Raw genomic sequence first — 137,073 nt, forward strand, 5'->3', positions numbered from 1 at the left:
AATTGTCAATAAATATTTTGAATGAATAAGTGGACGTATTTCCCCATTAGCCAAAGCCGCTACCAGACTTTGAGCTCCCTGAGGGCAGGGTGGTATGTGTCGCTCTCATCCTCAGCACTCAGTAACTGATAGAAGCAAGTGTTCAGAAAATGCACGTGAAATGAAGACCTACGTGAAGGAAAGTCCATCAGTGGCTGCCTGGGCCCACAGGCCGTCTTTTTAGGGGGATTTAAATGTTTTAAAATCAGATTGTGGTGATGGCTGTATTCTAAAATCACCCCAAATCGTTCAAGCACATAATCGAGAATTTTATGATATGTACATTATACTGCAATTAAACTATGAAATAAAACAAAGCAAAATATGGGTTGAGGGAGTAAATGAATGCTCCCTAGGAGGTGCCCTATAGGTCGTCTGAGCAGTACTGTGCCCCACCCTGGGGGATACAGGGGACGACAGGCCTTGTCCCTGCCCTCACAGATCCGCAGTGACAGCTACGAGGGTGGGGCCTGGATGCGGGAGGCACAGGAGGGGTTAGAGCAGGGAGGGGTAAACAGAGGCAGAAGTGATAAGGGAAGCAGAGTTGGACCGCAGGTGCCCAGTGCAGGCTTCGGATCCAGACGGAGGAGTCAGGGAGGACTTCCTAGAGGAGCGAACGGCTGAGCCAGAGCCTGAAGGATAATGCTGCTCAGGACTGAGACTCCAATTTTTAAAAAACACCCTTTCTTCCGTATCATCGGTCTGGCAGGCCTCTCGCCCGGAGCCACGAACGCCGCCCCTCCGAGTTCCCGAGGACAGGGCCACGAGGGGGCGCCGTTCCACCGCGGGCGCAGCCGCGATCCACGTGGCCTGGCAGGAGCCGAGCGCAGGGGCTTGTTTACGCCAAGAGCGTTTCCGAAGAGACCGTGGCAACGTAGGTGGCGAGTGGCCGTGCGGCGGGGGCAGCTGGGCTGCAAAGGGGGCGCTGAGCAGGACTTCCACCCAAAAATAACCTCCATGAGGGTGGGAGCGGGGTGCAGCACATTGCACTGATGGGACGAGGTCACCTGATAGGGCAGCACGTCAACTCAGCTGTCCCTGGGTCTGTTCTGAGAGCCCAAGCCAGGGGGATGTGGGGGATAGGAGAGTAACCCCAGTTCTATGGTGTCCTTGGAGGGAGAAGCACCAGAAACCGGAGAATCTCCATCGGGCAGGGGTGGAAAGGTGGAGACATTGGCCCAGTGGAGCCCGTGGAAGTCCCGGGGTGTCTGGAGCTCTGCAGGCCAGAACATCTGCATCTGTGGGACTGGTGTTTGTGTACAGATCAGCCTGTGGCAGAGGAGAGGATCTTGACTCTGTCCCTGATTTTCTGTGCGCCAAGTGGCCTGTTTCCCCATCAATCCAATAGCTGGAATCATCTCTGTCCGAGCCTTAGGCCTTTCTGCCCCTCACTCACCAGCGCTATGTAGAGGTTGCCTCGTCTGTGCCTGGCCCTGTGCTGGCACACAGGTGACCAAGAGCGCCCGGACCCACCCTCACTCAGTTCAGTGGGACACCAGACAGTGACAGCCCCAACGGGAAAGGGCTGGATGGCGAAACAGAGGCAGAGGGACAGGGCCCTGTAGGATCCAAGTCGGGGGGAGTGCTCCTGATTTGAAGAGGATACTTGACCCGAGGCCTGAAGAATGGGTGGCCTTCTCTGGGAGGTGTAGCATCAGGAGAGTGTTCGAGGCAGAGGGAACAGCATCTGCAAAGGCTTGGAGAGGAGCCAAGTGTAGCTCATTTCCAGCTGGGTGCTTTGCTCCCTTCCTGGGGATCCCCTTGGTCCCCTGGTCCAGGATCCACAGCTGAGTGCGGGGCTGTAATGCAAACTCCTGAGAGCAGGCCCTAGGCTTGTTCCCTCACAGCCTGGTAGTTGAGGTTGGTATGAACCCGGTCCCCCCACTAACCAGGTGTGTGACGTGGGTGAGTGACTCCGCTTGCCCATGCATCCAATGGGGATAGAACACTGGGTTTCACCAGATCAATCACCTCATTTTAAAGATCTATGTTAAGCATATAACTTGTATATTATATAAAAATCGATGTCGTAGATGATATCAAGGGGCCCAAGAAACAAGACAGACTCAAAAACCTGCTGCCACATCAAATGACACTTGGGCCTCCGTTACCAAGAATACAGCTGATGACACAAGAACTGGCCACTCAGAGATGTACCGTTCCAAACCTGATTGTGTGAAGGGATTTTAATACTGCACTTATTAGCAGCAGATTAGAATGTTAATTCCTTGGTTCAAAAATCTGTAAGAATCAGAAATGGGGTGATGAATTTGGGGCACCCTTGACTACTCACCTGTCCAGTGCCAGGTCAGCTGTTATCTGCTGCTAAGGTCTGACTCAGGTTATTATGCAGGGACACCCTCCTCTTTAGGGGACGACTCAGGAAGAAAGGCCGTGTGACCTCACCTCCCCCCGGACACACACCCCGCTTTCCTGAGGGGCACCATTATATTCTTCCTTTATTGGCTGTCCTGGTATAATACAAATCTGCAAGTTTAGATACAAAAAAATCTGGAAATAAAAGATAGAAAAGTACCCGCCAGGCATCCCTACCCCTTCCTCTGGACCCCTCTCCAGCGGGCACCAATGTGAGGTAACTGAGCATCTCCTTCCCTTTCCCCTACCCCACTCCTGGGCCCCCAACTTGGCCCCTGCCCCCGAGACCTTGGCCCTAGGAGGATGTGGGCCCCTGAGTGGGGGAGAGGGGGTAACTGGGGTGAGCACAGCATTGGCAGTGACGCAGCGGGTGGGCAGAGGGAAGCCCTTTGCTTGTGCTGTGTGTGGGGGGGCGACCTAAGTGGGCATCCCTCCCCCATCCCACCCAACACCGGAAGGTGGAAGGTCAACAACAGAAACTGGAAAAGTAGCTTGAGCCGAGGGCACTCAGCGGGACTGTGGCCATCCCTGCGTCTGGCTGGGGGAGGAGCCTTGCCAGCCTACGTCTGGCAGTGAAGCGGGTCCCTTAGCCAGGCTGGGTCCGTCCCTGAATTCCATCTGGTCACAACCTGGGCGGCACAATGTCGGTTCTATAGTGGTTGTGGGGGTGGTCCAGAGAAGGGGTTAGAGGGGATGTTGAGGGGCGCAGCCCCGTGGAGCAGGATGAGGGAGAGGTGGGCCTCCACTCCCAGGTGTGGGGCACCTGGAGATAACGGGGCGGCTCGGGCTACAGTTCAATCTCGAAGGTCTTTTGCAGGTCGCCCGAGAAGGGGTTAGAAGGTTTCTCTGCAGCGGGTTTGCCTTCTAGTGCTGCCCACTGGGCCTCAAAGGGGTCCAACTCAGGGGCCGGGGCAGGTGCTGGTTCTGGAGGCCAGGGTGCCCCATTGGGGCGTGGGGGGGCCTGGCCCCCAGGGGCACTGGGTGCAGCAGGGGGCGGGAAGGCTCCAGCTTTCCCAAGCAGGGTGGCGGGCTGGGGCTGGGGCTGGGCAGCTGAGCAGAAGGCGTTGGCCACCATCTGTGAGGGTGTGATGCCCACCACGGGCACGCGGGGCATGGGCGGGTAGCCCAAGCCTGGGTAGGTGGGCACAAAAGGGGGCTGCATGTGTGGGGGCGGCAGAAACAGGGCCACCTGGGCAGGTGCAGCATCGAAAGGCCCCACAGGGGCGGGGAAGGGCTGCAGGGGAGGGGGTACGGCAGGCACCAAGGACACTTGCTGCTGCTGCTGCTGCTGCTGCTGCTGCGCTTTGGCCACCTGGGACACCTCTTCCAGCCACCTCTCGGCCTCTGAAGGGGTCCGCTTGTGCCCAGGCTGGAAGGCAGCTGCCGGGGCCACGGAGGGCTCACCCCAGGCAGAAGACCCTGGATAGAGGAGAGGGATGGTGAGGGCAAGGGCTGCATCGGAAAGAACCCAAGGCTGGCTCAGACTCCGGAACCAGGCTCGAATCTATCCTGGACCACATCACGGTTCCACAGGGCCAGGAAAACACAGTTCTGAGATCCTAAGGCCCCAAGACAGAAAAGCAGAGTCGGGACTGACAACCACCGAGGCCAGTTCACTTCTGATGGGTCGGTGCCAGACCTGTTAATATCACCTTTGGTTCTAGTATTTTAAGAATGTTTTGTTTTAGCCAGCCGGTGTGGCTCAGTGGTTGAGCATCGACCCATGCACCAAGAGGTCATGGGTTCGATTCCTGGTCAGGGCACATGCCCAGGTTGTGGGCCCGATCCCCACTGGGGGGCATGCAGGAGGTGGCCAATCAATGTTCACTCTCATCGATATGTCTCTCTCTCTCCCTTCCTCTCTCTAAAATCAATACAGAAAAAAAAAATTTTTTTTAAATAAAAAAATAAAGCCCTGGCCGGTTTGGCTCAGTGGTTAGAGCGTTGGCCTGCGGTCCTGAGAGACTGGGGTTTGGTTCCCGCTAAGGGCATGTACCTCGGTTGCAGTTTGTCCCCAGCCCTGGTTGGGTTGTGTGGGTGGCAGCCACTCGATGTGTCCCTTTCACATCGATGTTTGTCCCTCCCTCCCTCCCTCCCTCCCTCCCTCCCTCCCTCCCTCCCTCCCTCCCTCCCTCTCCTTCCTAATCTATCTGAACAAAAAATGAAAAAATGTCCTCAGGTGAGGATAAAAAAATAAATAAGAACCCAGCAGGGACCAGAACCCGGGTTTCTCTTTAAGAAAAAACAAAACAGTTTTGTTTTAGGAGGCTAAGATTCTAAGGCACCATGGATCTTTCTCAGACTGTACTATTCTCAAGGAATGAGTAAGTTTCGATGACTTTAAGTTTCTGTTTTCTTAGATTCTAGAGTTTTACATTTACATTGCTTGCGAGCCTAGGTGCTCCGTGCCCCTAAGGTGTCCGAGGCGCTGTTTCTAGAGAGCCTCTTCTAACGCTGGACATCCGAGGTTCCACAGCTTCAAGTCTGTCACATTCACATGTCCTGTGATTCTGAGGCTGTAGGTTTCTGAATTTTATTATTCTAAGACAGGAAGGTTTAAGAACAATCCTACGGCCCTGGCCGGTTTGGCTCAGCGGTTAGAGCGTCCGCCTGGGGTCCGGAGAGGCCCGGGTTCGGTTCCCGCTAAGGGCATGTACCTCGGTTGCAGTTTGTCCCCGGCCCTGGTAGGTCGTGCGGGTGGCAGCCACTCGATGTGTCCCTTTCACATCGATGTTTCCCTCTCTCTCTCTTTCTCTCTCTCCCTCCCACTCTGTCTGTACAAAAAATGGAAAAATGTCCTCGGATGAGGATAAAAAAAAAAAAAAAAAAAAAAGAACAATCCTACGGGGCCCTTGTCAGGTGGCTCAGTTGGTTGGAGCATCATCCTGTACACCAAAAGGATTCCTGGTCGGGGCACATACCTAGGTTGTGGGTTCGATCCCCTGTCAGGGCACATATGGGAGGCAACCGATCGATGCTTCTCTCTCTCAAATCAATAAAAACATATCTTTGGGTGAGGATTTAAAAACAAAACAAAAAAAATCCCATGGTTCCAAGGTGATCAGTGGGCTAAGGTGGTCCCATACTCTAAGCCTGTGGGATGCCAGGCTTCCTGGAGACCCTGAGGTGGCCCTGGAGGGAGCAGGAGAACGCAGGGGGCACCGGGCTGGGCTTACCTGCTGAGGCAGGCGGTGGCCCTGGTGCCCCAGCTCCGGCGAAAGACGAGCTGATCTGCGTGCACAGAGCGTTGATGCTGTCGCTGTCACTGGCGCCGGGAGGCTCCATCTCGGGCACTGGGAAGTCAGGGAAAGGAGGTCAGTGACCAGGCCCAGACCCTGTTCTTGACCCCTGCGCCCTCAGGTGGCCCTCTCACAAGGTGTGTGGGTCAATGGGTCCGCTCTGAAGTAACTAAGTGGCCATGGTCACAAAATGATAACTCTGTGCATATATGTGTGTGTGACATCTGAGTGGAACAAGTAATGTGTGACGTTGGTGTAGAGGAGAGGCTGTTCCATGATGTGACCGCTGCTGGACCCACAAGCTAGATCGGGGCCAGGAGAGAGATGGCTTCCTGCAAAGCCCCTCAGAGACCGTCTGGCCGCCCCCCTCCCCAGGCCCCGGTGTGCTGGTTCCTGCAAGTGGTCACCGCCCAGCCCCACACAAGCATGTAAGGTGTTTCCCCTTATTGGGCCGGTTGTGCCCAGTCCCCCTCCCTCCTGCCCTGTCCTCTAGAATCCCGTAGTGCCTGACACATGGCACAGGGGACATCCCTGTGGTCCTGCTGCTGCCCAAGCTGTGCCTTGTGTCAGTGCCCTTAATAAACTCGACGTAGCGACGGAGCAGTTAGCCTCCTTCTCTGAGCTCTCGGCCCCGGGGGATTTCCCCGACAATTAGATGGCAGACAGTCACAGGGCCCCCAAATCAAGGAGGACCTATCTGCAGCCACAAACAAGAAGAAATATTTGAAATGCTTAAAAACATGAATTTAAGAAATATGTTTAACTACACAGATGGCAAGAGCATCGACCAGTCAAAATGGATGTTGGCCACACTGTTTTCACTGGCCGGGGATCATTTGTCCTGCTTTGGGTGGCACAATGGGGACCTGTCCACCCTGCCTGTAACATATATCACGAGGGAAGACACTGAGCAGGTTTGGTGGCCTCGTGAGCACTTGGGATGAGCAAAGGTACCATCTGAATAAACAACAAAGGACCTGCCAAGTGTGGTGTGTGACAAGTGTGTGATATCTCAGCATGTTTGTCTCCAAGGAGCATCTGTGATCCTGCGGTGAGCATGAAAAAGAAACTGACTATGGGAGTCAGCAGGTGTGACGTGGGGGTGTGCAGATGGGAGGGTACATGGCTTCCAGGTCAATTACGTGACGACCACGTGTGTTAGTCCGAATGAGTGTGCAGCTTTGAGGATGTGGCATCTGAATGTGACTGAGATCCAGGTGTGTGGCGACCTGACTGCGATTCCCAAGTGTGAGCCAATCTGCCCATGTAACACATGAATGTGTTCGTGAATCTGCACGTGTGACTTCCAAGTGTGCGTGAATCGGGGGTATGGTTTGTGAGCCACGTATCCGTCTGGGCGTGTGATTTCTGGATCTGTGGTTTCTAAGTGTGTGGCTGCAACATCTGATTGTGCAGCTTCCCAGTGTGTGTGTCTCTGGTGAGCACATGACTAAGTGTGTGACACCTACAGCAGACTGGGACGTCTGTATGAGTTGGTGAAATTTTAGTGTGACAAGTCACATCCAAGCAAATGAGCAACTGGCTACAGGCGAGTGAAGCTTCCAGATAAAGCCCAGGGGGCTGCCACCTCTCCGGGAGCATGTGCGCTGAATGTCAGGTTGCGAAAGGACAGCGAAAGCGGGATGCGGCAGGACACAGAGTGAACGCGCGTCCTTCTCAACAAGCACCAGCATCTGTTCCCCTTCTGGAGCAGCCCAGCCTCCTGGATCCAGATTGACACCTCCCACACCAGTCCTCCAGGCCGTGAGGGGGAGGTGTCTCAGATTAGGTGTCTGGAGGCAGGAGAGCAGGCCAGACCGCATGACTTCACCGACAGCTGGGAGGAAAGGCAGCCCTCCCGCCTGTCTCCCTTGGGCAAGATATGGTACCCTGCCACCTCTCCCCCTTCCCAGGCCCATGGCAGACATTAGTAATGGAGCACAATGCTTTTTTGCACCATTGCACTCTGTGCTCACCTCACCCCTCACCTAGCCAGACCTCATGGCTCTATTGGCCAAATGCTGGAAGACAGGTCCCTGGAACTCCATCTTCCCTCCAAGCAAAACAGGACATTTATGCTGCCTCTCTCCTAGCACCACCCATGGCAGACATTGCTAATCAATAACGGTGGGTGCTGCCCTGGCCTACTCCTTTGCCCACAAGTGACATCACAGATCATCACCCTGATCCTTGACTCCATGATTCCCATGCTCACTGTGGCCTTCATTTCGTTTCCTCCTGCCAAATCCCAGCAGTCTCTCCTTCGTGAAAACACAACACTCCTATCGCTCTCCTTCTCCCTTGCCCAGGGCAAACATTGCTGATCACTCACGTGGTGTGCCACCTTCTCTTTTTTGTCCATGGCAGACACTGTAGTAAGATCGTGATGTCAGCCATCGCTCTATCCTCCTGGCCCTAGGCGGACACTGCTAATCCATCACAATCCTCCGCGACTCAGCCTGAACTCTTCACCTGGCCAGACGTCACGGCTCGACTGGTAAATGCTTGCAGGGAGCATTAGCCTGTGGTGCCTCGTCTCCTCCTGAGCAAAACCATGGCATCGGCGCAGCTGCCCTCCGCCCCTTGTCCAGGGCGGACTTTGCTAATCGGCCCCTCTCGCCTTTCCCCAACCACAGCAGACACGGCCACCCGATCATGACTTGTGCCACCTTCCTTTTATCCTTTGCCCACAGCAGACACTGCTAATCGATCACAATGTGTTCCACTTCTCTCCCTTTGCACACAGGGGACGGTGCTAATCAATCATGTGCCTACCACCTGTTCTCCATCTCCTGCGCACACAGTGGTATTGATCCGGGGCTCACCTGTGCTCTTCACCTGGAAGTCAGTGCGGCGCTGCAGCGTGGATGGCAGCTCATTCAGCCGTAGGCTCAGCTGCCGTTTGAAAGGTGAGTTCTTCTGGCTGAGCGCCGGGAACCCACGGAAGGAGCCCTGGCGAACCAGCTGCTCCAGGGGGGCATGGCGACGGGGGATGGCAGCTGCAGTGGTGCCTGCAGCCACCGGGGTGCCTGCCTCACCCTTCTCACCAGGGGATGTGGTGGCCGGTGTCGGGGACACATGCCCGGGCTGGGCAGGGCCGGGAGCCACAGTGGGGGCAGCTGCTGCCTCTGCTGTAAACATGGAGGAGACAGGTGGTTAGACACCTCACCTTGGCATTCGAGGCCTCTCCCTTGGTGCTCTGGTCGTGCCCCAAGGCTGCTTTCCTCACTCAGTGTATCCTGCCCTCAAGACAGGCTGGTCAGGGCCCCAAATGCCCCTCGCCGCCCCCCAAGCCTAGATGATTTTCCCCAGGAGGCCACTGAGAAATTGTCCCCCAACCTGACCTTCTGTGCGTCTCTAGCTTTATGCCACCAATCTATTTCCCTCTGCTGTCCCATTTCCCTATGAGACCTACGTCTCCTTTTCTGACTAATTTAATGGACACTTACTTGGTGCATGACCAACGTATCAGGCCTTGTTCTAAGTGCTTTTCAATTGTAACGCATTCAGTCTTTGCAGCCACCCACTGAGGTCAGCACTACCAGTCTCCCCACTTTACAGATGTGGAAACTGAGGTCCAGCAACGGTAAGTGACTTGCCCAAGCGCCAGTGCTGACAAGAGGCAGGCTGACTGGAGTTGGTGGTCCAAACAATCACCCCAGACCGCCTCCCTCTGGCTTGGTCTCCCCACGCCACGCTGCCTGCATCTGTCATTCTGTCTGCTTTTCTCTCTGCCTCTACCTCCCACTATTCTTCCCACCTCACTGCCTCGTCCCTTCCTCCAGTCTCCCCATATCCTTCTAGACCAGCTTGGCACACTTCTTCCTCTGGGGAGTTTTCCAGATCTTTCCAGCTCCTCAGCCTAGGCTTCTTCCGCTCTGGGACTGTCCTCTGTTCTCTGAGGGACACCTGTCCTCCCACTCAGCCCAAGGCATGCTTTTCAACTAGCGGGGTACCCTCACCCCTGCCAATACACAAACACACACACACACCCTCCAATCGGGGCCTCACCCAAGCTGCAGCCTGAATCCCAGGGAGAGTAAACTGAGGCCCAGAGAGCAGGGAGGTCCCCCGGCATTGCTTCCTCCTCTTCCAGGTTGAGGCTCTCACCAGGCCTGGCCCAGAGCAGTGGAAATAGCCTGGGACAGGTTGGAACCGGGAAACCACCTGTGCCCCCCCGGGTCCTTCACTGTGTGACCTCAGGAAGTCCCCTCTGCTCTCTGGGCTCCAGCTTCCCAACTGTGAACCTGAGATAAACATCCCTCTGCTGCTCCCCAACCCCCGCCCCCGGGGGCTCCTGAGAGGGTCAGAAGAGTCCGTAAACATTCTACGCTTTGTAATCTGATAAAAACTCGGTAAACAACTTTGTGACACACACGCTCCACTGCAAAGCCAGAAAGGGCTCTTTGTTTTTTTTTTTTTTTTTTTTTTTATCCTCACCCGAGGACACTTTTTCATTCTTTGTTCAGATAGAGCAGGAGGGAGAGAGAGAGAGAAACATCGATGTGAAAGGGACGCATCAAGTGGCTGCCACCCGCACGACCAACCAGGGCCGGGGACAAACTGCAACCGAGGTACATGCCCTTAGCGGGAACCGAACCCGGGTCTCTCCGGACCGCAGGCTGACGCTCTAACCGCTGAGCCAAACCGGCCAGGGCCAGAAAGGGCTCTTTGTATGAGCGCAGGGCCGGAGACCGTGACTCCGCGCGCCCGAGGCGTGATAAGGCTCAGATCATCACGGGGATCATCACGCACTGTCACCTCTCCGGCCGCCGCACAAGCTGGACAGTGCTTTCCACAGCGCCAAGTACCTGCAGGCTAGAATACCCTTCGGAAGCAGCAAAACCCTTTGCAACCTCGAAAGCATGTGACAACAGTCTTTGTAAATTCTAATCCCCTATATTAACACTAAAGAAATATCTGCACACGGTGAAGGGCCGTGTAAGGACTCAGTGAGTTCTTTGTAGACAATCCCCCAAAGACCAGGCCCTCTGTTAACTTGACTTTGTTTACTTTACTTTGTAATCTGTTTTGCCAATTGCAAAATTCTTTGCATAAGACACTTATGTTTAAAATAACAATTTTTAGAACGTACATGGGTATTTGCCATTCCCCTAGAATGTTAGAGTCTATCAGATATTATTCAAACTTTCTTGATGGCAACCTAGAGTAAGAAATACCCTTTACGTGGTAACCCATTCCACATACACACATAAAACGTACACACGTGCAAATACATATACTGAAATAAAAATATCACTAAGCTATACTTATCCTTACTACATTCGATTATTCTGGTATTTTCTATTTCATTTTTTCGTACACAGTCTGAAAAGCCAGGGAACCTCCCTGAGCCGGCAGGTCACAGAGGCGTCTGTGGCCTACAAAAGACGCCCCAGAGAACTCCTTGAACTAAAGTGAGCTTTGGAAACTGCAGCCGAACTCTGTGGCTGGCGCTGCCCTTTGTCAACTGCAGAGGCCCTGTAACTCCAACTTCCCCTGCAAACCGGACCCTGGCCCCACCGGGCCCACTGTGCCCAGCCCTGCCCTCCCCTCTGGCCAGCACCCACCTTTCTTCTTGTCCAGAGCCTCTCGCTCAGCAGGCCGCCCGCCCCCCGACAGGCGGAAGGAGCCCTCCCGGGCGAAGCTGGTGCGGCTGGCATCGAAGGTCGCCGTGACCCCGCACTCCTTCTCCCGCCGCTGTTTCCGCTCCAGGCAGGCGGCAAACGCACAGCCCACCGCGTGGCTCAGCCTCTCGCCCTGCGGGAAGAGGTTGGGGTGGGGCGTCAGAGACGCTGAGCTGGGCAGACTGGACACCAGGAGCCCTGGGTTCCAGCAGTGAGGTGCCTGGTGACCCCGACAATCCCTCCGCCTCTCGGTGCCTCCCTGAACACCAGCATCTAGAGGGATACCAGTGACATCCCTGAGTGAACACAGCCGGAAACAAAAGTTCAAGACTATGGAGCTTCCTCAAAAAATTAAAAACAGAGATGCCATATGACCCAGCAATTCCACTTCTGGCTATTTAGCGAAAGAAAAGAAAAACACATGTGCAAACTCTGTTCACTGCAGCATCATTCACAACAGCCGAGAGATCAGTAGATGAACGGACAAAGAAAATGTGGTATGTAGATGCAATGGAATATTACTCAGCCATAAAAAAGTGACATCTTGCCATTTGCAACCACATGGATGAACCTAAAGGGCATTCTGTTACGTGAAATGAGTCAGAGAAAGAAAAACCGAATGATTTCACTTTTATGTGGAATCTAAAAAGCAAAATAAATAGAAAAACAAAACAAAAGAGAAACAGACCTATAGATACAGAGAACAAGCTGATGGTTGCCAAATGGAAGGGGGCCGAGGGGATGGGAATAGAAACAGAGTGCAATACTATATGCCACCATTTATATGAACTTCTAAAACAGGCAAAACTAATCTATGGCGAAAAGTCAGAATAGTGGCTGTTTCTTAGGGGGTGGGGTGGAGATGGACAGGGAAGGGGCAGGGGGGCTAAAGTTAATATTTTTGACTAGAAGTATTTAATGATAAATCAAGTCTGGATACATCATTAAGATGTAAATGGGCCTGGCTGGTGTGGCTCAGTGGTTGAGTGTCGACCCACGCACCAAGAGGTCCCAGTTTGACTCCCGGTCAGGGCACATGCCAACTTGTGGGACTGATCCCCAGTGGGGGACATGCGGGAAGCAGTCAATCGACATTCTCTCTCATCGATGTTTCTATCTCTTCCCCCCCTTCCTCTCTCTAAAAAAATACATAAATGGACGTGACCAGGTGACTACAGTTAACATTTCTGAAACAGGGATTACATTGGTATTTTAAAATCCTTACTCTGTAGGTAAGTGCATTTTAATTTTTCCCCCTTGTATATTTTATTTACCTGGAAAAGGAGCGTTTAGGGTTGCCGGGCTGGTTTGCTATTCCTTTAGCTAGCAGAATACTGTGCCTTTTACCCTCACACATCCTATTTTTGGGGACACAGTTGCCATGTTTTGGGAGGAGGCCAGAGCTGGGTACTGCAGTCTGGTGCGTTACCGAGCTTAGTGGCATCGTTGGACTCTGTCGGAAGCTGCTTGAGTGAACCAGAGAAACAGCCTTTTACAGCACAAGAAAGCCCCGGAAGTTCTGGGATTTATCTCCAGTTCAATAATACTGAATGACTTTTAGCATTAGAATGTTTTATAACATTTGAATTAATTTTGACTACACTTTGGCTATGGAGAGGAGTCATTTCAAATAGACACTGGGCCCAGCTGGTGTGGTTCAGTGGTTGTGCGTCCACCCATGCACCAAGAGGTCAAGGGTTCGATTCCTGGTCAGGGCACATGCCCAGGTTGTGGGCCCGATCCCCAGTGGGGGGCCGTGCAGGAGGTGGCTGATTGATGTTCTCCCTCATCGATGTTTCTCTCTCTCTTCCTTCCTCTCTCTCTCTGAAAGCAATAAAAAATAAATAAAATAAAAATAATAATAAAAACAAATAGACACTGGTACTTTTTCTTTTCAGAAAGAAAGAGAGAGAGAGAGAGATTGTTCCATTTATTTATATGTTCATTGGTTGACTCCTGTACGTGCCCTGATTGAGGACTGAACCTGCAACCTCGGCGTATCGGGACGATGCTCTAACCAACTGAGCTACCTGGCCAGGGCTTAGACACTGGGACTTTTTGAACTTGATAGCTAAATATTCTAAAATGCATGTTTTATACTGTTAAGTTTTAGCCAGTCAGGAAAACTTTATGTGACCAGTAACAGTTTTATATGAATTTTATTTAGGCTGTGATGTTTAGCTTTTATTAACTTTTTATTCTTGCTATCTTAAATTCCTTACTGCATTTAATGGCATTCTCGCCAAGATATTTAGCATGTGAAAGGCAGGTTTTAGGTTAGCTCTTGTCATAGTTTCATATTCAAGCTGAGACATCACATGCAAGTTGAGTGGCAGGACAGGTACACTGTGCCTTGTTACATAAAGCTGTTGCCAGAATCTTAGCAAACATAACATTTTAAAAGACTGTCTTGGTATATTCATAACAAATTATGGCAAGTTAACCTTAAGTGAAAATTACATTACTGCTCTTTTTGTGTCATTTTACTAAGATGTTGCGCCTCACATCTTATGCTGAATTGGTCACTAGTAATGTTAAAAGAAACTGAAATCATTTTCACTTCGCATTTATAGAATCGGGTAACACGAAATATAATTTGATGTATAATGTTGCCTGTTCTCCAGAGGGTGTGCTCAGTACAGCGGGAGATGCACAGAACATTCTGGCATGATGAGAGGCTGAATAAATAGCTATTGTACTTAAAAAAAAAAATCTGGAAAAAATATGAATTCTACTTAATGGTATACATGCCGAAGTGTTTGGGGGAAGTGTTCTGGTATCTGCAACTTTAAAAGGCATCAGAAATGAGATGGACAGATAAGCAACAGAGTGAGCACGGGCAAATCTGGGTGGTATGTGTACAGGTGGCTGGTTACTGTACAAGTCTTTCAACTTTGCTTGAAAACATTTGTAATAGGATGCTGAGAGTAAGAAACGACAGTCACTGTTTCCTGAGTGCCTACTTGAGAGGCTCCAAGGCCAGACAGCCCGGGTTAATGCTGGCTTCCCAATTTCCAGCTGTGTGTTCTCAAGAAAATCACTTCACCTCTCAGTGCAGTGCCTGAGCCTCCTCATCTGTAAAAGGAAGTCTCCCTAACAGCACCTACTTCATAGGGTTACTGCAGGAACTAGGTAAACTAATATATGCAAGGTGTGCAGCACAGAGAACACCACACTGTGTCAGTGTAAATATATCCAGGCCAGGCTGAGCCCTGACTTGCATCCTTTTACGGAATCCTCACAATAGCCAGGAGGTGCACACTCTTATGAACCTGGTTTACAGATGAAGAAATGGAGGCTCAGTTAATACACCCATCATAATGAGTGGCAGAATTGGGATTTTCATGAGATCTGTCAGACCTCTGTTTTTTTTGTTGTTGTTGTTAACCCAAAGATATTTTTTCCATTGATTTTTTTTAGAGAGAGTGGAAGGGAGGGAGGGAGTGTGAGAGAGAGAAACATTGATGTGATGAGAGACACACTGGTTACCTCCTGCATGTGCCCTGACCAGGGCGGGGGATCCAACCTGCAACCCAGGTATGTGCCCTTGATGAGCAATCGAACCAGATTGCTTCAGTGCACGGGCTGACACTCTAACTACTGAGCCACAGTAGTCAGGGAAGACTTCTGTTTCTTAACCAAGATGTTCAACCACCTCTTAAAGTTAAACTTGGGGTCCAGCAGGTGTGGCTCAGTGGTTGAGTGCTGAACCATGCACCAAGAGGTCGCTGGTTCAATTCCTGGTCAGGGCATATGCCTGGGTTGTGGGCCTGATCCCCAGTGGGGACCATGTAGGAGGCAGACAATCGATGTTCTCTCTCATTGATGTTTCTCTCTCTCCCTCCCTTTCACTTCCTCTCTCTCCAAAATCAATCAAAAAAAAAAAAAAGTTAAACTTGGGGACAAAAATCTTCAACAAAACACCAGCAAACAGAATCCAGAAGCATATTAAAAACAGTATGCCCCATGATCAGGTGGGATTTATCCAAGGAATGCAAGGTTGGTTTAACACATGAAAATCAATCAATACACACTAGTAGAATGAAGAAAAAACCCACATGATCATCTTGATTGATGCAGAAAAAGCATTTGACAAAATTCAACACTCTTTCATGATAAAAAAAACACTCAACAAACTTGGAATAGACAGGAACTTCCTCAACCTGACAAAGGACATTTATGAAAAAGTCACAGCTAACATCATACTCAGTGGTAAAATACTGAAATTTTCCCCTAAGATCAGGAACAAGACAAGAATGTCCATTTTCATGACTTCTATTCAACATTGTATTGGAAGTGCTAACCAGAGTAATTAGACACACACACAAAAAGAAATAAAAGGTATCGGAATTGGAAAGAGAGAAGTAAAATTATCTCTATTTGCAGATGACATGATCTTGCGTGTAGAAAGTCCTAAAGAATCCACCAATTATTAGTGTTAATAAATGAATTCAGCAAACTTGCAAGGCACAAAATCAACAAAAATCAGTTACATCTATATACACTAACAGTGAACAATGCAAAAATGAAATTAAGACAATAATCTCATTTACAGTAGCATCTAAAAGAGCAAAATGGTCAGGACTAAATATAGCCAAGGAAATGAAAGACATATATACTGAAAACTACAAAACATCACTGAAAAAATTTAGAAGGACCTAAATAAATGGAACATCTTGTGTTCATGGATTGGAAGACTTCATCTTGTTAAGATGGCAGTATTTCCCAAAGTCTACAGATTTAATGCAATCCCTGTCAAAATCCCAATGGACACTTACAGAAATGGAAAAGCTAATCCGAAAATGTATATGGAATTGCAAGGAACCCAGAATAGCCAAGACGATTTCAAGAAAGAACAAAATAAAACTTACACTTTTCAGTTTCAAAACTTCAAAGTTACAGTAGTCAAAGCAGTGTGAAACTGGCATAAGGATAGACATATAGACCAATGGAACAGAGCTGAGCCACCAGATATATTCCCACACATCTACAGAGTATTGATTGTCTTGACAATATGGGTGCCAAGACTATTCAATGGAGAAAGGATAGTTTCTTTAACAAATGGTGCTAGGACTACAGATACACACATGAAAAAAAAAGATGAACCCCTAACTCACACCATTTACCAAAATTAACTCAAAATGGATCAAATACCTAAATAGAAGAACTGACACTATAAAACTCTTAGAATAAAACATGGGATTTTTAAGAGATAAACCACAGAATTTATATGCATGAATGCATGACCAATGAACATAGACAAGGAAGCTGGGGATGGGATGGGGGGAGGGGAGGAGGGTGTCAATGGGGGAAAAATGAGAAACATCTGTAACAAAAACAAATCAATAAATAAAAAAAATTTAAAAACATGGGATTTTTAACTTTCTAAATATGTTTTCATTGATTTTTTTTTTTTTAAAGAGAGGAAGGGAGAGAGATAAACATCGATTGCCTCCTACACGGCCCCCCCTGGGGATCGAACCTGCAATCCGGGCATGTGCCCTGACCGGGAATTGAACCAAGACCTCTCAGTCCATGGAACAACACTCAATCCACTGAGCCACACTGGCCAGGCTAAAACATGGAATTTTATAAATAAAACATGGATTCTTAGTTATGACACCAAGAACATGCGCACACACACACACACACACACACACACCACACACAAAGAAAAGAAAAAATAGATAAACTGAAGTTCATCAAAATTAAAAATGTTTGCTCATCAAAGGACACTATCCAGTGAGTGAAAAGACTGCCCTGGCTGGGTGGCTCGGTTTAGACCTCTACGACTGTCTGGACAAACAAGGCTGTGGTCTCTAACAAGTCCAAAAGGCAACACACCTTCCCCTCCTGGCTAGTACTGTGCTGAAGCAACCCCCACCCCGATCTATCTCCATCTCCCTCCCCTTGTTTTGGAGCCCTATGCCATCATGTAAGAAATCAGCTTTCTGGCCCTGGCCGGTTTGGCTCAGCAGTTAGAGCATCGGCCCGCGGACCAATGAGTCGCGGATTCGATTCCGGTCAAGGGCAGTACCTAGGTTGTGGTTCATCCCCCGCCAGGTCGTGGGGGAGGCAACCAGTCGATGTGGTTTTATCACATCGATGTTTCTCTCTGTCCCTCCCACTCTATCTGATGATAAATGGAAAGGTATCCTCGGGTGAGGAATAAAAAAGAAAGAAAGAAAAGAAACCAGCTTTCTAAAGCCTCCGTGCTGCAGACCCTGTGGAGAGGGCCTGTGACTACACGAAGGGTGAGCTGCTCGGCCAGTCCCTGGTATTACAGCCCCACACACCATCTGATGCACCAGTGGGAGAGACCCTGGAGCCAGCCCTTCTCAGCTGAGTCTTTCCCAAATTCCTGACCCACAGAAACGTGAGAGAGAATAAGTGCTTGAAATTTTAAGCTGCTACATTTTGGAGAAATTCGTTATGCACAACACATAACTGATACAACGACTCTGCTATTCCCCAGAAATAGCAGTTCCTATGGGCCCTGGTTTCACACTAGTCCCTGGCAGGCATCAGTTAGTACCGGCTAATCAATACTGACACCCTCACATTTGTTTTCTATACCCTTGGCTTCAGTTCTAAAATTGCGTGTGCGTGCGTGTGTGTGTGAGTGAGGAAGTTTGGGGGTACTGACTCCTTTTGGGGGCTCAGAGCTCTTTGCAGTGGGGATTTCTGAAATATGAAGGAATCCTTGAGTGGAGACTGTTAAGGTCTGCAAGGTACAGGCATTGTTCTACCTGTCCAGTGTCCCCCAGTATCCTCTCTGGGAACTCCTTGGCAACACCGCATAAATCAGTCTAGGTGCTGCACCTGCCCCTGGCCAAGGGGAAGACAGTGACCCAGGCCAGGCCAATCCCATGCACTCTTACCAGAATCTGAACCCAAAGCGTTGAGAGGTGGGTTCATCTCATAATGGTGCCCTGGAGTAACTGTCCCCTGGTGCAGCGTCCCAGGCTGCCCTGCTCTCTGCCCTTCCTGATGCCTAATGCTCTGAATGCCCTTCAATTCTGAGCTTCCTCATAGCCTTCCATGAATCTTATTTTAGGTTTAAGTTAGCCAGATTAGTTTCTATTGCCAGCAACCAAGAACTGGCTAATGTAGGAGGTTGAGAATGTAGCTTCCTAACAAGTTGGGTGGGGGACTGAATCCAGGGTCCGGGGGACAGGGCAGAATAAAGACTATTTTCCATTTCTTGCAGGTAGGGATGTCCATGTGACTAGGTTCTGATCAATGGAATGCAATTAGAAATGATACCCAGCTCCCAAAGAGGAAAGGGCATGCCTCTCTTCATTCTGTGATTGGAACGAAGATGTGAAGGTTGGGGCATGCGCATCTATCATGGGTCACAAAGTGGAGCCATACTTCAGCACAGCCACTGATGAAAGGAGCCGTGGCCCCTGGTGAGTGGAGAGCCACACCACTGCTCTGTTGCCTGCCTCTGAAATCACTGTGTCTGGGGGCTTTCTTCCCAAGCCTCAGAATCCTAACTGTGAGAATGCTTCTGAGAAGACAGCCCATTTGTTGCTTTCATCCTATTCTGAGAGGGGACCTTGACCCCTCCAAAATATAAAGAAAAACAGGCAAAATGAATCAAGGCTGAAGGAAGAGTGGGGGAGGGATATTGTTTGAGAAGGGCCTGAGGGAACCTGCTGGGGGCAGAAAAACAACTTGACATGGGTGGGGTTTATCCAGAAACAAAAATTCACGAAGCTGGACATGGAGTGCACAAGACTGTATGTATATGATCCTCAATTAGAAAAGTTAGAGACTCCTGGTCGGTGCGGCTCAGTGGGTTGAGCATCGTCCCATGCACCAAGAGGTCACCTGTTCAATTCCCAGTCAGGGCACATGCCTGGGTAAGGGCTCAACCCCGACTAGGGGACGTGCAGGAGGCAGCCCACTGATGTTCTCGCACCAGTGTTTCTCTCTCTCTCTCTAAAAAACAAAATCAATAAAAATATCTATCTTTCTATCTATCTATCTATCTATCTATCTAGATAGATAGATAGATAGATATAAAAGAGAAGTTAGAGAAACATGAAGAACTACTGCTAATAAGGAGGACGATGATAACCAATGTTTTCCTGAGTGCATCCTATGTGCCAGGCACTGTTCTAAATCCTGTGTATTAACCCACTTGAGTCCCCCATAGCCCTCTGGTTCGGAGCCCTGAGTACAGTCCCTTTTCTGGACGAGGACACCAGGCCTGGAGAGCAGAGGTGAGTGGTTTTTCTGCCTCCACTCGGCGGGCTGGGGCTGGGGCTGGGGCTGGGCTGCCGGGGTATGGCAGAGGACTCAGCAGGCTTTGGGATCTGGCGATACTCACGGAGTCCTTGAGTGCCAGGAAACAGTGGCAGATCCAGCGGCGGGTGGTCCCGTCGCGGCAGATGTAGGAGAAAGCCTTGTCCAGGTTGCGGTCAGGAGCACAGAAGGAGACCTTTTCGATGGTCTGGTCCACCAGCAGGTCCTGGGAGTGGTCAGGGAGGCCAGGAGAGGAATGTGAACTGTCTTTCATGTATTCACTCAACATTCCCTTAGTGTCTGCTCTAGATTCCATCCTGATTGGGGTAGGCGCTCAGCAACCTCTGCATCCTGCTGCGGGCCCTGTTGGCATGGGGCCCCCAGTGCAGAATCAGACCCATCACCAGGAGAGAGCCCAGAGTCACAGCCAGGCCGTAACAAGGGAGGCACAGGCAGAGAGGTCACAGATGGGATGGGGGAGGCACAGGGGCCTGCAGGAGCCAAGAGGAGGTGCCTGACCCAACTTGGGTATGTGTGTTGGGTGGAGTCAGGCAAAGCCTCCTGGAGGCAAAAAGGCAGGGAACAGTATTTCAGGCTGAGGGAACTACCTGTGCAAAGGTGTCAACACTGTTTGGTCACTAACCTAACTCTCATCATGTGCTTGGCTGCCGCCTCTGGTAGTCTCTGGGCTGGAGGCAGGGAATTCAAAAGTGAGCAAACAGATACCCAGATCTTGGCCCCCTGGCACTCCTGTCTGGCTGGGTAGACTGGCAACAAACACATAACAGCTAACATTCATTGATCTGAACACTTATGCTGCTCCAGGTGATAAAGACTAACAGGAACTTTGAGCAAACATAATCAGTTAGGAGGGTATGGGAGGAGCTAGGGCTCATGGAAGTTCTTGCACTCCAGGTAATCACAAGAACCCTACGGGAAGAACTCTGTGTTTATAATAAACCTCTATAGTTCTAATTTCCACTCCCCTTAACTTCCCTTTCCTTCTATAAACACCCCTCCACCCTGGCACGCAGGCCAGAGCATGCACGTGGCGGCCATGTCTGCGTGCTCTGGGTTGCAAACCTTTTTCCCAAGTAAATCCTTTTTGGTGATGAAACACCTAGTTGATATTCTCTGTCAACTGACGTAGGTGTAGTTTTAAATTACGTGATATACTTTCTCAGGTAAAGAATGGTAAGGTCTTTCATTATTCCCATTTTACAGGTGACACAATTGAGGCACAGAAGGGTTATGTCTCATACCCAGGGTCACCCAGTGGGTAAGTGGGTGAGCTGGGGTCGGAGCTGAGGCGGCTGCTCCAGTCTGTGCTTTTATTTTTTATTTTTCATTTTTTTATGTTTTTATCCTCACCCGAGGACATTTTCCATTTTTTGTACAGATAGAGTGGGAGGGAGAGAGAGGAAGAGAGAGGGAAATATCGATGTGAAAGAGACACATCGAGTGGCCACCACCCGCACGACCAACCAGGGCCAGGGACAAACTGCAACCGAGGTACATGTCCTCAGCGGGAACCGAACCCGGGTCTCTCTGGACCGCAGGCTGACGCTCTAACCGCTTGGCCAAATTGGCCAGGGCTCCAGTCTGTGCTTTTACCCACTCTCTATGCCAGCTCACAAACAGCCACAGGACTCAGTCCTGAATTATGACTGTGAGGTGTCCCAAGACGTGCAACAGCACATGGTATAGTCTAGAAAGCCCCTGAGGGAGGGACATCCTAGAGGTGCGTGAGAAGGCATCCTCAGCCACATTCGAGCAGGGCGAGGAGAGGGGCCCTCTGGTGCGCTCTCCCACCCCGACGGGCCTCCTACCTTGGTCTTGTCGTCCACCACTCGGAGCCCATCCGCTGACACCCACAGGACTGACTTCACAGACTTCCGGCCCATCTGCGGGGGAGGTGAGAATAGAGGGCCTGAGGAGGGCTGCCTGGTCCGGTCTGACCTTGCCCCTCCCTGCGCCAGCCCCTCACTCACCGCCTTCAGCTTCTTCACGGCGTCCTCACAGACATGCATCCCCCTGGACTCCTCCACCTCCACGTGGCCCAGGTACTTGGGAGGGAGGAAATAGGAAGACATGAAATAAACACAGTAATCAATAACTCCCAGTGTCCCCTGAGCAGCTGCGATGCATCATATGAAGTCCTAAGCACGTCGTATGTATTAACTCATTGATTCTGCCCCTCAACTCTACAAGGTGGGTCCTGCCTTCCAACCCAGATATACAGACGAGAAACCGCAGCAAGGCCTGCAGAAGTGATTCCCATCCTGCCTCTATCCCTGGGCCTTCACCCATCACTGCTGTCCTGGGTGCCAGCATCTGCATGTCTGTCCCTGAGGGCTGGTGCCAGCAGTGACTGATGGGAGTTGGGGTACACATGCCCTAGCTCTCCCCCTCTGTGGGTGGGTGGCTCTACTTCCCAGAGTCCCCAGTGGAATTAAGCTCAGTTGCCCACAGCTGCAGCTTAGTAACCCACCATGGAATGGCTGCCTTCCCTTCCACACTCCCCAACCGACACCTCACACTCAAGGTCTGCATCTAGGGAAGCGACGAAATTGGGATGTAAACCCGAACCTGCTGTCTCCCTTATAAAAGTGTAGTGTGTGTTGCAAAGGATCATGGTTGTGCAAATGCTATAAAATGTTTGTGATTTTCCAGTGCCCTCTGGAAATTGTGAGCTCCCACAAAATGGGGTGACCCAGGCATGATGTCACTTGAGCAACATTTTCCTAGTATAAGAGAATGTGTGTAGGTTTCTGTTTTTTAAAAATATGTTTTTATGGCTTTCAGAGAGAGAGGAAAAGAGGGAGAGAGAAACACTGATGTGTGAGAGAAACATCGATCTGCTGGCTCCTGCATTCCCCCTACTGGGGAGTCGATCCGGCAACCTGGGGGCACCGGCCGGTAAAGGAATCCAACCAGGGACGTTTTAGTGTACCAGAGGCTCAACCAACTGAGCAGCACAGGCCGGGGCTAGGTTTGGAACCCCAGCTCGGAAGGACTGAGGCAGTGGAGTCATACTTTGGCAGGCTCCACAGTTCTTTGTCCATGCCCTGTCTCTGCCACACAGGCCAGAACCTCCTCACTCAGCTGGGACGGCTGGCATCCCGCCCCGCCCCTCGCCCCGCTCCCGCCCCGCCCACTCACCCTGACAGGGAAGCTGCAAGTGCCCTTGCGCACAGAATCCTCGTCCGCCTGCCACTGGTGTGGGCGCGAGGCCTCGGGCACATAGGCTGGCTTCCGCCGCCGCAGACTCTGCCGTAACTTGTTCATGGTGCCAGCCCCGTCTGGTGACACAGGACAGAGAGTGGGTCAAGGGCCAGGGTCAGAAGCATGGGGCTCACGGGGAATGGACACAGTGCTCAGGAAGCAGGGTGAGATAACAAAGGGGTAGGGTTACAGGGTTAGGGGGTCACTGGGTCAGAGGGTATGACCAGGGAACTAGGAGCAGCGGCAGTCAGGGCACAGGGGAAGGGAGTGAAGCAGGGGAGCGCCAGAGTCAGCGTGGGGATTCAGAGGGCATGGGTGGAGCTAAGGGGCAGGGAGGTCTGGGACAGGGGTCACTGCTTTTAGGGGTCTGAAGACTGGGGATGTGCCAGTCTAGAATCAAGAGGATACAGAGTAATGGGAAATCAAGGCATGGGAGGGTACTGGAATCGCAGGGCATGGAGTCAGGGGTCATGAGGTGAATGGCTTTAGGGGAATGAGGTCAGGGGATGAGGTGGTCAGAGGGCACAGGAGTTGGGAGTTGCATGGGTCCAATGGGGGGAGATCTTAGAAGATCCAGGGATTGAGGTCCAGAGCCCAGGCCAGAGGGTATGGAGAACAAGGGCTTGTCTCTGTGCCCCTGAGCTACCGCCCCTCTAATGACTGTATCTAGTCTAAAGCAGGGGACCCTGGGCAGTGTGCACCTGTGACCGTCAGAGGTAGGGGTAGGGGTGCAGGTGGCCAGCTACTAAAACAGTCAGCATTGACTAAGACACTCTTCACTGACTGATAAGCCATACCGGCAGTCCCGGGAGGAGGAGGAGACACCCAGGGCATTTTTTTTGCACCAAGAGCAGATGGGGACAATGTGTGTGCAAGCAAGTATGTGCTACTGTGTTGCTGAATGGTATCTGTGAGGTAACTAGAGCTGAACATGTAACTGTTGTGAGTGTGTGTATTTCTGAAGGCTGCCTGAAAGGATGGGGGCCTGAGAGCGGTTACTTCCTAGAGTGTATGTCTGCATGCTGTCCGTGAGGGGATCCATGTCCAAGAGTGTGGTTGTTGTCTGCCGGTGTAGGTCCCTGAAGGGTGTTGCTGAAAGGTGTCTATGTGTGAGAGTGGTTGTGAGTGTGTGATAGGAAATGCTGCCTGTGAGGATGTGTCTCTGAGCAAGAAGCTGTTGTCTTAAAAGTTGTGTGTCTGTGTGAGGGTGTGGCTATTGTCATTGATCACTTTTGCCTATGACAGCATATGTATGACAGTTACCCAAGAGATCATGCCTATGTCCAAGACCGCAGCTGTTGTTTGTGAGGGTGCGTGTGTGTGTGTCAATGCATGTGACTGTTGTTGTAGAGTTGGGTCCATGAGTGTTGTTCTGAGGGTGTGTCAGTATGTCATCTGTGCATCTGTGAGGGTGTGTGAGAACATGAGGTTGTTGTCTTTGAGAGCTGTTTGTGGCTGTTCTTTATAAGGATGTGGCTGTGTGAGAATGTGGCTGTTGTCTGTGAGTGCTGGGTACTATTTCTGAGACTGTGTGTGCAGAAATGAGCTCTTTATGAGAAAATGGGTCCACAGGTGCTGTCTGTGAGGCAGCGTCTGCTTGAGAAAGTTCGGCTGTTGTCTATAAAAGTGTGGGTCTGTATATGTAGTCTGGCTGACTATCTGTGCAGGACAGATAGTAGTCGCCTGTCTGAGGGAGTCTGGGTGTTGCCTGAGAATGTTTCTGTATGTTTGTGTGACCCTGTACTTGTGTGTGTGGGGAGGTCAGTGTGTGTCTGAATGTCCCAGTGTGTGTGTGTGTGTGTGTGTGTGAGTGACATAGTCCAGGTCTGTGTGTCTGTGCACGAGTTGGGCTTGGATGGTTACCAAGTGTGCAGGAAAGGGATTTAAGGGTGTGATTAGGCCTGTCTGACTACAAGGGACAGTTCTAGGCAGACCCACCCACTCAGTCCCTGCCCTGTCCCCAGCTGGTTACTCACCTGGCTCCGTCCTGGAGGTCTCAGGGGGCCCCGGGGCCCCACAGGGGGCTGGGGGCAGATGATGCTCAGGCCTTCTGGGTCCGCCCTGCCCAAGGGACAGGAAAAGGTAAGAGGCTGGCTTCGGATGGGCGCAGTACCCTATTTCACCCCCCTCCTTGAACATCAGCCAACCCCCCTCCATCTCAGGCTCCTTGATGAGAGCCTGGTTGTCATAGCAACTGTTACAAGGAAAATGAGCCACCTAGTTGCGTTTTGGGGGCATTTCTTAGGGGATATCCTGGCCTCAGGAGGTGCTTAGTACCCACAAGGATGGTGTAAGGAGGGAGTGGCCTTACCCTCTAGACACATATTCAGGGATACACAAACATACAGTCACATGTATGATGCAACTCATGCCTACAGTTGTTCCTAGCACCGGGTGACAGGTCTGTGTATTTAGTTATACACAGACATACCTAAAACACCTTGTCACATAGCCATGTTCACAGATATTCGCAGTCTCCACTACTGACATATGTCTACATGCATGCAGATCCTAGCCTGCCTAGGCACTGCCACAAACACCGGGTCACTCAGCTACTGATATTTGGCCACTTTTATTTTCTCAACCACATAAAAAGAGCTGAGCCCAGGCATACCCACCAGAGAGGCACGCGTACAGCCACACCCAATGACAGTTATGTTTCCTCGGGCAGCCACCCAGGATACTCACGTCACAGACCCACTCACAGAGTCACACCCAGTCACACACGCAATCATAGACATAAACACTTGTCACACCTAGCTCCGCTGCTGTGTGTTGACATCTGGTCATGGATGCTCGCAGACACATTTGGTCACACACAGCTACACCCAGTCACAGCCACATGTGTTTAATCACCTACAGGCACACAGCTGCACATGGATATGCAATCCCTTATATGAGTCACACGAACACATCTTTTTGGTCACACACTATCACACAATCACACATGCCCAGTCATAGGGCCTCGCATCTAGTCACAGTATCAACTAACTTATATGGACAGTCTTCCATACCCAATCACACAGAGACACTGATGGCCATGGCCCATGCGTTAGAGAAACAGGCTTGCACACTCAAGATATGCATACAAGCACCCAGAGACACCTATCCAAGGATGGCCACACTTAGACACAGCCAGACAGCCAGTGGTTCAGAGTCACAGCCATGCACATTTCAGAAGCAGTTGTATGCAAAGTCTCAGTCAGTGTCCATATTACTCAGCCATATATCACAGTATAATCCCAGCACCCAATATCCCATACCCAGCTGTACCACATCATAGCATCACAGAGAAACACACGTCACACAGACAAGTGGCCACATACAATCACAACCCCATGTAGCCAGACACATATCTCACACACAGAGACATCAATACACAATTTCCACTTTACAATCACAAGCACACAGTCAGGTGCATGCTTAGAAACGCAGTGACCCAGACATAGCATTATAGCTGCATTTATGCAAAAGACAGTTCCCAACAGTCACCCTGTCACCAAATCACACACTCAAACACAAGCAGTCTAACACACAGACACACACACCCCAGTCACACATCTATAGACACACTCTCACAGGCCATGACAGACACAAGTACATATAGTCACTGGGGTCACGGACATGCAGGTCATACACAAATGTAGAAGCCCCAGTCACCTACACCCCCTCCAACACACAGCAAGCTGGTGCCACCACAAACAAACACACCTATATCTTGACGCAGACACAGTGAAATAACCCACTATTAATGGTCAGCCAGAGTTTCAGACCTCAAGTCAAGTTCATAACCCAAGTCACACATTCGCGACTATAACTGCACACCATCACTCAGTATCAACACACAGAGCTAGATGCAGTCATTTATCCAACCCCAGTTACACACACAGACATGGCTCTGAACACACAACCAGCCATGCAAACATATAATCACATTGCCATCACACAACCCATCACATGGGCACAATGTGACTGACTTCATAAACAATAGCAGTCACATATCCAGTTGCAGGGACATTGTGTGTCACAGACCCATGTGTGACACAAATATAATCAGTCATAGACACAACTCCACTTACACACAATCACAACTCCACTCACATCTTCAGACAACCACACACATGCTCAACCCCAGACTCAACACATACACGGTCACATACCCAGTTATAGTTACGAAGGCACACAAACACGGGGCAACCCCACAGTCACAACCATGCACACACTCAAACAGACTAAAAAGTATAGGGTTCTTTCAGAGCAGCTGTCATACACACATACAACAGTCACACAAATGCTGGGGTCACTCACAGACACAACCACAAGCACAAAACACAGGCGCGCACACACAGGATTTCTCATAGTGACCCCTGCAGCACAGACACACACAGCCAGTCACACAAACACGGGGTCACACTCTTAGCCACCTCCCCACCGCTTGCTTCCCCCTCCCCCCCAGGTACCACACACAAAGCCGCCATCACCTCAGATGCTGCAGACAGACAAGGCTGCACCCTTTCTCTGGAGAGCCTCCCCCCTTCCAGCATGAATCCTGGAGCCTGGGGGACAGCATATTATCTGAGGATGGGGCCACTCCCAGGCAGCTGGGCAGCCCCAGGGACAAAGGGGGTGGCCCAGGGGACTTGTGCCCTGGGACTCTTGACCAAGCAGGGGGAGAAGGGGAGATGTGCCTGAAATTTCCCTAATTGTATTCAGGCAGGCTGGGGTGGGGGTGGAGTCCTAGGCACAGGGAACTTGTTTTGAGAAGGGGCTGTTCCTGGGACACCGCCCAAGGATTGGGAGGGGGGCGATGCTGTGCCCAGAATGCCTTTGAGGCCTGGGGACAGCTCGTGCCTGGAATCACCCCCACCCCCACCCCCACCCCCACCCAGGCCTTGGCTTGGTGGGGAAGCTGTGCCCAGGGACCTCGTCAAGACCTTGCTCAGACGGTTGTTGTGCTCGGAGACCCCCTCGGGCAGGGAGGAGTCGGGATGGCGTCTGGTCTGGAATTGCTTCCCGGAGGCCTTGGCTTCATATGGGCGTTGTGCCCTGGACCCATCCCCAAAACCTTGCCTAGGGAGTTGTTCTGAGAATCTGTCCCCTGTCCTTGATTTTTCTGAGGGGGAGTTCTGTGTCCGGGATCCCCATCTCTAGGGCCTTGGTAAAGGAGGGCCTGTGGCGAGATCCCTGTCTCCCAAGCTTTAGCTTGGTGTGGCCTGTTGGCGGACCCCCACCCAGGACCACCCTTGCCAGCCTTGGCACCCTCCCTCCATCCGGGCGCCACGGCCGCCTCCCACCCTCCGCCACATCAGCAGCGGCGCCGCCCCCCACCCGAGCCCCACTCTCCCGCCCTTCTCACGCTGGCCGCCGCGCTGCGGGACATCCAGGGCCCGGGCGCCCCCGCCTCCCGCGGCCCCGGCTGGACCCGGATCCCCGAGTGCTGCGGCTGCTGTGGCGGCGGCTGTGGCGGACGCTGGCCGGGGCCGGAGACCCGGGAATGGTGTGGGATGCACACGCGCGAGCCTGCTCGGCTCCAGATTTCCGATCCGGGGGCGGAGGAGCGCCCCTCCCGCCTCGCCCCCGCCCCGCCCCCTGGCCCTCCGCCGGCTGGATTCACAGAAAGACTCCGCCCCGGCCCGGCGCCCCGCCGGCACTAGCCTCGCTCCGGCTCCCAGGCCACGCCCATACGCAAATGTAGCTCCGCCCTCCCCGGTGCAGCCACCGCCCCGCCACGCCCATTGGCCAGTCCCCGAGTGAGCGTGAACTGGATCCTCGCGGAGACTTTCTGCCCTGGTCCTTCGAGGCCTGCACTCCCTTCCTTTCCTTGACCACTGACCTCGAATCTCCTTCAATTCTGCGTCCGAAAGAGTTGCTTCGGGAAGCGCCTCACCGCCCCACATCCTCTAATCTTCCAGTTAACCCCACGATTTTCCCAGCCCGGCGGGGGCAGGCAGGAGCAGTGACGAGGCACTTTTCGCAAGGAATGGGAGGGGGGAGTGAACAGACCCCCAGCGTCCTGGTGCGGACGCGATCGGCTCTGCGGAGGCCGTGGGGATGCTGGCTGGGACCAGGGCGCGGTCTGGCCGCTCTGCGCCCCCGCTCCCGCCCGATTCTGTGGGTTTGGTAAAGCAGCTGGCAGGGGCATTAAGGTCCATTAGCAAAGGATAGGTTATTGGGAGCCGGGGCGTCGGGGTGGTGGCGGCGGGGGTGGGAGGCCTTCTCAGCTGCCGCAGTATTTCGAGCAGGTGGTCGGCACGTGTGGGAGGGGTTGGGGGTGGGAGGGAAAGGGAGAAGGAGGTTCCTGGCAACAGATGGCCCGGGCAGGACTGGGGCTTTCAGACAAGAGGGTGGGAGGGGGCTGGCCATCTGCACCTGGAGGCTGTCCGGGAACTCCTTCTTCCCCCACCCCAGCACAGAGAAAAGAGCTGGAGAAGGGGAGGGCCGCTTTTATTCAGGTTCAAACCCCTCCCCCCAACCCCTCCCCAACACAGAGAGAATGGATGGGGAGAAGGCAGCTGGTGGAGGGGTAAAAGAGGCAAAGGTGAGAGCTGCTTCCACCACATACCACCCCTCCCCTTTCATTGGCCAGATCTGTGGGAGACCTGGGGCACAGGCGGAGGGCTCCCTCTAGATAGGTGTGCATCTCCACTATGGTGTGCAGGGGGCCCGAAGCTCCCTCAAATGTTGGCAGAAATAAATTAATGCCCACTTTGGAGTGGGGAGTTCCCCAGCCAAGGGTTCCCCAGTCTCCAGGGAGCGGTGCTAGGCAAGACTGGGAAGCCCAGGGCTGGGTCCCCAGACAGGAGCAGAGTGGAAAGGAGGCATCATGGCAAGGATGGCCCTCCAAGGACCTGATTCCCAAGAGGGAAGCTGTCGGAGAAGTCTGACTGGACCTCCCTTCTGGTCAAGAGGCTTCCGGCAGTGGCTGAGCCTGGCGACTGGCCCAGTATCGGTGGTAGACGTCCTGGAAAAGGTCCCGGCATTCGATGTGGGCACGGAGGTGGGCGCAGGCCAGGAAAGCCCCTGCCAGCTTGCGGTGCAGGGCATAGGTCTCCTCCGGTGGAGGGCGGAGCCGGTGCTGCAGCAGCACCGGGATGAGGCCCTGCACGCGTCGGGCAGTGTCACCTGCCCCAAAGTCATATGGGCCCTGGGTGGCAAAGGGCTCTCCCAGGATCATCACCGCCTCCACATGGGCATCGGAGAATGCCTAGGGGTGAGGAAGAACGGAGGCACAGCCCTCTTCTTAACCCAGAACCCACAAGCAGCCCTCAGTTCCCTCAGTTTCGAGTATAAACACAAGCCCCAGGCTCCTTCCAGAACCCCCAGAAGACAAGCAGCCCTCTTCTCCTCCCAAAAGAAATGGCCCTTCACTCCCTCTCAGAGCCTCCAACAGACAAGCAGACCACACTGTAGAACAGAGAAGCAGCCTCCATTCCCCCACTCCTTCCTTCTAGAATAGGAAAGTGGTGCCCATTTTCCCAGGGTTCCTGAGTGGTCAAGTAGCCCCTATTCTCCACCCCCCTCCTCCCCACCCCCCTCCTCCCCAGAGCCCTGCAGAATGTATCAGCAGTTCCCCCCTCCCCCGCTAGTTCCCTCAGTATAGTTAAGCAGCCCCCATGCCCCCCTGCCCCCCTCCAATAGATACCAGCCCCTACACCCCCAATATCTCCCAACCTTGGTTTCAAAGCCTGAAAGGAATTTGAGGTCCTGGGATTTCTGCAGGACCCGGTCTCTGTCTCCATTGGCTGCAGCCATCACCACCTGGGGAGATGGGTGTAGGGCACAGGGTCAAAGGCCCAGCGGGGTTCAAGGGGTCAAGGAGGGCTCTGGGGAACTGGAGACAGGAGGTAGAGTAGCCATGCCCTCCCTGTACCCACTTCCCTTCTCATCTGCCTAGGACCTTCTAACCTAGAAGCTTCTCCCACCTCACCTTGCCCAGCTGTGTCTCAAGACTGTTCCAGGGCCTGAGGTGTCAAGATGGTCAGGGGTTCTGCCTACCTGGTTGGGAACATAGAGCCTATCTGGAAACTAAACAGTGAAACAGCACAGAGGAAAATAAATGTCAAGTGCTACTTAGAGGTCCACTCGAGTGGCCAAGGATGTGACCATGACCCACAACTGCATTCCAGATTGCTACTGGACCATCTCTGATCAGCTGCTTGATGACTGTCTCCTGCACTGCACTTGGAGCCCCGAGACAGCAGGGATCCCGGATGGGTTCAGTCCCCTGTCCTACAAGCCCTGGCACTCAAGAGGCCTTGGGTGAATCTTTGTTTAGCAAATTAGTGTGTGGAGCTAAGCACACCTCCAGCCGTTAGTGCACATGTGGCGATGGGACTTGAGGATACACAGACAAACAGAAGCAAAAGCCAGCCTGCCTGGGCTCAGCCAGTCACTTGCTGGCTGACTCTGGGCAAGACGCTTTGCCTCAGGCCTCCACTTTCCCATCTGTGAAGTGGGGATGATGAAAGTATCTTCCTCATGGGGTTGTTGTAAGGATAAAGGAAGCAATAGCTGTGCAGTACTGAACACTATGCTGGCATGTAGGAAGCACCATAAATATTATCAGCTACTCTTATTATTGAGAGGTAGGTATGAGAGTCCCAACTTCACAGGAGAGAAAACAAGCTCGGATTGGACAATAAAAAGGGTTAGGGTTAGGGAATGGAAATCAGGCAATCCATTAACCAGTGCGTTGCCCTTTCTTGGGAAGAAGGGAAATACAGGACTAAATCTGGCAGTTCCGTTCTATCTCGGCTCCCCTGCCCAAGCCTGTCTGGCCATCTGTCAGACCTACGGTCCTTGGGGGCTGGAGTGACAGGGCTTTTTAAAATAAAATGGCTGGGGAGGTGACAGGAGGACCACACTAACCAGTCTGGGGGCGGGGAGGCATGAGATATCCCAACTATCCAGAGAAGCCTCCGTTGGTGCCTCAAGTGGCTGGCAGAGAGGGCCCACCCACCCCAAGGGGCCTGTATACGTGGCAGGAAGGGGGTGTGTTACCAGCTCTTCCTTCCTGTCCCCATCTCAAAGGTGGCGCCACCATGCCCAGTACCCAAGCCAGAGCACTGGGCCTTGTCCCAGATATTGTTCTTTTCCTCCCCACAGCCTCCCTGGGCTCCCAACCTCCAGTCTTAAAGACCACTTGTTAGTAGGGGGGTTTCCTAATTCTGACTGTGCCCTCTCCTGCTCAAATGCCTCCCATGGCTCCCCAGGGCACCCATATAAAGTACAAGCTATGGAACATGGCTTCTGAGACCCAGAGCAATCTGGCTCCAATCTCATCACTGGCTCCTGCTCTGCCCCTCACCTGCCCGCCCGGTCAGAACATGGACTTCCTTTTGGTCCCCTAGGACCTTACTTCTCAAAGTGTATTTCCTACAAGAGTAGCTTTGGCATCACCAGGGAGTGTGCTTAAGATGCAGCATCTTGCCTTGGCCAGTTTGGCTCAGTGGTTGAGCGTTGGCCTGTGGCCCAGAAAGTCCGGGGTTCGGTTCCTGCTAGGGGCACATACCACAAAAAAAACAAAAAACAAAAAAAACAAAAAACAGATGCAGCATCTTATGCTCAACTCCTGACCAGAATCTGCATTTAGCAGGATTATGGGGTGGAGTCTGAGAAGCGCTGTTGTAATGGAAATATCTCTTCTCTTGGCCTTTGTACATGTTATCCATCTGGAACACCCTCCTGGCCTCTTCTGATTGGTCTCCTCATCCCTCGGTCTCAACTCTGATGTCTCCTCCTTTAGGAAGTCCTCCGGGACTCCACAGGCTGGGCCAGGCTGCTCTGAGTTCCCACAGTCCCTGTACTTCCCCATCCCAACCCTGAGCACTCTGGGCCCTCACCGTCTGTTCCCCCCACTGGACTGTGAGTTCTTCGAAGGTGGGGTCCTGGATTGGATTGGTCACGTTTGCCCCCAATATTACCCAGAATAGGGCTGGGCACAGAGGTGGTAACCAGAATGTTTAAACTGATGACTACATGATTAGAAAACCCAGGTGGAATGTCCGATCTTACCAATTAATAAGATGGTGTTCTCTGTGGCCTCTGAGACAAACTGACCCCAGTTGATGGGACAGATGCTGGGAGGGACAGGCAACAAGTGAGGAAGCATTTCCTGAGGACAGAGCAGCTCCCGAGGGAGCAGCCTGCCAGGGAGTTATGTGAGGCTGGACACCAAGATCCTGGACAGCGTGGGGTGTGGGAGGTGACAGGATGGCCATCGTTGGCCTTTCTCTTAGGAACAGGCTAGTCAGGGTGGGGAGCATGGGCTGTACACCCAGACCATCTGAGCTTGAATCCCAGTTCTGCTAGGACCCTGGGCAAGTGATTTAAGCTTTCTGAACCCCAGTTACTTCATCTGTAAAACAGGGTTAAAAAATGGTCCTTATCACATGGATTTGTTGTATGGTTTAAATCAATGACCATATGTATAACACTTAAAACAGCACCTGACATAATAAATGCTTGGTATTTGTTAGCTACTATTAATATTACTACTATTTCTTAATTCTTAATATTGTATTTTTCCTTCTCACTCTTGCCTCAGTATCTGGCCCTTCAGACCCCAGGGTTGCGGGGACTTACCTCGATGTAATGGTCTGTGAATTTGGTCCCAAATTCCCGACTTGCACCAAAGTCCAGCAGGGTCACCTGGGAATGAAGATAGTGAAAGGGATGCTGAGAGTTCCCCAATGCTCCCCATTGTCTACTGAGGGTGGCCAGGGTCATCCTCCCTCCCTACACCCTGTCTCTCTAGGCTCCTGGCTTCCGGTCTCCACAATTCTAGAAGGGACCTTTTTAAATTCTTTTGGTCCTAATTGTTTTTATAGTAACATGTTTTAGGCAAAAAAAAAACAAAACAAATCCAGGAAATAAATATGTGGAAGAGTGAACACAGCCTGGCCAGTGTGGCTCAGTGGTTGAGTGTCGATCCATGCCCAGGTTGTGGGCCCGATCCCAAGTGAGGGGCATGCAGGAGGTAGCCAATCGATGTTCTCTCTCATTGATGTTTCTGTCTCTTTCTACCTCTGCCTTCCTCTCTCTCTAAAACCAATAAAGAAAAAAAAAAAAAAGAGTGAACACAAATCTCATCATGCTTAAAATATAAAATTATACCAGTCCAAGTGGGGATTGTACTCTGGATTGATCCTATCTGCCCATGTCCCCACCTCTCTTCTAGAGTCACCATTTTGCCCTGGCCGGTTTGGCTCAGCGGTTGGAGCATCGGCCTGCGGACCAGAGAGTCTCGGGTTCAATTCCTGCTAGGGGCACGTACCAAAAAATAAAAAATAAGAGTCACCACTTTCCTGAAATTATTATTTCCTGAAATTACCACGTGTGTATTTCTACATTTCCTCATACATGTGTACACCCATAAATGATAGTCATGTTTTGTATATTTAAACTTCACATAAATGGTATTTATGATAGTGATCCTGCAACTTGTTCCTTGTGCCCAACCTGAGTTTACAATGTATCCTCACTGCTGTGTGCAGCCCTGGCTCATTCATTCATTTCTCACTGCTGTGTGAGGACAGCACTGTGTGCTTGGCTGGTATGGTTCAGTAGACTGAGCATCGTCCTGTGCACCAAGAGGTCACCAGTTCTATTCCCACTCAAGGCACATGCCCAGGTTGTGGGCTCCATCCCTGGTGGCGGTGGGGGAGGGGGCAGTGTGCAAGAGGCAGCTGATGTTTCTCTCTCTCTCTTCCTCTCCCTTTCTCTAAAAATCAATAAAAATATATTTAGCCCTGGCCAGTTTGGCTCAGCAGTTAGAGCGTTGGCCCAAGGATGGAAGAGTCCCAGGTTCAATTTCCGGTCAAGGGTACATACTTAGGTTGCAGGTTTGATCCCAGACCCGGGTCAGGGTTGTGTGGAGGCAACCAATCGATGGGTCTCTCTCATATCAATGTTTCTCTATCTCCCTCCTTCCCACTCTATCTGAAAATTGATGGAAAAATATCCTCAGGAAAAAACAGTGCTCAATGAACACATGTGTAGGAGTTTCTCTTGGGTGGTGGAGTTGGGACTACTGATCACACCAATAGTAAGGAATGCAGATTATACTGGGCACCAGTGCCAATGCTACGTGAACGTAAATGTCAAACAAAAGTGTCTTGAGCCCCTGGTCGGTTTGGCTCAGTGGTTGGAGCGTCGGTCTGCGGTCCAGAGAGACCCGGGTTCGGTTCCCGCTAAGGGCACGTACCTCGGTTGCAGTTTGTCCCTGACCCTGGTTGGTCGTGCGGGTGGCAGCCATCGATGTGTCCCTTTCACGTTGATGTTTCTCTCTCTCTCTCTCTTCCTCTCTCTCCCTCCCACTCTATCTGAACAAAAAATAGAAAAATGTCCTCGGGTGAGGATAAAAAAAAAAGTGTCTTGAAATATTATAGCTCCCTCCCATATGTGACACTCTGATATTTTCTATTCTATGCCTTTAAAACAAAGAAATGCAGTTGCGACCCAACAAATCGATGTCAGGATATATATCGCCTCCCAAGGTTAGAAAAACTCCTCCCTGGGATGTCAGCCCAGGAAGGATGCAGGGTATACTTGGTGGGAGGCAGTGGCAAGGGACTGAGGCTGGAGACTCGGGGGGCCACTTCACATTCGACAAAGGGCTTACACCTGATCCTGAGGGTGCTGGGGCACTGTAGAAGGGACAGAATGGCCCGATTTGTGTTTGAGAAAGATCCCTCTGGGGACAGAATGAAGACAGGTCACATTGGGAGAGCCATTTGGCGGCTACGCACACTGAGAGTCTTTCCATCCAAACTCTCATCCCCAGGTCTTTGGACACTTTGTTCTCTGCTAGGAATGCTTTTCCCTCCTCTTTATTTTAAAAAAATTTAATATGTTTTTATTGATTTTAGAGTGAGAGGAAAGGAGAAGGGGAGAGGGAGAAACGTCTATTAGAGAAAAATATCAATTGGCTGCCTCCTGCACGCCCCCTACTGGGGATTGAGCCTGCAACTGGGGCACAGTGCCTGACTGGGAATCAAACCGGTGACCTTTTGGTGTAACGGAAGACGCCCAACCAACTGAGCTACCCTGGGCAGGGCTGTCCTCTTCTCATCTTTCTGGTTTCAGCTTTAATGGCAACTTCTTCCAGAAGACTTCCTTGCCCTGGGCAGGTGGCTCAGATGATTGGAACGTCGTCCCGTACATCAAAGGTTGCAGTTTCGATTCTAGGTCAGGGCACATACCTAGGTTTCAGGTTCAATACCTTAGGGGAGGCAATGGATCCATGTTTCTTTCTCTCTCTCTCTAAAAATATCAATGATAACATATCCTTGGGTGAGGATTAAAAAAACCTTTTAAAAAAAACAACAGCAGCTCTGACCGGTTTGGCTCAGCGATTAGAGCATCGGCCCATGGACCAATGAGTTGTGGGTTCAATTCCAGTCAAGGGCACGTACCTCGGTTGCAGTTCATCCCTGGCCTTGTTTGGGGTCATGCAGGAGGCAACCAGTCAATGTGTCCCTCTCATGTTGATGTTTCTCTTCCTCCCTCCCTCCCACTCTATCTGAAGATAAAAAGAAAAATGTCCTCAGGTGAGGATTGAAAACAACAACAAAAAGGCTTCCTTGATCCCACCCACCCACCCAGACAGGTCAGCCACTTTCCCTGGCTTCCCACAACCCCCCAGGCCTCCCCCATCACTGACAACTCTGGCCTGTGCTTCTCCATCATGGAACTAACTACTAAGGTCACCACTGTCTGGTGACGGGTCTGCCCACTGGACCAGGACTCTGAGAAGGGAAGATCAGGGTTGTCTTGGCATGGCTGTCAAGAGGCAGCGGGTGCTTGGTGTGTTCTAAATGAGTGACAAGTGTGGCAGTGATGATTAACTGCCTTCCAAAAGTTGTGCTCCCTCTTCTATACTGTCACACTGCCACTAGGAAGCCACTGCCTAGCCAGTGACTCCATTTCCCAGCATCCTTTGCACCTAGACAGGTTGTGTGAACAGTCCTCATCAACAGAATGGTAAAAGGAATGGTGTGTCACTTCTAGTCAAAGCAGTCAGCAGTTAGCCTGGCTGGTGTGGCTCAGTTGCTTGAGCATCGTCCCATGGACCAAAATGTCACAGGTTCAATTTCTGGTCAGGGCACATGCCTGGGTTGTAAGTTCGATCCCCAGTAGGGGGCATGCAGGAGGCAGCCAATCAGTGTTTCTCTCCCTCTCCCTTCCTCTCTAAAATCAATAAAAATATATTTAAAAAAACAACAACCCAGAAGCCCAGCTGGTGTGGCTCAGTGAGCTGAGCGTCATCCCAGGGACTGAGAGGTCCCAGTTCAATTCCCAGTCAGGGCACGAGTGCCCGGGGTTGCGGACTCGATCTCCAGTAGGGGGCGTGCAGGAGGCAGCCAATCAGTGTTTCTCTCCCTCGCCCTTCTTCTCTAAAATCAATAAAAATATATTTTAAAAAACAACAACCCAGCAGCCTAGCTGGTGTGGCTCAGTGAACTGAGTGTCATCCCACGGACAGAGATCCCAGTTCGATTCCCAGTCAGGGCACGTGTGCCCGGGTTGCAGGCTTGATCTCCAGTAGGGGGCGTGCAGGAGACAGCTGATTGATGTTTCTCTCTTCCTTCCCTTCTCTCTAAAAAAATAAAAACATTCAGGCCGGTGTGGCTCAGTGGTTGAGTGTCAACCCATGCACCAATAGTTCACTGGTTCAATTCCCAGTCAGGACACATGCCCAGGTTGTGGGCTGGATTCCCAGTGGTGGGCATGCACGAGGTGGCCAATTGACGTTCTCTCTCATTGATGTTTCTATCTCTCTTTCCCTCTCACTTCCTCTCTCTCTAAAATCAATAAAGAAAAAAAAACTTTTTAAATTAAAAAATAAAAACATATTTAAAAAACAAAACAGCAGTCAGCAGAGGATTACACTCTCAATCTCTTTCCCTTCCAGGGATGGTACAATAAGAAAACGGAAGGAGCCTGGGTCCCCAAATCACCACATGGAGGAGAGCTACCCAGCTTGTCACATGGGTAATAGACCACTATTGTGTTATGCTACTGAAATACTGGAAAGTCTCTGTCACAGCAGTTAATGTACCCGGACACACATCATAAGGAACCAACCTGGTGGCTGGAGGCATCATACAGGAAGTTGGCCCAGTTGGGGTCCGTCTGCATGAATCGGAACTCAAACAGCTCCCGCAGACACAGCCTCAGGAGCTGGAAGCAGATCTGGGGTGGAGAGAAGGAGTAACAGACACCTCGGAGTCCTCTCCCTGTAAAGCCCTGGATGGCCTGGAGAGGGACTGAGGGTCACCCTCCCCATTGTCCTATGAGACTGCGTACCTGGTTCCGGATGTCCTGGCTCAGGCTCTGGCACTGGTCCAGGGGGACCCCTCCAGCCAGCTCCATGCCTAGCACCCGTGTGGTGCAGAGGTCCTCAATCACTGCTGGCACCCGGAAGAAGGGGTCATCTGCCAACAGCTGCCTGAGGCAGAAGGGAGGGGAGGGGATGGGACTTGGTGCTTCTCCTCCTCCTCTGAGAAGTCCTCCATGAATAGTCTGTCTTGCCTTCCCTCCTGCTCTCCTCTTGCCTTTGTGTGCCCTGAGTGATGGCCAATACCTGGCTGGACTGACATTCACTGAGACATTTCATTCATTCATCCTGCAAACATCTCCTGAGGGCCTACTCTGTGCCTGCCCCTAAGCCGGCAGCAGGAGACCCAGTTACCACTTTCCTACTGGACATACTTGGGTGATATCCGGTTGCCCCTCGATGAGTTCAATGTATTAAGCTCCACGAACATTACTTTTTCATCAACTTATTACTTTATCCGAAAAACAGTCACTGATATAGAAATCTCTGAGTCCCCAGTGATACTCATTGGCCACTCCTTGGAGTCATTACTGGGAACACTAGTTAATTAAGGGAAAGAATCCTTCTCAGTGTCTGTCCCTGTGCTGTGGATGAGCCCCAGGCCTACCCCTTATACACACCAGAGACCATACTCTAACAGACAAATAGACCAGTAGATAGAGATAAGTGTGTTGATGAAAGATTTGGGAGGCAGAGAACGTGAGCAAGGCCTCTCGCTGGGACCTGCGGGATGGCTGGAGTAGAGTAAGGTCAGGAGCAGGGAGAGGGGAGGGGCCAGAGGAAATGATCAGGTTTTATTCTAAGGGCCCTGGGAAAGACCTGGGAGAAGGTTCTCCCCAGATCCCACAGGAAGTGCTCTGGCCCAGTCCACCTTGCACCCTCCTCCTCCAGGTCCTGCATCAGGCTTGTATTTTTGTCCTTGCTTATAAAATTTCTGATGTTTGAACCGCTCCTCGCGGACTAGGCCCTGGACTAGGCATTTAATCATTGCAATTCCTTTCTCATTCTCCTGTGAGGACACTCTCCCGAGGCCCCTGTGCAGATTCAGGCCACCCAGCCTGTTAAAGGCTGACCTGGGGCTGGATCCCGCATCTGCCTGTCCAGGCCCATGCCCCTACCCACTGCCTTCTTCTGCCCTTTCTCTCACTCTGCATTTATAGAGCTTGGCTCAGCAAACATGTGGGCTACCCTGTGGAGGCTCTCACTGAGGTATCATTAATTACTGCATAGCACGATGCTTCTAAGATGCAACCACACTGTTCCCGGGAGCTGTGGGTCATTCATTTTTGCTGCTGTATGATATTTCACTGGTGGATATACCATAATTTATTTATCCACCCCGCTGGATGAATTTCATAGGTTTGGGTTATTTCCAATTTGGGGCTACTGCCGCTCTGGGCATTCTGGAAGTCTGATGGTATATACTGGCATTAGTGACCCTAGAGTAATTAGCCAGGAGGGCGACTACTGGGTTGTATGGGAATATCCAGCCTTATAACGCGCGATGCCAAACTGGTCTCCAAAATGCTTATCTCAACACCTCCTCCTGCCCACGGTGTGTAAGGGATGCACCGACTCCTGACACTCAGATTGTTCAAACTTTGTTGGTGCAGCAGGTGTAACTCATCATGTGCCTCAGTATCTCTCGACAAGATCATCTCTCTCACAGGACTGAAGTGGTTCCCTAACCCATTCCACAGATGAGAAAACTGACACGGGTGCGACATGCCCAAGCTCACAGAGGACATGACGGAGGAGTGAAGTAATGAGTGACAGGTTGACTGGACAAACAAATGAATGAAGAGAAAATGTTTGCCAGCCCCACCCCAGGGCTCTACTTCCCCCTCAGCCTGGGAGGGAAGGAAGGAGGGAAGCTGGAAGGAGGGGTCCTCCAGGGCCTGCCAGGGACTCAGCTCACCTGAAGTTCTGGGCACAAGCTGCCTCACGACGGTAGTCACACTCCCAAACCAGCTCCTGCTGCAAGGTCTGCAGGCTCTGCTCCGCGAACAGGCCTGAGGGGGGCCGCCCGTCAGCCAAGGGAGGCCACAGCCTGTCCGCCCACCTGCCCAACCCTCAGGGTCCCACTCACGGACATCTTCGCTTGCCAATCCTGTCCCTCACTCTGTCCCTCACACCTTCTGCTCCAAGCCTTTCATCCCACTGTTTGTCCACACACCTCCCCTCTGTCCTCACAGAACTGGGGGCTCTTCTGAAGTCTCTCTCCTGGGGAATGTCTGTCACAGGCATGCACACCAGTCCCCAGGCATGTGTCAGTCATGCATGCCACCTCTTCCTACTCTCAAGTTCTCTCTGAATTGAATCTTACTTCTGCCTCCGCCCCCCCCCCCCACACACACACACACCCTGTTCCATCTTCAGGCTCTTTCTCACATACTTTAACTCACACACGAGGCCCCACTTATACTCTCGCTGCTTCAGTGGCTCTTTTTCAGAACGACAGTCCACCTCTGCACACCTTCTGTGTGTCCGTTTCTGGATTTCGGTCTGGGCTTCTGTCTCTGTGTCTTTGTCAGAATGTCTAAGGTGGTCTTTTTCTTACACGCTGGTACTCTGCGCTCCCCGTGCCTTGGTGTGCCTTCTTTCTGTCTCAAACACACACTCGTGCCACTCACGCACAGGCACACCCTGCCCGAGCTGCCACTCCCGGGCTCTCCCTCCATCTAGCCCCACTTCCTCCCTGCAGGGTACCCATCCTGCAGGGGGCACCTCACCCTCGGGCAGGGCCCAGCTCATCTTGAGCACCGCCAGCAGGTTCTGCACGTCACTCTGGATGCTCTGGGCAATGCCTGGGTACTGCGAGGGGAGGAGTAAGGGGGAGGGTGGAATTCATTCCTCTGGGACAGCAGGGTGTCCACGCCCCCCCCCCCCCCCGCCCAGCGCCCCTCTCACCTGGATCTTCACAGCCACCTCTGTCCCATCCCTCAGCATTCCCTGGTGCACCTGCCCAATTGAGGCAGCGGCAAAGGGCACCTCCTCCAAAGAGGCCACCTTGGCCTGCCAGTCCCTGCCAAGCTCCTCTTCGAGAACTCTCTGGGGAGAGCAGTGGTAACAATCATCACCATGATTACAGGCAACTGAGTTCATTCCATGCCAGGCACTTTACAAGTTAATACTCCAGCACGTACCACACGCTGGGCCCTGGGCTAGGCTCTTGGCTGCTACCCCACTTTACGGATGAGGAAACTGAGGCTCAGAGAGAAGTCTCTCAGCCAAGGTGAACCAAGCACTGGCGGACTGGGAGGCCCAGCCCAGCTTGGTATTAACTCAAAGTTAATGTGATAAATGAGAGCTAAAACTTAAGGGCTTTCTGCCCGGCCAGTGTGGCTCAGTGGTTGAGTGTTGACCCATGCACCAAAAGGTCGCCGGTTCGATTCCCGGTCAGGGCACATGCCCAGGTTGTAGGCCTGGTCCCCAGTGGGGGCATGCAGGAGGCGGCCAATCGATGCTCTCTCTCATCTATGTTTCTATCTCTCTCCCCCTCTCCCTTCCTCTCTCTCTACAAATTAATAGAGAAAAAAAAATGTAAGGGCTTCCTGTGGGCGGGGTCCTGTTCAGAGTGGCTCAGTGAGCGGCAGTAATTGCTCGGGGTCACACGGCGAGTGAGCAGAGCAGAGATCAGAAGGCAGGAGGCTGATTCTGGATTCCACACCCCTCCCCAGTCACTGGAAGAACAGCTCGTGTCTTGGGCACTTACTCAGTGCTAGGTGCTGTCCCTACCTGTTTACAGACATACTCTCCTTTAATTGAAAACAAACAGTTAATAACAATAGCTAACACTTGCATGTCACTCATGGTGTGTCAGGGGCCCTTCTAAGTGCTTTCCGTATACTAATTTATGTGACACTATGATGTGGGTGCTGCTATCACTATCACCATTTCACAGATGAGGACACTGAGGCACAGAGAGGTCAGGCCACAGGTCTGAGATCACACTGGTAGGAAGTGGCGAGCCAGGGTTTGAACTCATGAAGTCTGGCCCCTAACCACTGCACTCACTGCCACGTTAGCAGCTCACTGAGTCTGCCAGGGGCTGGACTAAGTGCTCTGCACCACCCTGATTTAATCATCACAACAATCCTGTGAGGTGTGTGCTTTGGTGATCCATTTTACAGATGGGGAAACTGAGGCTCAGAGTCAGATAGGCAGTAGAGCAGTAGAGCCAGGAGAGACAGGCAGGTAGGGCCCACCCCCCTGGTCAGCCTTCCCACGCTGGGCACTCACCAGCATCTGCCAGCGGGGCATGAAGTCGGCGTTCTGGCGGACCCGCTCAAAGATGCGCTGCAGCTGGGGGCTGATGAAGCTGTTGTCTTGGGAGACAGGGCACAAGAAACAAAGGAAGCAGTGAGGGAGGAGGCGAGGGGGGCCCCTGTGGGAGTACCCGAAGTCGGAGCTTGTTGGTGGGTAGGGTAGGGTAGAAGTGAGAGCAGGGGTCAAGGGCCATGCAGTACCCTGGATGCTGAGCATTTGGCCAACTTTGAGGGCGGCCCCCCGAACTGTACACAAGGTCTGCACAATCCGCTCAGCATTGGCCTCTGACAGGAAAGGGCTGGAGCCGGGCTGGGAGCTCCCCTCTAGGGTGGAGAGAATGATCATTAGCATGACAACCACAAAAATAATCAGTATAGCACCACTACACACCCACCAGAGTGGCTAAAATGAAAAAGACAGTATCAAGTGTTGGCAAGGAGGTGGAGCAGCCTGACCGCCAACACTGCCATGGCACAAACACTTCGGAAAGCACACACCTGTACCAGATGCTATTTCTTTCCTAGGTACACCCAAAAGAAATGCGGATGTGTCCACAGACAGATATCCCAAGAAGGGTCACTGAGGATCATAACAGTCCCAAACTGGAAACATCCCAAATGACTATCAATACAATGAACAACGCCCTGGCCAGTTTGGCTCAGCGGTTAGAGCGTCGGCCTGTGGTCCAGAGAAACCTGGATTCGGTTCCCGCTAAGGGCATGTACTTAGGTTGCAGTTTGTCCCCGGCCCTGGTTGGGTCGTGTGGGTGGCAGCCACTCGATGTGTCCCTTTCTTTTTTTTTTTTTATCCTCACCCGAGGACATTTTTTTTTTTGATATTTTGTTCAGATAGAATGGGAGGGAGAGAGAGAGAGAAACATCGACGTGAAGGGACACATCGAGTAGTTGCCTCCCACACAACCCAACCAGGGCCGGGGACAAACTGCAACCGAGGTACATGCCCTTAGCGGGAACCGAACCCGGGTCTCTCGGGACCGCAGGCCGATGCTCTAACCGCTGAGCCAAACTGGCCAGGGCTCGATGTGTCCCTTTCACGTTGATATTTCTCTGTCTCTCTCTCTTCCTGTCTCTGCCTCCTGCTCTGTCTGAATAAAAGATGGAAAAAAGTCCTCGGGTGAGGATAAAAAAAAACCAACAATGAACAAAGGGATCGTGGAGTAGTCGCAGAGTGACTGCTACAGTGTGGAATTAACAGCCTACATCCACTCACAGCAACATGGATGCCTCTCCCAATCAGAACACATGGATTCAAAGGACCAGACACATAGGAGTACACTGTCTCATTACACTAGTGTGGAGAGCAAAAAACCGGCAAAAGTAATCTCGGGGTCAGAAGCCAAGACCGTGCTTACATTTGGTGGGGGGAGTGGCCAGGACAGGGCATGACAGAAGCTTCTGGAGAACCAGGGCAGCGATTCTCAAAGAATGGTCAGGGGACCCCCGAGATCCTTCAGAGGGTCTGTGAGATCTGGAAATATTATCATAATATAACTGTATTTGACCCTTTTTACTCTCATTCTCCCACATATATTTGGTGGAGTTTTCCAGAAGCTCCATGACCCATCATGATGCCATTGCTCTGATGGGTGATGAAATGTGTGTGTGTTCTTGGGTTTTACAATTTCTCAGTTTTAATCTCCAATACAGTGAGCCTTGGCCAGTGTGGCTCAGTTGGTGGAGTGCTGTTTGTGCACCGAAAGGTCTCCGGTTCAATTCCCAGTCAGGGCACATGCCCAGGTTTCGGGTTTGGTCCCCATTGGGGTGCCTGTGGGAGGCAACTGATTGATGTTTCTCTCACACCGATGTTTCTCTCTCTCCTTCTCCCTTCCTCTCTCTAAAATCAATAAAAACATATTTTTAAAAAAACTTCTAGTATAGTGAATATCCATACATATAATCCACATAAACAAGCTCTTTGGGGTCTGCATTCTGGTTTTTTTATTGAATTTATTGAGGTGACATTGGTTAATAAAATATAGGTTTCAGGGATATAATTCTATAATACATAATCTGTATATTGCATTGTATGTTCACCATTCCAAGTCAATCTTCATTCTATTTTTTAACAGCTTTGTTGATATATAATTCTCATACCATATAATCCACTCATTTAAGGTATACAATTCAATGTCTTTTAGTATATTGAGAGCTATGCAACTATCACCACAACCAATTCCTGAACATTTTCATCACCCCAAAAAGGATCCCTTACCTATTAGCAGTTACCACCCTCCCCTACCACCACCATTTCCTCCAACAACCTTCCCCCAAGCCCCTGGAGCCCACTAATCTACTTCCTGTCTCCACAGATTTCCCTGTTCTGGGCATTTCATGTAAATGGAATCATACAATATGTGGTACTTTGTGTCTGGCCTCTTTCACTTAGGATAGTGTTTTCAAGATTCATCCACACTATAGCAGGGATCAGCATTCATTCCTTTTTTATGGCTGAATAATATCCCATTGTATGGATATACCACATTTTTAAAAAATCCATCTCTCCATTTTAAGGGTGTGTAGGGGTCCTGAGACCAAAAAGTTTGAGAAATGCTGTTCTAGGATTTCTTGATCTGGGTGCATAAATGGGTCCACTTTGTGAAAATGAACCAAGCTGTATGCTTATGATATGTACACAGGTCTACATGCAAACTATATTCTTATTCAACAAAGTGTCAATATGCTTTTATTTCTTTTATAAAAAATTACTGAATTTCCCTGGCCTGTGTGGCTTAGTGGTTAAAGTGTCGGTCTGAACACCAAAGAGTCACAGGTTCGATTCTTAGTCAAGGGCAGGTACCTGGGTTGCAGGTTTGATCCCTGGCCCTGGTTGAGGCGCATGCGGAGGCAACCAATCAGTGTGTCTCTCTCACATCAATGTTTCTCTTTCTCTCTCTCTCCCCCTCCCTGCCTCCCTTTTACTCTCTAAAAATCAATGGAAAAAATATACTCAGGTGAAGAGTAACCAAATAAAAACTCTATCTATCTATCTATCTATCTATCTATCTATCTATCTATCTATTTATCAATCAATCATCTCTGAGCTCTTTATTGAGGGCTCACCCTGTGCCAGCCAGAATTCTAAGTGTCTGTCTGGATTCTCTGGCAGAATCCCCACAATCACCGAGAAAGTAAAAACTACCAATGCCTTAATGTTCAAGGTGAGGAAGCAAGAGATTCAGAGAGGTACACTGCCCGGCCCTGGGTCACACAGCACAGAAGTGGCAGAGCAGGGTAGAGACTCAGTTTGGCCTTACTCTAAAGTCTAATCTTCCACCTAACTCCAACGTTTTATTTTGAAAAAAAATCCAGATAGAAAAGCTGTACCATGAACACCTGTACACCTGACTTAAACATTTTTTAAATATGTTTTCATTGAATGTTTTTTAGAGAGAGAGGGATAGAAACATCAATGTGAGAAACATCGCTCGGCTGCCTCCAGCACGCCCCCTGCTGGGGATCGAGCCCACAACCCAGGCATGTGCCCTGACCAAGAATCGAACCAGGACCTCTCAGTCCATGGGATGACCCTCACTCCACCAAGCCACATGGGCCAGGCTGATTCAGACATTTTAATATTGTGCTTCCTCTGCTTTTTCGTGTGTACCCAAACACTTCCTACTATTTTTTGCTGACCCATTTACTTGGAGTTGCACTCAACCCATGCTAAGAATAAGGATAATCACCCTTTAGAAAATTAACATTCATTCTCTAATATCTACTATCCAGTCCATATTCAGATTTTTCCTAATTGTCCCCAAAAGTCTTTTACAGTTCTTTTTTTTCTATTGATTTTTTAATTAAATTTTTTTTATCTTCACTCAAGGACATTTTTTGCATTTATCTTCAGATATAGCCGTAGGGAGAAAAGGGGGGAAGAGAGAGAGAGAGAGAGACATAGATGTGAGAGAGACACATCAACTGGTTGCCACCCACACAACCCCAACCGGGGCCAGGGACAAACTGCAACCGAGGTATGTGCCCCTAGTGGGAACTGAATCCGGGACTCTCTAGTCCACGGGGCTGACACTCCAACTGCTGAGCCAAACCGGCCAGGGCTCTCTTTTTAATCTAGAACATCCATCCCCATTTTTGTTTCAGCCATTGACCTGTTGGGGAATCTTACCCACAGAGGCTGATCTCTACACATCTCGTTTCATCTCTGCCAGACACAGACCCCCGCTGGCACCCTTATTTTCAGCCTTCCTCTCCCGCTCCGGGTTAGGAACCCAACTCCGGGTGGCTTAAATTGTTTTCTCACATGATTTGCTTCAATGCATCGGGACCCTGCCAGTGGCTCCACCCTGTTCTGAGCACTTCACAGGGACCCTCAGAGGTGGGTGTATTCTCATCATCTCCATTTCCCACACGAGGAAACCGGGGCTGTGAGAGGTGAAGCCAGCGGCCCCAGGTCACAAGGCCAGGCCAGGCCAGGATCCAAACGCAGGCAGTGTGGCTCACTTACCTGACTGCAGGTATCCTCCCGGCAGGGACTTCTTGACCACCTCAGCCAGCGCTCCCAGCCCCAAGCCCACAGCCAGTCCTGAGAAGTGAGAGAGGAGCCTGAATGCACTGGCCCGGGGGTTCTCCCCTGACCTGGTCTCCTCTGTCTCTTTCTGAGCACACTGCTCTCCCAGTCTTTGTAGCCAACTCTCTGCGTACCTCTGTCGATAACTGTCTCTTCCTCACTCTCCCTGCTTGGGGTTCCCTTCAAGGTGGGGCCACCTTTCTCTGTCCCGCTCTCCAGCTCTGTCTCCTGTGGCAGCAGTGCTCACCCCTGGCTGCACATGTGAGGGGCTCTTGTAAATACAATGCCCAGGTCCCACCCCTCAGGTTCGGATTAAACTAACCTGAGATGAGGCCTCAGAATTTGTTTTTTGGTTTTCTTCAGATAGAGTGGGAGTGTAGAGAGAGAAAAAGGGAGAGAGAAAGAACAACATCAATGTGAGAGAGACACATCGACTGGTTGCTTCCTGCACGACCCTGACCGGGGCCGGGGACTGAACTGCAACCGAGGTACGTGCTGTTGACTGGAATCGAACCCGCGACTCTTTGGTCTGCGGGCCGACACTCCAACCACTGAGCCAAACTGGCCAGGGGCAGATTTTGTATTTATATTAAGCATCCCAGATGATTCTAGTGTACAGCAAGGGTAAGAAGGCTCCAAAATAGTCCCCCCAAATCTGTGACTTCCTACGACTGCTGTTTCTCTGTCCACACCTCTTCTTCATGCTCACCTTTCCTAAGTCAGGTATTTCTTCACCTCTCCCTCCCCTGCACTTAGTATATCTAGGCCTCTTTGTCTTTGTTCGTCCTTTTGATGTTCTCACCAGCTGATTTCCTTTGCCTCCTCTTGTCTCCCTGTCCCTAAAGGTATCTTGAATCTCCCTGCCCCTTTCACTGTTACCATCTCAGTAAATAATTGTAGCTGGCATTTTCTGAACACTTTCCTCATGCCAGGAACCCTCCTAGTGCCTCAATTCATTTTGTCCTCACACCCCCATGGGATAAGTTCTATAGGAAAACTTCCATTTTACAGAAAAGGAAATCAAAGTTCAGAGAAGTTAAGTAACTCATCCGGAGTCACAAAGTAAGGATGCAGCAGAATCATCCCTTGAATCTTGGGCAGCCTGGTGTCAAGGCTCTAACCACTGGATTCAACTTCCTTTTTATACAGTGAATTGCTGTCTTTAAAGCTTGAACCATGAGGAAAATATGTGCATTATAACTGGTGGAGACCAATGTATATATAATGTTTCACGAAAAAATATTTTCCCTTCCTCTACAGGTGCCCTCACATTTTCCATTTTATCCTTCTTTTTATTTCAATTTATTTGTTTATTTCCTCACCCAAGGACATTTATGCATTCATCTTCAGATAGAGCAGGAAGGAGAGAGGGAGGAAGAGAGAAACATCGATGTGAGAGAGAAACATTGACGTGAGAGAGACACATTGATGGTTGCCATGCACACAACCCCAACCGGGGCCGGGGACAAACCGCAACCGAGGTATGTGCCCTTACCGGGAGCCAAACCCGGGTCTCTCTGCTCCGCGGGCCGACGCTCTAATCGCTGAGCCAAACTGGCCAGGGCTTATTCTGGTCGCAACCCACTAAATTATTTCATGCAGATTGTGACCTTAAGTTTGAACAACTCTGCTGCTAACCTGGGGTCAAATCACTTCACCTCCTTTAGTCTCCATGTCCTCATCTCTAGAATGGAAATGCACTATCATCTGCTCAGTGCAGAGATCACATGTATGGGGCCTTGCACATTATTTCAAGTTCTCAATAAATGTTACCTTCCCCTCTACTTCTCTTGGTTTTGCAAGCCTTTGCTTTCGTTCTCTTTTCATCTCTCCCTCCTCTCTGACTCTGATTCACTCTCTCCCTTGCTTCATTCTGTAAATATTGCTTCCTCTGATCTAGGTCACAATCTCCCACAGTCACACCTACCCCCAAAGTTAGCCAAGCGGCTGATGCGGGAGGCTGGCACCTTGCATTCTCGAGAGCGGTCACTCAGCTGGAAAATGGGGAAAACGTCTGAGGATGGGAAGGGGAGTACAGTGCCCAGGAAGTCCAACCAACCTGCCACCACAACTTTCCCCAAGCTCGGGGGTGCCAGCTGCCTTAATGGAGTATTTCTGGTAGGGCGGGAGGCAGTGATACCTGGGGCCGAAGTGTCTTCCTGGGCCTGGCCTCTCGGGCCTTCCAAATGTCCTCCTCACTCAGGCCTCTGCCAGGCCCACCCTTATGAAGCTTTTGGGCCCAAGAACCCCCACATGGCCCCTGCAAGAGATGTGGACATTGGTAAGGAGTGGAAGACATGGGGTCTGCCTGGCCCTTTGTATTCCTCCCTGTCCCTTACTCACTGACTGCTCCCTCAGGCTCTTCACCTTGGAGACCCCTTCCCAGTAACTTACCCACCAGTAGTGCCCAGACCTCAAGGCCCCATAAGGCAGACCAACAGTCTGGCCCAGCTGCCCACAGGTCCCCCGCAGTAAGCCCCGCACCTCCAGCAACATCGCCTGGGGGAGAAGAGGAGAAATTATTCCGGTAGGAGTTGTGGGGCTGACCTCCCTGCTTTGCTCCACCCACCCCAAACCCTCACCTTACTCTGTGTCCACCTAGGACTCCCATCAGCAAAAACTTCCTCCCCCATAAAGGCCCTTCCAGTTTTTCCTGGTTCCCTCTCTCGTTGCTAGGAACCCACAGCTGTTCTTGCTCACATCCCCAAACTCACTTTCCTCCTGTCCCACTCCCTGTCGTTGCTATGGTCCGCTGCTGTTGCTATGGTCCGCTGCTGTTGCTAGACACCCACAGATCCTCCAGGGCTACCTCTGCACTTCTCTAAGTCCCCCTCGTCGCTAGTCACCGCCTTCACCTCTGTTGCTAGGCGCCCACAATTCCTCCCAAGTCCCCCTACCCCTTACTGGGCACCTCCCCCAGTTGCTAAGCACTCACTCACTGTTTCCCGACTCCGGGTCCGCAGTGCGCGGGCACTCTTGTGCTTCCGGCCTCCGCACGCCTGCCCTCTCCAGTCAACTAGCCAATGGCGACGCAGCAGCTCGCTGACTGGCACAAAGAACTCCCAGCTGTGTGTAGGGGGCGGGGTGGGGCGGAGCCTAAGGGTGGGCCTTGGGGCGGGCGGGGGATTGCTGGGGCTAAGCGCGGAGCACGCACGTGCGTTTTTATGCTCTTCCATTCATCTCAAAGTGCTACGTGTGCCGCGGACCTTTCTGTTCCTTGCACCGTCTCCTTTGAAGTATCCCTCTCCCTTACACACTTCATACCTCTCCTCTTCACGAACATCTTGTGAACCTCCTTGTTTATTTCTACCCCCAGCAGGCTCAACATCTCTCCTTTGAGCACACATCTTCCCAGCAAACATTCCCGTGCACATCCGCCCTCTGCTTCAAACACCCACACCCTGGCACCCAGCCTCCTCCCTTGCACATATAAACCTTATTAAGCCTAGCTTGCCAATGGTCTCCCTCTTGTACCTTCAGATCTGCCCCCTGTAAATAACCGCCCCCCCATACTCAGCCTCTTGCACACTGGGCCCCTGTTCCCTCATACTCCCTGCTCTCTCTGCTCCCCTCCCACCTGCAGGATGGTCTGAGTGGGACCCCTCTGTTTCCTGTAGGCCTGACATTTCCCAGAACACACTTCAGCCAAGATTCCCAGTGCTGAGTCAGAAGACTTGGCATCCCAGAAAACCAGCTCCCAGCCCATCTGGGTGTGTGTGTCTTGGTGGGGGGTGGAGAGGGGTGCAGGTCAGCTTAAAGCCTGCTCTCCCCACAACAGGCTGATTCACTCCTCTTCTCAGAGTCTGGGATAGAGGCAGCTGGCTGGGTTCTCTCTTCCACTGCTGGGAGGAGGATGTGACGCTTCCTCCACAGAACTCCTGCCCCAGTCTAACCCCTTTGTCAGGAATTAGATATCCCTGTCTCTGTCCCTGTGCTATGTGACCTCAGAAGTGCTTTTAGCCTTTCTGAACCGCATTTTCCCAGCCTGTATCATGTGTTAGGGAGTCCCTGCTATGACTTCCCATGGGTCTGGGAAGAGATGACTCATTTTAGAGACCTAGGCCTAGGTCCAATGCCCCTCCTACAGGTGACTCAATTTCAAGACAAAAACCACCACTTGTCCCCCTCCAGACATAAGGGTCTGACTCAGGATCTGGGTGACAGCTCACTCTTGAAGGAAAAAATATATAAAAAGTACCTATGACAACTAAATCACAGGACCGTGGCAGATGGTGCCATGCCTAGCACCACATGTTTCACCTGCATGAGGTTATATAAACAAAGGCTAGAAGCTAGCAGACCTCTCAGTGTCTGTAAAATGGGGCTGTGGCATCAACTCTTGATCAGTGTTAGTGAGAAAGATACAATGTAATAGTGACTGTAAGGAGCACAGGTCCTGGTACAGAAAAAGAAATGTCTTTTTTTTTTTTGGTATGTGCCCCTAGTGGGAACTGAACCCGGGACTCTCTGGTCCTCAGGCAGACGCTCAACTGCTGAGCCAAACAGGCCAGGGCCAGAAAAAGAAATTTCTTATGGAAAAATCATTCTGTTCAAATTTCTATTAAGCATCTACTATGTGCTTTTCTAGGCACTGGGGACATAGCAAGGAACAGAACAAGCAAAAAAATTTGCCCTCTTGATCCTGGCTTCTGGTGAAGGGCACAATAAACAAATAAGTACAGGCATATCTGTATTGTGCTTTGACAATACTGTGTTCTTTTTTTAAATCCTCACTCGAGGACATGCTTAGAGAGAGGAGGGGGGGGGGGAGAGGGAGATGGAAACATTGATGTGATGTGATGTGATGTGATGTGATGTGATGTGATGTGATGTAGAAACGTTGATCCCAGAATGGGGATCAAACCCACAACACAGGTATGTACCCTGACTGGGAATTCACCCAGCCACCTCTCCGTTCATGGGGCGACACTCAACCAACTAAGCCACTCTGGCTGGGCAATAATATTGCGTTTTTACAAATTGAAGGCTTGTGGCAACCTTGCGTTGAACAAGTCTATGGGCACCATTTTTCCAATAGGCTCAGGTGGTTGTTAGCGTTTTTAATCAATAACATATTTTTAAAAATTTATCTTTATATTGCTGTGGCCGGTTTGGCTCAGCAGTTAGAGCATCAGCCTGCGGTCCAGAGAGACCCAGGTTTGGTTCCCGCTAAGGGCATGTACCTCGGTTGCAGTTTGTCCCCGGCCCCGGTTGGGGTCGTGTGGGTGGCAACCAGTAAATGTGTCTCTCTCACATCGATGTTTCTCTCCCTCTCTCCCTCCTGCTCTATCTGAAGATAAATACAAAAAGTGTCCTGGGGTGAGGATAAAAAAAATTATCTTTATTGTTGAATATATTACAGATATCTCCCCTAGCAAAGTATTTTTTTTTTTAAGAGTAAGACCTTTCTCTTTTTATCCTCACCCGAGGATATTTTTTTTTTTTCATTTATGTTCAGATAGAGCGAGAGGGAGAGAGGGGGGAAGAGAGAGAGAAACATCAACGTGAGAGAAACACATTGACTGGCTGCCACCCACACGACCTCAACCAGGGCTGGGGACAAACTGCAACCTAGGTACATGCCCCTAGCAAGAACCGAACCTGGGACTTTCCGGTCCGCAGGCCGATGCTCCAACCGCTGAGCCAAACCAGCAGGGCAAGAGTAAGACCTTTTTCTTTAGATTATTTTTCTTTATTGCTTTTAGAGAGAGAGGAAGGCAGAAGGGCAGAGAGATAGAAACATCGATGGGAGAGAACATCCACTGGCCACCTCCTGCATGCTTCCCACTGGGGATCGGGCCCACAACTTGGGCATGTGCCCTGACGGGAAATCGAACCAGCAACCTCTTGATGCATGGGTCCATGCTCAACCACTGAGCCACACCAGCCGGGCAGTAAAGTATTTTTTTAATTAGGGTATGTACATTGGTTTTTATTTTTGGACTTAATGCTATCGCACACTCAGTAGACTACAGTATAGTGTAAAGGTAACTTTTACATGCATTAGGAAACCAAAAAATTCCTTAACTTACTTTATTATGATATTCACTTCATTGTGGTGGTCTGGAATCAAACCCACAATATCTCTGTTGTATGCCGGTATGTTTATAAGGTGACATGTGTTAAAGAGAAAAATAAACCTGGGAAGGGGGTCTGGGAGTGGAAGGAAGAATCTAAGATTAAATAGGGTGGACAGAGAAGGCCTCGCTGAGGAGCTGACATTGAAACAAAGACTTGAAGAAGGTGAGGGAGGGAACTTGAATATCTGAGGGAAGGGTGTTCCAGGCAGAGGGAGCAACAAGTGCAAAAGCCCTGTGGTGGAAGATGTCTCAGAGAAATAGCAGAGGCCAATGGGCAGAGTGGGTGAAGGGAAAAGACAGAGGAGATCTGGTCTGGGAGGTACCGGAGCCAGATCACATAGAGTGTAGTGAGGCATGGTGAGGACTGTGGCTTTTGCTCTGAGTAGAAATGGGAAACATGGAGTTGTTCTGAACAGGAAGGGTCATGATCTGATTTAGAGAAAATACTCATATTTCTGGCTCCTCTTCCAACACCCCAGCCTCAAAAACAAATTATATCACCCAGTAAGGGACCCAAAGCTCAGACTTTGGATTAGGTTGGCCTGGGTTCAAATCTACCCAATTTAGACATATGATCTTGGACTTTGCCTTTCTGTTGCCTTTGTTTCCCTGACCATGGGTGATGGTGATTCCTACCTCACAAGGTATGGGGTATAAAGTGGTAAGTGCATGGCACAAAGAAAGTACACAAATGTATATGTTGTTGTAAATAAGTAAAAATTCTCATAATTTGGTGAGGAAATTATCATTGCTACCCCCTTTTTACAGATGAGGAGACTGAGGCTCAGAGGAAACAAGTCTTTTGGAGCCAGGATTTGGCTAAGTGTCCTTGCTTCAGAGTTAAGGCCCTTGCTTGCTCCTCATCTAACCTCCCTTTGACCTTAGACAAATTCTTTCACTGCTCTGGGCCTCAATTTCCCTGTTGGTAAAGTGCTTGGCTCTTGTGGCATTTAACACACATTTTTCGAAACAATCAAATAATAATATGTATTTTACCAGGTGACAAAACTGAGCCCTGGTAGGGAGCGTAAATCACTCGTTCAAGGTAACACAGCTAGGAAGTGGCAGAGGCGCGTCTCGAACTCACACAATCCTGGGATTCTCAAGTCTTTGGAGCACAGTCCCTGCCTGTGAAGAAAGGGTACGGGTACGGTGCTGGACTCATCACCGAGAGTTACAGGGAGACTTAGTTGGTCACTCGAGGGTGTAGGGAGATTAGATTAGTCGCGGGAATCCAGGGAGGGGCCCCACTGGGCCGCAACCAGGACCCCAAGGGGCCCAGACCCTACCGGGACAAGCGTGGGGCGCTGGGAATCACCTGCTCCAAGGCGGGGGCGGGGCCAGGCGAGACCCGCCCTCTTACGCCACGTCCTGTGGGCGGGGCTCCGGGGCTTTCCCTGGCGGGGAGTATCGGTTAACCACTGCGTGGCCTGGCGGACTGGAGATCCGCGGGCCGGAACCCGCGCGTCGGGGCTCCCCGGCCACACCCCTCTCGGGATTTAAAGGGCCAGGAGGGACTGGGTTGGGCCGAAGTCCGAACTGAGGGAGCGGTCATGAGACGCTGCCCGTGCCGGGGGAGTCTGAACGAGGCCGAGGCCCGGGCGCTGCCGGGGGCGGCCCGCATGGGGCTGGAGGCGCCGCGAGGGGGGCGGCGGCGGCAGCCCGGGCAGCAGCGACCGGGGCCCGGCGCCGGGGGTCCGGCGGGGCGGCCGGAGTGGGGCGGGCCCCGGGCCGGGACCAAGGGGTCCTGCCTCCACTCGGAACGCGAGAAGGCCGGGCCCGGACCTGGGACAGACAGACGGGCTGAGCCTGAAGCAGCTGGCCTCGGAGCGGAGACGGAGCGGCCCAGCCAAAAGACGGAGCCCGACAAGTCCAGCCTCCGGACACATCGAGAAAGGAGCAGCCCCTGGTCTGAGCTGGAGACACCCGGTCCCTGGACGGATGGATTTTGTGCTGATCCACGCAGGTCCAACTTCCAGTCTCAGCCAGAGAGGGCCAGACTCTGGACACAGCCAGGCGTTGATGGGCCCCGGACAGAGTTAGAAATTCATGGGTCACAGACCCAGCCAGAGAGGTCCAAGCCCCGGGCTGATCACGTCTGGACCCACGAGAAGAGGTCCAGCCTTCAGACTCAGCCAGAGGGGGCCTGGAGGGAACTATACGTTGACGGCTCCAGGACACAACAGGGTACTGAAGGTCCCTGGACAGAGCCTCACACTGATGGGCCCCAGATACAACAGGATACTGAAACAGCCTGGAAGCAGGTTGGCGCTGATGGTTTCCCAACACAACAAGCTACTTATGGCTCCTGGACACAGCCTGGCACTGATGGTGCGCAGACACAAGAGACTCCTGGACCCCGGACAGAGCCTGGGACAGACTGCCTTTTGGGAGAGCCCAACCAAGATGGCCCATTAGCGGAATCAGAACCTGGGGAGTTGGCGACTCACCTGTACTCTCACCTGGGGTATAACTCCCTGACCCCTGTGCCCCGCCTCATCATCACTCCTGAAACTCCTGAGCCTGAGGCTCAGCCATTGGGACTCCCCTCCAGGGTTGAGGTGGGCAGTGGCGGCTTCTCCTCTGCCTCCTCTTTCGACGAGTCTGAGGATGACGTGGTGGCCGGGGGTGGAGGTTCCAGCGACCCTGAGGACAGGTCTGGGGTGAGTGGGACCCATCCTGCGCTTGAGCCCCCCCCCCCCCCTTATTCCCCTGCCTTTGCTTTGAGAAGTTCTCTAGCACCTACCAGCAGTTTCATCTCCAGGTACTTCTTCCATCCATTTACCTCCTTCCTCTGACAGCTGGGTTACCAACCCACTGTAGGTACCCTCCTCCTCATCCTCTCACCCCTCACCCACTGCCTCCAGTTCTGAAATCTCAAATGGACGGCCACTGGCAGACTCCATGCCCAGGAATCATATGGTAGTATGAGTCTGTGTGTGTGTATACACAGTTTTTCAGCAAGTGTCCATGACTTCTGTTGGATCCTCTGGGCTGTGATGTGTGATCCCCAAATCTGCAGAGCACTAGTATTGGGGGACAGAAAAAGTGCACTTTCTACTGCAGATTTCCTAGTCTGGGGCCTGTGGCTGTCTTAAGGGGTCCTGAACCTTCCCCATCCTTAGCCCATTCACATTTGTAAGGAGTGAGCCCCCAGCTTGTATCAGATTCACAAAAGGTTGTGTAAACCCAAAATGCTCAGGAACCCCCCACCCTAGCCAGAGACCCCCAGTCTCCCCATTGTCCCCCACCTCCCTAGGGGGCCCCAGCTGACTCTTGTTTACATCTTTCACTCTCACCCCCAGCTCGGGTGTGGTTCTCCCCTGGTGAATCAGGAGGGTTGGCAGGGCAGGTTCAGGAGAGAGTCAGTGAAGAATCAGGTGTGACAGCCTTCCATGGTCTGCCCATTGGGTCCTGCCATTGTTCTGGGGCCCCTGGCTTAAGTCTACCCCAGCCCCCCCCTTACCCCACATGCCTCCCTTAAGTACATGCTCACACATGTGGCCACAGACATCGGAGACAGATCTGCCTCAACCTGCCTATGCCAGAGCAAGGGAGTTGACCCACGGGCTGTCTGCCATGGCCATTCCCTCTGCCTACTCTCACCTGCTTGGCATCTCAGATCAGCTGAGCTAGAAGTGGGTGAAAAAAAACCACTCACGTCCAGCCCTGTGCTAAGTTCCTTGTTCATGTTAACTCATTTAATTCTCACAGCAGCCCTAGAGGTAGATGCTATTATTATCTCATTTTATAGACGAGGAAACTGAGGCACAGAGAAGTCAAAGACGCTTGTCCAAAGTCACGTGTACTTTGGAGACACAGAGCTGAGATTCAGACCCTTACTGAATACCAGTCACTTTTCTAAGTGTTTTATATATGTTAATTCTTTGAATCCCTATAACAGCACTATGAGATTGGGATTATTGTTATTTCCATTTTATTTTATTTTATTTTTTTAGTTTTTTTTTAATCCTCACCCGAGGACATTTTTCCATTTTTTATTCAGATAGAGTGGTAGAGAGAGAGAGGAAAAGAGAGAAACATCGATGTGAAAGGGACACATCGAGTGACTGCCACCTGCACGACCAACCAGGGCCAGGGACAAACTGCAACCGAGGTACGTGCCCTTAGTGGGAACTGAACCCGGGTCTCTCTGGACTTGCAGGGCGACGCTCTAACTGCTGAGCCAAACCAGCCAGGGCTTTTATTTCCATTTTAGAGATGAGGAAACTGAGGCCTAGGGAGGTGAAGTCACTTGCTTAGGGTTGGCGAAGTCTGGTTGGATCCAGAACTGAGGCTTCTAACTCAGTTCTGGGTGAGTTTAAAACCCAGTTATTTTAACCCCGCGGTGTGTGGATCTGTCCCTAACTTACTTTCCTCCCAGGTCTCCTGTCTCCAGTTTTTTCTCATCCTTCTAGAATCTTCCTCAGTGGCCCACCTCTGATCACCTTTTGAACTTTGCCTGTTCCAGAGTTTCTGATGGCTCCCCAGGGCCTTCCCGATAGCAATCAGGAGTTCAGTCCTGTGTTCAGAGTTTCCTGTCTCCAGGCTCCTTCCCATGTTCAGCTTCCCCACTCCCCCCACCCCCCTGCGGTAACAAAGCCGAAGTACACACTGTTCCTCGAACACCATGCCACCATCCTGCCACCACTCATTGCTCAAGCTGTTCCCACTGCGCAGAATACCCTTGCTTCCTTCTCACTTCATTTTGAAATCCCATCTGACTTTAAAGGTCCAGCTACTTGCTTCTTTTCCTCCCTCCTCCCTTCCTTCCATTCTGTCCTAATCAGACAACGAACAGTCCCTGAGCCCCTACTTTGTGTCTGGCCCTATGTTGGCTTTGCTGAGGACACAGCAGTGATCGAGACACTACCCTCATGGAGCTCCCAGGACCACGGAGGGGACACTAGGCTGGGACAGCTCAGAGTGGTCAGGGCTGGGGTGGAGGAATCCCAGGAGGTTGTGGGAGTTCAGAGGAGGTGACAGGCCAGACCTTGGCTATCAGAGAAGGCTTTCAGGAGGAGGGGACATGTGAACTGAGACCATCATGAAACCATCTGAGAAAGCCCAGATTAACCATCAGATCTAAGAGAGAGAATATACTGAATCTGCTTACAATGAAAACGAAAACAAAAAAGATGGTTTCAGCCAACCTACTTCAAGCAACATTTTTGGAGCACCTATTGTGTGCCAGGCCATGGACTGGGACACAGTTGTAATCATGACTGTGTGTTCTCGGCAAGTGACTTCACCCCTCTGAGCCTCTGTTTCTTCCTCTGTGACAGAGTCAACAATTCTCCTGGGGCTGTGTGTTTAGGATTAAGTAGGTTATGGCACACTGAGTCTTTGTCATTATGCCTGGAATGTTCCAGGTGCTTAGTAAACAGGAACCTTTATTAATCACCTCCTCTCCACTGCCAGCAGCTGGAAGGGGTAGGGGGCAGGAAGTCGCTCTTTCTGAATCCTGCAGTCCAACACCCCGACTCTGCTTGACCTTCCCACTGCAATTAGATGGACATCTAATTGATGTCTAGGTAGCTGGGCTCTGAGGGGTTGGGAGAGAGCATGGCCTTGACCCTGGAATGGTGGGGGTAGGAGGGATGAGCAACACAGCTTCCTTCTCTGGAGATGACCCATTCTCCCAATACTTGCTAAGGACTTGCTCTGTACTTGGAGCAAAGAATGTATTTGTGTGTGTGCACGCGTGCCTTCGCACACGTGTGAATCAGACACTCAGTCTCAAGAAGCTCTTGGTTGAGTCAACATGATATAACTAAATCCTTGTTACAGGTTTGCTTCTCTGGTTTTCTGTTATTGCTCTTTCTGTAATCTGTTTCTATCTTTCTCTCCCTGTCATTACTTTGTATCTGTCTCCCTGTCTGTCTTTCTCTTCTGGTAACTCTGTGTCTGTCTCTGTTGTTCAGAATAGGTCAGGATTTGCTGTGGTAACAACCCCAAAACTTAGTGATTTAGAACAACAAAGGATTATTTTTGTTCATCCTTCATGTTGACTATGGTCAGTGGTGGGTAAGGGGCTGAGGAAGCCTCCATTTCTCTTTCTGTCCTTTCTACAGTAAGGAAAAGGTCATGGAGAGAGCGTTGGCCTGTGGTCTGGAGAGACCCGGGTTCGGTTCCTGCTAAGGGCACGTGTCTCGGTTGCAGTTTGTCCCCGGCCCTGGTTGGGTCGTGTGGGTGGCAGCCACTCGATGTGTCCCTTTCATGTCGATGTTTCTCTTTCTCTCTCTCTCCCTCCCACTCTGTCTGAACAAAATATTGAAAAATGTCCTCGGGTGAGGATAAAAAAAAAAGACTTTTGACCAAAAGTGACACTTCTGCTTATATTTCATTGGCCATAGCAAGTCAATAACCCTGAGTTCAAGAGGGCAAGGACATGCCTGCCATGGGGAGGGCTGGAGCTGTTTGGTGAGCAGCTCTCAGGACTGCCACGTCTCTGTCTCTGTCCATGTCTCTCTGTCTCTGTCTTCGTTTCTTCTCTCTCTGTGATTTGGCCTCCATTCATCAACTCCTGCCTCTGTCATTTTCCCTGGAAAGTCTGACTTGGTTTTGGGACAGAGATGAGGCTTCGAAGTTTTTGGTGTGTGTGTGTGTGAGAGATTTGGGGGTTGCTTGTTACTGCAACAAAACCTGGCCTATTTTGACTCATTGGGTGAAGGACAGAGAGACACAGATATAAAGGAAGAAATGGACAGAGGCTCTTTCCCACCTTTGTGGAGGACTTTGGGGGATGTTGTGATTGCTGGAGTAAGTGGGCTTGGCTCACCCCAACCAGCTGGGAGCACTGATCCCAGGAAGCCCCTGGCCTTGGAAAGGTCCCAGGTCCACCTTCATTCCCTCTCTGGCAGTAACTGCACCCCCTGCCCTCCCCGGCTGCGGTCCTGACCCCACCCTGCTCTGCCCTACACAGAACAAACCCTGGAAGAAGCTGAAGACAGTTCTGAAGTATTCGCCCTTCGTGGTCTCCTTCCGAAAACACTACCCTTGGGTCCAGCTGTCCGGACACGCTGGTGAGAGCAGGGGAAGGTGGAGGGCAGGGGGCAGACAGGGCTGGGCAGAGAGGCCTGGTTGGGGAGAGAAAGCTACAGAACTGCTCTCTAGTTTAGTTTCCCTGTTCGTGAAATGGGCTTGTGACAGCCCTCATCTCATGAGGTTGTTATTGGAAGTGCTTAGACCTGGGCTGGACCATGTATACATCAGAATTGAGGGCTGTTCTCTGTTATCTCACTGTTGGTGTGTGTGTGTGTGTCCTCAACCCTAGGGACCAGTGGACCTGGGCTTAAATCCTAGTTCTGCTCTTTATTTGTGGGGGACCCTGGGCAAGTTACTTTCCCTCAGTGGGCCTCAGTTTCCTTATCTGTAATATGGAGATAATTGTCCCTCCCTTGCAGAGTTAACTGAAGGGTTAAAATCAAAGTGTGTATTGGGACTGAAACACAGGCCCCTCATATATGGAAATTATCATTCCTTGTCCTTGCCCTGTGTCCAGAGCTTAGTAGGCCCCTAGTAAATTACAGCTGTAATGGTTTCTCCCCAGGGCCTAGCACAATATCTCCAGCACATAGTGACACAATGCCTAGCATATGCCTAACATATAGCATTTTTTAAAAAAAAGTATTATTTTCTTTATTGACGTTAGAGAAAGAGGAAGGGAGAGGGAGAGAGAGATAGAAACATCGATGAGAGAGAACATCGATTGGCCACCTCCTGCATGCCCCCCACTGGGATCAGGCTCACAATCTGGGCGTACTCTGACGGGGAATTGAACTGTCAACCTCCCGGTGCATGGATCGACGCTCAACCACTGAGTCACACTGGCCGGGAAACATATAGCATTTTAAAAAATAGGTTTTTATTGCCCTGGCCGGTTTGGCTCAGCGGTTGGAGTGTTGGCCTGCGGTACAGAGAGACCCGGGTTCGGTTCCCACTAAGGGCATGTACCTCGGTTGCAGTTTGTCCCCGGCCCTCGTTGGTCGTGCGGGTGGCAGCCACTCGATGTGTCCCTTCATGTTGATGTTTCTCTCTCTCTCTCTTCCTCTCTCTCCCTCCCGCTCTATCTGAACAAAAAATGGAAGAATGTCCTCGGGTGAGGATAAAAAAAAAAAAAAATAGGTTTTTATTTATTATTTTAGAGAGAGGGGAAGGGAGAGAGAGAAACATCGATGTGAGAGAGAAACACTGATTGGTTGCCTCCTGCACACCCTCTACCTGGGATCAAGCCTACAACCCGGGCATGTGCCCTGACTGGGAATTGAAGTGGGACCTCTCAGTCCATGGGATGACACTCAGTCCACTGAGCCACATTGGCTGGGCACATAAAGCATTTTTTGTAAAGGACCAGATAATAAGTAAACTATTCAAGTGCAGTGGCCACATGAAAGCAGCCATAGATAATACATAAACATGTAAGTGTGTCTATGTTCCAATAAGACTCTATTTACAAAAAAAGGCAGTGGGTTGGACTAAACAAACCGTGCCTACTAGCAAAGAGAGACAGGAAGGGAACTCATCTACTTTGTTCATCCTTAGATCTGAGTCACAGAAAAGGCAAGGCCCCCTGAAACTGGAAACACAGGCTTGCCATCAATATGTGTCCTAGTTACTATTGCAGAGTTAAAAACAAACAAGCAAAAACTCAAAACTTAGTAGTGGTTTAAAAAAATTTAGTGAAATCAAAGTACCATTTTATTACACTCACAGGTTGTGGGCTTGGGAATTCAGACGGCATGGCAGGGGTGGCTTGTTGCTGCTCTATGATATCTGGGAACTCAGCTCAGAAAACTTGAAGACTGCAAGCTGGAAACTTGTGGAGGGTTATTCACTCACATGCTTGGTAACTGATGTTAACTGTTGGCTAGGTTTCAGTTGGGACTCCTGGCAGGAAAACCTATGTGTGGCTTCTCCATGTAGCTGCTTGGGCTTCCTCACAGTATGGTGGCCACAAGTAGCAAGATTTCTTACATGGCAGCTCAGGACTGCAAAGTATCTCTGCCAACACAGTGGAAGCTGCATCTCCTTTTATGACCAGTCTTTGAGGTCATACAGTGTTGCTTCTGCCATAAACCCACCCAGATTAAAGGGGAGAAGAATGAGATTTCACCTCTTTCTGGGGAATGGCAAAATTCTAGAAGAGTATGTAGGACAGGAGCTATTGTTGTACCACCTTTGGAAAATATAATCTGAAAATACAGTCTGCTTCAGTAAGAATTGTAATTCTAATCTATACTATCTGTATGGTCCAGGAGATGCTAGATTTATAAATTAACTCAAATAGACCCCAGTTGCTGGCACTCTGGGACTCCAGGCAGAAACAAATGCATATCTGCTCTTGAGAGTCAAGCTCTTGACTCAGCTCTCACAAAAATTCCCACAGCTGATTGTGAGTTCACACTCCAAAATTACAAAACAAATGAGGACACAATCTGCTGTGAAGAGGACCTTGTTTAAACAAAGAGCAGAAACAGGCCCTTCCTTTGCGACCCCTGGCCAAGATTTTGAGAGTTGCAGGGGAGAAGAAAGTATTGCAGAAGGGGTCAGGCAAAATGACAGTGGCCAGGATCTGATGCATACGGGAGATGGGGGTTTCTCTTGCTGATACAGTTTCAGTCCCTTTCATTGACTGTGCTGCTCATAGGGAACTTCCAGGCAGGAGAGGATGGTCGGATTCTAAAGCGCTTCTGTCAGTGTGAGCAGCGCAGCCTGGAGCAGCTGATGAACGACCCCCTGAGGCCTTACGTGCCAACCTACTATGGCGTGGTGCAGAAGGATGGCCAGGCCTTCAACCAGATGGAAGATCTCCTGGCGGACTTCGAGGGTCCCTCCATCATGGACTGCAAGATGGGCAGCAGGTGGGGTCAGGAACAGCCCTGAGGCAGAGGTGGAGGGTTAGGGGTGGGCATTTTTGAAGATAGTGCCAAGTCAACCTTTAAAGTGGTTGTACATACTTTCCCACTAGTAGTGAGTGAGAGTTCCAGCTGTTCCATCTTCTCATCAACACTTGGTGTTATCTGTTTTGTTAGTTTTAACCATTTTGGTGAGCATTTCATTATGGTTTTATTTCTGTTTCTCTGATGACCAATGAAGCTCAGTGTTGATTGGCCATTTGAAAAGTGCCTGTTTGAATACTTTGCCCATTTTTCTATTGGGCTGTCTTTTTCATTTTGATTTGTAATGCTTTATATGTTCTGGATACAAGTCCTTCGTGGAGATAACGCATACCTACGCACACATTCTCCAGCCTCCCATTTCACTCTCTTAATACTGTCTTTTGATAAATAGACTTTTAATTTAGTCCAGCTTGTCAGTTCTTTTAATTACGGGTAGTAGCTTTGCGTTTAAGAAATGCCTACTTTGTCACATCCTCTGTGTCCCAGGACCTACCTGGAGGAGGAGCTGGTGAAGGCCCGAGAACGGCCCCGGCCCCGGAAGGACATGTACGAGAAGATGGTGGCTGTGGACCCCGGGGCCCCTACCCCCGAGGAGCACGCCCAGGGTGCCGTCACGAAGCCCCGCTACATGCAGTGGAGGGAGACCGTGAGCTCGACCTCCACCCTGGGCTTCCGCATTGAGGGCATCAAGGTGAGTGCAGGAGCTGCTAGCCCCCTGGGTCTCAAGCCTCCTAATGCCGCGACCCTTTAATACATTCCTCATGTTGTGGTGACCCCCAATCATAAAATTATTTTCGTTGCTACTTCATAGCTGTAATTTTGCTCCTGTTATGAATCACCGTCAGAAATAAGTGTTTCCCGATGGTCTTAGGCGACCCCTGTGAAAGGATTATTTGACCCCCAAAGGGGTCGCCACCCACAGGTTGAGAACTGATGTGCTAGCCTGTCACTGGAGGGCTGGGAACTGGATCTAGGCAGGGCTTCTCAGGGAACATGGTGTCAGGGACAACTGGAAAGGAGCAATCTGGAGCGAGAGCAGGATCCTGCAGAAGGTGAAAAGATGGGGCTAGGACAGGTCCTGCTTCTCTCACCCCCATGTCCATCGGTGACGTTTTGTTCATTTCTCTGCCTGAGCATCTCTTGATTCCATCTTCTTCCCTCCCCTGGCCCTGTTCTAGTCTCGCCCTGTCTTCTCCTTCCCCAGCCTCCTCTGATCCACCACCCAACACAGCAGCTGGAGTAATCCTTTTCCCCCTTATGGAGGGAGATTCCCCCCTCCGTCCCTTCCTCCCGACCGTCCTTTTTGTAAATTAAATCTGATTGTTTGAATAAGTATCCACACCGTTCAAAAGTCAAAATAATGTTATAAAAGAGTGTATAGGGGAAATCTCTCTGCCAACCCTGCTGCTGTCCTTCCCATTCTGTCCCTCCACCCCTCACCTGCTCACGGGGAACCCCTTTATCCGTCTCTTCTATTTCTTCCTGTGAACACAAACACATGCAATGCATATCCTAAAATGCCCTCCCTTCCATACACAAAAGGTGGCATAGTCCTAGAGAGTTTTCATATCATTGCATAGAGTCTCCTCTTTCTTTTCTTTTTCCCTTGCACTGTAAGAGCTCTTTGTGGATGTGCCAGTGTCCCCTAGAGAGGGCCACCCGGGTTGTTTCCATTTTCTGGCATTACAAACGACGTCTCAATGGATCACTGTACGTAAGACATTTTGCAACTGTGAAGGTTTACCTGTGGACTGCAGTCCCAGAAACAGGACTGGGTCAAAGGTGACATGTGTCAGGAATGTTGTAGAGACTGGCCACCCCCCTCCATAGGTGCTGTGGTCACTGCATCCCACCAGCAATATAAGAGCGTGCCTGTCCCCATGGCCTCGCCGGATATAAGTTGTATATTTGACTATGTATTTCTCCTATTTGAAAACCTTCTGTGGCTCCCTAGAGCCCTCAAGAGACATTCCCTGGTCTAGAGGGCCCTCCGGGGTCTAGCTTCATCTCTCATCCCTCTCTTCCTCCTTTTCCACCTTTAGGCTACAGTGAAGCACATTTCCTTGAAAGGTTTCTGCTCCCCTGCCACACGGCCTTTGCACATACTGTTCCCTCTGACAGGCCTGCTCTTCCCCCTACTGTTCCCTGGTTGGCTCCCAGTCATTTTCCTGTCTTTTCACTTCTTCCTTACCCCCCATAACTCCCTGTCCTCCTTCATCATTCTTAACCCCCTTTGTGATGCTCTTGTCAGTATCTGTCCCCCTCATCTGACCGTGTCTGTCCTGTCACCTCCATGTTAGCAGTGCCCACCTGGCACAGCACAGCAGTGTGACCAGGTGGCTCTCTCAGGGATAAAAGATATTAGTCTCATGTATTGAGCGTTTGCTTACCGTGTGCCAGGTACTGTGTTGTGCATCCTATGTACCCTGTCTCTAATCCTGACACCAGCTTTAGCAAGTAGCTACCGACACAATTCCCATGTTCCAGATGAGGAAGCTGAGGTTGAGACAGGTGAAGTGACTTGCTTAAAGCCACCGAGCTAGGAAGTGGCAGAGTTACAATTCACACACAAGAGTTACCCCCCCTCCAGAGCACACCTGGCTAGACCGGCTCAACCAGTGGGTTTAAGGTTAGACTTGGAAGGACTAGCTGCTCAGGAGTATGACTTGGGGCTGGGTTGATCAGAGCCGGGCAGATGAGCTGGCTTCTGCTGAGTGGCCAGTGACCGTAGAGGCAGGCAGGTGGCCCTAGGAGGCGCCTGGGGCTGGTTGGTGTTGGGTATGGGAAGGAAAATTGTGACACCACGCCTTCCATCCTTGTCCTGCAGAAAGCTGATGGGACCTGCAACACCAACTTCAAGAAGACACAGGAGCTGGAGCAGGTGACAAAGGTGTTGGAGGACTTCGTGGATGGGAACCATGGAATCTTGGTGAGTGGGACACCCATGCCCCAAACCTAGCAGTTCAGGACCACCACCATTTTTGTTGCCCCTGTCAATGGTCTTTTGGCTGAAAGTGGCTGGTGTTGCTCACCATCTGTGTTCAGCACATGGCTTGGCCAGGGCTGGCTGGTCTTGGATGGCCCTGCTCATATGCCTGGTGGTCTAGGATGATGCTTTGGCCACTTATCTCTCATGATCCAGCAGGCTAGCCTGGGCTTGTTCTCATGGTGGAAGCAGGTGGCCACGTGAACAAGCTAAGATGGAAGGCCTCTTGATGGCTGAGCCACCCTCATTTCTGCCCTGTTCTATTGGCCAGAGCAAGTCATGACCAAGCCTAGGTTAAAGGGAAACAGACTCCACCTCTTAATGGGAGGAGCTGCTAGGAATTATGGGTATTCATGTACTCCACTAACCTTACCCTTGTCTGTGCCACCCTAGTGTTTCCAAACTCCCCTCCCATTTTCCCCACGGCTCCCCTTATTCCGTCCTGGCTGGGTATGGGACAAGGTCAGATCTCGAGGTGGGTAGGGACCCACAAAGTCCCTATGCTAACCAAGAAACTCTCCCTCTCAAACAGAGAGAGTACGTGGCACGCCTAGAAAAACTTCGTGAAGCTCTGGAGAACTCCCCCTTCTTCAGGACCCATGAGGTGGGAGCCCTGGCCGCATGGGAGCAGAGGGCCCTGTGTGTGCGTGTGAGGTGGGGTGGCTTGGGGTCCAGGCTGCACTGAGGAGAAATCACTGGCAGAATTAAGGTTAAAACAATTAAAAGGAGACCCCTTGTTTTGGGGCATGCCTTTTTAGAGTAGGTAGCACGGGATTTCAGGGAGGTGGGACAGTTAGGAGCATGGACTCAAGCCAGGTGGCCTGGGATGAGGCTGGCCCTGCTGTGTGACCTCTTAGGCCTCAGTTTCCTTCTAAGATGGGAAGGAGAATACTTTCCTTACAGGGCTGCTGAGTGTGAGTTGAGGAACTGTTGAGTGCCATTTGGAGCACAGAAATGCATTTAATTCCTAGCTCTTACAATTGCTTTATAATCATAATTATTTACAATGATTGTTATCTGCATTCCTTGTTCGGTGGCTCTCTCTTCCCCTCTCCCTCCCTTCTGCAGCCTGTCTCTTTGGAAACATTCAGCTCCCTGGGGCTGTCCCAGAAAGTCTGGGAAGTGGTGACAGCACCCCGTGCATCCTCTCCTCCCCTCCTCTGTCCAAGCTCTTCTCCCCTCACCCCCAAGCCCTCTCACCTCCTTCTCCTGCTATCACTGACTTCTGGGAGAGCCCTGATCTGGGAGTCAGGTGGCCTGGGTTCGGACCCCAGCTCTGCAGGCCTGTCTGCTGACCTGCAGGATGTGATAACCTCCTGGGCGACGTGAAGGTTCAATGGATTAATATAGGGAAAGCTTAGCCCATAGTAAACCCTGAGTATGTGCCAGCTGTTAATGTCATATTTCTTATCAAATGTCACCCTCATCATCATTGTCACTGCCTTTGGGCTATACACACGTTGCAAAGAGGAGGCCTGGGGAGCCCATCTCATCTGTTCTTGTGTTTGGTTTCACCTCTTGGTGACTTAACATTTTATTTATTTATTTTTGTTATTTATTGTTTATTTTTTTAACTTATCTTTATTGTTGAACGTATTACAGATGTCCCCCCTTTTTACCCCATTGACCACCTTCTCCCCAGTCCCACCCCCCTCCTGCCTTCCCCACACTATTGTCCGTGTCAGTCAGTTATGCATATATGCGCAGAAGTTCTTTGCTTTATCTCATCCCGCTCTCCCTTCCCCCTTCCCTTTGAGGTTCACCAGTCTAACAACCAATTTGTGCTTCTTAATTCCTTTATTTTTTTCATACATCCCCCCAGCCGTCACCCATCTGGCAAGCAACAAAAAGTTCTCTGTATCTATGAGTCTGTTTCTGTTCTGCTCGCTCATATTGTTTGTAGATTCAATTGTTGATAGATATGTATTAATTGCCATTTTATGTTCATATTTTTGTTCTTCTCCTTCAAAAAGATCCTTCAACGTTTTGTATAATACTGGTTTGGTGGTGATGCATTCCTTTAGCTTTTTCTTGTCTGGGAAACTCTTGATATGTCCATCAATTCTAAATGATAGCTTTGCAGTATAGAGTAATCTTTATTGTAGGTTGTTGCTTTTCATCACTGTGAATCTCTCTTGCCACTCCTTTCTGGCCTGCAAAGATTCTTTTTTTTTTTTTTTTTTATCCTCACCCGAGGATATTTTTCCAATTTTTGTACAGATAGAGTGGGAGGGAGAGAGAGGAAGGGAGAGAGAGACAGAAACATGGACGTGAAGGGACACATCGAGTGGCTGCCACCCGCACGACCAACCAGGGCCAGGGACAAACTGCAACCGAAGTACATGCCCTTAGCGGGAACTGAACCCGGGTCTCTCCGGACCGCAGGCTGACGCTCTAACCGCTGAGCCAAACCGGCCAGGGCTGCAAAGATTCTTTTGAGAAATCAACTGACAGTTTTATGGGAGCTCTGTTGTAGGTAACGAGCTGCTTTTCTCTTGCTGCTTTTAGGATTCTCTCTGTCTTTAACCTTTGGTATTTTGATGATATGTCTTGGTGTGGACCTCTTTGGGTTCATCTTGTTTGGGACTCTGTGCTTCTTGGACTTGTATGTCTATTTCCTTCTCCAAGTTAGGGAAGTTTTCTGTCACTATTTTTTCAAATAGGTTTTCAATTTCTTGCCCTCTCCTCTTTCTGGCACCCCTATGATGCGAATGTCGGCACGCTTTAAGTTGTCCCAGAGGCTCCTTACACTATCCTCATTTTTTGGATTCTTTTTTCTTTTTGCTGTTTTGATTGGGTGTTTTTTGCTTCGTTATATTCCAAATTGATGGTTTGCTTCTTGGCTTTACCTACTCTGCTATTGCTTACCTATAAATTATTCTTTATTTCAGTTAGTGCATCCTTCACTTCTGAATGGTTCTTTTTTATGTTGATGTTCTCACTAAGTTCCTTGGAGGTCTCCTAAAGTTCCTTGAAGGTCTCACTAAGTTCCTTGACTGTCTCACTAAGTTTCTTGAGCATCCTTATAACCAATGTTTTGAACTCTGCCTCTGATTGATTGCTTATCTCCATTTTATTTAGTTCTTTTCCTGGAGTTTTATTCTTTTCTTTCATTTGGGACATGTGTCTTTTTCTCCTCATTTTGGCTGCTTCCCTGTGATTGTTTCTATGTGTTTGGTAGAGTTGCTATGTCTCCTAGGCTATGTAGTGTGGCCTATTGTTGTAGGTGTCCTGTAGGATCCAGTGGCATAGCCTCCCTGATAACCCCAGCTGGGCCCTTGAGGTGTACCTCTCGTGTGGACTGTACACATTCTGTTGTAACTGTGTCTTGATTGCTGTTGGCACATCAGTGGGAGGAATTTACTCAGGCTGATCAGCTACAAGGTCTGGCTGTGCCCACTGACCACTGGCCTCCGACTGCCTTGGAGGAGCAGCTATGTAGGGACCCACCACACAGAGCAAGACTCGCTTCAGCAGGGCTCTGGTACCCACTGAGTCTGTTCATTGAGTGTGTCACTTGTGCAGGTGGTTGGGTGGTGGTTCTTCGATGTGGTCTGAAGCTGTCCACTGGGTGTGCTGGCTCTGGGGCAAGGTCAGCCACTGCCTGTGTTCTACCTGGGACCGCCAGGCATAAGCTACAAAGTGATCTGCCGATGGTTGCTTCTTGTGCCAGGCCTGGGCCCACTTAATGAGAGGTACAGGGCTCGCTGAGACCAGATGCTGCTTGTTTGAGAGATTTTAGGAAACTCTGAAGTAGGAAACAAGCCAGGCCAATCCTATGGTAAAGTCTTTGGAAACAGCTTGTGGGGGCCTGAAAGTTGGGTGGGGTAGAGTTTCAGGGAATCACCAGGGCAGGGCAAACAGTGTGAGACAGGTTGCTGGAGTCCCAGATATGGTGGCCATCGGGTGGGGGAGGGGCTCACCAAAGGAACAAAGGCCTCCGCCAGCACGTCTGTCTGAGAGAAAGCTGCCTCTCCAGCCCTCATCCTGAGGCCAGACAGCTCAGTTCTTCCGTGGGTGATTTAACATTTTAAAAGATGAGTTGACCTCAGCTGGTGTGGCTCAGTGGATTGAGCGTCGTCCCGTGGACTGAGAGGTCCCGGTTTGATTCACGATGGCAGGCTCGATCCCCAGTAGGGGGCGTGCAGGGGGCAGCTGATCGATGTTTCTTGCTCACATTGATGTTTCTCTCTTTCCAAAAAAAATCAGTAAAAATAATAAGATAATGGCTTTCTTGAGCCATTAAAAAGATGAGCCCTGGCTCAGCCAGTGTGGCTTAGTGTTTGAGCATCGACCCATCCACCAAGAGATTGCCAGTTCGATTCCTGGTCAGGGTACATGCCCAGATTGTGGGCCCGATCCCCAGTAGGGGGCATGCAGGAGGCGGCCAATTGGTGTTCTCTCTCATTGATGTTTCTCTCTCTCCCTCTCCCTTCCTCTCTCTCTGAAAATCAATAAAGAAAAAAAGAAACACAAAGATGAGCCTTGGTCGGTTTTGCTCAGTGGTTAGAGCATTGGCCCTTAGATCAGAGTCCTGGGTTTGATTCCGGCCAAGGGCACATACCTCAGTTGCAGTTTGGCCCTAGCCCTGGCTGGGATTGTGCAGGAGGCAACCAATCAATGTGTCCTTCTCACATCGATGTTTCTCTCTCTCTCTCTCTTTTCCTCTCTCCCTCCCTCTCACTCTATCTGAAGATAAATGGAAAAATATTCTTGGGTGAGGATTTAAAAAGAAAAAAGAGTTACCAACATTTAAAATGTGGGCCTTCCCACCAAAATCAGTTTCCAATTTCCCTTGGCACACTGGGAGATGTGGCAACATGGGGCTGCTTGCCACATGCCAACCACCATCCAGAGAGGGGTGGCATCGGCCTCTTCTCACAGGCACACGCTCACCTGCCCCATCATCTGTGTGCCCTGGGGGCAGTGCAGTTTGAAATCTGGTTAGAAAAAGGGAGGGGTGTGCAAATGTGGTTAGATGAAGGCAAGGACAGTACTATTCTAATTAGAAAAACAAAACCAGCATCTCTGAGGGCTGCATGCCAACCCCACAGGCACTTGATTAGTGTGTGGATCATGGAATGCTGCCAGCGACCCCAGGAGGCTGGGCTGTGACCACCACCCCCATTCTCCAGATGAGGAAACTGAGGCCTGGGGAAAGGAAGCCACTTGCCTGGGGTTAACAGCAGCAATCTGCAAGAGGGAGGCAGGATCCACTTCCTTAGTCCTGACTGGGCTCTGCTGACCCATTTGGCACCCTGCAGAGAGTTGAGTTTGTACCTTAGCTTGAACAAGGACACCAGTTAATGTCTGTTGTGCATCTGCCATTCTGGCAACTGCTCTAAGTCCTTTGTATGGATTAATTCATATATATACTATGCACAGTGACCTTTGAGGTAAATGGCATTTTTATTCCATTATTCTCACTTTGTATATTGGGAAGCAGAGGCACAGAGAGGTTAAGTCACCTGCCCAAGGCATAACAGCCACTAAGTAGTAGAGTCAGGATTTGAACTTAGGCTCCTGGCACCTGAGTTCATGCTGTGACCACTCTACTCAGATGCCCCTTGGGGAGGGGACCTTGGCCAATGCTTGCTCTGCCCCTAACTTTCCGCCTGCCTCCCTACAGGTGGTGGGCAGCTCCCTTCTCTTTGTGCATGATTACTCTGGCCTCGCCAAGGTTTGGATGATTGACTTCGGCAAGACAGTGGCTCTGCCTGACCACCAGACACTCAGCCACCGGCTGCCCTGGGCTGAGGGTAATCGTGAGGACGGCTACCTCTGGGGCCTGGACAACATGATTCGCCTTCTTCAGGGGCTGACCCAGAGCTGACCCACCTGCCTGCTGACAGAATTATTCACTGGATGGTACTCACTGGCTGGAGAAGCCTTGAGGGGTGCGGGGGCCTGAGGTTGGCCGTGGAGGCACTGATCTCCAGGACAGGAGAGGTGCACCCAAGCCCAGTGTGGAAGATCTGAAGGCCCTTGGAGACCTGGTAGTGTCCAGCTCTTTAATGATCCAGGGGTTGTAAGGCCTGGAGAAGGGACATGACATGGCTGGGTCCCACTGTAGGTCAGAACCAGTCTGGGACCTCTGACCAGCCAAGAAGATTCCTTAGGGGCTGCTGGAGGCCACAACTAAACCATACACCCTGAAAGAACACTGTTCAGATACTGTAGGCTACAGGCCTGACATACCAGTCACCATAGGAATGACTAGAATCACTGCCTCCTTGTCAGCCCCCTTAGACTACAAGCTGGTCCTGAGGCCAGGGACCAGTCAGCTTCATCTGTGGTACCCCAAGGACTGGACTTCACGTGCGAACAAATGCAGGAGCCAGCCTGGGAGCGTTATGGCGCCATCTCTTCATCTGGGGGCCCTTCAGGTGCTGACAGAGGCTCTGAGGAGGGTGTGACACCATGGGACTGGCCTGAGCACTGAGGCTGCTGAGCGGAGCCCAGTTCCCCGTCCTGTTCCCTCATAAGCCCTGGAGATCCTCCCTGCTCCTGGGAGAACTCTGCTGACCTCCTGCAGACCAAAACCACAGCCACATCCAGTTCTAGCACTGTGACCAGCACAACCTCATTCCTCAGGCACCACCTCAGCCTCGGGACTTCCTCCTTCCTCCCCGTAGTTTAGGCCCCGTTCCTCCTAGCTGACTGAGGTGGCAAGAAGGGCTTTCAGGGCAGGGAAGCCGGCTTGGGAATCAGAGCTGCCTTCCTTTGGTGGCCCCCATCCTACCCTTGGCCCCTGCCATGAGTAGTGCCACATTTGAGTCAGACTCGGGGGGTGGGGCTGTTGGCTGTGACCTCTGGCTCATAGCCTTGTCCAAACCAAAGACCCCAGCCCCGAGGTGAGCGGTGCCCCTCTTCCCTCTCCTACTTGTAACTGGCTTCCTGGCCCACAGAGCTGGGCTGGGGAGGACAAGCACCTCCCTCTTTCTGAGTCAAAGCTCTAAGGTTGTCTTCCAGGGCTCAGGAGGCATGTTCCTTTTCTACTGACCTTTATACTTATTTATACAAGAGACAGGTAGTTGTTAGATGGGGCAGTGCTGGGGAACTGGGGGCAACACTGCCTCATTGCCTTCCCCCGTGACAACCCCCCAATAAACAGGACATTCAAAGCCAACTTTGTGGAATTTTTTTTTTTTTTTGCATCTGGGGTGTGTGGGCTCAAAGCTCATAATCTTTTAAACTTTTTTCTTCTTTATTGCTTTTAGAGGGAGGGAGAGATAAAAACATGGACAGAGAACATCGATTGGCTACCTCCTGTATGCCCCCCACTGGGCATGTGCCCTGATCGGAAATTAAACCAACAACCTCTTGGTGCATCATGGGTCGATGCTCAACCACTGAGCCACACTGGCCAGGCAACAGTCATAATTTTGAGTATTTTGGGGGTGGAGTAACAGGACAGTCACTAGTTTGGGGTAGAGAGGCAGGCCTGGAATGCTGTGCCTGGCTTTGCTGGCTAAGGCAGGGCAATGGTGGTGACCAAGACAGTGCCAACCAGTGTTGTCAGGGCTGGGAAGGGGAGGTGCAGATGGGGGGTCAGGGCCGGGATGGAGGTTAGAAACACTAAGAAGCACTACACTTACATTGTCTAGTCTCTAAAGTGCCTTCGCACTGAAGACACAGCAGTGACCCAGACAGACCGGTTCCTCCCCTTTCAGAGGGGGAAGCAGCAGGTATTCATTAAACTAATCTTGCTCTAAAAAATACTTATCTAGATATGTACGTCTATGTAGGTACTAACCACTTGGTTTGAATCCTGACTCCACCGCTTGCCAAATCATGTGACCTTAAGCCAGTGACTGCACTCCTCCAAGCCTCAGTCTCTCCATCTGTAAAATGGGGAGGACCTGTACCATTCTTACAGGATTGAAAGATTTAATGAGTTAACACAGGAAAAGGGGTTGGCAGATTTAACTGCTCTCAGAAACATGTCCTTTTAGTTTTTAAACTAGAACAGAGGTAGGGGAGGAGCCTAGCCCTGGCTGACGGGAACCTTCCCTGAGGAAGTTATAATGAATCAAGTTGGTGTAGGGGTTCAGAACAAGTCACCCCAAGATATGCCTCTGTGGCATGCAGGCTGTTGTGAGCTAGGGCAATCAAGACTCTGTGGGCATAGTGAAGTCCCCCTCCCCCCTTAACGACCTAGATTTTGAATTGGGGGTCTTGCCCATAATGAGACTGAGATAACCTTTTCTGGGGTATCTATAGGGCAGGGCCAAACTCAGCTGAACATCAGCTCTTACTACCCTGCAATGACCTTGCTCCCTCTGAAGCTCCAAGATGATCCTTAGCTTAGAATGGCAGACAGACCTCATTTCCCCATCTTGGAACCTCGTGTATGTGGGGTTCCCATGTGTATGTATTAAATTTGGTTACTTCGTTAACCTGTGTCATGTAGACTATTAGACCAGATGAAAGAACCTTGAGGGTAAGTCTCTCCCACAATGGAAAGTTCCGAGCTATGCAAGCAGAGGGCTGCAGTGGGGAGCACTAGGGACCTGAGGCCAGTATGGCTAGCAGCAGGAAGTGTGAGCAACAGCTTGGGAGAAGAGGCATGAGCTGGGGCTGGGAGTTTTGTCTATTCTGTGAGCAACAAGGAGCTGCTAGAAGCTTCTCTGGAGGCTCGGGAGAACAAGTTTGTTTTTTGAGGGGCTCCCTCAGCCCTGACCCTACATGAACAGAGCAGTGGGCCCAGTGAGGAGGCTCTTGCAGATGGTTCAGAAGAGGGTGAGCACCAGTGAGAAACGAATGGATGCGACATTCGTGGTTGGACAGGACCCAGGGTCTGAGCTGTTTCAGTCTCCCCGGGACAGGGAGCTTGTCTGTCAGGATTCTGGCTCTAACCCAGCCACACAATACGTTCTCAATACCGAGGGGATAGGCTTGAGGATGGAGGAGCTGGGAGGACGCCAAGGCTTAAGAGTGAATGGACCGGGGTAGGGGGGACCCTGCATGAAGGATCTCTGGCTGGAGGTCCTCAAGAGGTCCAGCCGAAACCCCTGTGTGGTCAAAGGGAAAAGCTGGGGTCTGGGCCCCGCTATTCCTACTTCAGGGATGCAGCAGGCCAGTGGCTGGAATCGTATGGTCTGAGGAGCAGGGCCTGGCCACAGAGGCCAGCCCGTACCCCACCAGCAGGTACCACATATGCCCGGCCATCAGCGGCCCGAGAGGGTGAGAAGTCTGTCAGCTGCAGGTTGCTATCCCGGAGTTGGTCGTAGTCCCACAGCTGGTAGTGCCAACTCTTGCCCTGCTTGGAGAGAAGGTAGACTGCTCCCAGTGAGCCTTCCTCTGGCAGGGATGGTGGCTGGTGGGGTATGCTGGGCACTGGGTGAAATAGGCCTGGCAGCTCAGGGTCCTCAGCATAGCCGGGGGTTGGCACACCCTGCACACCCAGCAGGACCCCTGCAAGGAGAGGGGGAGTCTGTGAGAGCGGGTTGAGCCCTGACGAGGTGCTGGAGCTGAGTCCCCCCCCCAACAGCCCTCCAGGGAAGGTGCTGCTTATTCCCCCAATTCCAGAGAAGTCAGTGGGGGTCACTGGGCACACAGCTGGGCTGGGATTGGAGCCAGTATGTCTGGCTCCGGAGCTGCAGGCAGTTTAAGTCCTGCCTCCTACAGACTGTCAGCAGTGGGAGGTGGAGAGGAGACATTAAACAGAGCAAACATCGGCACCCAGTCCTCTCCAGCTGTCTAGGAGGGAGACGCTGGGAGTGGAGCCCTCAGGCCAGAGCCAGGCGAGGGCTGAGCAGAGCCTTGGTCCTGGCCACCCAATGGGCACAAATCCATCCCTCTTCCAGGCAGGTGGGATGATGGCAGTGCTGGTCACAGCTAACACCTACTCAAATGTGCAATGTGCCAGGCACAACCGTTCTAAGAGTTTTCAACGCTCTGCCCATAGTCAGGGCCTGGAAGTGGCAGGACTGGGCCTGGAGTCCAGAATGTTTGATCCAAAAGTCTGCACACTGAGTTTGTTTTTGAAAACCCCAACTGGCTGATACCCTGCCAGGTCCTTGCCTCAAATAGTGGGGAGGTGCCAAAGCAAAGGTGACAATGTGAGCAGGGGCAATAGGGGAGCTGGGGAGACCCAGGGTGAAGGCACAGGGATACAGGAGAGGGGACCCACCTGTGCTCACTGCCCAGTGGGCCTTGTGGCCCTTCCTCTGACATGGTTCATGGTTGAAGTCTTCATCGTAGCTGGTGCTGGGGTTAAGGCCAAAGCTGTAGTGTGGCTCTGGGGCCCACCCTTTTCCACCCCACCCGGTCCCCTTCCTCCCTGGGATACGGGATGAGCAACGGATGTCCAGTGACAAGGTGCTGCAGCACATGCTCTCTGTTGGGACCACCCAGGCCGCCATGGAGCAGCTCGGCTCGGCAGCCCAGTGCCTCCTCAGCTAGCCTGCCCATGTCGGCCACTGCAGGGACAGAACACACATTGCAATGAATCACTGTGTGCCTCACACCATGTCAAGGGCTCCTTGGGGATTGAGGCCTCTAACCCTTCCTGTGACCATTACCTCTTTGTACAAATGCAGAAAATGAAAAGCACAGAGGGGGTAAGCTGCCTGTCCAGGGCTACATAGCAGGAGGTAGCAGAGTTGGACTAGGAACCCAGGCAGCCTTGCTCCAGAATCTACCTTATAACCCTGGGTGGGGGGAAGGGCCTGAAGAATGGAACAAGGTCCTCCCACATCTGGCAGTGTCCCACCAGCCTCTCCAGTCCATTCCCGGTGAAGATCAGACTTGTGACCCTTCTGCGCCCAACTCACCAGAGAACATCTCTCCCTGGACAGTGTAGCCTCTTTCCATGGCCATCTGCACGAGTCTCTCCAGGGGGATGCCACTGGGGGGCACCAGAAGAGTGCCTGCCATCCACAGGGCCACCAGCCCACACCTGGGAGAGACAGGCCCAGCCCCTCAATCCCTAGTCGGGTCCTTACTGGGCCCCCTCTGCCCTAGAAGCTGGAGTGTGGGGAACAGAATGGCTGCCCTAGGGGAGTTCCCCTTCCCTCTCCCAGGCCAGGTGGGGAGACCTGCTACTCTTTCACGGCAGAGAGGCTGGGCAAGTACCAAGGATGAGGGGAAGGGAGGGTGGGGAGAGATTTCACCTGGGCTTCCAGGATGAGTAGTTGTCAAAATGGAGTTAGAGATGATGGACCAGGTTCATTTGTTCACTCACTTGCTCACTGATTCCAATTCTTCACTGTGCATGCACCCAGGACCCTGACCTGGTAAGTTCCCCTTCTTCCCCTCCCCTCATCCTCCCCAGGCTGCTGAGATAAGATGAACCCACTCTTGCCCTGGCTGGTTTGGCTCAGCGGTTAGAGCGTCAGCCTGTGGACAAGATGAACCCACTCCTCCCACCCTCCTGAGTCCATCTTCATTAAGCACAGCAAAGGCAGAGGCCTGAGACACATGGCTGGCCAAGGGGTTGGGGTTCCGGATCAGGGTACATACTGAGGGCCTTCTTGGATGAGGGAGGGCAGGTCTGCACAGAAGAGGATCCACTGCAAGTCACTTCTGAAACTGAATCAGAGCCGAACTCAGGTCACACGGGAACCAGCTCCGAGAGTCTCCCCTGAGGTCTGGCTGGGAGAAATGAAGGGGAGGAATACAAGCCCAGCAGTCCTGAGGCCCAAGCATAGCTCCTGTCTACTCCTGGCTTGGTCACTGACTTTCTTCACCCAGATAGGGCACTTCCACTGCCCAGCCTTAGTTTCTTCATCTTCTCAGTGGAAATGGCCCTTCTGCCTGCTGCTCTCTGCTCCTTCTCTTAGTTACTGAAGGGGCAAAGAGCAGATGTGCAAAAGTTTGGCAACTAGGAGCCAGAGCGATTTATTAGAGGAAATTTCTTAAAGGGTTGTCTCTAGACCCAAACTCAGTGGATTTCCCTTCTCAAACCTGTTTCTCAGGCTGTTAAATAGGTGAAAATCCCTTAACTCAGTCAACCTTGACTAAAACCAGGTAACAAGGTCTAAGATCACCTTGATAATGCACCCAGACCCACCCTCCTCCGGGAGGTCACTCAGAGTTGCAGTGACCCCAATCGATTCTTTCCCCATCCAGGGCACAGGAGGGTCAGGAAGATGTGCTTAACTTCCACTCTAAGGCCAGTGAAAGGGCAAGGCTGATGACAGGAGATGATATACAGCATGGTGGTTAAAAGCATGGAGCCCCACTGCCAGAGTTCAAACTGGGCTCTTCCTGTGCTAAGCGACTTCACTGCTTTGAGCCTCAGTTTTCTCATCTGAAAAATGGGATGAGCATTCCTACCTACATCATGGAGTTGCTGAGAGAATTAAATAAGTACATACTTAAAAACACAATGCCACACATATGCTAGGCATGTAATAATAGGTGTTTTCATTTGCATTAAATTTGTCTCACTATGGTTGGGGCATTTAGGGCAACTAGTCATCTTGCCTAGAAAGCTGTAATTTTTTGATGAGTCTGGACTAGTTACTTCTTCCTCTTCCTCCCTCAGCCAGGCAATTATTTTCTTTTCTTTTCTTTTTTTAACATTTTATTTTCTTAAATAGGTTTTTATTGATTTTTACTAGCGAAGAGAAATAGAAACATCAATTGGCTGCCTCCTGCATTCCCCCTACTAGGAATTGAACCCCAAATCACAGAAACTGAACCAGGACCTCTCAGTCCATGGGACGACGCTCAATCCACTGAGACACACCGGCCAGACAAGCCTGGCAATTGTTAAACCGGGTCCCCACAGCCCCGTCAAGTCTAGCCCCCTCCTCTCCTGCTCAGGTCCCTGGGTGTTCCAGCTTCCTCCTGGGTCTCACTACCTCCACTCCCCATCAAGTAGTCTCCCTCTCTGCACAAAGCCCTCCCATGGCTCCCCAGTGACCACAGGACATTCTCCTTCCTTCACATGGCCTCCATGCCTGCCACCTTCCCTGTCCCACTGAAGAAACATCTGCAGGGCCTTAAAAAGAACATATCTCCATTTCACTCTGGGTCTCTGCACAAACTGCTTATTCTCATCACATGGGCCTGATGACTTACTTCCTCCTTTCCAGGCAGGCCCCACTGACCCCAGCCTGGGTCGGGCACCCCCAGGGCTCCCTCATCACTCCCTCTGACCACTCTGGGCTGTCACCTGGTGGAGGGAAGGAATTCTCTCTCTCTCTCACTGGACTAGGTTTGTGAGGGCAGGCTCTCTCTTCATGGCGGAAGGCACACCACCAATGAGGGGGTGTAAATAGAAGGCTGAAGCAGTCAGGCTGTTTGACTTTGAGGAAATGAGAAATCCCAGGAGGAAGCAATTTGGGGGCAGGTGGTTTGGTGAGACCCTGGGTGGGTGCGGCATGGAGACCCTACCGGTCCTTGTGAAGCTTCAGGAGCCTCTTCACGTCTTCTCTGCTCCCGGGGACTGGGCCCGCCTTCTCCAAGGCCTCTTTCAGAAGCTGGCTCTTCTCCAGGCCGAAGACATGAGGGGGAGCAGCACCCGAGGAAGGGGGTGGAGGTGGCAGTGGCGGTGGTGGGGGAATAGGGGCCTGGGGACTTGAGGGAGAGGGTGGAAAGGCTAAGTCTGGAAGATGTGGGGGTAGGGGAGGAGGTGGAACCATGGGGGTCTGGGAGGCAGGGGTTCTTGGGGGAGGGGCTGGGGGCTCTAGGAGAGAAGAGCATGAAGAACTCATTATGGAGCCTATGGCATGGGCGGGAAGGATAGGAGAGAGAGGGATCCTTCACAATGGGTCTCAGGGACAGAGATTTTGAAGGCTTTAGAGTGGAGTTCCGGGATTGGGGGGCTGAGTAATGGGATTGAAAGAATGGGGCTAAAACTTGGAACCATGGGAGCAAGGATTGGGGCTGACTCAAATCAGTTCTGAGGGTTAACAGGGCGGGGTCCTTTAACCCGGAACCAGACTTGTGGTTGCAGCTGGGTTGCAAGGCTGAAAGAAGGAGAGTTAGGAGGAGTTAATTGACATCCGAGGCTCGGTTTGGAAACTTGGGGGTCAATTTTGGGATATGAAGGCTCAGACCTGGGGTGAGGCGCCTAAAGGGTGGGACTTAGAGGCCAAAGGCTAAAGACCAGGTTAAAATGTAGGCTCTGTCCGCCCCGTCACATCCCAGACCCAAGTTTAGAACCTTAGAGCTGACCGTTGCGTCAAGAGGTCAAGAGGTCAAAAGGACACCTGGCAGGAAAAATGGCCTAGTTGTGGAGAAGGTCTAGGAATCAGAGCGCAACAGTAAAAGTCTGTGGGACAGGGAAGGCTCGGGGATCGGAGGCCGTCGGGAGCCGCAATAGCGCTAGGCTAGGGAACGGAATCAGAGTGAAACGCACCTCCACTTCCCCAAAATGGCGGCCGCAGCACACAACCTTTCCGTGCCCGCCCCTTTCGCCCCCACGTGACAGAGAACGCCGGGTCTCAGGGGAGAGGTGGGGCTTCTAAAGAGGTGCCTCCGAAGGGAGTGCAAGCCGCGACCCAATTGGCAAGAAGCGCACTCTTCACTGATTGGTAGACGGCGGGGTTTTTCTCCTGGCGGGAACCCAACGACCCTTTTGATTGGCAAATTCTGGGCGGAGATTGATTTGGTAAGATCTGGCCCGAGATTTGATTGGCAGGAGTGGGCGTGACTTACTCTGATTGGTCAAGCTACGACGTTTCCGCGCGGGGATTGGCTTGCATAACGAAAAAGGCGGGTCGAGGAGAGGGAGCTTCATGCTCGGCCCTCAGAAACGCAGCAGGAGCCATTTGTCGGACCAGTAGCTCTGTTGGTAAGTGATTGCGGGTGCAGGCGGCCCAGGCGTCGGGCAGGCGGAGCTTTTGGCACCTGGGTCTTCCCGCGCCTCGTGTGGGGAAACTGTTTTCCCACTGCGCGTGGCCAGGGCACCACAAAATCTCCCTTTCCTTTAACTGGCGTTTACCTCCGGGTTCTTTTTCCTGGGCCGCCATGTGAGAGCTGGGCCAATGGGAACCACCACTCAATACGCTCCGCCTATTAAGTCGCGTGGAGCATCCTGGGACTCGTAGTAAACTTCGAGATTTGCCGCACCACGCGGGAGGAGAAGGGGGTTCCTGCGTTTGCTTTGTTTTCTAAGCTGTGCACCCTTCTTCCGTCCTCCCCGCCTTACCTGACTTCCTCCTGGAAAGAAGATCTCTGAGGAGCCCGTTAATCCCACATTAGGAGAAGGGGTTTTGAGAAACCCAGGGCTGAAGTTACTTTTTTCATTCTTTCAGTCCTACCGCAGCACCTTCCTCCATGGCAGTTCCCGAGACCCGCCCCAACCACACTATTTATATCAACAACCTCAATGAGAAGATCAAGAAAGATGGTGAGTTCTCCAGGGAGTCCAGACTCCAGGCTATCTCGCACTAGCTGGCCCCCTCTTTCATCCCCAGCATACACGTCTGTTCTTCAGCCATGTCTTCCAGGCAAGACACCAGAGTTAATCCCTCGGTCTTTGCACATGCTGCTTCCTCTGGCTTTAACACTTCCCCAGTTCACCTTGCATTCTGCCTATTAACCTGGTCACTGTTGCTCATCCCTAAAGATGTCAGCTCACAGGAGGCCTTCCCCATCTCCTTTCCCCTTAGGTGCCTATCTGATTTCCCATAGGCCCTGTATCCTTTCCTCGCATCCTAGGCCCTGATGATTCTGGGGTGTCTCTCCACTGGCATGTGAGCTACATGAGGGCAAGAACTGGGGCTGGCTTGATCAGTGTCATGCTTTCAGTGATCAGCCCACAATGAAAATGTCTCATTTAAAAATGAAATGGCCCTGGCCAGTTTGGCTCAGCGGTCGAGCATTGGCCTGCGGATCAGAGAGTCCTGAGTTCGGTTCCTGCTAGGGGCACATACCACACAAAAAAAGAAATGAATAATGATGGTGAATAACACTCTATACCAGGTGCTGATATGTATCTTAATTACATTTAACTTTCACAAGAACCCTACAGGAAGTAACTGTTGTTTCCGTTTCTCAGATTAGGAAATTGAGACTCAGAGGTGATGTGACTTGCCCAAGGTCACACAGCAAAGAAAAGTGGTTGAGGTCACCAGTGTGGAATTTTGCTCAAGAACTCGATTCTTTGTTTTTGTTTTTGTTTTTTGTTTTGTAGTCCTTGAGGACATGTCCATTGGTTTAGAGAGAAAGAGAGAAAGAAAAGAGAGAAACGTTGATTGCCTCCCTTATGCTTCCTGACTGGGAATTGAACTCCTGACCTTTTGGTGTACAGGACGACACTGCAACCAACTGAGTAACACCGGCCTGGGCCAACCCAATTCTTGACATCAGACATACCTTTTCATTTTCTTCAGCAAATTATCGCCTTTATTGAACCTTATTTTCTTTTTTAATCCTCGCCTGAGGATATTTTTACATTTATCTTCAGACAGAGTGGGAGGGAGAGAGAAACATTGATGTGAGAGAGACAAATCAATTGGTTGCCACCCACACAACCCCAACTGAGTCTGGGGACTAACGGCAACCGAGGTACGTGCTCTTGGGTAGAATCGAACCCAGGACTCTTTGGTGCACAGGCCGGTGTTCTAACCAATGAGCCAAACCGGCGAGGGCTGAACCTTATTTTCTATAATTAACTGAGCAAAATCATAGTACCTTTTTTGCATGGATGTTTCAGGGATTAAATTAGTTTAGCCTCCGTGCAGTGCCTTTTTTTTTTTTTTTTTAGGGCCTCCGGTAAAAATCAGAAGACCCATTAGACAAATTCAAAAAGAGTCATAAACAGTGCTTCTTTTTTTTTTTTTTTTTTTTTTTATCCTTACCCGAGGACATTTTTCCATTTTTTGTTCAGATAGAGTGGGAGGGAGAGAGAGAGAGAGAGAGAGAGAGAGAGAAAAACATCGATGTGAAAGGGACACATTGAGTGGTCGCCACCTGCACAACCCAACCAGGGCTGGGGACAAACTGCGACCGAGGTACGTGCCCTTAGCAGGAACTGAACCCGGGTCTCTCTGGACCGCAGGCCGACGCTCTAACCGCTGAGCCAAACCGGCCAGGGCAAGCAGTACTTCTTTTTATGGTACCCAGCAGTAGGGCTGGATACATGTTAGCTTTGATTATCACCTCAGGAAAATTGTGGGAGGAACCAAAGGATTTTGCTAGGATTAAGTCAGATTACCAATAAACTTGCTGTTGAAAACAAAATAAGCCGTGTAAATCACCCATGTCCTCTTAGAGCAGCGGTTCTCAACCTGTGGGGTGCGAACCCCTTGGGTACCCTTTCACAGGGGTCGCCTAAGATCATCGGAAAACACATATTTCCGATAGCGATTCATAACAGTAGCAAAATTACAGTTATGAAGTAGCAACGAAAATAATTTTATGGTTGGGGGATCACCACAACTTAAGGAACTATATTAAAGGGCCATGGCATTAGGAAGGTTGAGAACCAGTGTCTTAGAGCGTTGTGCTTAGGCAATACTTTTCGGTGCTGGGGACACACTGGTGACTGGGACAGTTCTGGTTCTGCCTTCATAGAGCACAAGTCAGTGGGGATGAGAGACCTGCTAGCAGACAGTGAGATCCTGGAGTAGGCAGGGCCATGGCTGGGGAAGCACAGGGCTGGAAGCACTGAGAAAGTGGGTTCATTAAGTCTCACAGAAAACAAGATACTTTGGGAAAGCTTTCCAGGCAGAGGAAACAGTACAATTGACCCCTGAACAACTCGGATTGAGGTGCCGACCACCCATGCAGTAGAAACTCCACATATAACCTGAGTCGGCCCTCCATACACATAGATTTCCAGCTGTGGGTCGAATGTAGTATTTGTTACAGTGAGGGAGGAGAGTGTTCCTGACCTGGACCGGCATGTGCAGTGTCTAGGGACTAAAGATCCTGGACATTCTGGGAACCATAAGCAATTGTGTGTGCGCCTGAGGCCTAGTGGCTTGTGACTTCTGGAGAAGATTCTGGTGAGCAGTGCACTGATGGCCCATGAGGCTTGTGGGCAGGGCGAGGCGTTGGACTTTGTCCTGAGGGCATGGGGGGCCAGGCAAGGCACTCAGCTGTGAAAGGTCTTCCCAGCCATGGAGGGAGTGGGCAAATGGGGAAAGGCTAGAGTCCAGGAGAATGCCTGAGGCCCAAGTTGGGTTCATGGGGATGGAGGATGGAAACAACTCAGAAACGTCATCAGAATTTTTAGTTGATTGCTTCAAAACCCCTTTGCTTGCCCTATATTTTCCTCGTCCCGCCCCCCTCCACGTTTTCTTTTCTTTCCTTCCATAGTATCTTTTTCACCAAACATCTTCAGCTCAGATACCCTTTGCATTAGATTGGTGCCCTGTTCTGGCTGTGAAGTAAGGCATGGTGATACTGGGTTCTAGTGAGATGTGATACTGGGTTCAGATGCGCTTGGGTCCCAGTCCCAGCTCTACAGGGTCTTCCCAGAACCCTTGGGACACTCTGAAAACCTGTTTCCGAGTTAGCAAAATGGGGACAGTTAATAGTTACTACCTCAGTGGGGTGTTTGTGAGAATTCAGTGGCTTTTCTGTTTTGTAAAATCAAGAGATTTTGTTTAAAAATCTGGGGTGTTCATTTACTGAAAAGAGACAACAGGCTCCAAATCAAGTCTTTAATAACATTTTCCCCCCCATAAAACAATGGTATCTTTAGTCATGCAAATATTTTTGGAGAAGTTTGTGTGCTGAAGTCTGCACTGCATATGGAAATACTTGGGTGAACAAATGCTTCTCTTCAGAAGGAGAGCTAGACAGCAAGTAAGCAAAGGTGATGCCAGGAGATGGAAAATGCCACGAAGGAAAGCAAGTAGGGTATGAGGAGGGGGAAAATGTCATGAGGGGACATTTCTTTCTTTTTTTTCTTTTTTCTTTTTTTTTAGTACGTGCCCCTAGCGGGAACCGAACCTGGGAGTCTCTGGTTTGCAGGCTGACGCTCCAACCACTGAGCCAAATCGGCCAGGGCAAGGGGGCATTTCTTTAGACAGGGTAGTGAAGGAAGGCCTTTGAGACCTGGGTGACTAGGAGGCAGCCATGTACACATTAGGAGACAGGTGTTCCTGGTAGAGGGAGCAGCCAGTGCAAAGATCCTGAGGCAGTATGGTATGATGGGTTAGGGAGGGTTGGGAGGTCTGTGGCTGGAGATACAAGAGTGAGTTTTGGAGTATGGGGAAAGGAGGTTGGAGGAGTTGGCTAGAGCCACATTGTACAGACCTAGTCAGGGTGCTAGTAATAAGCAAAAGAAGTGATGGACTTTGCTATATACCCTTTGTATGTGTGACTTGTGTTCCTCATACAGCCACAGAGTGGGTTGGGTACTGTTACTGATAACCTCTCACACAGGAATACACACAACCACTTAAGTGCGACTTGGCTGCCACTGTTACTGCTGGCTCTTGAGGGGTTGCTGACCCATGGTATTCTGGGTACTCTGAGTTGGCCGATGTTTCCCTTCTGGGCTGCACTTTCCTCTGAAGAAGGGAGCTTAAGACCCAGGCACGGTACCAAGGCTTTTAGTCACCCATGGATCTTTCCTCCCCCCACTGCAGAGCTGAAGAAGTCCCTGTATGCCATCTTCTCCCAGTTTGGCCAGATCCTGGATATCCTGGTGTCACGGAGCCTGAAGATGAGGGGCCAGGCCTTTGTCATCTTTAAGGAGGTCAGCAGCGCCACCAACGCCCTGCGCTCAATGCAGGGTTTCCCCTTCTACGACAAGCCCATGGTGAGCACTGTGGGGTGGAGGGTGTATGTGTACTTGTGTGCGAGGTGCTGTAGGAGACCACTGGGCCTGGACCTCCTGTCACCTGTAGTCCAGTCCCTTTAGGACAGGAGTTTCTCTTGCTGTTCCTCAGCATTTACTGTTCCCTGTACTGGGGTATGGGGACACAGAGTGCCTAACGGAGCCCCCAGCCCTGCCCTCTCAGACCCACAATGGGGACAGCTCAGGGTCAGAGCTGGAATGGAGGATGTGCACAGAGCTGGGCAAGCTTAGGTGGGGGGCACCTCAACCAGGCTGGGGGTTCAGAGAAGGCTTTCTGGAGGAGGTGAGACGAAGGAGGAGTTGGCTTGGGGAGTAGAGGGAGGAAGAATGTTAGGCAGAGGGACCATGTGGACTAAGGCCCAGAGATAGTCAACAGCATGTGTAATTGAGGAAGCGAGTCAAGTTCATTTGGCTGGAGTGATAGTGGGAGGTGGTGGGGAGGGCTTGGCCTGCAGAGCATGACCAAAGTCAGGCTAAGGGGCTCGAGTTTGTCCTGAAAGTGGACGTGACTCCCAGGGTGCTGCAGAGCCTGGGAGAGGTTTAGGGAGACGCCTGTGGCTGTTGGACAGAGTGGATTGGAGGAGGGGATTTAGGGTCCAGTTCTGAAGGGGAGGCTGGGTTAGGAGTCTAGGTGGGAGGGGTCGGGCCAGGACCAGGGCAGAGGCTGTGGGATGGGAGAAAGGGTGTTGGGTTGCAGATGTTCACAAGGCCAAGTAGACGGCCAAGGGGCGGGCGGCAGTCTGGGAGGTAAGGAGTGGCTTGAAGTCCCTGCCGTGAGCTGAAATTCCTGCCAGATCGCTGGCGGACATCTTTGGTTCTTCGGGCCTTTTCTCTTATTCCTTAATAGATTTTCAAGTTTGACGTGGTTGGAATGTGTCTCCCTGAACCATTTTCCTTGGAAGGGGACAGCAAGTGTCAGTGCCTGCAGGTCCCAGGCAGGTGACCTCAGTGGGGCAGCGGGTCATGTGGAAGAGTGTGGGCCCGAGGCAGCAGACACCCGGAGCCCTCTCGTCTCCATGTCTTTGACTCCTATCTCTCGCCACCTCTGGGTCTGTAGGCCTAGAGTTGCCACATCTTCCCGTTACCTTTCTGGAGCAGCTAGGAATTAGCTTTTGAGGTATAAACACTGTACATCTTTCTGTATTGACCCTCCCCTGCTTTTCTTCCCAAGTCACTGCTTGAAGCATATCATGCGTTTCGGCATGTGTGAGCTTTGTCAGGGAGTCCTGTCAACTCAGCCTTCAAAACACTCGCCAGCGGCCTACTTCTCACTCTGCCCCTGCACCGACCTGGGCTCAGCCACCACCATCCCTGTGGCAGCGGCCTGCCTGCGGGTCTCCCTGCTTTATCCCCTGCTCCCCACAGGCTGCTCCTTGTGAAATTTTCTCCTGCTTATACCATCCATAGCTCCTGGCTTTCTCAGTAAGAGACAAAGTCCTCCCCATGGTCCTCAGGGTCCTCGTTGCCTCCGTAACCTTATCTCTTCCCTTCTTTTCTTCCACATTGGCTCCCTTGCTGTTCCCCATGCACCCCTTACCTCTTTGATGGCTGTTCCCTTTGCTAGAACATTCTTTCCCTAGATGTCCCACAAGGCTCCCTCTCTCCCTCCCTCTGTGTCTCTACACCAGTGTCACCAGGCCTTTCCTGGACACCCTAGCTGAAGATTTCAGTACTTCTCCAGTTCACTTCTTTCACTTCTTTTTTTTTATCTTTACCTGAGGACATTTCTCCATTTTTTGTTCAGATAGAGTGGGAAGGAGAGAGAGGAAGAGAGAGAGAGAGAGAGAAACATCGATGTGAAAGGGACACATCGAGTGGCTGCCACCCGCACAACCCAACCAGGGCCGGGGACAAACTGTAACTGAGGTATGCGTCCTTAGCAGGAACCGAACCCGGGTCTCTCTGCACCGCAAGCCGATGCTCTAACTGCTGAGTCAAACTGGCCAGGGCTCCAGTTCACTTCTTAATCTTCTTTGTCTTTTCTTCCCACTGAAGAGGCTCCATGGGGCAGGGCTTTTAGAGGTTCCACAGACAGCTGAGTGGATGGAATTGAGCTCAGGGACTAAATGCAGGGAGTGGCTGAAAGCCCCTGCAGAGTGCTCTTGTCTTGTCAACTGAGGCTTCCACCTGCAGCCTGATGCCCAGGGCTGTCCCACCTTCCCTTCAAAAGTCCGACAGCCCGCTGTGTGCTGCCTATGTGTCAGGTGCTGCTCAGAGCACTTGAACTCATGTAGTCATCGCAGTCATTTTAGAGATGAGGATGTTGAAGCCTAGTGATCTCTTTAACATTGTGCTCGCCCAGCTCCTGGTAAGGTCTGCTTTTGCACCCAGCTGATTGGCTCCAAAGTCCACTCTCTTAACCTTTTGGCTCTCTGTCGGCAGCGCATCCAGTACGCCAAGACCGACTCGGATATCATTGCCAAAATGAAGGGTACCTTTGTGGAGCGTGACCGGAAGCGGGAGAAGAGGAAGCCCAAGAGCCAGGAGACCCCAGCTGCCAAGAAAGCCGTGCAGGGCGGGGCAGCTGCCCCTGTAGTGGGAGCTGTCCCGGGGCCTGTCCCGGTAAGCTAGGGCCCCTCATCACCAGGCCTTTCTCTGCTACATAGCTTGGCAGAGGGCTCAGGGGGGAGCGGGGGTAAAGGGTCTCTGTTGGGGTTCAGACACCAACCCCTTTCCATTTTCTTATGTAGGTTGTGTGCCTCTGGATGAGGGTGTCTCCTCAGAAATGCCCGTCCCTGCTTGCCAGGCTGTTCCCTAGGATCTTTCTTTCTTTGTGTCCCAGTCTCTTGGTTTCTCTCTCCTTGACCTTGATGTTGCTCTCGGTAGAAAATCCAGAAGCTGCTGCTAACCAATAGTTAGGATTAATAAGTGAATTTAATTTGGAAATGTTGCCAGGCATAAAGTCATTATGGAAAAGAATACATTTTATTTCTATATGCTAGTCACACAGAAGTAGACTTCAATCTGAAAAATAGCTCTGAAGAGTCAATCTAATAAAAGGTGCAACACATACACACACACACTACAGAATATTGAGAGAAATTGGAGACAGTCTCAGCAGATGGCTGGAGAAGCTCCCCACTGTTCAGATGTTGTTCTTCCTAGATTGATCTAAACACAGTTCCAGTAAGAACCCCAACAGGAATTTTTGGGGACATTGACAGCCTGTTTTTCAATGTCTTTGGAAAGGCAATGCAAGATAGGTGAGAATAAAGCTGGGGGGCCTGCTACAGTCGTCAAGATGGTGTGGTATTGACATGAGGGTAGGAAGATGGACCAGTGGGACCAAATAGAGTTCAGACAGAGGTCCACACATGTAGTTAATCAACATGTGAAGCTAACGCTGCAGTCCAGTGGCAAAGGACTTTTTTTGTCTAGTAAATGATGCTGGAGTAATTGGATATCCATAAGAAGAAAAACGATCTCAACTAGGTACACGTTAATTTGAGAAGGTTCATATACCCGAATGTGACAGCTAAAATAATAAAGGTTCTAGAAGAAAACAGGAAAACGTCTTCATGACCCTTACTGAGGGCATGAAAAGTAGGAGCATCCTGTTTTCTAAACAGGATGCAGAAACACGCAGTAAGAAAGAAAGGATGGATGAATCGCACCCACTGTAGGTCTCCAGGTCTCCACATGAGCTCTCCTGGTGGGTCACACTGTATTTGTCCTATGTGCGCTGATGCCAGCTCACACTGGGTTACTCTTCCCTTGTTCCCTCTCCTGTGTCCAGCTTTCTGTCCACCTTTGACTATTTGGGTGTGATTTCCTCTCCGGCAGCCCTGTCCCCTCAGGGCACGTGCTGTGTCATCAGGCTGTCTCCATTTTCCCCTTGCTGCCACTCCTCTCTCTGCACCTGCCTTGACCATCCCTGTCCATCTCTGCCTTCCATTGTTTCTTTTTTTCTCTGTAGGTCTCTGGATCTGTTTCTTTGGTTTTTCCTCAAACTTCATTCTTAGAAGCAAAAGTAGTGTTTTCATTATAGTGTTTATTTTCACTTTTTTTAGTTAACAGTTGTTAATATTTTGAATTTTTCCTCTAGTTCTTTTCCCTCCTTAATATCTATAAACAAAGTTAAGTCACATTGGCTAATTTTTTAATACTAAAATACATTTTTTTTTTGGTGGTACGTGCCCCTAGCGGGAACCGAACCTGGGACTCTCTGGTCCGCAGGCCGATGCTCAACTGCTGAGCCAAACTGGAAAGGGCTAAAAATACACTTTTTTTAACTTTCTGGTTTTTTAATTTTTTCTTCCCTCACTCGAGAACATTTTTGCATTTATCTTCAGATAGAGTGGGAGGGAGAGAGGAAGAAAGAGAGAGAAAGAAACATAGATGTGAGAGAAACACATCCAGTGATTGCCACCCATACGACAAACTGCAACCAAAGTACGGGCCCTTAGTGGGAACTGAACCAGGACTCTCCGGTTGGAGGGTTGTCGCTCTAATCGCTGAGCCAAACCAGCCAGGGCTAACTTTCTGATTTTATGTCCACCTTGGCCTGGGTCTGTTTTGCTTCATCTGTTTCTCTTGGTATTCTTTGTCTCTTTGGGTGCCTTTTTTTTTTTTTTTTTTTTTTTTTAATTTGTTGATTTTTTTAGAGAGAGAGAAACATCGATTGGTTGCCTCTTACACACCCCACACTGGGTATCGAGCCCTGACCTGGAATTGAACTGGGACCTCTCAGTCCATGTGATGCTCATATCCACTGAGTCACACCTGCTGGGCTGGGCGCCTTTTTTTTTTTCACTTCTTGCAGATCTAGGCCTTTCTCCGTGTCTCACACCTGGGTTTCCTCTAACGACTTCTTCTCCTCTGTGCCTGCTAGGGACACCTGTCACTCCCACCTGTCAGCCGCCCCACTCAATCCAGCCCTCCCTCTCTCCACAGGGCATGCCGCCGATGACTCAGGCGCCTCGCATCATGCACCACCTGCCGGGCCAGCCTCCCTACATGCCACCCCCTGGCATGATCCCACCTCCAGGTCTCGCACCCGGCCAGATCCCACCGGGGGCCATGCCTCCACAGCAGCTTATGCCAGGCCAGATGCCACCTGCTCAGCCTGTAAGTGTCTAGTCCTCCTGTGGTCTTGTATAAATAGTTGGAACATGGGAATCGAAGGGGACTAGTGGAGGTGCTACTTTATTTTATAATTTTTATTATTTTTTAATCCTCACCCGAGGATATTTTTTCTATTGAGTTTTAGGGGAGGGAGGCGGAGAGAAGTATCAGTGTGAGAGAGACACATTGATTGTTTGCCTCCTGCATGTGCCCCAAGCAGGGCTGGGGATCGAACCTGCACCCTTCAATCTACAGGCTGACGCTCTAACCACTGAACCACGTGGCCAGGGCAAGGGGTTGCTGTTTTAGGTGGGTGGTCTGGGCAGGCCTCCCTGAGGAAGTGCTGTTGGAGGATAAGGGTGAAGTTGTGGGGTAGCAAAGGGTTGGTATGTTTGTTGGAGGAGCTTTGGAAGGTCTGGGTCAAGCTGGAGCAGTGGCCAACACCTGGATTCACATTCAGTGACGATCTGCTGAGCCCCTGCTCCTGATGTGGCAGTGCTCTCCTGTGGCTCACAGGCTAGATGGGGTGAAGCAGGGTAGACAGGCAGCAACATAGGTGAAGGGCTAGAAAGAATTCAGTCAGGGTGGGGGTGTGGAGAGCAGGAGGGCAGCAGATCCCCCACTAGACTCATGGGCTCCCGTCTCTTCCCCCACAGCTTTCAGAAAACCCACCAAATCACATCTTGTTCCTTACCAACCTGCCAGAGGAGACCAATGAGCTCATGCTATCTATGCTCTTCAACCAGTAAGTGGGGCCTGTGGCTGGGCAGGGGCCGAGGGTGATGGCCATGAGGTGTCACCATGGGGACAGGCCTTGGAATTCTGCTGGTGGAGCCCTGTGCCTGCTTAGGCTTTGCAGTTGGGACAGTGACCAGAGGTGGAAAAGGCCCACAGCCCACGGGGTGTGGTGATGACAAGGCTGGGGCTCAGCAGTGGCCAGAGCGTGTGTGCTGTCTTCCACCTTCATGGGGTGTGAGTGGAGAGGCTCTGGGCCTTAGCTTTCTCGTTTGTAGGATGCAAGATACATGTAAGGAAAAGAGTGAGACCTCCTTGAACACTGGCCAGACTGGCAAACAGCACGCTGAAACAGCAGGTGTGGGGGCGGGGAGGTTGAGCCCTGTGCCTTGCTGATGACGTGTAGACCCTACAGCCACTGCACAGGGTAACCATTCACTGCTTAGTGAAATTAGGGGCTATGTCCTCATCCAAAAGGTGTTAATTGGGGTGGTTCCCCACTCATCTTGATTCAGGTGCATTTATTTGTATATGTATTTAGTTTATGTTTTATGTTTTTGTTTTAATGCTCACCCGACATTTATCCTCAGACAGAGTGGGAGAGAGAGAGAGAGAGAGAGAAACAAACATTGACGTAAGAGAGTCACATTGATTGGTTGCCACCTGCATGACCCCACCGTGGGCCAGGGACAAACTGCAACCGAGGTACGTACCCTGGGCCAGAATTGAACCCCAGGCTCCCTGGTCAGCAGGCTGACGCTCCAACCGCTGAGCCAAACTGGCCAGGGCAATTTAATTTATGTTTTAAAATATTATTTAATTGGGTTTTAGAGAGGAAGTGAGAGAGAAACATTGATTTGAGAGCGGAACATCGATCGGCTGCCTCCTGCCCGGCCCCTACCGGGGATCAAGTCAGAAACCTGGGCATGTGCTCTGTTTCCGTGCACGGGATGGTGCCCAACCGACTGAGCCACACCAGCGAGAGCCGATGCAGGTGCTTTTAGTGCTGCTTCCTTCTGAAGGAGCATCTGTCAGCACTGCTTTTCCTCCTGTAGGCAGATAGCATAGTGGAGCAGCCAACACGCAAACTACTGTCTGCCTAAAGATGGTGGTGATTTTACAGCATCCTGAGCATTTCACATCCATGAAGTAGGAACTGGGGCTCTGCACCAGGTGCTTCTTGTGTTTCCTCTTTTCCTGAGAGGGATGGAGGAGATCTTTAATGAAAAGCATGTTGTTATGGGTTGTCACTGGCAGGAAGGCCCTAAAAAATGTCTTAACAAGAGTCCCAAGGGGGTGTAGATGGGACATTCATGGTGGGGAAGTAGTCTGGGTGAAGGGAGAGGTCAGAGGCGATGCTCACCATGGTGTCTGTGCGGCAGTCAGAAGGAGCAGAGTGTTGTGGGCATGGTTCTATATAATGGTGCCGAGAGGAGATTTTGAGCAACTGGATAAAACAGAAAAGCAATACCACATGTTTACCGTGTCCACAGAACAAAACGTATTTTTTAAGAATACTGATGGATAAAAGGGTCCCCTCCCCTCTGGTCAACAAGAGGATGGTTGCCTAGTGGAGAAGGAAGCAGGGAATGAGAAGAGGGAAATGAAAGAAACAGCAGACCCTAACAGTCAGGAGTGGTTGTTTCTGGACGGGAGGTAGGTGGGTTATGAGGGGAAGGAGGTGATTGGTGGCTCGATACAGGTTAAGGTTGTGTAGGCATTCGTGTTAAAATTGCTATTTAATTGATATGTTCACAGTGTGTGCACTTGTTTTTAATAGGGTTTCTCAACTTAGCACTATATACGTTTTTGGCCGGGTGATTCTTTATTATTGTGACCGTCCTCTGTATTGTAGGATGTTTAGCAACGTCCTGGCCTCTGCCCATCAGACGCCAGAATGCTAGGGGGAAATGCTGACTCTAGATCCCTGAGGACTGTCCCCTTCTCTCAGGTTCCCTGGCTTCAAGGAGGTCCGGCTGGTCCCAGGGCGGCACGACATCGCCTTTGTGGAGTTTGACAACGAGGTTCAGGCAGGGGCCGCCCGAGATGCCCTGCAGGGCTTCAAGATCACCCAGAACAACGCCATGAAGATCTCCTTTGCCAAGAAGTAGCGCCTTTTCCCCATGCCTGCCCCTACCCCCTGTTTGCAGGCCTCCCCTCTTCCCCTTGGCTCGGCCTCCTGAAGGTAAGTCCCCCTCGGGGGCCTTCTTGGAGCCGCATGTGTGAGTGAGTGGTCACACAGCATTGTACCCAGAGTCTGTCCCCAGACATTGCACCTGGCGCTGTTAGGCTGGAATTAAAGTGTTTTTTGATGTTTGATTTTCTACAACCATTTGTTGTTTTTATTTTCGCGTTCTCTATGGTTCCCTTTTCTGCATGTCAAAATAGCCTGAATTTTTGGCCCTGTCATTTGCAACCTTCCGAAAGCAGAGTATGTAGTCATATTGTCCCAGCTGAAGTCATCTTTACTACTTTGGCACATTTCTGTTTTGTCTCAATCAGCATTCATTGCAGGAAACTGAAACCCAGGCTGCCATGTACGGTGGGGCAGGTTCTAGACTGCACAAGGATGCCACCTTGAATGGCACACCGTTCACTTTGTAGACCACTACTTTTCTAACATGAAAATTAAGGAAGAGGTTTTTCTTTGCCTTTTTCTAATCTTCACAGAAGTGCCGTCTGTTGTGGCAACAGTACCACAGCAACCACTGTAGGTACTTCAGGAAGAAGAAGGGAATTGGTGCTCAGAAATCATTGGAAGGATAGTTGGAATGGCAGTCTGGGTCTGAGACACTTGAGTTCAAGTTTGTAACCCCTGATTGAGCTTCCATCCAGAATTCAGGAGGATGCCACTGCTGCTGACAGGAGGCCCAGACTCACTTGCTCACACATGGGAAGCTATGGACCAGATGCTGGTACAAACTGTTGACTTCTCTTGCTGACAGAAGACCCAAATTCCTCTCTGGGAAATGTAGTTTCTGGCTATACAGTTGTGTTTCCAGCTGAAGCTATGGATAAGGGAAGAAGGAATGGGGAACCTTCCTTAACCATCTATTACATACCTAATCTTGAGAGTTTTCATTGATTCAAAAAACCTAAGACCCTTTCTCATACCAGATAGATGAGGAAATGAAGTAGAAAATAAACCAAAAAATAGATACAGTGAGACGTAGCGTTACATTCTCTGGATAATTTTTCCTGCCAAGGCTAAGCCCAAGCCTGATCCTGCTCTGCTCTTTCCATTAGAGAGGAACATTGGTGAAGTGATGGGACTTGTAGTACCCAAGGCAGACTTTCTCCCTGTAAGATCTGAAAGATTGGCAGGAGAAAGGACTTGCCCCCTTCACTGCAAGACACAGTGTTATTACAGATGGCCAGTGGAAACATCTTGTCCACCACACTGCTTCTGTGGTCAGCAGGTCCTGGTCTCTGCTGTCTGCATGGGAGACTCCCTAGCTGTTCCTCCATCTACTCAGTCATTTTCTTCCTGTGTAAAGAGGAATCTGTTAATACTGTGGTACTGTTTGTACTGTCACTACCCCCAGCACACACAGCCCTACCCACTACCGGGCACTTAGCAAGCACTTGGTAAATTTAGCATATACTTGTCGAGTACCTTTTACGTGCTAAATACAGTTCTTAGCATAGGATATAAAGTAATGAATAAAATAGACAAGCTAATTTCAAATACTCTGTTCTGATAACCAGCAAAACTGGTATCATGGAATGATGAAAGGGTGAGGCTGGGGAACAGTGACTGGGTGATCCAGAGAGGTCTTGGAGGAGTTGACATTTGAGTAGAGCTATTTAACGTTCTCCTGGTACTTGGTGCTGGGTGTTGGGTATGTAGAGATGGCTTACATGCCCTTGGTGAATTCTTCCCTATCCCAAGCCCGTGTTTGTTCATCCTCTTCCCCGCTAAAAAAAAATTTGGGGTCTGGCCGGTGTGGCTCAGTGGTTGAGTGTTGACCCACGCACCAAGAGGTCACCAGTTCGATTCCCGGTCAGGACCCGTGCCCAGGTTGTGGGCCTGATCCCCAGTGGGGGACATACAGGAGGCAGCCCGTCGATGTTCTGTCTCATCAGTGTTTCTATCTCCCTCTCACATTTTCTCTCTCTGAAATGAATAAAGGAAAAAATTTTTTTTTTAAATTTTGGACTTGCTGTCCCAGAGGTGAGAGTGCCTGTGGAGAGGAGTATGATGCTCAGGAAAATGACCTCAGCATGTGGCTCTCTATTTGAAGCACAATTTGGAGTTGAGACTTGAATTCATATCCTCCACTTAAGGCTCTATGCTTCCATTTCCACATAAAATGGGGTTATGATAGCCCCTTTTGAGGTGATACAAAGTCTTCATTTGAGTTAAGAATACATAAACAGTGAATGTTCTATAAATAACTATAAGCTTTTTATTATCCCCATTTTGCAGATGAAAAAGGTGAGGCTCCAAGAGGAGAATATTGCTTAGCCCAGGTCACTCAGGAAGTGATTGATGAGGATAAATAGTGGTCATGGCAGGGTATCACCTAGCCTAAGGTTCACTCAGTACTCGAGAGCTGGGGCTATTCCTGGCAATCAAAGGGCTGCCTGTTCTGTTCCTCAGCATAGGAAATTCCAAGCCAGGTACCCAGGCCAACTCGAGAAGATGGAATTGAATATCTCAGCCTGCCTGTCTGGGCCTCCGATTGCTGAGGGGGTAGCTGTCACTTGGAGTGGCCTGGGCAGCTTTGGATCTATCTGGGCATTTTCTTAGGTGGGCAGCCCTCACCCTCTCCTTGAAATGGTTCTGGCTGGGTAGCAGCCTCTGGGTTGTGTGGGCGAAATTTGGGACCTGTTTAGGGCGGGGACAAGACGGAGAACACAGGTTTCCTTGTCCTGCTGTAGAGAGGGAGGACAAGAAGAAATCAGAGACCCCATTCCCGCCTTGGTCACTCTCCTGCTCACAGCCCACGATGACTTGGTCCAGGGTGTTCCTCAGTGTCATCATCTTGCTGTATGCTTTCCCAGGGCCCACTGTTGGGGGTCGCCCCATGCCCAAGCTGGCTGACCGGAAGCTGTGTGCCGATGAGGAGTGCAGCCGTAAGAGGTGGGGGGGTGGGGGAGTGGGGGCCTTGGATTGCCAGCCTGAGTGAAGGGTGTTGTCATTTCCTTCTATTCCTTCCCCAGACCCTATCTCCATAGCTGTGGCCCTTCAGGACTATGTAGCTCCCGACTGCCGTTTCCTGACAATACACAGAGGCCAAGTTGTGTATGTCTTCTCCAAGCTGAAAGGCCGGGGTCGGCTCTTCTGGGGAGGCAGTGTGAGTCATGGGAGAACAGAGGAGGAAGGGGTGTGGGGGTGGCGTGGGAGTCCCCCCTAGTTTTCCACTAAAGGGAAAATTTGAGGGGGTGAACTGAAATAGAGTGGGGGAGCTAGTGTGATCTACTTTTTTACTTTGTTTAGCAATAATTATAGGGTCCCTCCTATGGTGCTATGTTCTGTTCTAGACACTGAAGATACAGTAGCAAATAATCCATTTTATTCTAATGGAAGAAGACAAGCCTTCAAAGATACTAGCAAATGTACTGCTTTGAAAATTAATGTAACTGGGTGACTACATCAGGTGGTCAGGGAGGCCTCAACAGGTGACTTTAAGCTGAGATCTAATTGACAAGGATGGAACGAGCCATGTGGAGATCAGGGAAAAGAGCTAGCGCACAAACATCTTAAGCAGTGAGCTTGCCATCTTCCTGGACCTGGACTTTTCACTCATTTTCCCCCAGGTTCAGGGAGATTACTATGGAGACATGGCCGCTCGCCTGGGTTTTTTCCCCAGTAGCATTGTACGAGAGGACCAGACCCTGAAACCTGGCAAAATCGATGTGAAGACAGATGTGAGTGTGTTGGGGGCTGGCAGGGATCTGGAGGGGGAGGACCCTTGGGTTATGATAGTGGGTAAAGAGGCTTCTGCCCTTGGCTCCCAGGCAGCCTAGCTGTGTGCATTGGGACTTCACTGCCTCAATTTTCACATCTGCAAGATGGGGCGTGGTTTCTAAATCCTATTGCAGTTGAGAGGTGCTAGATTAGAGGGCCCTGGGCTATTTTGCATTGCACTTGTGTGGCCAAACCTGGCCCCTGCGGCTGTAGCCTTTGCCAAAATCACTAGATCCTTTGTGGTGTGACCGCTGGTTTTGTCCCCACTGTTTTCTCTTTCTCTTTTCCAGAAATGGGATTTCTACTGCCAGTGAGCTCAACCTGCCGCCGTCCCTGCTGTTTTTTTTTTTTTTCCTCCCGGCTTTATGCAAATACATCAGCTAAGTGCAAACTGCGAGTCTCCGTGGTCTTTGTGGTGGGGATCTAGAAAGGAAATGGGTCCCCAGGTTCCTGAATCTAGCCAATCAACCCACTGACTGCGATAACGTCAATAGTTGCTAGGCAGAGTTTCACCGACTAAAAGCCCTTTGCTTTAGCTAAGGTGGGCTCTACCCGAGGTGGGCTCCTAAATTTAGATATTGCACACAATCTTAACAGCCCAGTCGGGGATTGTAATGTCCTCTAGACCAATGGAAGGAAGTGAAACTATTGGGAATGAGCCAGTCGGATTATGAGGAAGATACCGCAGAGCAAAGGTTTTCTTGGAAAATTATCTGCAAAGGGAGGAAGGAGGTTGTTAAAACTGCGTTGTATCCCCCCAATTCTCATTCTTCCTGCCTTTGAGGTCAGAAATCGCACTCACTGGCCTCTTATCGGTCCTGTCCACACTCCCTTCTTTGCATCCACATCCCCGCCCCAAGTCCTCTACTACCCAATGTGGAGTCTCGACTCTGCCCCCGGACTCCTGACCAAATCCGTTTCTCTGCTCGGCTAAGCATCTCTGCACCGCCCTTTCCCACTGGTCCGCCAATCGCCTGTCTTGGTCTCGCCCCTTACGGCTCGTTCTCTCTAACACCACCAATCCACGCTGTTTGTCCCGCCTTCTGGCCGCCGAGTCCGCCAATCTCTGCCTTTGGGAAGTGTGGTCGGGTATCCCGCAGCCCTAGCGGGTCGCGCCGGAGGCGGGTGGAGGCGGAAGTGGCGGCGCCAGGCCCCGGGAGTAGCACGGAGCCGGGGCTGCAACCGGAGTGAAGCGGCTGGCAGCCGAAGAGCAGGCGCGGCCGCGGCGCCATATTGCGGCCCTGAGCGGCCGCGACCGAGTCATGGCCGAGACCTACGGTGAGGATGGTGGGCGGAAGCTGGAGTCTGGGGTCTGGGCCCAGGAAGGATGCGGCCTGTGGGAATGGGGCGGGGCTTCATGTCAGGGGGCGGGGTCTGGTGTTATGGGGCAGGGCCTAGTGGATGCTGGGAGGGGTTTAGTGGATCTGACGCTGAGCTTAATCGATTTGGGCGGGGCCTGAGGGTCTGGTTGTGGGTTTAATAGTTCGGGGCGGGATTTGAGAGAGCCAGTTATGAGGGATCAGGGTAGGCATTAAGAGAGAGGGTGGGCTTTAAAATATCGGCGCGGAGGCTGCGTGGATGGGGCGGGGCTGGAGTTTGATGGGCTAAGGGTTGCTGGAAGGGATGCTCTGGACCCTAGGACTGCTCTGGCTTGAGGTCTGGAATTGGGGACGAGTTGCCCTTGAATTATGGGATGGGACTAGTGCCAAGGAGTGGAGTTTAAGCTTGAGAATAGGGGCAGGGCCTTGAGTAGAGGAGAGAAAGTAGTGACTTAGAATTGGAAAATCAGGGTGGGTGGATAGGAGGTGGGAGGACAGGGTGCAGTAGAAGGAGCATTGGTTTAGGAGTCAGAGGAAGCTACATTCAACAAATAGAGAAAAGCATAGGGAACAAGTGCAAAGATCCTGAGGTGGGAAACAGCTTGTCATCTTCAGAGAGTAGACTGAAAGCCAGAGGATAGAGTGGACTTAATGAGTCAGAGATTGGTAGGTGAAGTCTTAGTGGGCAAGGGCAAGATTGTAGTTCTTCATAAAAGAGGCTTTAGCAGTGTAATAGCTAATAAGATCTTGGACCCTGGAGCCAGTTGGCCTGGGTTTGAATCCCAGCTTTGCCTAGCTGTAGGCCTTGGGCAAGTCAGTTAACCTTTCTGGCCTTAGTTTCCTCATCTGGGAAAATGGGGATAATTCTTAGCACACCTCCCTCGTCGAGTTTTCCTAAGGATTAAGTGAGCCGTTGATGTAGGTAAAGAACTTTAGAACTGTGTCTGGTACATGGTAAGCATTACATGGGAATTATCTGTTCCTGTTGTTACCCACTGTCTGCCTGTGTCTGTTTCTCTCCTTGTGACTGTGATGGCCTCTTGGTTTCCATATTTTCTCCTGTATCTTTCATTTTGTCTGGGTTTTCCTGATATTGGCTCCATCTGCTCAGACTTCCTCTTCAAATTCCTGGTGATTGGCAGTGCAGGAACTGGCAAATCATGTCTTCTTCATCAATTCATTGAGAATAAATGTGAGTGTCTGGGAGTGGTCCCGGGAGCACTGAACAGTGGGCATGGGCATGGCATGGGCAAGTGGGCAGTGGTTGGGGTGGGCAGGGCTGGCCATAGGTACAACTCAAGTGCTGGCTGCCTGGTCCTTGCTGTGGTATATGCTCTTTGCTAGGTCTTCCTTGAGCCTCAGTTGCCCCAGCAATGAGAATGGGTTTGTACAGATTGAGGAGGCCTTGGAGGACAGAGAATTCTCTGAGCCCCTGCACTGCCTCTTTTCGCCCTCCCACTACTCCCAGTCAAACAGGACTCCAACCATACGATCGGAGTGGAATTCGGATCTCGGGTAGTTAACGTGGGTGGGAAGACTGTGAAACTACAGATTTGGGACACGGCTGGCCAGGAGCGGTTTCGGTAAGTGGGCTGGGCTCCCAAGGAGAGAAAGGGTGTGGGGGAGGAGGGAGGAGAGAGGAGAGAAAATGGGAGAGAGACGTGTGCAGAGACACTTGGAGATACAACGTTAGGAGGAAGGAAACCCTGAAAGGGTAGGCAAGGGAGTGAGAGAGACAGAGACTGAGTAGCAGGTACATATAGCCAAAGAGTGGAGCCCTGGAGAGAGGATGACAGAGACAGTAAGAGAAAAAGAGACGGAGAAAGGAGTGTAATAAAGAGTAAGAGAGCCAGGGAGAGACTGTGGTAGTTAGACCCATATGGCTGGAGGGATGGAGCTTGTGCCCACGGAGAGACCAGGCCTGAAGAGAAAGACACGCTTGGGCATGAGAAGGTAGAGATTGAAAGAGAGCGACTAAAACAGACAGAGAGACACTTGAAAGAGATACACTCAGAGAAGGAGAGAGAAAGAGAGACAGAGAGAGAGGAAGAGAAACATAAGGGAGATGAGATGGAGAACAGAGACAGGGAAAGGGGGACAGGTGTGGCAGAGAGACGGAGAAATCTCTCTCTGTTGGTGGGAGAGAAATGAGTAGGGCTCAGCACACAGTATGTCTTCAGGAAATGTCTGCAGAAAAGGTGATAGACACATAGAAATCCTGAGTCTGAGGAAGAGACAGGAGAGAAATGAGAGAAAACAGTCCGTGAGGAAGAGCTGCTACTTTACTAGTCGTTAATTATGTGAGGTGCATAGAGGCGAGAGACCGAGAGAGAGGGTGAAGGAAAGACAGGTGTGTGACACGAATTGGGTTTGCAGTAAGTGCTCAATATATGCTTTTGGAATGATTGCATGAGTTCTAGAGACCCAGACTGGTGACACAGGGAGACGCAGACAGTTGACCACACTGGGAAGGGGGCCTCCCTCAGACACAGCAGGAGAGGGATAAGTGGATGTAGCTGCATAGCCTCTAGCCAGGACTAGGCAAAGGGGAGATGACAGAAAATGTTGAATGAATGAATGAATACTGGGAAAGCAAGAGTGAGCATGAGTGAGCTAGAGCCAGAGATAGATAGAGACAGAGAGAAACAGATATTTAAAGACACATACACATAAGGGAGACAGAGAGAAAGACAGACCAGTGAAGAAATACAGAAAGACAGGGACACAGAGGTGGACAGAGAGCTAAGTGAGATAGAGACTGAGGGAGACAGACTGCAAGACCTAGTGACATTGAGGTGAGACCAGACCATGCCAGGTTTTGGGGGATGGGCCAGCAGTGAAGGCGGGGCCTCCGAACCACCAGCTTCTCTCTGCAGAGGGAGGTAGTCTTGGGGCAGACCCCGGCCTCTGAGGTGACTCAGTGCCCCTGGCCCCACAGGTCGGTGACACGGAGTTACTACCGAGGAGCTGCTGGAGCCCTGCTGGTGTACGACATCACCAGGTGGGTGTACAAAGTGGATGGGGTGGGATCTGGGTGGCCCCTCTCCTGTGTCCATCTCCCCTTTTTTTCCTTCTCCACAGCCGGGAGACTTATAACTCGCTGGCTGCCTGGCTGACAGACGCCCGCACGCTGGCCAGCCCCAACATTGTGGTCATCCTCTGTGGCAACAAGAAGGACCTGGACCCTGAGCGTGAGGTCACTTTTCTGGAGGCCTCCCGCTTTGCCCAGGAGAATGGTGAGAGCCATAGGGTGGGTGGCAGGGATAGAGGGTAGTCCACTGGGGCTGTGGGCCTCCTGGCTCTCTATGGCTGTGCCCAGCAAGGGAATTTGGAGATTTAGAGAGGTCTGAGTTTAAATCCGATTGTTGCCACATGTGACTGCTCTGGTCCTGTTTCCTCATCTAGAAAGGGGGGCTCACGGTGTTTGTGTCTCACATCCTGCGTGATGGTTAAGGGGCATGGTTCATTGAAAGCCTTCAGCATCACCTGGATGGAGTGGGTACTTGATAATGTTGGCTGCTAAGAAGGTTCCAACCACCATGGTGAGGGCGCAGGGTATTGGTATAAGGTAGAAACTGCAGGCTGCAATGGCCCTAGGGGACAAGTACGTTTTGTGATTAAAGGAGATAGTTTGGGGTTGATCCAGCGTTAGCCGGCACTGGCACTGGGGAGTGGACAAGACTGACAGCCGTGTTAAAAGGAGTGCAAGTACAAACCCATTTGAAAAATGTCATGTTGGCCAAATGCCTTCTGGCTTATGGACTATCCACGTTCCTCCAGTTTGTAACCTCCAGGTTAAGAGGAGGTGTTGCCATAAGAAAGATGTGGGTTTCAATCCTGGCTCTTAATTTACTGTGAGGCCTTGGCACGTGACTGACAGGTGACTTGTGGTGGACCTGGGCCTTGCTAGATGGTGCTGGGGACAAGGTGATGAAGACAGCTTTGGGCCCAGCTCTCAGTCCAGTGTGGGGTAGGTGGGCAGGCAGGCCCATTTACAGTGACAGCCCAGAGGGGTCAGGGCCAGGCTGCGGGGGACACAGACTCCATGGGAGTCCAGAGGAGTCACCTAACCCATCCTGCGAGGTAGGAAGGACTTTCTGGAGGAGGAGATGTGTGAGCTGAGCTCTGAAGGAAGAGCGAGGTGGGTACCTGGGGAGAAGGGCATTCATGGCAGGGGGATGGTGTGTACAAAGGCCGGCGTGTTTGAGGAACAGAATGAGAGGCAGCAGGTGAGGGTCAGAGTGGAGGATGGGGACTGACTGAGGCCCTGACCTGAGCGTCTGCCCCCAGAGCTAATGTTCCTGGAAACCAGCGCTCTCACGGGGGAGAACGTGGAGGAGGCTTTCCTGAAGTGTGCCCGCACCATCCTGAATAAGATCGACTCAGGTGAGGCCCAGACTGACCCGAGTGGGAGTCGAAGGCAGGGGCCTGAGGTTTCCAAGGGACCTGTTCTGACCTCTCTCCTCACCCTCAGGTGAGCTTGACCCTGAGAGGATGGGCTCAGGCATTCAGTACGGTGACGCTTCCCTTCGCCAGCTGCGGCAGCCTCGGAGTGCCCAGGCCGTGGCCCCTCAGTCCTGTGGCTGCTGAGACCTGCGGAGCCAGGTGGGATAATGGGGACTCGGGGACTGCAGGGGTGGTCCCCTGGCAAGGGAGAGTATGGAGCAGAGACAGACACACAGAAAAGGACAGGTGACAAGAGAAATAGGGAGAAAGAAAAATATAGAAACATCTGAGTTAAAGGAGCCATCTTCCTGGCCATGGGGAAGTCCTTTCTATCCCACTGCCAACTCTCTGCCCTGGATCTCTCACCCTCACATTCATAATTCATCAAATAATCATTGAACATCTATTCATTGAGGACCTGTTCAAGTCACTGGTGAAATAGACAAAAATCGTGTCTTCATGGAGGAGACAGACAATAAACAAGATTCATAAGTAAATTATATACTTGTTAGGGAGTTAAGAGTTATACAGGGCAAAGAGGGGTGGGGGGTGGAGGAATGGAATTTTGAACAGAATGATAAGGCAAGTCCCCACTGAGAAAGTGACATTTGAGCAAAGATTCAAAGGAGGTAAGAGAGAAGGTCATGGGGAGACCTGGGAGAAGAGTGTTCTAGGCAGATAGAATAGCCAGTGCAAAGGCCCCGTGGCTGGAGTGGTTTGTGTTTGTGCACGTGTGTGTGTGTGTTGAGGGATGGTACAGCAGGAGATGGGGTCAGGAGTGGAGGGAAGCAGATCAGTTAGGGTCTTAGGGGCCACAGGGAGGACTCTGGCTTATATGCTGGGTGGGATGGAAGCCATAGGAGGGCTCTGAGCAGAGGAGGGATGGGATCCTATTTGAGTGTTCACATGGTCCCTCTGACTACATATAATGGGGGACTGTAGGGGCAGGGGTGGTTGCTGGGAGAATTAAGGAGGCTACTGCAAAGTCAAGGTGAGAGACAATGGTGGAACCCTGGCTAGTTTGGCTCAGTGGTTAGAGCGTTGGCCTGCAGACTGAAGGGTTGCGGGTTCAATTTCCAGTCAAAGGCATGTACCCAGGTTGCAGGTTCCAGCTTTGGCCACGATCAGGGTCATACGGGAGGCAATCAATGAATGTTTCTCTCTCAAACATATCGATGTTTCTCTCTCTCTCCCTCCCTCCCTCCGACTCTATCTAAAAATCAGTGGAAAAATATCCTTGGGTGAGGATTAACAACAGCAACAAAAAGAGAGACAATGGTGGACAGGACCAGTGGGGGCAGAGGAGGTGCTGAGGTGTGGATAGATTCTGTATCCTCCCTAGTCTCTGTCTTCAGTCTGTTCCCGCTTGATGTAGCCACTGGGTCTTTCTAAAGCACATCCAATCCTGTCCTTCCTGCTTAAAATCATTAGTGGCTCCCAGGGTCCATGGGACACAGGTGAGGCTCCTCTGCTTGTTATTAGACCCTGCAGGGGCTGGCCTCTGCCAGCCTCACCTGCCTCAACCTGCATCTCTCCCCAGCTCTCAGGCCACTGCAGCCACACTGAAATTCTTTCTATTTGTCTGGTCTGTGCTCATTCTGTTCCTTCTGCCAGGAACACTGTTCCTTTCCTCTCTTCCCTGCTAACCTCCTCCCCCTCCTTCAGAAAGCCTTGTGTCTTCCAAACTCCTTAACAGGCTTGCAAAATCCTGCAGGATTTGGTCCCATCCCGACCTCTCTGGGGGTGTGAATGTCTTCCCAGTGCTCCCCTCCCCTCTGCTTCATGCCCACTTCCCCTCCCAGCCATTGGCAGCTCCAGAGTGGCTGTGGGGAAGAGGGATTAAACTAGATATTCTTTGAAGGCAGAGCCAAAATGATTTCTGGATGAATGAATATGGAATTTGAGAGAGAGGAATCCAGGGTGAGTTCTTTGGGCAGTGGTCTTTTCTCCTTCCAGGCCTTTCCATCTGCTGTGCCTCGGCTGGGTGCACCTGTTCTCCCGCCTCCTTTCCTACACCAACTCCCCCTCATCATTTGGCCTCTGCTAAGAGGACTCGTCCTGCAGGAACCTTTATCCCAGTCAGGGTCCCTCCCTCTAGCTGATGGTCTCACAACTTGTTATTTGGATAGCATTTGCTTCTCCATCTAAGGAGGAAAGGAGGTGACAATCACAGACTCCAGAGCCAGGCTGACTGCATTTAAACTCCAGCTGTCACTTTGTAGCTTGGTAACTCTGGGCAAATTCCTTAACCTTTCTGGGCCTTGGTTTCCTCAGTAACAGTACCTGTCTCATGTGGGTGTTGAGAAGACAAATAGTTAATTCATGTCCAGTGCTTAGAACAGGGACTAGGACTTGTAAAGACTCATAAACAAGGGCTGTTTATTTCATTTTTCTTCTTTTTATCCATTTAAAGACTCTGTGCCGATTTGACTCAGCCATTAGAGTGTCAGCCTGCGGTCCAGAGAGACCCGGGTTCAGTTCCCGCTAAGGGCACGTACCTCGGTTGCAGTTTGTCCCCGGCCCTGGTTGGTTGTGTGGGTGGCAGCCACTTGATGTGTCCCTTTCACGTTGATGTTTCTCTCTCTCTCTCTCTCTCTCCCTCTCTTCCTCTGTCTTCCTCCCACTCTATCTGAACAAAAAATGGAAAAATGTCCTCTGGTGAGGATTAAAAAAAAAAAAAGACTGTGCAGAAATGGATGGGTGTATACTCTTCACCACAGGGCTTAGCACAGGGTCTGTGTCAGGGTTTGCTCTCAGGGAATCAAACACAGTAAGTTGATGCTTTTTCAAACTTTTTTGACTGCAGTCTGCAGGAGGAAATATATGTTGATCTAATACAGTCACACACATATAAAACGGAAACACATGTTTTCCTAGCACCAATAGTCTTTTAAAAAAAAATTGAGGCAATAGCCACATAAGGTAAATCTAGCCATTTTAAAGTATATCATTCAGTGGCATTTTAGTTCTTTCACAAGGTTGTGCTGCCACCCCCTCTGTCTAGTTGCAAAACATTTCTTTGCCTTAAAAGGAAACACCATGCCCATTAAGCAGTCACTCCTCATTCCCCCCAGCCTCTGGCACCAACTCATCCTCTTTGTAGCTCCATGGACCAATATTATTACATATAATGCATTCAGATATTTTCTATGTATTCCATTTTGTTCTTTTTCAATAAAAGATTGGTCAAGGCCCACCAAACTGGTCCCCCCCCCCCACTAATTATGTGCTGCACATTGGGATCACCTGCAAATCGTTAAAAGCTACTGATACCTGGACATCACCCCAGAGATTCTGAAGTGATTTCAGGATTCCTGGAAACTCCCAGGTTATGCTATCTACAGCAAAGCAAGAACCACTGATCAAATATGTCTCCTCAGCGTGGAAAACCCTGGAATGAGTCCTGGAGCTAGGGTGATCCAGGACTGTGGCAAGACACAGACCTACAAAGATGGGGACATGAAATTTAGACACTGAACTACCTCTCTACAGACTCAAGGAGACAGCTCTCTGAGGCAAACAAACAAGGAGAAACCCTAAGAGAGAGAGAGAGAGAGAGAGAGAGAGAGAGAGAGAGAGAGAGAGACAGACCCAAATTACCTGTAGACGAGAAATAGAAAGTCAGACAGACCATGTAGAAACCCTGGGAGAAAGAGAAGGGTATAGAGAGACAGACACAGATAGGAGGGCAGAAAAATACCCAGAAATGAGACAGACTCACCTGCTGGACAGAGCCGGGATCCTTCCAGTTCACCTCACGCTTTTCTTTCAGCTCACCTGTTCTTCAGGACCAGCCCTGTCCTTCCAGCTGGGGCCCAGACCCAGGCCCCCAGAGGCCGAGTCCCTCACCTGCCCTGGCCCCAGAGAAGCTGCCCTGACACCTGTTCCCTTTCCCTGGCCTGGTGGGGCCTGGCTGAGGGAGCAAGACTGAGCCACGGGGGAAGGGGGAATCCGTACCTGCTGCTGCTTCCTGTCTTGGCTACCCTCTGTCCCCCCTGAACCCCTAACCACTCTCGAAGAGTTCCCAAAGCCTGAGACCAGGGCCATTTGGCCCCAGTTCCCCTGGCCCTGCCATTGCTAATACGAGTTATTTATTACCTGAAGGCCTACCCCCCACACACACTCCCATAAAGCATTGTTTATACCAGTGCCTTGGCCTCCATCATTTTGGGGTGACAGGGAGGGAGGGGAGGCAGAAGAGGTATCTGATGGAAAAGTCAAGTGTTAGGATGTTTGGGGCCATATTTCTGGGTCAGACATGGTATGGGAGCACACCATGACTACTGACTCAGGTGCCTGTTAGAGAATCTATCACTGTGTGTACATTTTATGACAGTGTGTGCTGGAGGCCCACATATGTAACACTGATGTCCCTGTGTTTGTGCCATGATTGATGGCAGCTGTAGGAATGTGTGCTGTTTGTGTGTGTGTCACAGTTGTTTGTGACGACTCTGTCCTCAGTGATTGTATTCATGAAGCTGGTGTTTGGGACACCAACATGAATAAGAGTTCAGGCCTGTGTGATACCTATACATGTCTGATGCCTGAAAGTCTAAGGCAGTTTCTGACTTGCATGTGTGCCCCTGAGGTCTCTGTGTTTTGATGTGAATTTGGCTCCTTTGATACACCTGTGTGTGATCATAAATCCTTTCTGTGTGTGTCTCTGAGCACTATGTGTGGGCCTTTGTGCAGTTCACACTCTCGTGGGTACTGGAGTCCAGTATGTTATCTTGTGTCCAGGTGAACCGAGGACACCTCACCCTCTGCCAGGGACAGATAAAGTCCCCTCCGGATACTCCCAACTGCTCTGCCACCCTCAAGTCAGCTTTAACCCACCGCGGAAGGCCTGAGTGCTCAGCCTATGCGAGGTCGAGGGGGCGGGGCATTTAAATGACCGTATCTACACAATTCTCCCAGGCTCAGTCGCCCAAAATGTTCTTAAATGACATGAGGTGGTTATGCAAATACTTTCTCTGCATAGCTTTCCTAGGTTGCTTTACTGACTCCCACAGTTGTCCTGAGGGAACAAGGCAGAATGGGTCAGGAAATGTCTGCATATCCCATCTAGTCCGCGCTCCTTCCTCTCAAGAACGTTTCAAAACTCCTTCCTCCGTTTTATAAAGACCTTATGTAAATTATCGCTGACGTGTGAATTTACATACATTTCCCAACTACCTGCGCCGACATTTCTCAAACTCATTCCTATTCTTGAGCCGTGAGAAGGCGGAGCCGTCCATGTAAATGAATCGGTGATTTGCATGCCATATCCCGACCCGGCTACTTATTTCGCAGCGTTGTTGGCTCTGAGGGGATGGACTTATCCATGTAAATAGCACGATTTGCATACATTCCCATGTTATTTGCCTAATTCCGCAGAAACTCTCCTGATTCAGCCCTTTCTAATTGCGTTCCTCCTCTCGTGCAAAAGGGGTGGGTGGAGCGTAGAATGCAAATAACCTTCTTGTCAGCCGGCCCACGTCCTCTTTTTCGAGTGGGCCTGCTCAGAACGTCCTCGCCCCGCCCCGCGCCCCTCGCGCCTGCGCACCGTTTCCTCCACCCGGGCGCGGTCACGTACCCACCGGGAGAGGCGGGGGCGGAGCGTCGCGGGTGGTGGGGGCGGGGTATGGCGCGCTGTGCAGCGCAGGACGGCTGCCACAAACGGCGGCGCCGGCGTCGGAGGAAAAAGCTCGGTGAGGAGAGCTCCGGGAAGGAAGGGAGCAGGGCGGGGAGGGTGCTCGAGTCGGGGCGCTGGTGCGAGCCGGGCAGGGTGAGGGGGCCGGCGCCGTTCTGCGGTGGCGGAGCTTGGCGACCCTGGGGAGGGAGGAATGGGGGTGGGGCGTGGGGGAGGGATCGCGCGACGGGCACGTTGAGTGCCGGCCGTGGCGGTGGTTGGGGTGGCAACCGGCAGCGCGAGCCTGGCGGAGGGGGTGGGTGGTGGGCAGGGTCCTAGCGGCCCTTAGGCCCTACCTCCGTCGCCAGCTGCGCCCCGACGGGGCCTCAGTGTTCGCACCAAAGGGAGTTGGTAGGGGGCGCTCTCTTTACCGTGGTCCGGTCCCCGAGTGCGTGAACCCTTAACGCCCTTCTCTGTCTCTGTGGAACCCTCCTCCCGCGACTCCCTTCCGTCCGTCTGTCTCAGGACCTCCCTTCCGTCTGGGTGTGTGTCAGCCCCCAACAGGCTTCCTCTTGGTGGGGTAAGGTCGACCCCTCCACCCCGGTCTGTCCGGCTGTCTGAGGCCCTCCCTCCCAGCTTTCTCCGGTTTGTTTTTCTCTGTGTCCCCACCCCACCCCCACAACCCGTCCTGTTCTCTTTGTCTCTGGGCTCCCCAGTTTCCTCTCTCTGGACTCCCCACATTCCCTCTGTCTCTGGAACTCCCAGGCTGATCACCCCTATTCGTCTCTACTCCCCACTCCTTCGCCGGTCCTTTTCTACTTTAGGCCCCTCCCTCTTTTCTGTTTGTCTCACTCTGAGGTTGCTCTCTTCTCCAGCCCCCACCGCAGTCCTCTGTCTTGGGTCATCTACCTAGCCTGACTCCTCCACCTGTCCTCCTCGCTGACTCTTGTCTGTCAGTGATTTCCCCCCAAAATTCTCAGGGTCTTCTAGTTGGCTCAGGTTTTGGAGTCTCAATAGCCAAGTTTGTCTGCCTTTTTACTGCCCTGCTACCCGTCACCCTTTCCCCCAGCCTGCTTCTAGCTCTTTGAACATCCCCTTTTTTTTTCTCTTTTTCCAGTAACCCTGACAGGTCTCTTCCCAAGCCCCTAGGGACAGCAGAGGACTTGGGGACCAGCGAGCACCCCCAGGGCACGAGAAGAGCCTCTGTCACCTGCCCTGCCTCACCCTGCCCCACGCCAGGCCCGGCCGCCCCGGCCGCCGGCTGCATCAAGTGGAGGAGGAGGAGGCAGTGGAGGAGAGTGGCACCATGGGCCCGGGCCGTGCCCTCCATGCCAGGGGGATGAAGACACTGTTGCCATGGACAGCCCGTGCCAGCCGCAGCCCCTGAGTCAGGCTCTCTCTCAGTTGCCAGGTTCTGTGTCAGAGCCTTTGGAGTCTGGCCGGTCCAGGATGGGGGTGGAGAGGTACCTGCCGTGTCCTCTGCTACCCTCCTACCACCGTCCAGGAGCACCTGCTGAGGCCTCAGCAGGGAGTGGGATCCCCAGAGCCACAGCCACTTCCGCCACAGCCAGCCCCCTGCTGGAGGGCTTCGGTGGGCAGGATGGTGGCGAGCTGCGGCCACTGCAGAGTGAGGGTGCTGCAGCACTGGTCACCAAGGGGTGCCAGCGACTGGCAGTTCAGGGTGCCCGGCCTGAGGCTCCCAAGCGGAAATGGGCAGAGGATGGTGGGGATGCCCCTGAACCCACCAAGCGGCCGTGGGCCAGGCAGGAGAACCAGAGGGAAGAGGGAGAGGGTGGCCTGGGCTGCAGCAGTGGCCGTGGTGAGGCCAGTGCCGGCTTAAGGGAGGAGGAGCTGCCTGCTGCACCTGAGCGCCTGGCCCTGGACTATATCGTGCCCTGCATGCGGTACTATGGCATCTGTGTCAAGGACAGCTTCCTGGGGTCGGCACTGGGTGGCCGTGTGTTGGCCGAGGTAGAGGCCCTGAAGAGGGCCGGGCGCCTGCGTGATGGGCAGCTAGTGAGCCAGCGAGCTATCCCACCACGCAGCATCCGTGGGGACCAGATTGCCTGGGTGGAAGGCCATGAGCCGGGCTGCCGAAGCATCGGGGCACTCATGGCCCACGTGGATGCTGTGATCCGGCACTGTGCTGGGCGGCTGGGCGGCTACGTCATCAACGGGCGCACCAAGGTAAGGCTGCCCAGCACGAAATCGTCGGATGCCTTGTGCTCTGAGCACCAGTGGGTTTGGAGACACTCGTGGGGTCACAGAAAGGTTTAGGCAGCTTTAGTGGAGGGAATGTTGGAATTTGCTTTGGGCTGTTACTCCCTGTGGGGACTCTCCTGGGGTCTGTGTGCTTTCTCCCTGTGGGCCATAGTTTGTGTATCTATAAACAGGGGTTTGGGCTGTGGCCACAGTGTTTCTTGACCTTGCCAGGAATTCTCCTGAAGAAGCTGAGGAGAGGTGCTGACATTTATAGCCCCACACCTGTGCATGGGCCATGGTGGGGTTCACAGCCTCCTGATGTCTGTCTGTGGGCCTGAGACTAAGAACGGTCCTTGTAGATAGGCACGTTTCTGCCTTCGTTTGTCTATCTGCACATGTCTGTCCCTGTCTTCTTCCTTTCCTGTTCCCCCATCCTTTCATCGATCACTGCTGGCTTGTCTGTTTAATCCATTCTGCCCCCCAATCTCTCCTGGTCTGTCCCGTTCGGTCTCCCAGGCAGGAGTACCAGGAGGTGGAGGGAGGAGGATGGCAGTAGGTAGGCCAGTGCCAGGCTGAAGGAGGAGGTGCTGCCTGCTGCTCCTGGTGCTGGACTACATTGTGCTCTGTGTGCCATACTGTGGTATCTGCGTCAAGGACAGCTTCCTGGAGGTGGCACTGGGTGGCTATGTGCTGACTGGGGTGGAGGTCCTGTCTCTCATCTTTCTCTTTCTCCCCATCCAAGTCCCTGTGTCTCTTCTTGGTGTCCCCCTCCTTTTTTTTTTTTTTTTTTTTATAGTAGTAGTTAGTAATCTTTTTTAAAGCCTGGGTCTTTTTGAGAATCTGCCATTTTACATTATTCTCTTAAGAAAAAAAGCTGATTTTTTTGAGGTTTATGGGCCTCCAGCTGCCCATTCTAGAACTTGGGTCAGGAGCTCTGTACAGGACAGTGGTCCAAGGGCCTTTCTGGCCAGCTGACATGATAGTTCTCTTCATGGAGGGGTGTGAGGGCCCTGGCCTTGAGTCCAGGGCTTGGTGTTATTTGGAAAAGACCCTGTAGGGGGTGCCCACTGCACAATACCAGTGATGCCTGGCTGGTGGCACTGGCAGGCTGCATTCTGTCCTTTGGGCATGAGGTTGTCCTCCTGATGCCCCCTCCCTCCTTTCTCAGATCCCATCTCCTGTTCTGCCTCTGTGCAGCTTCCCTCTCAGGCTGGAGCTGGCGCAGGAACCAGGACTCCCCTGGGGCCAAGGCCAGTATCCTCCCCACCCCAGCTGGAACTTGTCCTACTTCCCTCTCCCTCCTGTTACTTGATAGCTGGAGAGCCAGAGCAGCCCCTCCCTGGTTTTGGCAGGAAGATCAGTGGGAGTTTCCCTGGCCACAGGGTGCTCAGCAGCTTCACCTCAGGGTCCCCCATCCTTGCAGGAGGGAGGTTGTGGGTAGACCACAAGAGCTGAATGGCCCAGGGTAGGACATTTCTCTGAGCCTTTACTCATCCATGGGATAGGAAAACCAGGTTAAGTCCCCAGCTAGTCTGTGGCCGTTGAGGAGGGGTGGGGAGGGGAGGGTAGAAGGAACAGACTTCTTCCCTTTTGGTGCCTTGGATGTGGTTGTGAACTGACCCTGGCTAGGATTGGGGTGGGGGTGGGGGGCTTTTTTTTAGCCTTAGGTGACCCCTAGGAGGTAAGCCAGGGAGGTATTGCCCTGGGAGGTAAGCCAGGATGGACTGAGAAGGGAGGGGAGGAGCCAACCCAATCACTGGAGTTCCTGTCAGACCCTCCCCTGCCCCAATGAGACAACAACTCTAGGCTTCCCCACCTTCAAAGGGCAACACATGGACTCCCTCCCCAGGCTCTGCAGTAAGACAGTGTGGGGTGCTGGGGTGGGTGGCTGCTGTGGTTGTGGGGGCACTGATCACCAGCATGGCCAGGGCCAGCAACAACCTGCTTTGGGTCATTCTGAGTAGAGCTCCTGTGTTCTGTCTTCCCTCCTCTTCCTCTCTGGTCCCTCTCACTGGCATCTGGGACTATCATATGGGAGGGACCCTGGAGAGGGCCTGGCTGCTTTGGTTTGCCCCTTTAAGAGCAGCTTGGGGGTGGGGCCTGCTGTCATTGGCTCAGTTTCCAGCTTCTGATTTGGATGTGTGAGTGTGTGGTGGGGCTCTGGGTACATTGTCACCAATAGCCTTTAACTCTTCAGTTTCCTGACTCTCCTCCCAGCTGTCCCCTCCCTGAGGTGGAAGGGTGAGGAACAGGTTTCCATGTTACTTTGCTGTTGCCCCTTTCCCTTGTGGCAGGAGGAAGTAGATGTTTCTCTGGGGCCAGAGTACGCTTTCACCCTCCACTCCCCATGGTGTGTGCATATGTGGGGGGAAGGGTGGGGCCTTAAAGGGCCTGTTTCTGTGCCTAGCCTTTGTGTTCAAGTCCTATTACATGCCAGACTCCAGAGGGTGGCCCAGCTGCATGGTGGGAGACCCTGTGTGAGGGTGCACAGGGTAGGATGGAATGGAGGCCTAGAGGCCTGCTTTCAGTCAGCAGCTACCTCCTGGGCACTAGGGACACAGGCCTGGCCCCAGGGGCTTCCATGGGGCTGCCTGTTGGACCAGTACTAGGTAAACAAGTATCTGTGTTGATTTCACCGAGGATGGAGTAGAAAATCAACCCAGTGTCTTGAGCTAGAGTACTCAGGGTGCCCCTTGACCTGATAACAGGACGTTCCAACCTAGGCTGGTGTGGCTCAGTGGACTGAGTGTCCTCCCATGGACTGAGAGGTCGGTGGTTCGATTCCTTTTCAAGGCACATGGCTGGGTTGCGGGCTCAATCTCCAGGAGGGTACATGCAGGAGGCAGCCAATCGATGTTTCTCTCTCACATTGATGTTCCTATCTCTCTCTCCCTTCCTCTCTAAAAAAATCAATAAGAACATATTAAAAAAGAAAACAAACCCCTATAATCTCAAAACAAAAAGAGGATGTTCCAGGCAGGTGCAAAGGCCTTGGGATGAGGTTGGCCTGGTCAGAGAACAGTCAGAAGACCTAAGAGGCTGGAGCCAGGGATAGGAGATGAGGTTGACCTTGGAGGCTGTGGTCAGGAGTTTGTATTTTTTATTTTTTCAGGATGCAGTGGGTAATTGAAAGGATTTTAACAACGAAGAGCCAGAGAAAAGGTCTCTGGCTGCTGTTTGGGGATGGATTGTGGGGGAAGAGGTTGCAGCACTGGGACCTTTTCCCCACCCCTCCTCGTGCACAATCAGCAAAATCTCTGCTTGGATTCTAATCGGGAGGCTTTGCCCATCTATAATCAATGACTCACTGATTCCAGGCCACCCGGCCACAGCATGTTCTTTCCTTGTGAGGGGCTTGCTCAGAGCCCTTACCCGTGTGCAGGGAGTGAACAGTGCAAAGAAGGTGCTCCCTCTGAACCTGGGGGTGTTGGGGCCTGCTCACTCACTGTGCCCTGGTGCCCCCAGAGAGAAGTGCTCTCCACTGCTGGGTATCCTTACCTGGTGGCAGCTCTCCTGGCCTCTTTCCTAGGGCAGGCGCTGTGTTTACCACAGAGCGATTTACATCCATGCTGGGGTGAGCCCTGGGAATGACGTGTTGGGAGGAGGCTGAGGGATTGAGCCAGCCTGGCCTGCTATGGGTGCTCTGCAGCTGCTTTGGCATCAGACACTGATCCCTTTGATCAGGAATGTTTATCTCATGGCTGTCTTGCTAGGCTGTGGTCTACAGGTGTAGCTGAGTGTTAGTGAGGAGAAGCAGCCAGAGGTCTGACCTGGCCTCAGTGTGGGTTGAGGTGTCAAGACAGATGGTCCCCAGCTTGGGGGGGAGCTCGTGGGTCTTCATGTCACTGCTTCTTTATTTGCCTCATCCAACCCTGTCAGTGGCTTTTGGCAGAGGGTAGGACTGGGACTTCTTTAAAAAATGTGATTTCAGCCTGTGCTTTGGCTTTCCATCATGTGGCAGGTACCATGCTGAGTACTTTCCCATTTATATCTTGTTCAGTTTCCACAACAGCCTGTGAAGTAGCTGTCAGCTCCATGTCATGGATGAGGAACCTGAGACAGGAATTTAAGTACCCCCTCCCCCCACCCCTGACATCACAGCTCCTGTGGTAGCTCTGAAATGAATCCAGGTGTTAAGTCTATAGGGACACCTGGTCCCTTTTCCTCACACCACATCCACCTTTTGTCAGCTCCTTGATGAGAAACAGGCCCTGAGTAGCTAGGTCCAGGCCTCAGCATGGTCAAGGCTGGCCAGGGCAGTGACAGCCATCAGGGAGGGGAGGTGAGAACCTTGTGGCTAGATCTGTACACACACAAGCCAAGACCCTGAATGAGTCCTAACTGTGTGGTGAGGAACCTCCAAAGGATTCTCAGAGGGGTTAATGCCACTGCTGTAAACAGAGCAGATGAGGCAGTTGAGGCCTGTTCAGGTGATGGGACTGTCCAGCAAATTATCTTTGGAGTTGGGGTTAAGTCTCAGGTTCTAGTCGCACTCTAGGTTTTGGCACCTGTTTAAATGTGTAGGAGACATAATTTACTTAGCAGGAATTCTTTGTGCTCAGGTGCAGTGGTTCTCAACATTATTGTGCATTAGAATGACCTGGGGAACCTTTAAAAATTCCAGACTCACCTGGTTGGTGTGGCTCAGTGGTTGAGCATCGACCCATGCACCAAGAGATCACTGGTTCAATCCCTGGTCAGGGCACATGCCCAGGTTGTGGGCCAAATTCCCAGTGTGGGGCATGCAGGAGGCAGCCAGTTGATGTTCCCTTTCATCAATGTTTCTATCTCTTTCTCCCTTTCTCTTATTCTAAAATCAATAAAGAAAAAATAAAATTCCAGGCTCCACCTTAGACCAAGTACATGAGAACCTCCAGGGCGGGCCTAGGCATCAGTGGGCTTGGGCATTGGTGTCCCAGATGGTTCCACTCTGCAGCCGAGGGCGAGAACGCCTGGTGTGGGGCTGTAAGGCCACACCTCTGCACACCAGAAAACATTTACACTGGTTTTATTCTGCAGAAATGTCTGACTGGGTCGGGTTATGTTTAAAAAATGAAACGGTCAGTTCCTTGAGCCCCTTCTGGGTGCCAGCTCTAGGTTTGTATGTGTGAGTGGGGGTGGAGAATGGGCTGTTGAGGCCCTGGAGCTGAGGTGTCTGGTGGATGGGGGCTTGGCTGGAAAAGGGGCAAATTTGAGGGCTGGAGCCCTTGGAGCCCAGGACATCTGGAGTCAGAGATGAGGGTCAGGGAGGGTTGAGAAAGAGGAGGTAATGGCTGCTTCCCCAAATGTCTGCCTAGCCCCAGTAAACCACTTCGTCTGTCTCTGCCAGGCCATGGTGGCGTGTTACCCAGGCAATGGGCTGGGGTACGTGAGGCACGTTGACAATCCCCACGGTGATGGGCGCTGCATCACATGTATCTATTACCTGAATCAGAACTGGGACATCAAGGTAGGGTGTTGGGGGTGTGGGGGTGTGTGTGTTGGGGGGGGGTGTCCACTTGGTTTCCACTTCCAGCTCAGCTTCTAGCTTTGGTTCCTTTTCTCAACCCACAGTGGGTGGGACAGTCTAACTCCTTGGCTCTTCCTGCAGAATGGCACCTCCTCTCCAGCAGTGTGGTAGCAAGAGACCTCTCCTTGGGGGAATGTGGTGCAGTCTGCCCAGCCCCTGGCCTAATGAACCCTTTCCTCTATTTCCTGTCTTCTTTTTAAAAAAAATCTTTATTTCATTCTCACCCAAGGATACTTTTTTGCATTTTTATCTTCAGATAGAGTGGGAGGGAGAGAGGGAGGAAGAGAGAGAGAAACATTGATGTGAGAAACACATTGAGTGGCTGCCACCCACACAACCCCAACAGGGGCCAGGGACAAACTGCAACCGAGGTACAGGCCCCTAGCAGGAACCAAACCCAGGACACTGGTCCGCAGGCCAACAACGCTCCAACCGCTAAGACAAACCGGCCAGGGCTATTTCCTTCTTCTTTAGTAGCTTCCTGACCATCTCCATGGTGATGGAGACTCTAGGTTGTCATTCATTTTTAAAGGGCTGAGTGGTGGGAGGGAGTGATGTGTGCAGCTGCAGTGCCCCTGGTGGGCTCCTGGGGGCAGGCAGTACCAGCCTCCTGCCTCATCCTCCGATCTGCCCTCAGGTGCATGGTGGCCTGCTGCAGATCTTCCCTGAGGGCCGGCCTGTGGTAGCCAACATCGAGCCACTCTTTGACCGGCTGCTCATTTTCTGGTCTGACCGGCGGAACCCCCATGAGGTGAAACCAGCCTATGCCACCAGGTATGATCCATACTTTTGTGATATGCCCAGGGGCTCCCCCGAATGACAAAGATGTGATTAAGTACTGAGAGGGGGGCCTGGTGGGAACAGAACCAGGCTCAGAGGGTGGACTCTAGTGTCTCTGTGGATACAGTGGCGGGAATGGAATAAAAGTGATTTCTAACTGCCCTCTCGTGCTGCTCTGGTCCCCAGGTACGCCATCACTGTCTGGTATTTTGATGCCAAGGAGAGAGCAGCAGCCAAAGACAAGTATCAGCTAGGTACCTGCTTCCCAAATGGTGTCCCCTCCCTCAAATCCTTTCTATTGCATGACCTCACCAGGGCTCAAGCCACCTCATCCACTGTCAGTCTTTTACAAATCCCACTGCGTTTTTCCTCACCTCTGCCTGCCTTCTCTAGACAGCCACTCTCCTGGTACCCCCAGCATGAGTCCTTTCTCGTCTGTTCCTCTCTCCCTTCCCAGCTTTTCCATGGCTTCTTTGTCTCTTCCCTGATGATTCATTATCTCCTGTCCTCCTCCCCCCACCAGCATCAGGACAGAAAGGTGTCCAAGTACCTATATCTCAGCCGACTACGCCCATCTAGTGGCCAGCCCCAGAGCTGCATGGACAGACAGCTTGCCCTGATTTTGGGAGAGCCCTGGGCCGGTGCTGCCCTGGCCAGCGACCCACCAGTCTCGGTGCCTGCTCCTTCCCTGCCACCGCTGCTGCTTCAGACTTTGCCTGTGTCCTGCCTGGTGTGGAGCGTTCCCTCAGTCGCTGAGGACCAAGGAGGAGAGAGACCTGTGCTGCCCTGTGATGGGTGCTGGGGTTGTGACCTGGGCAGAGGCCTGTGCCCTGCCCTGTCTGGTCATGTCCCTCTCAAGTGTGGAGAGCTGGAAGAGGGCATTGCCACCTCCCACCAGGATGCAGGATTTGGGGTTGAAGTGAGTCATGGCCTCTTGCTGGCAAAGGTTTGTGGAGGGGGGGTTAGCCCCTCCACTCCTCCAGCCCGGAATGTGAAGTGACTCCCAACCCCCTTGGCCATGGCACCCTTTGGACTAGGCTGCCTCTGCTTGGGCAGGATAAAAGGTGCTGGGAGGAAGCATGGTGTGAAAGTTCTGTCAGCCAAGAAATAAAAGTTTACCTCAGAGCTGCACACATCTGACTTCCCCTCTCCCTCTTCTTGGCGAAGACATGCCTCCATCTGCAATTCAGGGCCTTTATTACACAAGAGTGGGGGGGGTGGTGGTAAGGAGGTCTGAGTCAGTGAGCAGGGGGTAGCTGAGCTTGACCTCAGGGGGCCACCAGGTGGAGCTGGAAAGCTGAGGGGATGTTGCCCAGGCCAGTACACTGTAGGGTGAGGTCTTTGTTGGCAGGGCTCCCCACAACAAAGGCAGAATCCATGTAGGATGGTGGTGAAAAAGAGGAGAATCTCTGATTGGGACAGGTGTGCACCCAAGCACATCAACTTTCGTGGGGACACAGATTCAGGGTGAGCACCCCCTGAATCCAAGGGCCTGCCCAAACTGGCCTCTTCCATGTGGCCCAAACCTGGGGCAAAGGGTATGAAGGAACTGGCCCTTGCCCAGAAAGTTGGTGGGGTTGAAGCAGTATGGATTCTTGAACTGGGTAGGGTCACCTGTGCAGACACAAGCAGAGAAATTATGATGGTGCCCTAGGGGAATGTGCAAGTGTTATCCATGAACTTGGCAAGACCCTATTTAGAAGCCGCTGGGAAGGCGGGGCCTTATTTCTTGCTTCCAGGGCTGTGCATATGCTCATACCTACTGATGTTAACAGGTACTCCCAAGCTCCGTGCGTAATCCCCAGCTCAGTGGACACCTTGGGCAGCGAGAGAGTGGGGCTGTGCAGGTAGGCACTGTGGGTGAAGACCCAAGACAGTGCCAGGGGCAGCACTGGATCTCCTACAGCACTGTGTTGGTGAAGGGCAGGTCCTGGCAGTCTTCCAGGCTTGGGAGGTGTGCCTGACCTATCAAGGTGTCCAGCTCTGCCTGCACCTTGGCTGGGACCAATGAAGTGTGTGAGCCATGCACACCCTGCCCCCAGCCATTCCTCAAAATCCTAGCCCCCTCAACTTGGACTTCCCTGCTGGCAGACATGCCACCTCTGGGACTTTGAGTAGAATGAGGAGCAGGTAGCTCAGGGTGGTTCATGGTCTCTGTGCTGCTGAAGAAAAGGTTATGTGTGGTCATCACCAGTTCCCTCCTGGAAGTGACTGGGTCTTTCTGTTCCTGTGGACAGAGAGGGGTGCTGCTGAGTGCTAGGTGCCTCCTTGTGGGTGGCATGGATGGAGTTTAGGATAGCAGGGGCTGCACCTTATCCATTTGATCTAGGAAGCAATCCATGAAATCGCGGTGCTCCCCAGATTACCGTTTCTCCAGTGCCACTGGATTTTAGAGATGAAGACCCAAAGCTCCCTGAAGTTTTGGTGTTGCAGGTCAGGGGGCCAGTCCAAAAGGGAGGGTAAAATGTACATATAGGGGAACAGGATTGCAATACGATCTTGAACAAGACAACTAGCTTCCCTACAAGGAGATTGGACGATGTTACAAGCTCTAGAACTTCCAAGATTCTGAGTCCCATTGTAATGATCCACACCAGGTAGGTCTATGTACTCGGAGTTTAGCATAGGTTGGGCTCACGAGGAGTGTTCCGGGCCGGCCCTCTCTATTCGCCCCATCTGGAACTCACGATGTGGAAGTTGTCACTGAAGAGGTCCAGGAGCCTCAGAAACTCACTCGGTCCTTATGGCCATAGGGGTTCCCGAAGACAACGGAACAGTAACATTAGGTACAGCATTATCTCATATCCGCCGGGGCTCCTGGGAGTAGGAACATGACCAGGTCAGAGGCTGTGGCTTGGCCTCCAACTAGCTCTTGGACGTACTGTCTTCGTTCCACTCAAAACACCTTGCTGCCCCTTCTGTCCGTTGGCTACACCCACACCAGGTCCCTCTCCTCTCGGAACAGGCCACCCCAATGATGGCTTGAAATTTACCAAGCAGACAAGCTGCCGCCTCCAGGACGCGCTCCCCCGGGGTCCCAGGCTGAACTCCGTAAGCACGCCCACTGCAAAATTGCTCAGTGGCTGGCATATAAAACACTACGTTTGGGGGTGGGGCAGGTAAGGGGGCGGGCCAGGAGCTGGTCACGCCCCTCCCGGACAGTGTTCGCTCAGCTTCTTTTCCAGACCTTTTGGTTGCCATCCCAGCCTTCCGGCCCTCTCTGCACACTGGCCACACCTCTGCTGGTCCCGGTCCCTGACCAGCACTAGCTCTCTGGCTCTTCTATTGCTGCACGAGGAACCTGCCCCCCACCAACTCTACCCTCCACTTTAGCTCCGCTCCACCCTCTCTCGTCAATAGCGTTGATTCTCTATTAGGCCCCGCCCCCGCTTCCCCGCCCTTTATCACCCTAACTGGATGCCCAGGCCTGCTCCTCCACCTCCTGGACATCACGGTTTCTGCATGAAGCGTTTAAGACTGCCACAGCCCAGCGGCGGTAGAAGGTGTCTGCATGCAGCACTAATGCGTCCCGTAGCCCTGCGAAGCTGTACGGCACCACTGCAGGGCGCGGGTCCGGGTCGGAGCTCCCTCCTCCACTGAGCCCCCAGAGCCCTCCCTACAGCTCCTTCCTCCTCCAGACCCTGGAGTTCCATCTCAGCCTCTCATTCCAGGTTGGGGAGTTCACATCGCCAGCGTCTTCCCTTAGAGCCAGGAGTCCAGTCTTTCTCATCTTCCCTCAGGATCTAGAAGTCCAGGTCCCAGCCCCCTGCATCCACCCTCCCAGCCTTGAACCTGAACAGACCCCTCTGCTTCCCTCTCCCCCACTGGACTGCTCAGGCTCCTCCTTCCTCAGGACCCAGGAATGGAGTTGGGGATAGGGCAGTGCGACTCTGCCTTTAACCAGGAGCTTAGGTTCACTGTCCCTCTTCCCTCGAGATCTGACTCGCCCCCACGCCCCCACCCCACCCCTCCTCTTCCCGAACAACCAGAAGTCCAGGCCTCCAACTTCCCGTCCCACCCAATCTCCTTTCCCAGAACGCGGGGTTCCAGGCCCCTCTACCTCCCTCAGCTCTCTTCATTAAGAGAACCAGGAGTTCCAACCCCCAGCCCTACCTCCACGAGTCCAGAATTCTGTACCCCCACCCTCTGCCAAGAGGACGGCCTCTACTAGTGCGCGATCCGTCCCAGCTTTAGCTGCAGCAAGTTCCCCAGCAGGGGGAGAGCGTGGGCCCTCTGTGTCGGAGTGCCCTCCTGTCTAGCGCCCCCAGCGGGAGGAGTCGCAACAGCAGCGCTGCGATTCTTGTCATCACGAAACTCGGTCTTCAATGCCTGCGCCCGTCTTTATTTGATTCCCGTGGGGTGCGAGGTGGGGTGCGACCTGGAGTGGGAGGGATAGGCGTCTGTGACTGCTCATTCCCCAAAATCCCCAAACCCCGCCCCTCAGCCCGAGCAATGCTGTGCCTGGTTAACCTGGCCTTTTTTTTTTTTTTTTTAAACCACAAAACTAATGGGCTGTGAGGCAATTTTGCCATAAAAAATACAAAAGTAGCTCGGCTGGTGTGGCTCAGTGGTTGAGCGTCGACCCATGCACCAAGAGGTCGCTGGTTCGATTTCCAGTCAGGGCACATGCCCAGGTTATGGGTCAAATCCCCAGTGGGGGGCGTGCAGGAGGCGGCCAATCTGTTCTTTCTCATTGATGTTTCTATCTCTCTCTACCTCTTCCTTCCTCTCTCTCTAAAATCAATAAAGAAAAAAAATAATTGGTTGACATTTTGTTTGTTTGGTTTGGTTTCTTCATTGATGAATCAACTGCCTTCAGCCGATTTAAAGAGAACATTTTGATAGTTGCCAGATGGGAGGGGAGTTGGAGGGATGGGTGAAAAGGTGAAGGGATTAAGAAGTACAAATTGTCTGTTACAGAATAGTCATGGGGATGTCAAGTACAGCATAGGGAATATAGTCAATAATATTGTAATGGCCATGTGTGGTGTCCGATGGGTGTGAGATTTTTTTGGGGGGGGTGGGCGTTATTTAGTAAGTTATGTAATATCTGATCACTGGGGCATACACCTGAAACTAATATGATATTGTATGTCAATTGTAAATGAAAATAAAAAATGGCCTGGCCGGTGTTGCCCAGGGGATTGAGCATTTTCCCCTGGAATGTGAGGTCTCAGTTCAATTCCAGGTCAGGGCATGTGCCCATAGTTACAGGCTCAATTCCCAGTAGGGGGCGTGCAGGAGGTAGCTGATCAATGTTTCTCACATCGATGTTTCTCTCTCCCTTCCCTTCTCTCTAAAAAAGTCAATAACAACATATTTTTAAAAAAGGAAAATAAAAAGTGATTTAAAAATGAAAAAAAAAAAAAACCCACAACAGTGATGGCCACCAGAAATATGTAAGTCACGTATGTAATTTTTAATTTTCTAGTAGCCACATTAAAAAATAGAGAAATGGGTGAAAACAAATAAAGCCGATTGTCAGTTTGCTTTCATGTCCCCATTGTTGAAGTTCTTGCAGTGACTCCCATTTTTTGTTTGTTTGTTTGTTTTTGTTTTTGTTTTTGTTTTTTATCCTCATCCGAGGACATTTTTCCATTTTTTGCACAGACAGAGTGGGAGGGAGAGAGAGGAAGAGAGAGAGAAGGAAACATCGATGTGAAAGGAACACATCGAGTGGCTGCCACCCGCACGACCAACCAGGGCCGGGGACAAACTGCAACCAAGGTACATGCCCTTAGCGGGAACCGAACCCGGGTCTCTCCGGACCGCAGGTGGATGCTCTAACCGCTGAGCCAAATCGGCCAGGGCGTGACTCCCATTTTTATATTACGTATAAATCGAGCTCGTCTTCATAATGATCTACGCAGTGACGAGTAGATGTGGTGATGCTGCTCTTAAAATAACCATGAATGTACACACATTGTATTTTATTTTTAAATGTTTTTATTGATTTTAGAGAGAGAGGAAGGGAGAGGGAGAGGGAGAGAGAAAGAGAGAGAGAGAGAGAAACATCAATGTGAGAGCATAACATCCGTCAGCTGCCTCCTGCACGCCCCCTACTGGGATTCCAGCCTGCAACTTGAGCATGTGCCCTGACCAGGAATGGAACTGATGATCTTTTGGTGCATGAGATGATGCTCCAACCAACTGGGCTACCTGGCCAAGGCAACACACACACACACACACACACACACACTTTAAATGTATTCTAATATTTTGCATTTCTTAATAAAGCCTTATTCATTTGGTTATTCATGTTTCATTATGTCTTTATTAATGTCCCTTTATTATTTGCTGTAAATTTATGGCAACATTGCCTTACAGCCAATTTATTCTGTGGCAAAAACATTTGCAGCAAAAATGCTTGTGGGAAAGATGCTTGCAGTGGCAGTACCTGGAACCATGCCCCAAGGTCAGTTTACCATTCCCATGGGGGAGGGAGAGAAAGTGCTTGTAGATCCTGGGGAATTTGACACCCCAGGTCCAGGCCCGTGGTGAGAAAGAAGTGGGGCTGCTTCTTGCTGAAGTCCCAGAAAAGCCGGTCAGGGCAGGTCCTGGCAGAGGTGTGAAGACTTAATTAAGGGATTAGGTAGCTCTGGTTTCCCTTGGCAACAACCCCTACTTCTGTAAACTGGGGCAGTACTGGATCCACCCCAACCCATTGTTACTTTTCCCTGACCCTAGGACTGGGTTGAGAGGGGCCTGGTGAGACTGACTCATGGGGAAACCTGGGATTCATGGGAAGGGAAGTTTTAAGGGGAGATCTTCTTGTGGTCTGACTTGCCTTCCTGCTACAGAGGGAACTTGGGGCAGAGAGAGATGCATTACAGGGCTTCTCAACCTTGGTATTATTGATGTTTGGGCTGGGTATGTTGGTGTGTGGGGCTGTCCTGTGCATGGTAGGATGTCTAGCAGTCTCTCTGGTCTCTACCCACTAGATGCAGCCCTCCTCCTAGTTGTGAAAAACAAATGAGTCTGGACACTATTCAGTGTCCCCTTGGGGACAAAGTCAACCCAGGTGGGAAGTGCTGCTGTAACAGAAGACACTGAAACACACCAAGGGCAGCGAATTCTCCTCACTTCTAATAGGTCTCTCCTTGACTCCCAACTCATACACTTTGTCCTGCCCCCTCATAACTTCAACTCTTTCTTCCATCTCATTCTGTTGATGATCCACCCCCCCTTTTTTAATTAAGATTTTTTTTTTTCGGTGGCGCCCACGACCCTGTGAGAGGAAAGCGGCCGCAGGGTGCGCCATGCGCCCGCGGCTCTGACATGGGTGCCAGCGGCTCCAAAGCTGAGCAAGCTTTGGTGCGTCCACGAGGCCCAGCCGTGCCCCCCTTCGTATTCACGCACCAAGAGTCCATGTTCTTTGATGAGGATGGAGATCTGGCTCACGAATTCTATGAGGAGACAATCGTCACCAAGAACGGACAGAAGCGGCCTGTCCGAGCTGAGGCGGGTGCATAAAAACCTGATGCCTCAGGGCATCGTGAAGCTGGATCCCCCACACATCCACGTGGATTTCCCTGTGATCCTCTGTGAGGTGTGAGCCTGGGGGGTTGCAGCCTAAGCATCTCCTGCCTCAGCAAGAAATCCTCAGGCTCAAAGTGTGGCTTCCACTGAGGAACCTAGGCTGAAGCCACAGTCCTGAATAAACTCCGCTAGCCTGGAACTGTCAGCTGTGAGCAGGGCAGTCCTGCAGTACTGGTTGGGTGCTGGTTTGCATTTGGACAAGAGGTGGCTGGCGGCTGGTGAGGGCTAATGGTGGAGTTACCGGCCCACCTTCCCCAGGAATCCCTATAAGGAGCATGGCAGGACATGTGCTGACTGGGAATGTCTGGTTCCTGTGCCCTTGCCTGGCCTCCTTTCTTGCAAGCTTGCCTAGGGACCAACCCTACTAGGGGCTATAGCACTTTACAAGTAAGGTCTTTTTTTCAGCCCCTGGGCTGTGGGAGCTGTACACAAGTGGGAACTTTTCCGCACTTCCTTTACCTGTTCGTTGGAGCATTCCAGCCATTTGCTACCTCGATTCCTCCTCTGTTGACAGAGGCTGGGGGCAACGCAAGCCTGATTTTTCCTATTTACCTGCCCATGTGTTCCCACCCCCAGATGAGTGGACAGTTTGTTGGCTGTTAATAGGAATAGGGACTGATGTGGGAGGCTTCTCCAGCTACCCAGGACTGGGCTGATCCCTCCCCACTGTAACTATTTGTCCCTTGATGGCACCCTTTCCCCCTCCCCCCAGTTGAGAGGGACTAGGTTGGGATCAGGAAGGGCTGTGGATACCTGTACCTATGGGGAGTTGCCCCTACCCACCTCCATAAAATCTTTTGCCTTTTTTACCAGCTCCCCCACACACATTGGGAGGACGCCATCCACCACCCTGTGGTGAGGGACAGTACCCGAAGGAGCCCACCACCCATTCTTCTACAGTATGTCCATCCCTTCAGGATCAGTAGGGGGAAGGTACCAGAGCCCCTGGATAGGGACAGAAAGGAGAGAACAACTATAAAAGGAATACTTAAAATGTGAAAGTTTGTAAATAGTCTAGTCCATGATGTTGTTGGGGCAGAGCCTGGTTTCTAAACAGAAATGACTTTTTAAAAAATCCCTTACTGTGCAAGCTCTGTGCTTCAAGAGTGTGGGAAATGGTCTGGGGAGGGTGACCCCCAATTAGGAAGGCTCTTGTGTTATTTGTTCAGTTTCAATAAAATTATTTGTAGACCCTGCAAAAAAAAAATTTTTTTTTCTTTATTCATTTTTAGAGAGAGAGGAAGGGAGAATGAGAGAGAGATAGAAACATCAATGAGAGAGAACATCGATTAGCTGCCTCCTGCATGCCCCCCACTGGGGATCTGGCCCACAACCTGGGCATGTGCCCTGACTGGGAATCGAACTGGCAACCTCTTGGTGCACGGGTCGATGCTCAACCACTGAGCCACACAGGCTGGGCAATGATCCCTTTTCTTATGTCATGGAGAAAATAGCAGCAATCAGAAGAGAACGAGCTCATTCTCCCACCACCATGCTTGCCCGCCTACCAGCATCTGGGCCACATATGCAGACTTCTTTCCTGTTATACCATCTGGGCTTCGGTCAGTCAGCTCCTCCCTGGTGACAGGGCGATCCCATTCCCCCAGTGACTGATGGCTTTCTCTTTACTGTGTTGTGTTTTGTGGGGATGCGTAGGAAATTTCATCCTAATTTATAAATTTTTTAGGTAAAATCTACATATGATGAAATATACAAATCTTACGTGAACATCTGTTGAGTTTTGAATGCATCCATCTGTCTATTCCAAATCCTTCCAAAGATATAGACTATCGGTGACCACTGGCCACTGACCTCCGACCACCTTGGAGGATCAGCTGTGCCAGGGTCCAGCACACAGAGCAAGGCTTACTTCAGCAGGGCTTCGGTACCCACTGAGCTCATCCCTTGAGTGTGTTGCTTGTGGATGTGGTTGGATGGTGGTGCTTCAATGTGATCTAAAGCTATTCACTGGGTGTGTTGGCTCTGGGGCCTCCTGGGAGGCACAGGCCAAGGTCAGCCACTGCCTGTGTTCTACCTGGGGACATCAGGCAGAAGCTGCAAAGCGATATGCAGAAGGCTGCTGCTGGCGCTGGGCCTGGGGCCACTTAGCGAGAGGAATGGAACTGGCTGAGGCCAGATGCTCCTTGTTTGAGAGAATTTAGGAAAATCTGAAGCAGGAGCCAAGACAGGCCAATCCTGGGGTAAAGCCACTGGAAGCAGCTTGGGTGGGCCTGAAAGTTGGCTAGGGCAGGGCCTCAGGGAATCATCGTGGTGGGCCAACAGTGTGAGCCAGGTTGCTGGAGCCCAGACAGGCCACCCGGCTGCCAGCTCTGTGGGGGAAGGGCTCACCAAAGGAACAACGGCCTCTGCCAGCATGTTGGTCTGGGAGAAAGTTGCCCCTCCACCTCTTGCCTCGATGTCACACAACTACATTCTTCCCTGAATGTCTCTGGTGCCTTTCAAGCTGCCTTCCCCACGCTGGAGCCGGGAGGGAGCAAGTCCGAGTAAGTCTGTGCGTGGGCCCTTTAAGAGGAGCTGCCTGGGGCTCCAGAAGCCTCAGCCTCTCTGAGCCTCATTCCTACTGGTTTTTACAGCCAGAAGTGATGGGGATTCTCTTCCTGGCACTGGAACCCTGAGCTGGGGGCCTGGTGTGGGACGAGAACCCCTCACTCCTCAGGGAGGACCTTCCCAGCCGAGGTGTCCTCCTGATTTTATCCGCCACAGGTGAATGGGGGACCAGGTGAATGTGGGACCAGTCCCTCTGCACCTCCACGGTCCTACCAGTCTCGATGTGGCTTCTTTAATCTCGTAGTTGTAGGACTTCCATTCAGCTCCAGTTCTGAATGATGGTTGTGTTGTAGTTTAGTTGTAATTTTTCTTTTTATCCTCACCCAAGGATATTTGTGCATCTTCAGATAGAGCGGGAGGGAGGGGGGAAAAGAGAGAGAGAGAAACAGCCATGTGAGAAAGACACATAGATTGGTTGCCATCCACACAACCCCAACTGGAACCAGGGACAAACCACAGCCACAACCGAGGTGCCTGCCCCCAGCGGGAACCGAACCCGGGTCTCTCTGGTCCGCAGGCCGGCGCTCTCCCCGCTGAGCCAATCCGGCCAGCGCGTGTACCGCCGCTGCGGTGGGAGGAGGCGGTCTCGCGGTGTCCTACGCCGCCATCTTGGCTGCAAGTCCCGAGGTTTATGTTTTATTCAGTCTATGAGTGTGGATCACCGCCGGCTTAGTCGTGGGCAGGTACGGTCTGTTTTCACTTCTTGAAATATCGATGCATACGGATTTATTGCTACCATTTACTTTGTGTTTTCTGTTGGTACCGTTTTTCATAACCTTTCCCCTCACGTCCATACCTTCTATTCGATGTTTTTCTTTATACCTAGACTTACCCCTTTCCGTGGGTTCAGAGACGGTAAGTGGCACTGTAATTATTGTATTTGCGTGGCTGCATGCACGTTCACAGCATTTCTGAGAATTTAATGCGTCGTCTATAGAGGTGCGCTCACACCCGGTGGAGGTGCGTGCGGCTCACACCCACACGCGGGGCAGCCGGCCGACCCGCCGCCCGAATGAGGAGACGCATCCGCGTGAAGGAGGTCCCCCAGCCCGAGGACCTGTCTCTGAGTGCCAGTTAATCACGGCAACTTTCAACGCAGCGCAGCCAAATCCGCAACAGGAGCTCCAGAGGACTCGGCAACGCCACACACGGCAGCACGGCTCTGATTACCTAGTGAGCCTCCGTCCTGAGTCAGTGCTGAGCAAGGGTTCGATGACCTAGGCAGGATCAGAACTTCCGAAACCCAAGCACCAGTCCAGCTCCTAGAATACCAAATCCCACCCTGGCGAAGATGAGGAAGAAGGGGGACTCCCTTCCGGGACCTTGCGGCACCACGTGAACCCGCGTGCTGTCCGAGGCCATTCTGTGAGAGGGGCATGTGGTTTGTTCCTCAGCTCTGACGTCGTCGTCGTCATGGATCTAAGCCACTGAGCCAAGGGATAGAAGAAGGATGGGGAGCTGATGAGGCGAGAGGAAAGTTAGGCCAGAGAAACAGGGTATTTGAAACACAGTGACTCAGAAAAGAGGGGAGAAGCAGCCCCCCTCTCCCCCAGTTAGGACTTGCACGTGTATCCTCGCAAATTCAAGGCAACGCACCACCAGGACCTAACTGCGATGGCTGGATGGGATGTGCTAGAGAGGGCAATAAATACCGGGATAGTTTGGGAGAAGGATAAGTCATGAAGGAAGGAAGCAGGCAGATACAAACAACCACAGCCTCTGAGGTGTGACTGAAAGATAGAGGAAGGGACTAAGCATGGACCAGGGACTATCTAAGTACAGTCAGATGGAGGTATATGGATACAGGCACTGGGGATACAGTTGAGGGATACATGCAGTGAGGTCAGCCAAAGGCGGATTCTGGAAGAGGCTGAAATAATTAGGAGATTTCCCAGAGATAATTGGGCAAAGGATACTCATGGGTTACACTGTGTTCCCAAAGAGCTCACATGTTGACATCCTAACCCCCAGTGCCTCACAATGTAACCTTAGTTGTAACTAGGGTCATTACAGTTGTAATTAGTAAAGATGAGATCATACAGCAGAAGAGTGGGCCCCTAATCTGATATACCTGATGTCCTTATTAAAAAGGGGAAATTTGCAGAAACACACACACATACACAGATAATGACATGTGAAGATAGAGAAAAAGGTCAAGGTGATGTTTCTGCACACCTAGATCGCCAGCAAACCCCCAGGGGCTTGATCTCTGACTTGCAGCTGCCAGAATGGAGACAACACATTTCTGTTGTTGAAGCCACTCAGTCGTACTTAGTGCCTGCAGCCCCAGCAAAAGAACACACCTAGCACAATGCCAGGAGCAACAGCTCAGTAGGAGGCCCCCAGACTTCCCTCCCTCACCATCCCCTTGGGACTGATGCAGGAGGACAGGGACCTAATAAGATCTGGGAGGATCTGATGGTGGTGACTAAAGCACTTGGGAAGTGCTGTGTGGCTGACTCTCTCAGACTTCCTCCTGCTCACTCTGGCCATTGAACTTTGTAAGAAATACCCTGGGTGTCCACGTGGAGAATCTGTTGACATCATTGACAGAGGTGGGGAGGGGGGCACAGGGATGAGGGAGGAGAATGTGGGCACATGCTCTGCTCCAACTTTCTCCAAGCTGACAGTCGGGATAGTAGGGGGGACTTAATGGGAGGTGTTTCTGATTTCAGATGGGAGGAGGATGGAGAGGGATGCAATGGGTATGTGTCACGGTTTGTCTCTATCACTGCCCTTTGGCTTCTGCCCTCTTTCCTTCCCTTTTTTTTTTTCAAGTCTGATATTCCCCCTCCCTACCCCCATCTCTGTTTCTCTCTACTTCTTTTCCTTTCCTCATTTCCTCCTGTATCTGGGGCCTTGGGAAGGCTTGTGATAGATGGAGAAGTGCTGGGATCCCATCTCCTGTCACAACCTCTCCCACATTCCTTTCACGGACTGCCTGCAGCTGCCTTCACCATGGATATTTGGAGCGCAGCCTTCTTACTTCTGATGCTGACTCTTGCCTGTCTGCTCCTGACTCTCAGCTCAACGCACAAGGACTGACCTTCTCCAGTACCAGACCCCTCCCATTCCTGAAAAACTTGCTGTAACTTGGCTTCCAAAACAGGATGATGTTCCTCACAGAGGTACCAGCCCTTCAGCTTAGGGAGGGGATGGTGAGAACGCCAAACATGACCTCTGTCTTCCTACTCCCCAGTCAGGAAGTATGGCCCTGTGCACAATCTGTGTCTGGGATTAAGGCCAGTGGTGGTCTTCAGTGGGTGCCCAGCTGTGAAGGAGGCTCTTATGGACCATGATAAGAACTTTAGTGACTGGAATGACTTCCCTTTATTTTCCAAGTTGAACAAGAAAAGTGGTAAGCCTCTCCTCCATCCAAGAAAACACTTTTCCCATTGTTGTAGCATGAAAAAGGGAGATGTTTTCCTCAGCTTTCGTGTTCCTCGGGGTCCTTGATCCCACTAGGGACATCAGATGGCACGAAAATTGCACATTCCAGGACAGGAGATGAAGTTGCTCTACTTTCACCATTCCCAGACTCCATCACTAGGTTACATTTGTTCCAATCCCGGTTTTCATTTCAATCTGAAGCCCATTTTTATCCCAATCTTTATTTGAACAATAACCTCATACCCAATTTATACTTCAGTTGACAAGTAAAATTATCCAGAACGAGTCCTGACTGTCCATGTAAACCTCAACCCAATGCCCATTATAAATTTCCACAAACTACCCCATTCCTATTCTATTGGTCAAAATAAACTCGTGATTTTCCCCAACACTTAGATCCAGGTGATTCTGAGACTCTTGGGTGGGTTTTACAGCAGACCTCAGATCCATCAGAGAGAGTCAAAACTTCAGAAACTCACAGCAAATGAGTTCATGCATAAACCCAAAAGAACAGGCAATCATATACATGTACACACATTTGTTCATGACTGTGCCACGGCCAACATTCTCCCAGAATTCACTGAAGTCTTTTTCCCTTGCACCCAGTTCATTAAGAAATCTGATTCCTGTTCCCTGGTTCCACTCTGATCAGATCCCACCTTATTTGGTGAGGGATGTGATGTATGCCCTGGCATTTAAGGTGTGCCTGAAGGGGCAAGAGTATGGGCAAGTGTATGTAGTGAGGTCAGGTCAGCTGCCTGCCAGGACTCTGGAAAAAGTTCTTCGACAGAGCTGTTCATATTGTATAACAATATACTAAGTTATTGATTTTTACTTGAGGAAGAGGTGCCTTTTAAGAATCTACCCAGCCCTGGCCAGGGTGGCAAAGTGGTTAGAGTGTCAGTTTGTGGACCAAAGGGTGGTGGGTTTGATTCCTGGTCAAGGGCACGTACCTGGGCTGCAGGTTCAGTGCCCGGCCCCAGTCAGAACGTGTGTGGGAGGCAACCAATGATGTGTCTCTCTCACATTGATATTTCTCTCTCTCTCTTTCTCCCCCCTCTCCTGCCCTTTTACTCTCTAAGAATTGATGGAAAAAATATTCTGGGCTGAGGTCTAACAACAATGACAATTAAAAACAGAATATACCCAAAGGACACTGGGCTGAGTATAGCCATTCCTGTGCAGATCTGTGTTCAAGTACTTGCTGAGCACTAATTGTGTTCTGTGGGATCTCAGAGAGAGACTTAATCTTTCTGAGTCTCAGCGGTCACCTGTAAAATGGGCACAAACCTGTTGCATAGGTTTGTGAGCAGTAAGGGAGGTGAGTGTGTAATGCTTTTAGCATAGAGCAGACACAGAGTACTTCTCAATAAATAACAGCTGTTTTTATTATTTTTATCATTCACAGTACAGTGTAAGGTTTCCCTTCCTCTCACCGCAGCTCTGAAGGCTCTATCTCTAGCAAGGTGAACAGACAGCCATCGTTTCTTCTTACTCTCCTATCTACCTCACACCTTCCTTTCCTGCACTCCACCTCCATTCTTAGTGCCACCCCTCCTGCTCTCCCTTCCCGCTAGCCCCTCCCACACTCACCCATACATTTGCTCCTCCCGCTTATCCCTGCCCTAAGGCAGCTCTAGCTCAGCGGGGCAGGAAGCTCATGACATAGTTTCTTGGGATGGTGGCAAAGCCCACACTTTGAGGGGAAATATCAATGTCTTTGGGCATCTGTGGGGACTTGAAGCAGAAGTTCTGCATGATGGTGGTGAGGAAGAGAAAGAGCTCCATTCTAGCCAGGTTGTCTCCCAAACAGTACCGCTTCCCTGAAAAGACAGTGGGAAGGGCGGAGGTGAAACCTCCTCTCACTGACACCTCTTCTCTCCCCTGATCCCCAGTTGCATTTTCTGGGGAGGAGGGGATGGAACATAGATTTCCAGTTGCAATCTCTTGGAAGGAGGAGATGGAATATAGAGGCCTGAAGACTTTTAGAGAGGTCTCTAATCTCCTCTGAGCCTCAGTTTCCTTCGTACATGGGATGGGACAAACCATATTAGGTTGTCGCAATGGGATTTTTAGATGAACCTTCCTCTCAAACATACAGATATGGCTCCTGTACTATCATCTTCTTCTTAGGAACCTGAAGAATTTAAGTGAGCCTGAACAAAACTCTGACTCACTCTTGGCCTTAATTTTTCCCATTTCTGAAATGGAGATCATCGTTTCTTCTTTTGCATGGGCTTAAGTACTTGATAGTTATGGGGCTGTAGTTGGTTGGCTGCAGGGTAGATCATAAGAGGGACTCTGCAGCTGGAGAAAGGTAGTAGGTAGGCTATACCTCAGAGAGGGAGCTGGGATGAAGGAGGCCCCTGTTGGTGTGACTGCTGGCTTGGCAACAGACAGTGGTCTCTTACCGATGGAGAAGGGGACAAAGGCATCATTCTTCTTAAACTGCCCCTTCTCATCTAGGAAATGCTGGGGGTTGAAATCTTCAGGGTTGGAGAAGAACCTGGGGTCCTTTAGCACAGAGCCCAGCATAGGAAACACTTCGGTGCCCTGTGGGGAGGAGGAAGGAGATTTGACAAGGTGGAGGGGAAGGGGTATGCTGAGAGAGCATGGGGTTAGAGGGGGAACTGGGGTGCCATAATTGAGGAGAAATGGGAGGCAGAGGAGTCAGGGTCCTCTCTGAAGGAAGACCTTTGGGGGACATGACATTTAGGCCCCTGAGACAGATTTTGAGGAGCCTGGAATATTTGTCTCCTGAGACAGAAGGTTTGTGGGACATGGAGTTCATGTCTCCTAAGAAGTTTGAGGAGCACAGGTCCTGTGTACATGCAGTTCACATCTCTAGGCAGGATGTTTGGGGGGACATGAGAGTCATGTCTCTGAGGTAGGAAGTCTTGGGGAAGTAAGGTTTATGTCCACTGAGACAGGAAATTGGAGGTACATGGGTTCATATTCACGGAGGCAAGAGGTCTTGGGGAGATACAGGATTCAGGTGTCTCTGAGTGGGAAGGTTGAAGGGACATGTGATTGGGGAAGTCTTTGATTGAGGGAGTGGGACAGGGCTTGGGAAGCTTGTAAGGGGGATGGGGTGCTGGGTCACAAGGAGCAGGTTGGAGGCCCCACTAGGTGGGGCAAGGGCAGCACCTTGGGGATGAAGAAGCTGCGAAACTTGGTGTCCTTGGTGACTCTGCGGGCGAGGCCCATGGGGATCATGTCTCCGAATCTTTGGATCTCGTGGATCACTGCCTCTGTGTAGGGCATCTCGGACTTGTCTTCGTACTTGGGCTGACGGTTTTTGCCAATGACCCGGTCAATCTCCTCATGGACCTTGGCTGTGAGATAAGGGGGTATATGTTTAGGTATTAGGGGTGTTGGGGCAGGATTGAGAGTCGAAATATGTACAATTGGATGGATATATGACATGCATGACATCCATGTGTGACGTGGATGTAGATCATTCAAAACAGAGGCTGGTCCGTGGAGTGGTAGCTTGAAAGGCACCAGAAACCTATGGGAAGAACTGAGCTGATTGGCACTGGAGCGAGGGCTGAAGAGGCGGCTTTCTCCTGGACAGATGTGCTATCAGATTTCTTTTTCCCTTTGGTGAGCCCTTCCCTGGGGTGGCAGATGGGCACCATATCTGGGACTCCAGCAACCTGGCTCACATTGGTTGCCCTGCCCTGGTGATTCCCTGAGGCCCCCCCCCCCCACCCAACTTTCAGGCCCACCCAACTTTCAGGCCCACCCAAGCTGTTGCCAGTTGCTTTACCATAGGATTGGCCTGTCTTGAATCCTGCTTCAGGTTTTCCTAAATTGTTTCAAACAAGCAGCATCTGGTCTCAGCTAGCCCCATTCCTCTCGTTAAGTAGTACATAGAAACAAACACAGGGAGGCAACCAAATTGAGGAGACAAAGAAACAGGTTTTAAATGAAAGAACAGAACCAAACTCCAGGAAAATAACTAAGTGAAATGGATGGAGATAAGCAATCTAACAGATGCAGAACCAAAACACTGCTTATAAGGATGCTCAAAGAATTTAGTGAGAACCTCAATGGATTAGTGCCTTAAGAGCATAAAAAAGGACCAGTCAGAAATGAAGGATGTACAGTCAGAAATAAAGGAGGCACTAACTGAAATAAAAATGATTTACACAGATTCAGTAGTAGAGTAGATAACTCCAAGAAGCAAACCATCGATTTGGAATATAAGGAAGCAAAAAACACCCAATCAGAAAAGCAAAAAGAAAAAAGAATCCAAAAAAATGAGGATAGTGTAAGGAGCCTCTGGGACAATTTCAAGCTGCCAACTTTTGCATCTTTGGGGTGCCAGAAGGAGAAGAAAGAAAGCAAGAAATTGAAAACCCATTTGAAACACTAATGGCAGAATACTTTCTTAAGTTGGTGAAGGAAACAAACATACAAGTCCAGGAATCACAGAGAAACCCAAACAAGATGAATCCCAAGAGGCCCACACCAAGACACATCATCATCAAAATGCAAAAGATGCAAGATAAAGAGAGAATCTTAATAGCAGCAAGAGAAAAGCAGTTAGTTACCTACAATGAGCCCCCATATGACTGTCAGCTGATTTCTCAAAAGGAACTTTGCAAGCCAGAAGGGAGTGGCCAGAAATATTCAGAGTGATGAAAAGCAAGAACCTACAACGAAGACTACTCTATCCTGCAAAGCTGTCATTTACAATCGATGGTCATATAAAGAGTTTCCCAAATAAGAACAAGCTAAAGGGGTTCATAACCCCGAACCATTATTACATGCAATGGTGAAGGGTCTTCTTGAAGAAAAAAATAAAAAATATGAACAAACAAAATGGCAATGAATACATATCTATCGACAGTTGAATCCGCGAACAAAATGAACTGGCAGAACAGAAGCATTCTCATAGATACAGAAAACATGTTGTTGTTTGCCAGATTGGAGGTGGGTTGGGGGAATGGGTGAAAAAGGTGAAGGGATTAAGTACAAATTGGTTGTTAGGCTGACAAACCTCAAAGGGAAGGGGGAGTTGGAGGGTGAGAAGAAATAAACCAAAGAGCTTATATGTGCATATGCATAACCAATGGACACAGACAACAATGTGGGGAAAGGCAGGAGGTGGGTGGGAGTGGGGAGGAGGGGGTCAATAGGGGAAAATGAGGAACATCTGTAATACATTCAGCACTAAAGATAAAAAACAAAACAGAGGCTGGTCATCAGCATTGTTGGCACAGGGTCCTGACACCTGGTTGTGCCAGAATCATGGGGGAAGCTGTGAGGGAGGAGTCTTGGGGATGGACTGGAGGGGCAGGTAGTGGGCACTCGGTTGGCTCAGCACAGGAGCTATTGTGAATATTTTAACAGCTAATGAAACTGAGCGGGTGCCCATTAGCTGAATATCATCACCGGGTCTCTGGATAACAGGATGTGTCTGAGGACCCAGGGATTTGAGAGGTGGGGACAAGGCAGCTGCTCAGAGGAATTCTGAGGGTCTGTGGCCCTCACTCCCCTGTCTCCTCCAGCCTTACCCTCCACATCCGGGTGCTTCATGAGCATCAGGAAGCCATAACGCAGGGTCGTGCTGACTGTCTCGGTGCCCGCAAAGAAAAGGGTCAGCGTGGTCATCACCAGGTTCTTCAAGTGGAACTCTGTGTTGGGGTTCTTCTGTTCCTGCAGGGAGAGACAGCTCAGGCCTCGACCCCGCCCCGTGCTCTCTGGATCCTTGTGGGTTTTTTTTTTCGTCTGGACCTGCCTCTTGTAGATCCAGACCAAAGGTGGAAGAGGGACCTTAGTTCTGCCAGGCTTTTTCCCAGGCTGTTGGCTCTGCCCCAGATGCTCTTCTCACACTCTTTACCCAGCTGACTCTCTGTTATTTATTTATTTACTTACTGATATAATTTTCTTTATTGATTATAGAGAGAGAGGAAGGAGAGGTAGAGGGAGACAGAAACATCAATGAGAGAGAACATGGATTGGCCACCTCCTGCATGGCCCACATTGCGGTTTGGGCCCACAACCTGGGCATGTGCCCTGACCAGGAATCGAACTAGTGACCTCTTGGTGCATGCGTTGACGCTCAACCACTGAGCCACACTGGCTGGGCTCTCTGTGCTTTAATTATCAGCTTAGTTGTCAATTTTCAATTATAGAAACATTTTAAGATGAAGGACTAGAGAGAGACAGTGAGTGAGGAGAGACAGAGAGACCATGAGAGAGAGTTGAAGAGAGACATATTTTTGGAGACACAGAATTTGAAGCAACAGCACCTATTCCTTCACAGACAATCTTGAAGCTTACTCTAGAGAACCTACTCCCTGGTACTTTCACCTTGAACTTCAGACTCCATAAAGTCCCATGTCCTTTCTTCACAGAAAGGAGATTGACATCCAGATAGGGAGGGACCC

The 137,073-nt window shown here is 51.2% G+C and overlaps 9 protein-coding genes and 1 non-coding gene across 19 annotated transcripts in view; 5 read left to right on the plus strand and 5 right to left on the minus strand.

The window, feature by feature from the left end:
• Positions 1–2,675: 2,675 nt before the first annotated feature.
• Positions 2,676–28,155, minus strand: NUMBL (NUMB like endocytic adaptor protein). The gene is made up of 10 exons (XM_036275078.1): positions 28,116–28,155; positions 24,736–24,820; positions 22,697–22,836; positions 21,526–21,600; positions 21,364–21,438; positions 19,620–19,760; positions 11,225–11,414; positions 8,480–8,785; positions 5,592–5,708; positions 2,676–3,834 (listed from the first exon to the last, which is right to left on the minus strand). Exons 1-10 carry the CDS (start codon positions 28,137–28,139, stop codon positions 3,203–3,205), a joined length of 1,785 nt encoding a protein of 594 aa, XP_036130971.1. The 5' UTR covers positions 28,140–28,155; the 3' UTR covers positions 2,676–3,202.
• Positions 28,156–29,202: 1,047 nt separating this feature from the next.
• COQ8B (coenzyme Q8B) lies at positions 29,203–49,892 on the minus strand. Of its 2 annotated transcripts, none has more exons than XM_036274499.1 (15): positions 49,853–49,892; positions 49,308–49,412; positions 49,054–49,173; positions 48,841–48,907; positions 46,851–46,928; positions 42,569–42,691; positions 42,342–42,427; positions 41,010–41,150; positions 40,832–40,913; positions 40,018–40,111; positions 38,069–38,210; positions 37,847–37,954; positions 33,344–33,409; positions 30,431–30,517; positions 29,203–29,963 (listed from the first exon to the last, which is right to left on the minus strand). In XM_036274499.1, the coding sequence occupies exons 2-15, from the start codon at positions 49,407–49,409 to the stop codon at positions 29,661–29,663; spliced, it is 1,599 nt and encodes a 532-aa protein (XP_036130392.1). In that variant the 5' UTR covers positions 49,410–49,412; positions 49,853–49,892; the 3' UTR covers positions 29,203–29,660. The 2 variants fall into 2 exon arrangements, with proteins under 2 accessions (XP_036130392.1, XP_036130391.1); XM_036274498.1 differs by having other exon boundaries at positions 49,849–49,873.
• Positions 49,893–54,546: 4,654 nt separating this feature from the next.
• ITPKC (inositol-trisphosphate 3-kinase C) lies at positions 54,547–72,990 on the plus strand. Of its 3 annotated transcripts, XM_036275210.1 has the most exons (8): positions 54,547–55,656; positions 59,919–60,018; positions 62,643–62,856; positions 63,382–63,586; positions 65,723–65,824; positions 66,414–66,485; positions 71,511–71,749; positions 72,122–72,990. In XM_036275210.1, exons 1-7 carry the CDS (start codon positions 54,547–54,549, stop codon positions 71,712–71,714), a joined length of 2,007 nt encoding a protein of 668 aa, XP_036131103.1. In that variant the 3' UTR covers positions 71,715–71,749; positions 72,122–72,990. The 3 variants fall into 3 exon arrangements, with proteins under 3 accessions (XP_036131103.1, XP_036131102.1, XP_036131104.1); XM_036275209.1 differs by having other exon boundaries at positions 71,511–72,990; XM_036275211.1 differs by lacking the exon at positions 66,414–66,485 and having other exon boundaries at positions 71,511–72,990.
• On the minus strand, positions 71,859–80,240 carry CUNH19orf54 (chromosome unknown C19orf54 homolog). Of its 2 annotated transcripts, XM_036275213.1 has the most exons (9): positions 80,196–80,240; positions 79,229–79,803; positions 77,348–77,416; positions 76,660–76,784; positions 76,176–76,305; positions 76,017–76,087; positions 75,036–75,298; positions 73,638–73,725; positions 71,859–71,916 (listed from the first exon to the last, which is right to left on the minus strand). In XM_036275213.1, exons 2-8 carry the CDS (start codon positions 79,546–79,548, stop codon positions 73,684–73,686), a joined length of 1,020 nt encoding a protein of 339 aa, XP_036131106.1. In that variant the 5' UTR covers positions 79,549–79,803; positions 80,196–80,240; the 3' UTR covers positions 71,859–71,916; positions 73,638–73,683. The 2 variants fall into 2 exon arrangements, with proteins under 2 accessions (XP_036131106.1, XP_036131105.1); XM_036275212.1 differs by lacking the exon at positions 71,859–71,916 and having other exon boundaries at positions 73,215–73,725; positions 74,944–75,298.
• A 343-nt stretch (positions 80,241–80,583) lies between these two features.
• On the plus strand, positions 80,584–93,717 carry SNRPA (small nuclear ribonucleoprotein polypeptide A). Of its 2 annotated transcripts, XM_036275038.1 has the most exons (7): positions 80,584–80,630; positions 81,094–81,188; positions 85,384–85,556; positions 87,978–88,157; positions 90,489–90,662; positions 91,316–91,404; positions 93,346–93,717. In XM_036275038.1, exons 2-7 carry the CDS (start codon positions 81,116–81,118, stop codon positions 93,503–93,505), a joined length of 849 nt encoding a protein of 282 aa, XP_036130931.1. In that variant the 5' UTR covers positions 80,584–80,630; positions 81,094–81,115; the 3' UTR covers positions 93,506–93,717. The 2 variants fall into 2 exon arrangements, with proteins under 2 accessions (XP_036130931.1, XP_036130930.1); XM_036275037.1 differs by having other exon boundaries at positions 80,595–81,188.
• On the minus strand, positions 82,545–82,606 carry LOC118639660. Its single transcript, XR_004961235.1, has one exon. It is a non-coding gene; the product is annotated as a U7 small nuclear RNA (small nuclear RNA).
• Positions 93,718–96,346: 2,629 nt separating the features above from the next.
• On the plus strand, positions 96,347–97,565 carry MIA (MIA SH3 domain containing). The gene is made up of 3 exons (XM_036275774.1): positions 96,347–96,473; positions 96,561–96,694; positions 97,158–97,565. Exons 1-3 carry the CDS (start codon positions 96,347–96,349, stop codon positions 97,365–97,367), a joined length of 471 nt encoding a protein of 156 aa, XP_036131667.1. The 3' UTR covers positions 97,368–97,565.
• An 856-nt stretch (positions 97,566–98,421) lies between these two features.
• RAB4B (RAB4B, member RAS oncogene family) lies at positions 98,422–107,223 on the plus strand. Of its 2 annotated transcripts, none has more exons than XM_036275775.1 (8): positions 98,422–98,586; positions 99,739–99,819; positions 100,096–100,210; positions 101,566–101,628; positions 101,709–101,863; positions 102,918–103,013; positions 103,102–103,232; positions 106,846–107,215. In XM_036275775.1, the coding sequence occupies exons 1-7, from the start codon at positions 98,571–98,573 to the stop codon at positions 103,215–103,217; spliced, it is 642 nt and encodes a 213-aa protein (XP_036131668.1). In that variant the 5' UTR covers positions 98,422–98,570; the 3' UTR covers positions 103,218–103,232; positions 106,846–107,215. The 2 variants fall into 2 exon arrangements, with proteins under 2 accessions (XP_036131668.1, XP_036131669.1); XM_036275776.1 differs by lacking the exon at positions 98,422–98,586 and adding an exon at positions 98,789–98,832 and having other exon boundaries at positions 106,846–107,223.
• Positions 107,224–108,676: 1,453 nt separating this feature from the next.
• EGLN2 (egl-9 family hypoxia inducible factor 2) lies at positions 108,677–118,336 on the plus strand. 3 transcript variants are annotated; one of them, XM_036275187.1, is made up of 6 exons: positions 108,677–108,763; positions 109,802–110,871; positions 116,216–116,335; positions 117,033–117,169; positions 117,362–117,429; positions 117,699–118,336. In XM_036275187.1, exons 2-6 carry the CDS (start codon positions 110,041–110,043, stop codon positions 117,752–117,754), a joined length of 1,212 nt encoding a protein of 403 aa, XP_036131080.1. In that variant the 5' UTR covers positions 108,677–108,763; positions 109,802–110,040; the 3' UTR covers positions 117,755–118,336. The 3 variants fall into 3 exon arrangements, with proteins under 3 accessions (XP_036131080.1, XP_036131082.1, XP_036131081.1); XM_036275188.1 differs by lacking the exon at positions 108,677–108,763 and adding an exon at positions 109,138–109,264; XM_036275189.1 differs by lacking the exon at positions 116,216–116,335.
• A 13,928-nt stretch (positions 118,337–132,264) lies between these two features.
• Positions 132,265–137,073, minus strand: part of LOC118638478 (cytochrome P450 2A13) — a 7,981-nt gene continuing 3,172 nt past the window's right edge. For both annotated transcript variants that reach the window (XM_036274412.1, XM_036274413.1), the window contains 4 exons: positions 136,198–136,339; positions 133,820–134,007; positions 133,084–133,225; positions 132,265–132,495 (listed from right to left, as the gene is read on the minus strand). In XM_036274412.1, the coding sequence (XP_036130305.1) occupies positions 132,314–132,495; positions 133,084–133,225; positions 133,820–134,007; positions 136,198–136,339 (654 nt within the window). In that variant the 3' untranslated portion in view covers positions 132,265–132,313. The remainder of the gene's footprint in view (positions 132,496–133,083; positions 133,226–133,819; positions 134,008–136,197; positions 136,340–137,073) is intronic.

Source organism: Molossus molossus, unplaced genomic scaffold (assembly GCF_014108415.1).
Source record: "Molossus molossus isolate mMolMol1 unplaced genomic scaffold, mMolMol1.p scaffold_m16_p_21, whole genome shotgun sequence".
Lineage (NCBI taxonomy): Eukaryota > Metazoa > Chordata > Mammalia > Chiroptera > Molossidae > Molossus > Molossus molossus.

Coding starts and splice junctions, on each gene's coding strand:
- RAB4B (XM_036275775.1), top strand. Junction 100,211..101,565: donor GCTGGCCAGGAGCGGTTTCG/GTAAGTGGGCTG, acceptor CTGGCCCCACAG/GTCGGTGACACGGAGTTACT. Junction 101,864..102,917: donor CCGCTTTGCCCAGGAGAATG/GTGAGAGCCATA, acceptor GTCTGCCCCCAG/AGCTAATGTTCCTGGAAACC.
- CUNH19orf54 (XM_036275212.1), bottom strand. CDS start 79,548: ATGAGTTCTTCATGCTCTTCTCTCCTAGAGCCCCCAGCCCCTCCCCCA. Junction 76,306..76,659: donor CCAGGGAGAGATGTTCTCTG/GTGAGTTGGGCG, acceptor CTGTCCCTGCAG/TGGCCGACATGGGCAGGCTA. Junction 75,299..76,016: donor CCACTGGGCAGTGAGCACAG/GTGGGTCCCCTC, acceptor CTCTCCTTGCAG/GGGTCCTGCTGGGTGTGCAG.
- EGLN2 (XM_036275187.1), top strand. CDS start 110,041: ATGGACAGCCCGTGCCAGCCGCAGCCCCTGAGTCAGGCTCTCTCTCAG. Junction 110,872..116,215: donor TCATCAACGGGCGCACCAAG/GTAAGGCTGCCC, acceptor TGTCTCTGCCAG/GCCATGGTGGCGTGTTACCC. Junction 117,170..117,361: donor AAACCAGCCTATGCCACCAG/GTATGATCCATA, acceptor TCTGGTCCCCAG/GTACGCCATCACTGTCTGGT.
- ITPKC (XM_036275209.1), top strand. CDS start 54,547: ATGAGACGCTGCCCGTGCCGGGGGAGTCTGAACGAGGCCGAGGCCCGG. Junction 60,019..62,642: donor CCAGCTGTCCGGACACGCTG/GTGAGAGCAGGG, acceptor TGCTGCTCATAG/GGAACTTCCAGGCAGGAGAG. Junction 63,587..65,722: donor TCCGCATTGAGGGCATCAAG/GTGAGTGCAGGA, acceptor CTTGTCCTGCAG/AAAGCTGATGGGACCTGCAA.
- COQ8B (XM_036274499.1), bottom strand. CDS start 49,409: ATGTTGCTGGAGGTGCGGGGCTTACTGCGGGGGACCTGTGGGCAGCTG. Junction 40,112..40,831: donor GAGCTGGGCCCTGCCCGAGG/GTGAGGTGCCCC, acceptor GGCCCCCCTCAG/GCCTGTTCGCGGAGCAGAGC. Junction 29,964..30,430: donor TTTCAGGCTTTGAAACCAAG/GTTGGGAGATAT, acceptor CCTCACCCCTAG/GCATTCTCCGATGCCCATGT.
- NUMBL (XM_036275078.1), bottom strand. CDS start 28,139: ATGTCCCGCAGCGCGGCGGCCAGC. Junction 22,837..24,735: donor GACCTCCAGGACGGAGCCAG/GTGAGTAACCAG, acceptor CTGTGTCACCAG/ACGGGGCTGGCACCATGAAC. Junction 21,439..21,525: donor CCGTGAAGAAGCTGAAGGCG/GTGAGTGAGGGG, acceptor CCTCCCCCGCAG/ATGGGCCGGAAGTCTGTGAA.
- MIA (XM_036275774.1), top strand. CDS start 96,347: ATGACTTGGTCCAGGGTGTTCCTCAGTGTCATCATCTTGCTGTATGCT. Junction 96,474..96,560: donor TGCCGATGAGGAGTGCAGCC/GTAAGAGGTGGG, acceptor TTCCTTCCCCAG/ACCCTATCTCCATAGCTGTG. Junction 96,695..97,157: donor GGCTCTTCTGGGGAGGCAGT/GTGAGTCATGGG, acceptor ATTTTCCCCCAG/GTTCAGGGAGATTACTATGG.
- SNRPA (XM_036275038.1), top strand. CDS start 81,116: ATGGCAGTTCCCGAGACCCGCCCCAACCACACTATTTATATCAACAAC. Junction 81,189..85,383: donor TGAGAAGATCAAGAAAGATG/GTGAGTTCTCCA, acceptor CCCCCACTGCAG/AGCTGAAGAAGTCCCTGTAT. Junction 91,405..93,345: donor CTATCTATGCTCTTCAACCA/GTAAGTGGGGCC, acceptor CCCTTCTCTCAG/GTTCCCTGGCTTCAAGGAGG.